General features: G+C 36.0%; 3 protein-coding genes across 5 annotated transcripts; 1 reads left to right on the forward strand and 2 right to left on the reverse strand.

Moving 5' to 3' along the window:
- Positions 1–3,349: 3,349 nt before the first annotated feature.
- On the reverse strand, positions 3,350–60,837 carry pam (peptidylglycine alpha-amidating monooxygenase). Of its 3 annotated transcripts, none has more exons than XM_051120505.1 (26): positions 60,741–60,837; positions 51,152–51,577; positions 49,014–49,134; positions 45,350–45,407; positions 43,730–43,817; positions 37,803–37,894; positions 37,536–37,619; positions 37,218–37,266; positions 34,484–34,551; positions 34,241–34,321; positions 34,034–34,110; positions 32,117–32,220; positions 29,537–29,733; positions 29,374–29,424; positions 22,189–22,491; positions 14,826–14,955; positions 14,550–14,666; positions 14,273–14,345; positions 12,012–12,222; positions 11,627–11,830; positions 11,319–11,446; positions 10,970–11,069; positions 8,692–8,745; positions 6,455–6,730; positions 6,303–6,365; positions 3,350–4,169 (listed from the first exon to the last, which is right to left on the reverse strand). In XM_051120505.1, exons 2-26 carry the CDS (start codon positions 51,241–51,243, stop codon positions 3,991–3,993), a joined length of 3,000 nt encoding a protein of 999 aa, XP_050976462.1. In that variant the 5' UTR covers positions 51,244–51,577; positions 60,741–60,837; the 3' UTR covers positions 3,350–3,990. The 3 variants fall into 3 exon arrangements, with proteins under 3 accessions (XP_050976462.1, XP_050976461.1, XP_050976464.1); XM_051120504.1 differs by lacking the exon at positions 60,741–60,837 and adding an exon at positions 55,904–56,013; XM_051120507.1 differs by lacking the exons at positions 22,189–22,491; positions 60,741–60,837 and adding an exon at positions 55,904–56,013.
- Positions 60,838–67,170: 6,333 nt separating this feature from the next.
- Positions 67,171–75,485, forward strand: st8sia4 (ST8 alpha-N-acetyl-neuraminide alpha-2,8-sialyltransferase 4). The gene is made up of 5 exons (XM_051121596.1): positions 67,171–67,371; positions 69,577–69,705; positions 69,916–70,173; positions 71,620–71,913; positions 73,137–75,485. The coding sequence occupies exons 1-5, from the start codon at positions 67,250–67,252 to the stop codon at positions 73,417–73,419; spliced, it is 1,086 nt and encodes a 361-aa protein (XP_050977553.1). The 5' UTR covers positions 67,171–67,249; the 3' UTR covers positions 73,420–75,485.
- A 1,414-nt stretch (positions 75,486–76,899) lies between these two features.
- pdzph1 (PDZ and pleckstrin homology domains 1) lies at positions 76,900–96,828 on the reverse strand. Its single transcript, XM_051120430.1, has 13 exons — positions 96,737–96,828; positions 96,015–96,107; positions 91,594–93,786; positions 89,182–89,337; positions 88,285–88,452; positions 88,097–88,198; positions 85,981–86,091; positions 85,390–85,568; positions 85,144–85,301; positions 83,798–83,840; positions 83,486–83,672; positions 82,157–82,292; positions 76,900–78,367 (listed from the first exon to the last, which is right to left on the reverse strand). Exons 2-13 carry the CDS (start codon positions 96,070–96,072, stop codon positions 78,268–78,270), a joined length of 3,591 nt encoding a protein of 1,196 aa, XP_050976387.1. The 5' UTR covers positions 96,073–96,107; positions 96,737–96,828; the 3' UTR covers positions 76,900–78,267.
- Positions 96,829–105,991: the final 9,163 nt, after the last annotated feature.

The following is a 105,991-nucleotide window of genomic DNA, read 5'->3' on the forward strand; positions in this document are numbered from 1 at the left end:
ATGCACCAAACTGTAAGCTGACTGTAAGCCCTTTCATCTCCATCGAAAGTTCTGATTGGTGTGATAAGTTTTGACTCCTAGTGTTTCCACTAGGGTAATTGTGTGTTAATTGAGCTCAAACTTTGTAGACTTGAATGAACAGTACTGAATGCTAGTGCTTTCTAAATGACCACATGGTGTAAGCACTGAGAAATGTAGGGATTTGTGTGTAGAGATTTGCAGTAACAGTTCACCAAATCTGAATCATGTGTTAAAGCAGGGGAATAGTGTTTATAGTTTAGGGAAATGGGTGTGCTTTTTGAAAAATGGCATTATGGTTTTGAAATTTTAGTTCAAAAGTCTGGTTATAGTGTTTTAGCAATCGAGAAAAACTGTAATGCATTGTGTTTCCTTCTGAAGCATCAGTGAGTGTTTGAACCTTCTGTAATAGTTGTGTTTGAGTCCCTCAATTGTTCTCAATGTGAAAAGATGGATCTCAAAATCATGCAGTCACTGCTGGAAAGGGTTGAAATATGCAAAAGATGCCGGACATTTTTTTTTTGCTCTGAAGAACAGTGCTCAGTTTAACTGTTCAGCAACAAACAAGGGACTCATAAACAACCTTCACAAAACAAAACAAAACAAAACAAACATTTGTTTTAATAATTCAAGCTATTTTTTTTTTTTTGTCTTGTGGACTATATGTAAACATCTTTTATGTAAAATATCTTACTCAGGACAGTAATAAATAAAAAATAACATGCATTTTGTATGATCTCTCTTATTTAGTTAAAATTATTCACATTTTCACAGATTCTGCAAGGGGTTCTTAAACTTTCGCATGCCATCGTATGTACATACATCAGGATGTGGTGGGTCCTTGGGAATAATTACGTTGGATCTAAAATAAACTGCCTTCAAAATATGGCTTTTTGAGCCACGGAGACTTGATAAAGAAGAAATGATTTCTCTTTAAAAGTTTTGGTTTAACATAACTTGTTGATCAAAAATTGCCTTAAACGTACACTGTTTTTTCTTCTGACTTTTAAAAGGGCGCCACTTTGATCAGAAATCTTATTTTCCTGAATCATTTTGACATTCTTCTTTGGTAGCTGATCAAGCAGACTTACTTCCTGAAACATTATATCTCTGAAGAACCCTAATGTCTTCTCAGTAAAGGGAAACTGCTGAATTTGCTGTTTCTGAGGGAGTGTACTCATGCTGTGTACGGTAAAACAAACACATAGCCATAACTAAATCCATTCTCTAGATTTGCTGCCCAAGTCTGTGTAGAAAATGCAAAAAGGCTGTACATTTAATCTGGCCCTCTTTATTACCTAAAACCATTTATAGTGTCACATTACTTTCGAGTTCATGCAGATTAGTCTTAGTAGTAGCTACTGTTAAAATGTTTGAAATAATTAAGGTTTTAGAAAATGTATTTGATCAAAAATAAATAAATAAATAAAAAAGTTTGTCAAGGCAAACTTTAATTTGACTTAAGAAAGCTGGACCAGAAAGTTTGAAAAAGTTTGAAAAGTTTGGTAGTTTTCAGTTGACAATAGCTTTAAGTTTAAAGTTGTTTTAAAAGGTTAAAGTCTGAATGTTTTGAAGGCGATACAGTCAGAGGTAGTATGTTATTAGCATGTTGCTAACATAACTAGCAAATTACTAGCATGATTCTAGCATGATTAGCATGTTACTATTATGTTGCTACCACGATTTTCATGATTAGCATGTTGTTAGCATGATTCTAACATGGTTAGCATGTTACTATCATGTTGTTAGCATGATTCTAACATGGTTAGCATGTTACTATCATGTTGTTAGCATGGTTCTAGCATGATTAGCATGTTACTAACATGTTGTTAGCATGATTCTAGCATGATTAACAAGTTGCTAACATCTTGCTACCATGATTCTAACATGATTAGCATGTTGTTAACATGTTTTGCAAGTTACTAAAACATTACTATCATGATTCTAGCATGGTTAGCATGTTACTAGAATGATTCTAACATGGTAAGCATGCTACTAGCATGTTAGCATGTTACTAGCATGATTCTAGCATGATTAACAAGTTATGCTGTTAGCTAGCATGTTGTTAGCTTGATTCTATAACAATTAACATGATTCTAGCATGATTGGCATGTTGTTAACATGTTTTGCAAGTTACTAACACTTTACTATCATGATTCTAACATGGTTAGCATGTTTCTAGCATGATTCCATCATGATTAACAAGTTACTAACATGTTGCTAGCATTATTCTAGCATGATTAACAAGTTAGCATGTTAACGTGATTCTAGCATGATTAACAAGTTACTAACATGTTTGCTAGCATGATTCTAGCATGATTAGCATGTTTTGCAAGTTACTAACACATTACTATCATGATTCTAGAATGGCTAGCATGTTACTAGCATGATTCTAACATGGTAAGCATGCTACTAGCATGTTGTTAGCATGATTTTAGCTAGATTAACATGTTAGTAACATGTTGCTAGCATGATTTTAGCATGATTAACAAGTTACATGTTGCTAGCATAATTCTAGCATGATTAGCATGTTGTTAGCATGTTTCGCAAGTTACTAACACATTACTATCATGATTCTAGCACGGTTAGCATTTTTCTAGCATGATTAGCATGTTACTAGCATGAGTCTAACAACAATAATAAGTTTAAATAGCATTTCAGTAAGTTGGCGTTCTCAAGCCAACATAAATATTTTAAACTAATAATATTTCACAAGACTGTATTTTTAAAACCAATAAACACAGCCTTGATGAGCATGTTTAATGTTTCTGAAAGAAGTCTCTTAATTATCCCAAACTTTTGACTGGTAGTGTAACTTCATGTTTTGAATGATGAATAACTTTGATAAATAACTTATCTTTTAGTAGAGGAGGATGCTGTGAGATGTTCCTACATTATCCCTTGTCCAAGATGCCACTTAATCTCATCACATTTATTTAAACGGTTGTTTTAATTTAGATTTTGTACAGGACATGAGCATTTTTTTTCTTCTGTATATTTAATGTGTTTTCAGTAGGGCATTTGTGAACACATTACTTTATAGATTTGCAGGTTAAAAACCTGAAAGGTTAGAGTTAGAAGAGTCATCACATTCATTGTTGATCTTGGTTTTAATGTGTAGTGATATAGCAGAAATTCATTATTTATCAATTAGACTAAATTTAGACATTTCACGATTTCTGAATTCACAGTGCACCATCAAGACACTGACTTTGGTTTCAAAAAATACATTTTCCAGCATCATCTCCATACCACAGTAATGTTTTCCTCTAAATATTAGCGTAGTGTATTTCTTCTCAATATTCATTGAAGATACTTCATACAACGGGTAGAAAGAGGCGATGCTTTGCAGACACTTTATTACACAAATAACATTATTACTGAAAATAGTTTTCTTGCAATAAAACCTCAGTATCACAACAAATATCAGACACATCTCACATTAGCTTTGAAAATGTAGTAAATACAGCCTTAAATCTTTTTTTTTTTTCATTTTTTATCAGATGCAAAAAAACAACTCAAATCACAGGTGACAGTAGCAGCTCTTAAATATGTGGCACATTTGTAGTAATATATAGGTGCTGCAGAAGGCGAAATACATAAAGGCACAAACATACAGAAATGTTATGACACAAAATGCCTGGATCAATTATATATTAATTGCACTGCTATCAGACAGATAAAGTATTGGAAGAGATTGACTAGCTGTTCATAATTAAAACTAAATAAATAATCTACCTTTACCCTCCAGTTAAAAATAAGAATCAAATAAGTGTCTTTATCCTCAAAACGACCAGTGCTTTCAATCTCCACGTGGTCCCTTAAAATCAGCAATTAAAGTGGCAGTCGTAGGTCTCAGGGAGAACATTTTCACACAAGATAAAATGTTTCAGCAGCCGATACGAACAAATACAGAGGTGATTAAAGTACATCCTGACAGCGCTAGCAGAAAGACCGGCGAGCGTTCGCTCTTTAGGACGAGGACATCGGGGGCGGCGGGGCGGAGTACTCTTCGTTCTCCGAGTCGGTGCCGTCCTCGTCGTCTTTCTCCAGGTCGCTTCCTTCGGTGCTGAGCCTGTCGAAGCCGTGCCGGGTGTAACCTTTGTGGGTGGCGAAGAAATTCCCCAGGTTCAAGCTTCCTGCAGCTTTGCCTGTGTGCGAAAGAGACGGAGAAAGAGACTTTAAACTCAGCTTTTAAACTCAGAGTTTTGGAATGAACTTTCAGTGGTGGAACAGAAATCTCTCAGATTTTATTAAAAATCTTCATTTGTGTTTCAAAGATGGGTTTGGAATAACTTGAGGGTGAGCAAATGATTAAAAGTTAAGTTTTTGGTTGAACTATCTCTTTAAGAGGCACTAACCCTCAAAGACAGAGCTAAAAGTAACTATTGTTCTAAAATATTTAATAACTTTTAAACTTTTAAATCCAGAAACGTTTCCGTATCACTTTTGTTTCATTTGGATATTCAGAGGCTCCGTAGTTTACATATTACGTCATCACAATTTGATCGCATTGATTCGTCAGAAGAAACCCACCTTAGTCCCACCCCCGTGCACAGATTGGTTCAAACTGTCATCTATTCAACCAACAAAAAAGGTTTTGAACCACCAATTAGCATGTTTCTTTGGAAATTTTAACAAACTCAAAGTGAAAGTAAAATGTGTCGTGCGTGCATGAAAACAAACACAAAACAACACATTTGCATGACAGGAGTCTCTGAAAAAGCGCAGAATAACACACGACAGAGCACTTTGACAAAACAAACCAAAAACAAGGATAAAACAGCGATACATTTCAGATAAAGCACTGGAATCTATGCCCTGTCCTGGTAAAACACGGAATACATTATCGAAATTAGATAGGATTTTTTAGACTTTTTTCTGTAGCACTCTGTATAGTTTTCTCTCATTTTGTGTGTAGTTTGTGAATCATTTGCACTGTTTATATATGTGTTGCACAAGACCATTTGTGCTGTTGTTTTCACTACTTGTTGCACTGTTTGCGTTTTTTCATAATCTGATTGAAGATTATATTTCTCTGAAAAAAACTCACTTTTTTTTTTTAATGTTTTTTTTATTTTTTTTTATTATGTAACACTGTTTCCATTTACTTTACTTCCTAAACATTTCTGAACATCTACATTGTCAGTAAACTAAATAAACCTGTTTTTCACTGAAAAGTGCCTATAACAATATTGTAATAAATAGCTATAACTTGCTTGGGGAATATTATATGTACACAAAATTTTATTTGGAAGTGTAAAACACCCAAATACCACTTTCTAAAGAAATAAATCCAAATTTCAGGAGTTTCTGTTTGAGTTCACAGTAAAAAACCTCCAACTGTTGCTTGCGATTTTCTTAAAATGTTGGAAATTCATTCATTCTCAAAGAAGACAAAAGGAAAATTGGGGCTTTAAATAAGCTAAATTGAAACTTCAAGTTCTCCTGTTTACAGTGATATATAGCACATGCTGACTGCTAGAATAGGTCTAAAGGGCTAAGAACAGTTCAGGCATGTCAGGTGCCCCGAAAATGTTCTAGGTCTTTAAAGGAGAAGTCCACTTCCAGAACAAAGATTCACATATAATGTACTCACCCCCTTGTCATCCAAGATGTTCATGTATTTCTTTCTTCAGTCATAAAGAAATTGTTTTTTGAGGAAAACATTTCAGGATTTTTCTCCATATAATGGACTGATATGGTGACCCGAGTTTGAACTTCCAAAATACAGTTTAAATGCAGCTTCAAACGATCACAAATGCGGTTGTAAACGATCCCAGCTGAGAAAGAAGGGTCTTATCTAGCAAAACGATTGGTTATTTTCATAAAAATAATACAATTTATATACTTTTTAATGTCAAACGCTCGTCTTGTCTTACTCTGCTTGAACTCTGTTTTTTTCCGGTTCATGACAGTTAGTGTATGTCGAAAAACTCCAATCGTATTTTCTCCCTCAACTTCGCTAGATAAGACCCTTCTTCCTCGGCCGGGATCGTTTACAACCGCATTTGGGATCGTTTGAAGCCGCATTTAAACTGAATTTTGGAAGTTCAAACTCGGGGCACCATATCAGTCCATTATATGGAGAAAAATGCTGAAATGTTGTCCTCAAAAAAACATAATTTCTTTATGACTGAATAAAGAAAGACATGAACATCTTGGATGACAAGGGGGTGAGTACATTATCTGTACATTTTTGTTCTGGAGGTAAACTTCTGCTTTAAGGATTAATGTCTCTTTTCTAAGATCTAATGAAAATAACACTGGTATCTCTCTCTTACCTCTGATTTTACCCAGGATTCCTCCTGTTGATCCTGAAGGTTCCAACTTCACCTGACAATCATCTAAAAAAAAAAAAAAGTAGAAATCGATCAAAAACAATCCCACATACAACAAGACAGCAATGGAAAAGAAAAGTCATTTCCATCATTACCACTGTACATCCTGCCTCTTTTCCAGCGGACAAAGGCACCGATGGCGATGACGACCACCAATGGGATGAGCAGCAGAGTGGTGATGATGGCGGTCGACACGCCCTGAGCGCTCTGATTGGCTGCGGTCTTGGTTGTCTCCTTCGCCTCTGGAGCTGTCAGCGGCTGCTGATGCTGTTTCTGTGATGGCTCCTGGATCTTCTGCACAGGGGCTACTGGATGCGGAGCTGAAAACTTGGGTAATGGCTTCAGATTGGCCTGCACAAACGTTTCTGTTTCTAAAATAACATCAACATGGAATTAGATAAGAAATATTAATTATCAATTTGTTGAAATGCTTAAAGGGGTAGTTCACCCCAAAATGAAAATTACCCAATGATTTACTCACCCTTAAGTCTCAAGGCATTAAATCGCTAACGATAATTATCTTGCGATATTAATTTCCTCAATAAATGATAACAAGATTTACATAAATGTTCGATATAATGTTTATGTGGCAAAGGCGGAACAAAAGAGTGCTAGTCAAAGTGCACCACTCGGGTTGTTTATCCACTCGGATCAAAGTTCAAACAGCGGCATGGCGCGAACTTACTAGAGCAGATGCATTCACTCACTGATGAGTCTCGGTTACTAAACAGTGCCAGTGTGAGGTGCTTAAATTTAGTGAAGAACACAAATGACTCGCTTTAAAGCCAGATGAAACAGCACTGACAAACAGGAGAAACAGTGTGCACAACGATACAGTCAGAAGGCTTTTTAATCTACAAATCGCCATAATTTACCATAGATTTACTGTAGTAGCACTAAGTGCACAGTGGTGTTATGTCAGAAATGTGGGTATATTTGTGTCGAATTTTATTATATTATTAATGTAGACATGTATTAAATGTATTGAAGGAGGGGAAATGTCATATAATTACAGTATTTTTTTGTGATTAAGCTATAGCATTTCTGCATTTATACTAAATGTATTTAGACTACTGTTTTTCAGACATATACCTAGGAATCATTTTACATTTTTAAAATGGTATTGAAGTGCTATATTTATGGTTATAACTGTTATATTATCTATGGATGATACTATGGCAGGGAAATAGTTCATTAAAAAAAAAAACCTCTAACAATCAGAATAATTACATTTCACCATATAAAAATGAGGTTAAAACAATGTTTACAGATATTACTGATTTTGATAATGAACATAAATCTACATCTGCAACTCAAGCTGCTATTAATTGTGCATTTCTAAGAGACAAAAACATTTTATACTATTATTATCATGATAATTTTGGCCATTATCTCCCAGCCCTCAATTAAAGTTTAAGTAAATAATTTTTATTCTGTCTCTTTCTAGCTTTATATTGGCAGTGAATGGTTGTTGAGATTTTGAAGCAAAATAAAGTACATCCATCCATCATAAAAAGTACTCCACACACTCCAGGGTGTTAATGAAGGCCTTCTGAAGCGAATATCTGTATTTAAAATGCGAAAGCACAGAGGAGAGAGCAAAACACAACACTCATCACGAATTGGAAGTATAAAACATGGATTTGTAAAGAAAAATGTCAGAGGATTTGGATATAAGCCAAGAGGAGACTGGTTTTCCTTTGCTGTAAACAAAATTTGATTCTTGAGAGACTAGGATATTCTCACCGGAGCTTATGCTACGTCCTACATCATGCGCTGGAACGCCACGCTCTTGTGAACGCACATATGACAGTTAGCGGACGCTAGAGATTACAGTTCATGAAATTTTAAATAAATGGAGAAATTATAATTATGTGGAGTACCTTTTTATAATGGATGGATGCACTTTATTGGACTTCAAAATCTCAACACCCATTCACTGCCATTATAAAGCTTGGAAGAGACAGGACATTGTTTGACTCTGAATGTATTCGTCTGAAAGAAGAAAGTCATATACACCTAGGATGGCTTAAGGATGAGTAAATCATTGGGTAATTTACATTTTTGGGTGAACTATCTCTTTAAGTATGCCAGTACTGTTTTACTAACTGAGAAACAGCTCCACGATTTGTTTGAATTAATCCATTCTGAATCACTAATTTTTTCAGGTGATTTGTTTGGCCAGTTCCAACTCAATTCAGACTGATTCATTGGCATTACTAGTTCTCATTTTGAACAGCTGGCAAAAATACTGGGACACGTGCCACTGTCAACTTGTGACCCAATGAAGCTTGCTGCGTCATGAAAAATGAAGACAATCCCAACAATTTACCTTCAATTTCTTGGACCTCAATTCCTCCTTTTTTAACAGAGCGATGTTCTGCCTCTGAAATAATACGAAAAAAATAAGACAAAAAATTCAGCTTTATTTTTTGTTTGAACAGACAAAAATCATAGGATGAAACTGCAGGCAGGCAATAACACTGATTAAGAAAGGCAGGCGCATGACAGGATAAGGGTTTTTTTTTCCTCAGATTACCAATCATTATGCAGTTTGCCTGAATAAGAACAGGAGTTTATAAACTTAAAATGTGATTTATAATGAACCCAATATTTCATTTTTCCACAATGTAACTGCTGTAATCGCTAACACTGTGAAATTAAATTTAAAAAAATTGTAAAATTGTTTATGGATTTCTTATGATTGTGAATAATGTGTAGTAAAATAAGACAAAAGTAAAAGTTTCTGTTTACATAATATATGTGTGTACTGTGTATATTTATTATGTATATATAAATACACACACATGAATGTACATGTTTAAGAAAAATATGTTGTTTATATTAAAAAAAATGTAGATATAATATCAATTAAATGAATATAAACATATACATGTAAATATTTTCAAAATGTATACTGTATGTGTGTATTTATATACAGGTGCATCTCAAAAAATTAGAATATTGTGAAAAAGTTATTTTTTTGTTTGTAACTTATTTCAATAAACCGACACATTTATATATTCTAGATCCATTACAAGTTTTTTTTGTTTTTTTGATGATTAGAGCTTACAGCTCATGAAAGTCAAAAATCCAGAATCTCAAAATATTAGAATATTTACATTAGAGTTTCATTAAATGTCCATCCCTACAGTATAAATTCCAGGTCTCTCTTGTTCTTTGAAACCACACTAATGAGGAAGACTGCTGACTTGGACACCCTCCACAAAGAGGGTAAGTCACAGAAGGTCATTACTGAAAGGGGTGGCTATTTACAGAGTGCTGTATTAAAGCATATTAAATGCAAAGTTGACTGGAAGGAAGAAATTGGGTAGGCAAAGGTGCACAAGCAACAGGGATGACCGCAAGCTTAAGAAAACTGTCAAGCAAAGCCGATTCAAACACTTGGGAGAGCTTCACAAGGAGTGGACTGAAGCTGGAGTCAGTGCATCAGGAGTCACCACTCTCAGACGTCTTCAGGAAAAGGGCTACCAAGCCACTTCTGAAACAGAAACAAAGTCAGAAGCATCTTACCTGGGCTAAGAAGAAAATGAACTGGACTGTTGCTCAGTGCTCCAAAGTCCTCTTTTCAGATAAAAGTAAGTTTTGCATTTCATGTTGAAATCATGACTCCAGAGTCTGGAGGAAGACTGGAGAGGCACAAAATCCAAGCTGCTTGAAGTCCAGTGTGAAGTTTCTGAAGTCAGTGATGATTTGGTGTGTCGTGACGTCTGCTGGTGTTGGTCTATTGTGTTTTATCAAGTGCAAAGTCAATGCAGCCGTCTACCAGGAGATTTTGGAGCATTTTATGCTTCCATCTGCTGACAAGCTTTATGGAGATGCTGATTTCCTTTTCCAGCAGGACTTTAGCACCTGCCCACAGTCCCAGAACGACTTCCAAGTGGTTTGCTGACCATGATATTACTGTGATTAATTGGCCAGCCAACATGCCTGACCTGAACCCCATAGAGAACGTATGGGACATTTTCAAGAGAAAAATGAGGAAAAATTGTCGTTCCAACAATATACAGATGATCTGAAGGTTCAATAGTGCCTCAGCAGTGCCACAGACTGATCACTTCCATGTCACACCCTACTGATGCTGTCGTGTGCTAGGAGCAAGTCCTTTGCTGTAATTTGTGCTGCCGACCAAGTATTGAGTGCATAAATGAACACACTTCAAAGAACTTGGAACTTTTCTGTTTTGCAAATCCTTTTTTTGATTGATCTTAGGAAATATTCTTATATTTTGAGATACTGGATTTTTGACTTTCATGAGCTATAAGCTCTAATCATCAAAATTAAAACTTTAGAAATGTTTTACTTTACGTGTTATGAATCTAGAATATATGAAAGTTTCAGTTTTTGAGTTCAATTTTTTACAAACAAAGAAATGAACTTTTTCGGGATATTCTAATTTTTGAAGATGCACCTGTATACATAACAAATAAACACAGTATTATGTAAACAAAAATGTTTATTTTGGATGTGATTAATCACGATTAATCGTTTGACAGCACTAGACTGCACTACAACACATTTCTCATTCACATATTATAGCATTGGTATATTTATGACTCATACATTTATTATATTTATAGTTAACTTACTTTCAGACTGAACAAATTTTATTACAGAATCTGATGCTGCGTCTCCAACAAAGACGCTCCCGTCTGCTGTGACAACAATGTCATGTGGCACTTTAAATTTCTGAAGTAGAAACAGAGGGAAAAGACAAAGGAGAATGAGTAAACATATGTTTTGGTCCAGTCTTAGGATATTTTGTGTTGCCGTAATACAGAATGATGCTAAAATGACTAAAAGCATTTACTAAATGAATAAATGCGCTCATATTCACACCAGTGGAACCCATGCAATATCACGCAACTTCTCATGCAATCAATAAAATGGAGTCTTGTATATTTTAGGTGTAATATGAGTTAAAGCTGTAATCATCACCTGTGTCTCTGGACTGAAGGAGTCCAGGATCTCCTTGGTTGAATAATTGATAACAAAGCCTTGAAGGGGCTCAACCTGCCCATCCTGCCCATCCTGACGCACTCCATTCACCGCATAAATGAGACCACCTAAAACGACAACATTAGAACTGATTTGGGTTTTGCATCAGTCAGCAAAGCATTAGTCAGTTTTTAAACATGTATTCACATTGTAAAAGTCCAATTAGACAATGTGATCACAGGTAGAGGATGATGATGATCAAATAGTTCAACACTGATTTGGTCCGAAGAGAGGTGAATCATGCATACCTTGGGCAGGCGAGTATGCGATGGCAAACACTTCTCCTCCAAACTGCTCTTTTTTGATCTCCTTCACAAACTCGCCAGTATCTGCCATGAAGCACTGAATCCGTCCGTTGTCTCGATCGGCCACACACAGCTCCCGCTTATCAGGCAGGAAGGCCAGGCTGTGCGGGATCAAGAATGAAACACGCCGTTTTCTGTCCGAGGAGCCTGTGCCATCATCAACGAATGAGTATTAATTAAGTCTGAACTTCCCAACCTTTGTGTTGAAACATCAACCAACTGGATATTCTGCCTTAGTGATTCAATTCATCATACCGAGCAGAAATATCAATGTATTTCTCATTGTGTTTTTTGAATATGAAATGATTAGGAGATTATAAGATTATACCTGCTCCCCAGTGTGAGATATATTTGCCCTCTGATGAGAATTTGAGGATCCTGGAATTGCAATAGCCGTCTGAAACATAGACATTTCCTGTAACAGGGTCCACGGCCACATCTGTAGGTTGGCAGAAATGTTTCTTGTCACTTCCTGGTTCAAAGGCTTCTCCCAAGACCAAAAGCTGCCGATCTTTACCGTCGCTGCTCAGCTTAAATACCTATATATGGAGGGGAAAAAAAAGTTATTTTTACTTGACCATTATCATGTGTTTATTTCAATTCTATTATCACAAATACATTTCGTGAGTCCTGTTATTTCATACAGTATGATCCACAACTGCAAGCTTCTCTGGTGAGATGCCAAGACGAAGAAAAGCATAAGGTCTGGACTCTTAAAATAGCCAAGGACATTCTTTTAAGAATAAAAACCTTGGCACAACATCTGCATTAAAGGGATAGTTCACCCAAAAATGGAAATTACCCCATGGTTTACTTAGGATTTACAAGCAATCCTAGGTGTATATGACTTTCTTCTTTCAGACAAATACAATCAGTTATATTACAAAATGTCCTGGCTCTTCCAAGCTTTATAATGACAGTGAATGTGTGTGCATCAATCCATCATAAAAAAATACTCCACATGGCTGTGGAGATTAATAAAGGCTTTCTGAAGTGAATCAACGTAATTGTGTAAGAATAATATCTGTATTTAAAACTTTATATATCATAATCTCTAGCTTCTGCTGACTGACATACGCGCATTTATGAGAGTGGCGTTCCAGTGGATGATGTAGGACACAGGCGTAGCGTAAGCTAAGGTGAAAGTGTGTTAGTCTCTCGAGAACCAAGTTTTGTTTACAGCAAAGGAAAACCAGTCTCCTCTTATGTCGAAATCCTCCGACATTTTTCTTTACAAACCCTTGTTTTGTACTTCTAATTCGTAACTGGTGTTTTGTTTTGCTCTCTCCTCTGTGCTTCCGTGTTCGTCACTTCTCACCGGAGCTTACGCTAAGCCTACTTAATACTAGGGGTGTAACAGTACATTATGTATTTATTTTTTAATTAAACAGTGGTTTACTGAACAAGTTGCTCACTTTTTAAATAAATTCAGCTATTTAAAAATGTTCTTAGTGATGTTCTTCCTCAGTCTAAGCTTTAAACTATAGGGAGCCCTTTTACATTACAATATAGTTACAATTAACAACACAGCCCAAACTGAAATTTAATACATAGCCTGTCTTTTTTTAAATATAAGAATCAACACTCAACTTAAAAAAATAATGCAAACATGTAAATTGCACATAATGCAGTGTTTAAATTAACTTATAAATTCAAAAATTTCTATTTGTTTTTGAAATGTATTCAATTACACAGAGGCTGTTATACATGCATGAAATAATAAAGACATCACTAACAGGTAAAGTAAAATATAGTCTCTAGTCAATGCTTATGTATACCAGCCATGTCACGACACGTTTCTGAAGGATCCCAGAAGCAGCTCTCCGAGGCGTTTATACATCTATCTGTCATGCCACATCAAAGACTGTCAAAACACCATTTACTGTTTGAATTTCCAGAAAAAAAAATGCTGTATTTGTTCAGTACACATGTGTATCGAACCGAAAGATCCGTACCAAAAATATCTGTACAAATACATGTACACCCCTACTTAACGCCACTCTCGTCCACTGGACAGCTAGCAGAAGCTAGACATTATGATTTCAAAGTGGCTATATGATTAAACATGGCTATTTTTCTTACACAAACACATCCACTCTCTTCCGAAAGGTCTTTATTAAGCCCCCTGAACTGTGTGGAGCACTGTGATATGCTCCAATGGATGATGGATGCACTTTTTTGGGCTCCAAAATCTCAATAGCCATTATAAAGAGCTTTTGTCTGAATGAAGTCATATACCCCTAGGATGGCTCGAGGGTGAGTCAATGATGGGGTTATTTTCATTTTTGGGTGAACTAACCCTTTAAGCATTGCTGAGGGTTTCTAAGCCTGCTCGCTAGGAAACAGGACCTAAATCTGGCATTCTGCGAACTCCCCAAACTCCAACACCATTGTAGACAATGCATCCTCTTTCTTGTTCCATATCCCAAAGGCCACTGATTACACAAACTGCTGAATCTGAAACCTGTGTTTTTATTCTTTTGTGGCTTTGTGTCTGCCAGACCTCTTCTTATCAGATTTTTCTCCAGATTTCAAGTATCTGGTGCATGGTGTAGGAAACTATACTCACTGAGTTCACTGTGTCTTTACCTGATGAAGTGCTACATCGGTCACCCAGTAATTATCATCCTTGTCAGTAGTTATTCCATGAGGCATATAGAACCTGTTCAAACAAATATTTCATGAATGAATCAAAGATCAGAAGTACACGAGTAACTACATCGCATGTCAAAACGCAAACTGCCTATAATCAAACTGCCTACAGTGCAAATGCGGCTTCATTGTTTAGAAATGGGAGAATTCTAGTTTGTAAATTGCACTGTGCAGCTAATATGAATTAGACATGGTGCATTTTTCAAAATCTTACATATTTCGTCCTGAAGCTTTGAGCACTTTTCCCTTGACCGGATCCACCACCACGATTGTGGACTGCTGGATGGGACCCAGATCCCTCTGCTGGTAGATGCCATTGAAATCAAAGGAGCTAGAAGGGAAAACAACTTGATTATACGTCAGCATTCACCCCTTTACAGGAATAGTTCGGCATTTGATTATCAATTCGACATCATTTCATCACATCACACTTCACACTCTAGTTGAGAAAGCTTAAATGTATGGAGTGGGTTTATATTCCACAACATACTTAAATCCCCATTTGTGATCTCCTCTGTGGAAGATGATCAGGTCACCGTTAGAGTTGAGAGCCAGACCAGACACCTGCCCCAGCTGCAGCTCTGCCTCGGACCAGTCCGACACCTCCACCAGATGAGCACCTGCACACGCACACACACACACGCACGCACACACACACACACAAATCGCAGGTTAACACACACAGCCACACACCAAATAAAGCATCATAAATCAACCTGCACTCAACTTCTGTACGTGAACACTTTATGACGCTGTTTACACCTGGTATTAAGATGCATTTGGTCGATCGGTTCACAAGTAGACGAGGGAGACACTTTTCTGTTTACACCTGGCATATTAATCTGCCTCTTCAGTTCTCTTTCGACCACTTCTGTCCTCATTTTTCTTGAGGGGAGGGTTTATGGGCCAGTGCATATGGACTTTTTGTCATCTTTCGGACTAATATAATTAAATAAGCTTCTGCAGTTTACTTATGAGCTGAAAGCTGTGAGAATTCCCCCCCCTGCTTTCTTAAAAGAGAAGTCCACTTTCAAAACAAAGGTTCACATATAATGTACTCACCCTCTTGTCATCCAAGATGTTCATGTCTTTCTTCCTTCAGTTGTAAAGAAATTATGTTTTTTGAGGGAAACATTTCAGGATTTTTCTCCATATAATGGATTGATATGGTGCCCCGAGTTTGAACTTCCGAAGTGCAGTTTAAATGCGGCTTCAAACGATCCCAAATGTGGTTGTAAACGATCCCAGTTGAGGAAAAAGGGTCTTATCTAGCGAAACAATCAGTAATTTTCATTTAAAAAATACAATTTAAATACTTTTTAATCTCAAACGCTCGCCTTGTCTTGCTCCCCCTGAACTTGTTGAAAAACTCCAATCGTATTTTCTCCCTCAACTTCAAAAATCATTTCAAGATCATGCTACATCACTGCAGAAGTACTGACCCAGTCATTGCAATGTGAACATGCAAAGAAGATCAAGCACCCTTAATGAAAAGGTAAAAAAAAAAAAAAAAAGGGAGAACATGAAATGGGAGTTTTTCGACATACCCAAACTGTCCTGAACCGGAAAAAAACAGGCAGAGCGAAACAAGACGAGCGCTTGACATTAAAAAGTATATAAATTGTATTATTGACCCTCGGCTGGGATCATTTACAACCACATTTGGGATCGTTTGAAGCCGCATATAAACTGCACTTTGGAAGTTCAAAATCGGGGCACCCTATCAATCCATTATATGGAGAAAAATGCTGAAATGTTTTCCTCAAAAAACTGACTGAAGAAAGAAAGACTGTCTTGAATGACAAGTGGGTAAGTACATTATATGTGAATCTTTGTTTTGGAAGTGGACTTGTGGTGCAGCTATAAAAATAAAACAAAACATATGTTTGTTTATTTGTGAATTATTGAGCCAAAATGTATTTTGTGTAGGCCTGTTTAACAACTAAACCACTGAGAAGAAAACATTTATTTACAATGGGTCACAAATATGTAATTTAATTTAAATCTACTTTAACATTCTAATTGTGTCGGTTAACGGACATCATAAAGTTTGAGAATTAGCTCATTTAGCGGAGAATGTGTGGTCTTTAAAAGCTTGACCAAATGAGCGTCTACACTTCGAGTGCAATTCGTTCGAATGTGTTGTTGACTACCTCTAGAAGTGGTCGAAAGCGGATGAAAACACTTTTTAATGCCAGGTGTAAACACGGCCTATGAGCTGAACTCTAGTGGGAAATGAGGAATTAATGTGGTTTGCTGAGGGTTTTTTTTTGGCAAACAATTACCAGAAGGATTTGTATAAAAAAAAAAAAAGTATTAAAAAAAAAAGTGTAACAGTGCTCCATTCTGAACACAGCCAAAGATGTTAATGACACAAGTATCTATTATATGTACAGAGGTCTCAGAAGTATTCATACACTTAAACACTTCATGGATGAACGCCTTCGCACTATGTTAAATAAATAGCAATAAAAAAGCCCAACGTCAAGTTAAAGTTTATTTGATTTCATAAAACTATAAAACAATACATCAGGTCCAAAGAGGCAAAAAATTATATGGACACTGTCTGGAGGTCAAACATGTCCAGAGTCCAATGTGAATAACTATCTGTCTCTTATACAATAACTGTGTGAACTTAAGGGTCAATGTAAACTAGTACTGTAGCACTTTTCACATTTGCACAGTTGATTTGGGGAAAATAAATCTCAGAAATTTTGAAAAAATGATTTAAACATAGTAAAAATGTGTTAATCAGAACTTACTACTATTAATAGCACAATAAAATTAGCTAAAATATTTAATACGCAAACATGTTAGTTAAAAGCAATGCATTGAGTGTGACTAACAATTATTCTAGATTTGCAAAAGCCTGTGGAATCATATTCCGTGTGGAATTTATCTATATTAGAACATACTTTAGACTTTTGTTCTGTATCTGGATAATTATAAAATCTGCCCTCCTAAAAGAGAACTTTTAGTATTTTAGAATTAAAAAAGATACTAAACCTACAGTTTTACTCACACACAAAGTTGTTCAGGTATTAGATCTGCTTTAGGGTAAGACTCAAATGACAGCACTGATGAATGACATCCTTTCATTATAATACTTTTCCCAGCATTAAGCCAAAGACACTTTTGACACGCCCCAAACTGATTCATGAAATGACTTGGTTATGAATGAGGACAAGAGCAATGACAATCTAACATCAATGCAAGATTATTAGGGCTGCCCCCTAATAGTCGACTAACCATTAGTCAATGAGAAGAGGCTTGGTCAACCAAAATTTTATTAGTCGCTTAGTCACAGAAAAAAAAAATTACACAGGAAGTCGAGAAGTCCATGACAGACAGATCAGTTGCGGTTACTTGCTCTTAAAATACTGGTCATTTTTGGTCATACACAGAGTAATACATCTTTCGAATATGTAAAAACTCTATTTTTATTTGTATGCACTCAGAGTAACAACAAAACGTTGCGCTTTTGTAAAATAATAATAAATAATTAAAGCAAACAGGATGCGCTTTCTGCACGGTCTCTGTGAAACTACAAAACTGTATACTTGCCTTACAGACATGATAAATATATCTATAGAGAGTGAAATGTCTAGTTTTAAGTGAACCAATTAAAACTGAAAACAAATATTCTCAGACAATGTAATCTGTTTGAAATGTGCACAGGCACATCACTACTGCGGAGACGACGTGTCAGTGTCATCGCCGAAAACAAAGAAAGCACTAGTTTTTCAATAAATTATTAAAACATTAATGCAGTCTCCTTGCTGTTTTTCCTCTAAACATTCATAATGATTATATCTGCCTGTGCGCTGTGGCAAGCTTAATGTGTGCGCTTGAGCGCCATGTAGGCAATTAAGGCCCCATTATTATGATTTACATGGTTTATTAATAAATGTGTGACTAATATCAACTAATGCTTAAAATGAAAGACTACTGGAAAAATCTGTAATCGAGGGCAGCCCTAAAGATTATGTATATTCATTCTGCACATTCACTAATGAACCTTTACACAGAACACATGCATAATAAATGAAACACTGTTTGCATTATGTATACTGTATTTCCACTGCTGTCTGACCCATAACAATAGAAACAGAAAATGAATAAGAAACATCACATTGACATAAGTATTCAGTCCCTTTGCCATGACACTTTAAACTTAGATAAGGTCTCATTTCTCTGGATCAGCTCTATTGATTCTTCACATTAAATGGAGTCCATCTGTGGCACATTCAACTGAATGGATATGATTTGAAAATGCACATGGTTGTCTATATAAGGTCTGAAATAGCTGAAAAGGCATCAGAGCAAAACCAAGTGCGCTTCTCAAAGCTGCAACCTTCAGTCCAATCTTTCCGAGACTAGACACATTCTCAGCATTTTATGCTAGAACGAGATGCTCCATTAAGTTCACTTCTTACTTGTAAATTTCCACTCCCACAGTGAAAAATACTGTTAAAAATATACTTTGAAAAAAAAAAAAAAAACCCCTTTCAAAATTCTATGCAATACAGTGAATGTCTCAACACAACAACAAAAAAAACCCCAATACATTCATCTCAGAAAACATTTTTCGTCTCACATCTCATCAAGAACTCGAGGGAGCTAACTCATTTTTCTTTTACGTGAACTGCAATATGTACAAAGGACTGTGGGTGTTTCAAGGACAGAAGGATTTAAAATATGCCTTTAAACTACGCCAAATGAAGAATGTGAAACGAAGGCTGCCTTCCAAGCCACTGAGATGGCCTTCGACGCACTTGTTGACGTGACTGCTGAGATATGCAGTGTTATATTACTGTGCTAGGATAAAGCCTTGAGGTCATAGGAACTGCCTGCAGACCTCAGAGACGGACTGTGTTGAGGCACAGATTTGGGGAAATCTACAAAAATTCTGCTGCTCTGACAGCACAGTGGCCTCCATAAAGCCCAAAGTATACTTCTTTTTGTATGCGTACAGTTGAATGTGTAGCCTTTCAAATTATAGTACATTTGATAGTGTGCGTGAACGCAAGTGGTTTGACACATGCGCTCCAGAAAATGTGTCCATTGTCTGCTCTATTGTTCTCCAGAAGTTACGATGATAAAAATTTCTTTGTACTCTTTTAAACTAAAGTTATCTCTCATAACTCTCTCACGCAAGTGCTTGTCAATGAGGCCGTCTGTTGCAGCTTTCACTATTTTGTTGTTGTGTTATCTCTTTATTTCATTATCTACTGTGAAACACAGCCTGTTCCAGTGCTGCCACCTTGTGGAACAACTGATTAGTGCAAAAACAAATCAATGCGTTACAAAATTGAACGGTGCGCGTACAGTACCTTCATACTATTCTGGTGGCAAAATTTGTCACGCACACCGTACGCAGACCCAAGAATACTTTGGCCTTAAGCCGCATTCCAGACAAGGTCGGGATTGGGAACATCCGAGCTGAAACGTCCCACTTGAGTTCCAGTCAATCACTCAACACGCTAATATTTAACCTCATGATGTCAATGCGACACAACGAAAGCATTTCATGTTTCTGTGCCAATTATGGCAAAAACAGAAGAAAAAACGCTGCTGTTTGTTTTGAAAACACCTGACGAAAATCAAAAATTAAGACATCATATCATTAACATAACGTGTAATGTTTTTAAGTTTTGCACAAGGTAGCTCCACACTATGCTCTGAAGTCGGGGTTGATCAATCTGCCCCGAGTACACAGGTCTGATGTCTGACTTTAAATGTTATTTCCAAGCAGGAGATTGGAAAATCAGAATTTCCAGAAAACTCGAGGGTCCGCGTACAATGTGCGTGATGTGAATTAATTAATACGCGCGGGTCGCGCATACACGTATTAGTTTTGCACTAATAAGTTGTTCCACAAGGTGGCAGCACTGGCCCGAGCTGTTGTCTCACAGAAGAAGACGAAACTAAAAAGACAACAAATAGCAGAGACTGAAACAACAACAGATGGCCACACTGATTAGAGCTTGTGAGAGAGGGTTTTGAGATAGCCCAGATTTGGTTTCAAAGAATACAAGATATTTTTATTGGTCATAACTTCTGGAGAATAAAACAGCAGACGCTGGACACAGATGAAGCTTTCTAGAGCGCATTTGTCGATCGTCTTTATTCGTGCACGCTATCAAACGGAGTATACTTTGAAAGGCATTTGTTCAACTATACAAGCACATAACATACAACAGTTTCAGTTGCATTTAGTCACATTGCACCTAAAAATTTAGAATAGATTATAATGTCCTTCTTTTTGCGTACAAAGCCCATAATGAGCAAGGACCGAAATTATATTGCCAGTTCTCTTGTTAATTAAACTCCACCAGAAAACTGGTGATGCAGCCTCTGTAAATCATGTTCCAAAACTATGGAATACACTACCTTTAGATATCAGGGAAGCTAGCACACTCAGTATTTTTAAAAGGAAGTTGAAACCTTATTGTTTTAAGTTGGTTTTCAGTTTACACTAAAAAAAAAGTTTGTTTTATTGAATGTGTTATTCAATATAACATATATATATATATATATATATATATATATAGTTTTTTTATATACATATTGTTGTAAAGCACTTTGAGTCACATTTTATATTTGAAAGGTGCTATATAAATAAATGTATTATTATTATTATTATTATTATTATTACACATTCGTTAGCGGATATGTACAAAAACTAAGTATACTTGGGGCTTTAAATGGAGTAAATTGATACAACCAAAATGGCCGCCTGACCAAAATGAGTGGTTGGTAAGAAAACTCTGTTTGAGCTCCAGATATCATGTGTGGAGATTGGAGAAACTTGCACAACGAGAGTAGCCAGATGAAAGCCTCTCCTGGAAGACACATGAAAGTCTGCTTGAAAAAGCACCTAAAAGACTCTAGAATAGATTCTCTGATCTCATCAGTTCTATCCTCAATTGGTGGAAGAAAACCAGACACCGCTTATCACTGGCTTCAATACCATCCCAGCAGTGAAATGTGGGAAGGACGAGTCAGGGTGGATGCAAGGCTGAACACAGCAAAATACAGAGATATTCTTGGTCCAGAACACTCAGAACCTCAAATTAAGCTAAAAGTTCGCTGTACAACAGGATAATGACCCTAAGCACACCACCCAGGCGATGAAAGGTTGGCTTGAAATTGAGTCCCAACCATAACCTCAGTATCCTAGCCAGAGCCAGGACGTGAACCCAATCAAAACTTGGCTGGCCACTGATGCTCGCCAAACAACCTTACAGAGTTTAAAAGGACCCAAAAAGAAAAATCGCAGCAAATCTCCAAATCAAGGTGTGAAAAGCTTACCAAAAAAGACTAGAGAACCTCAACTGGGTCAAGAGTCTGAATACCTACGTCAGTGTAGCACTTTTAGTATAGGGTTGCAACACAAAAATGTGAAAAATTAATATTTTTTAAATAAATTGTATACACTTTTATACTCCTGACAATCTTTCTCTTCAAAACAGACCAAATACTGTGTTACTGATCTGGCTCGCAGAGGTGATTTTTTTGACCAACAAGATGAAAGCTTTTAAAGCATCTTGAAATCTATTCTATAGGAAATGCTCATGATCCATATTAGAGAATTAATAAAACCACATGCTATAATATTACACCCTGAGCAAACACTCTCTGCAACCCAAAGTATAAATGACAGCAGTGAGATGAGTGGAAACAGGCTTCAAATGGAAAACAAATGGATATGTGGGAGACAAGCTCACGTCTTAGTTGACACTGTGGCCTGTGTGTTGAAAGCTCAATGTCCACACAACACTCGATAGAGATACTCGATACATTAATGCCCTTGCTCTTTGTCGGGGTAAAAGAACGAGGCCGAAACCCACCTTGTTGGTCCCTCTGAGCCGCCCCTGCGGTCGGCCGTCTGGCGGGTACCGTCTTGCTCCTTGAGGGGCTGACAGTGGACTCTAACTGGTGAAACTTGTGCACTCTGTCCCTCACCAGAATTGCATCCTCTTTTGTTTTGTAGCCTAAACGTGGCCAGCCCAGGTCTTTTTTTTGCATTATGCTATCAATCTCTGCCATCAGACGTGTCTGGGCTCGGGCCGCCTCTGCGGGGTTGTACTTATGCATGTGGACAACGTCCTCCCTCTCCCCCAGCAGTTTAGAGAGAAGGGAATAGAGGTCACCTGCACAGGAAGAAAGAGGAGGAAAAGCGGAAAGACAAAAGAGGAATGGTGGTGTGAATAGAAAAGTGAGAAAGTCATTGAAGTGGAAGAAAAGGAGGTTGTGCTGGTGGTGCTGTTGATATGTATTGGATATACTCAATGGCTGGGTATATACTGTGCCATTTTTGTCTGTCCTTTACTATTTTTGCTTAGATTGTAGGACATGCCCCGGTGAGATTTTGTGTAATCGGCAGACTGTGCGACAGCCTTTTATTTCCGACGGTAAAACATACAGTACAGTACATCTATTCTGAAAATGCTGAGTGGCTGTTTTAGTGTTCTGGCATCCTCACTGGCACAAAATAAAAAGGCTGCACATCATTCATCAAGCCTAAAGAGGTTATATCCAATTTTTCAACTTATTTCATGACCATCTACCATTTAGAACTTATTCAGAACTTCAGACTGTCTCTAGAATTATGTATAAAATTAGGTATAAAAGCATGACACTATAATATTTAAGTGTAACAGTGGACACATAATGAAGAATTATTCTATGACAATTTGTCAAGGTAAGTGTTACATGTTATGATGCCAGGTCATGATATTTTGAGGACCAGTGGCTTAAACTGGGAGAGAGGGCACATATACGGGCCATTCTACAGAACTGGTGCAAACTGCCGTCCCACAACCAAAAAACATCACTGATGTTTATTAAGATCCTTCTATTATCTATTGAAACCCACAATAATATTTATAATATTAGTAAGCTTAATATAAAATCATCATTTATTGGGTACTTTCAATTGGGTTGTGGCTGTCCCGAACCCTTTCAACATAATTTCAACTTAATTTCAACTTATGAAAATGCTATTAAAAGAATTTTCGTATTTTTCACCATTGTTTTTTTCAAAAGTATCTTTTGATTCTTTTAAAAAGTGAAGTTGAAAATTTATTTTATCTTTTCTTTGTAAATTATGAAACTTCATGTAAAAAACGTCCCACATTTTTAATGTCACTACTGAAACAGTATATATTTTAGTCTGTTAGCTGAGACTGATTTTAACTACACCCATACATTTATGATTAGAAAATATTCCTGTGTCCATCTCTCTCATAGTCATTTTGAGGTAAATGTGTTCAAAAGTCTGAAAAATCTGTGTGTAACTTTCAGAAATGTCACTACCGAACACCTATTTTCTGCAATTAGGCACACTTTCATTCCATTTTTATATGTATACCACTGTTCAGAACTGTGCTAGCTAACTGCTGATTAGCATCTTCGAGTAGCTTGAAAAGTATCTAAAACTGTCACCACCGAAACATTTGGTGGTGCTTCAGTAGTGACAACTTTTTTTGGGTGTTATCCCATAGAATTGTCACTACCGAAACAGTCACGACCAAAACATGTCATCATTGTTTCGGTAGTGCAAAAAAAAAAAACACATAATCCTCATATTTGGGGGAAATAAACCACATTTCAGTACGATCAATCAATTTTCTGTAGTGTTTTAGTATGTGAGTTAAAATTCTGTAACGTGTAATGTATATTCAAACTAATAAATCCTTAACTTTGAAATCAGTATGATCAACTTTTTGCCTTTTACAAATAAATATTGGATTCAAAATACAACAAATCTCATAAATTACACTTGAAATACTGTTAAAAATTTACCTGAATTTTCCTCTGAAAAAAAAAAGAAGTAATAAAACAAAATATAATATAATAATAAAATAAATAAATAAATATCGAGATCTTAATATGTCAAAATAACCCTTCTAATTAATTTATTATTAATGTATTTTGGTAGTGACACATTTGCGGAGAGAACAAATATTTCAAAACATTCTGAAAATACAATATGAAATTAACTGCACAATTACTAGAAATGTGTATCTTGGATATTATACAATTTGCATACATGAAGTTTTTGGATTTTTTCCAAGACCAATTTTTCTGACTTTAGACCAATTCTGTAGAACAGCCCACACATTTATACTGCGAACACAACCCTGAGACTGGATGACTATCATGTAACTATCCCTATATCAAATTATGATTAAATGGCTACAATGTTGAATGAAAGTATTAAGACTTTAACTTATGGATTAGAATAGCATTAGGTCCCCTTTGGAAATTTGCAGAGGTGGCAACTGCTTGTGGAAGATGCAATGAAATTTTGGAAGAAAAGAAAAGTTTGGAAGAAAAGTTCGAAAAACTGTTGCGTGAGCTGAACCAGTGAACACCATCTAGAGCCTCCAGTGTCTCATAAATCAGTGACATTGGATAAGTATCAATGACCGTCTTTCCCAAAGACAGGTGAAAAATTCTATCAACCACAAATGGCATTTTTCCCAGTTCCCACAGTCCTTCCTCACCACAGAACCAGCCTTTATTAGCTGCTCCACTGTGGTGATGGTAGCCCTGATAAGTCCTGCCACTTTAGAAACAATGTGGTTTAATTTCCCACAGTATATACCAAGTCTTTCATTTTAAGGTCTGGCTTTCATCACACACAAAGTGCTTTGTAATCATAAGCAAAATCCCCTCAGCATTGGCCAGATCTCTGTACCTCTGTACTTTTCTTCTGACGATCTTATGATGAACTTAAGCCAGTTCAGTGCTGAATTGTTTTTCTGCCATTTTTCTGTGAACAGGCATTGTGTGCACAGGATTATGGGTGATTAGAGGATGTGAAGGATACACCTGATGCATTCCTCAAACACCATTGTGTGGTGTTTCCCTGTAGGCTCTAAAACACTCATCCAATCTGTTCAGTCTGGGCTTTAACAACACTTTAATTGCAGAAAGCTTTTCATTGCGAGGCAATTGCATTCTGCTGCTTTATGAGATTTAGTGCAACTGTGCTCAAACGCTTCCGGCTGAAGTTGAGTTTTATCTAACGCGGTGACGTTACTGCACAATGCATTCCACTCCGTTGCTCATTTCATTCCAGCAGCTCAGAATCAACCTATTTCGGCAGTCGATTATTATTTTCATAATCAATAAACATTAACAAATGAGATTTTATACTAATGAAGAAAGCTCACTGGTCAAAAATATACATATATGTCCAGTTCCAGGGCTCTTTTTAATGGCAAGGTCCTTCTCTGACTGCCACTGTGTTGAAATGCTTGATAGATTTTCACTGGATCTTGGACACTAACACAAACAAATCCAGATAAGACAACTGCCAGACACATCCTACAGAGCAAGAAGATCCCATTACCATTGGAAAATACTTCTCGATGCTGTTTCTTATTAACTAACTGCCTTTTAACTCATCTTGACTCTCACCCAAAGGTTCAGTCCAGAGTGGCCATAAAAAACCTCATGACGCAGCAACGTATTTTACTAGCTATGCAACAGCAGTAGCTAAAACAAATATAGTCTCTACACATTTCTTTTCACAAAATGTATACAATACTAGAACAAATCCAATCCAACAAAACCAAACTTATTTGGAGTAATAGGTATTATTAATGACAGCTATTTGTAGTACAGCTATCTATACAAATGAAAGCATGCGTGACAGTCCCATCTCTTTCAATCATGTTTAAACTGCATGCATTCAAATCGATGCCAAAAGTATTGAAGAGGTGGTTTGGGAAGTGAGTAATGCCTCCACAGGGAGATGCTAATATGTAACATTCATAAATATATTCTGTAAAAAAAAAAGCATTAAAATACACAATATGGAAAATACCAAGCAGACAATAAATGCAGCCATTTCTTTGTAAATGGGATTCGTAGCCTAGACTATTAGGAAGGGATACAAGTTTGGTATGAAGCTAAATATATAGTCTTGGGATTCAATTCTGCAGAAATAATAGCACAAATGAGAAGCTAACAGATTCTGTTTTTATTCATGCAGAGATATCTCTGAGAAGCACCAGCAAACTCTCAGCAAGTAAGAGATGGTTAAATGGGTCATAACCAGTGTTGGGAAAGTTACTTTGGAAATGTAATAGTTTACAGATTACAAGTTACTCTATTTAAAATGTAATAAGTAGTGTAACTTTTCAATTACTTTATTAATGTAATTGATTTCATTTGATTACTTTTCTAAATTTCTAATATTTTCAACAGTTCATCATTTTGAAACATTTAAACCAGGCAGAGATAACCTTACAGTAGCACTCAACACTGATTACTGTCAGACTTTCAAAATCCTTTAGCACTTGAATTAAGATTATAATAAGTAAGGGATAATATACATCTTTATTTTGCGATAACAACTGGCTGGATGTACATTATCCCACTTATTGCACAGCTGCTTGCCACAAAAGTAAATAATTAGACATGAAACACTGATCTGAGCTGAAATATTTGAATGCAAATCTTCCATGAAGAAATCAGTTGGTAGCAAGTGGCAAGTTGACAGAATTAAGAAATTGTACACATAATACTGAATTGAGTTTTAATACCTTATTAGTTAACCAAACATATAGCATCCACCAAGAAAAACTATATAAAACTATAACTATACTATAACGTATAGCGCCAACTTAAGTTATGAGTCTGTGTTATTAGCTTTTACCAGTTGTTATCGGGGAATAACATACTTTGGATTGTCACGACTGACCAATCAGAATCAAGCATTCCACAGAGCTGTGTAATAATTTAATTTAAAGCACAGACACCACAAATTCAGACTTAACACCTCTTGTTCACTTTGAGATAATTCTGAGGTTAAATACAGATTTAAAATAGTAACAAGAAATAGTTTAATAGCTATGATACTGGTTTTGAAATCAAACATTTGCATAGTTATGATAGGAAACACTGCCATCTAACAATGCATTGGAAAAAACAATTAATCTTAAAGAATAAAGTATATGCACAAACTCAAATAGGAAATACAACTGTTATTGAATAAGCATGTGTCGTATTCTGTGTCCTAAACTCCTGAAACATTGGTGTCTCATTCTAGAGCAACAAATGCAATTTATGAGTCAATTAAATCTGTATGTGGGTGTGTGTGTGTGAACATTTTCAGATGTAACCCCCTTTGTAATCATTAACATTTTCAAAAGTAACTGTAATTTAATTACACATTTTTTTTTCTCAGTAATTGTAACTAATTACAATTACATTAATTTTGTAATTAAATTACGTAATTCTGTTACATGTAACTAGGTACTCCCCAATACTGGTCGTGACATATTATTTTTAATATATGACTATTTTCCCTGAAAACAATTTTCCCCAAAACAGTCATAACTTAAAAATGACCATTTTTAACCCTGTCTTTGATGATGTGAATGAAACATTTGGGTGCTTTTCTTCAACACTTATGCCCACTGCTTTGCATCAACACCTCCCACCATACTGTAAATGTTTTAACACTTAGTGGGTTGAGTTTAAAACTCCTGTATTCACGGTTTTGGTGATAATACATCTAATACCTTCAGGAACAACAATGTGTATTTATACTTTAAGTTTATTTATTGAAAGCTGACAATCGTTAACTGCTTAATCCACTGAAAACTGTTTTGTAACTGTTTCACAATTATTTATGAAATGTAGCTGAAGATGCATATCGTCAACTAACATGATCAGGCACTTGGGAAGCAGGTCTACATGTTCACAAATAGTATATTTGGTGAAAGGCATTTTTATAAGTTCAACTCTTAATGCCAAAGATGTTGATGTGATGCTGTGATGGCTGTCATGCACTGATGCATTCATAATCAGAAAGTAACTTACAAGCCAAAATATGAAAGAAAACATGATTTTCATGTTCATTTCATGACCTCTTCAAAAGAAACCATTGATAAGAAAACGTCAACACACACAGCTTATTTTCATTTGCAGCTAGATGGACTAGATCATGGTGTTTTTGTAGGTTTGGTTTCCATAACATTCCTTTTCTTTGAAATTATTCATGTCACTAATTAATCATATAATGTGTGAAGTGTGTAACATTTTATTAAGCCTTACGCCACTCAAAACCTGTGTGATTTTTTTCTTCCATGGAACACAAAAGGAAAAACTGTGCAGAATGTCATTTTCCATACAAGTAAAGAAAATGAAGATGGATGTTATTACGCTTTAAACAGTGACAGGCTCAGTGTGAGAGCTGTGTCATATGGAAATGTTATCATCAAATTATTTTTGCAGTATTATTTAGGGCTGCTAAATGATTAATCATGTTTCATCACCTCCAAAATAACAGTATGTTTACTTATTATATGTCTGTGTACTGTGTATATGTATTATGTATTTATAAATACTCACAATCATGTATAAGGAAAAAGTGCTAGTTTTTAAAGTATAAATATATATGCATATAAATATATATACATGCATGTGTGTGTATTTATATATGCATAATAAATATATACAGTGAACACACATATAGTATGTAAACATAAACTTTTATTCTGGATGTGATTAATTGCAATTAATTGTTTGACAGCCCTAGTATTATTATTTTTTAATAGTGTATTTTATTTTTCCATACTCTGTATTCACAAATAATTTTGCTATTGTAATTTTTTAAAACTGCACAGACCCAGTGAAACAACACTGATGGTGTTTTCATTATGCTTTTACCCTTTCTGGAGTTCACCATGTCCAATGTTATTCACTGTAAAAAGAGCGACAAATGTTCCTCGGAAGAAAGAAAGCCATGCATTTATTATTACTTATCTAATATTTCCATTCATTTTCTAACCTTGTTCCATTTGATGTCTCTTATCTGACTCACTCATGTCTTGAAGCCTCTATTTATAAGTTGTACAGCAGTTGTACTATTAATCCATTGTGTTTTTCACAATAAAAGAATGTCATTCAACCACTGTGTCTGTCAAATGAGACTTGTAATAGTATTCCAGCAGCGACTATGTGTTTCAGTCTTGATTATCTCTGCAATTTAAAAGTATTTTTAAACATCTTACCCTGATCCAGAACTTCCTCATCTCTCTTGGGCTCCTGCAGCTCCACAGAATCTGTGGAAATCAAGAAAGAAATTCCTTAAAATGATGCAATAATTCCATGGAATAAGACGCCTATTCATAGTGTTTCATGCAACATCTTGAACTTTCTATTTTCAAACAGTACCTTTATGAGGAGCCGACTCATGCTTCATGGACATCATGTGGTCTGGACTGACTGGGATGGGAATACTGGCCTCAGAAGGGATATTCTGGAACAGCTCACTACTGCCATCATCTCCGCAGTTCATGTAAGGCACAGCATGGCTGTTGTCCATGTAGTACATGATGTAGAAGTTACACATCTCATCATTGGAGGTGCCTCTGTGAGGATTGAAACAAAGGCACATAAACAAACAACTAGCACAAAAAGACAAATTACAGCTGCAAATACAGTCATGGCCAAAAATATCAGCACCCTTGCAATTCTGTCAGAAAATGCAACACTTCTCTCAGAAAATTGTTTCAATTGCAAATATGTTTTGGTATTCACATTCTTATTGTTTTTGTTTGCATTGCAACAACACACTAAAGCAGAGAAAAAAAGTCAAACTTGATACAATTTCACACAGAACATGTGATGCTCCTGTAATTTGTATTTAGACACACCTGTGGCAAGTAACAGGTGTGGGCAATAAAATAATTACACTTGCAACCAGTTAAAATGGAGAAAAGTTGACTGAACCTTTGTGTTTGTGTCACACTGAGAATGGAGAAAAGAAAGAAGTGGAAAGAGCTGTCTGTGGATTTGAGAGAAAAAATTGTGGAAAAACATGGACAATCTCAAGGTTTACAGCCCATGGCACTGTAGCTAACCTCCCTGGACATGGACGGAAGAGCAAAATTAATGAAAAAATTACAATGAAGGATTGTTCGAATGGTGGATGAAGAACCCTGATTAACTTCCAAACAAATTCAAGCTGATTTACAACAGTGCCAGCTCGCACTATCCATCTAAAAGGGACGCTATGGTAGGAGACCACTGCTGACACAAAGGCATAAAAAAGCAAGACTGGAGTTTGCCAAAACTTTTGTGACAAAACCACAATCCTTCTGGGAGAACGTACTGTGGACAGATGAAAAAAAAGCAGAGCTTTTGAGAGACATCATGGAACTGTTTACAGAAAAAGAAATGAGGCCTTCAAAGAAAAGAACACAGTCCCTACAGTCAAACATGGTGGAGGTTCAAAGATGTTTTGGGGTTGCTTTGCTGCTTCTGGCACTGGATGCCTTGACTGTGTGAACGGTATCATGAAATCTGATGATTACCAAAGAATTTTGGGACGCAACGTAAGTGGCCAGTGTCAGAAAGCTGCGTCTCCACCAGAGGTCATGGGTCTTCCAGCAGGACAATGACCCAAAACACACTTCAAAAAGCACTCAGAAATGATTACAGACAAAACGCTGCAGTTCTGAAATGTCCAGCAATGAGTCCAGATCTGAATCCCATAGAGCACCTGTGGAGAGATCTCAAAACAGCAGTTGGGAGATGACATCCTTCAAATCTGAATGACCTGGAGCAGTTTGCAAAGGAAGAGTGGTCCAAAATTCCAGTAGAGAATTGTAATAATTGTAATATGATAACAGAAAGCAATTGATTTCAGTTATTTTTTCCAAAGGGGGTGCTACCAAATATTAAGTTAAAGGTGCCAATAATTTTGTCCAGTGCAATTTTTGGATTCTGTGTGGAACAGTATCAGATTTGACTTTTCTGGGGTTTTTTTGTGTGTATTGCTCCAATGCAAACAAGCAAAAAACAACAAAAAACATGCGAGTACCAAAACATTTGCAACTGCAACAATTTTCTGAGAGAAGGGTTACATTTTCTGACAGAATTGCAAGGGTGCCGATATTTTTGGCCATGACTGTATATATTATGGTTTGTTCCCAGACGCACACCTAAACATCACAAAAAAAGCAAACTGTTCCTGGTTGTCTTGCATGTAGATCAGATGTCACTTTGGTCTGAAATGACACAAACAATCGCACTCCTAATTTCACTCCTCATGGGATGCACTTACGTTTTCCCAGCACTAAATATATATATACATCTGCAATGTATTCATGTGTATACTAGTGTACATATGTCTCAGGCATAAGCGAGCAGTTCTTGGTGCCAAAGACCAGACTGTACGTCAACAGTCATCTCCACATGTTTATCTTGTGGACTAGAGTTGGGTGCGTGGGCGAGGGCGCTGGGCTTCCTGGGAGATGCGTCAATGCACTATTATGTGCTCTCCCTATCACCATGGTAACAGCAATGGCAGGGCAGAGGCACACATACGTTCAAGGAGTCACGCTCAAACAGAATATGATGAAACACAGAGCCAACCTACTCAACTGTGTGTTTAATCAGTCTTTAAACAGCACACAGAAACACACACAGCCACCACCTGGCTCACAGAGTGTCACTTTATCAGATGGACATAGTAGGACAGGTGGTCAGAGACACAACACCATGCAAACACAGTGAAAGTGAGAAGCTGGAAATGTCAACTGCACGCACAACATCACCTCTCATCTAACACACTTACTGCCACAGTAACTCTACGGAATACATGAACAAAAATAAAAGGTAAACTCCCCCATAGGAAATCTGACATCCGTTATACAATTAAACAATGCTATTATGCATTACAAAACAGTACAAGTCTAATTAAAACAATAGCAGAATAAGAATTAATTACTGGCAAGAACATGGACTTACCCGATATGGGTAATGGTGGTTCTTCCTTCTCCTGTGAACACACAACGGGCTGCCAGTATGTCTCCATTTTTTACATCAATGCTGTTGGTGGCTGGATAAAAAGCCTAAACAAAAATGAACATTAAAGTTTTCTAAAGATTTCTATCCATAGAGAAAAAAAAGACATGAAACTAAAATCCCATACATAAGCATACATAAGTTTTGAAGATCTTCTGTTACATTTTTGCATCTTTATTTTTCTCAGGAAAGTGCATTGTACATTAAAGTAATAGCGTCTAAAAAAAAAAAAAATTCTCTGTGTTAATGAATGGCACAGACGTGCAGTTTTGTTTACTGCTCGTATTGAAGCGTACGAGACACTTGCGGTGACATTAGCGTCTGCCGTCTTAAATACATAAATGGACATAAATACACAACCAACAACTTCAGAACTGCTCTCTGAGAATCAGTTAATGGTCATTTTACCGTTTAATTAAAAGTAATGCTTTATGCCTTCATTTGATAACCAGAAAAATGCATAAACACAGCACAGATTTTCTGAGAAAAATAAACATTTCACAACGTTATTGTAAGAATAAATGAAACTTGTTTTTATGCATTCAAATAATTAGACATGCTAGAACACAGAATTTAGTAACAATAAAACATAAAGTGGGCAAAAATAAAACATTTCATAGGGCACTAAACATGTAGTTTTTGTTAAACTTTTAATAAACTGATGTTAAATTGTTTACATTTTCATGATTTGAATTAATTAGACATGCTTTTTAATTTTACCATTAAAAAGTAGTCCAGAAAAATTTTAATGGAAAAAAACGGAATCCAAGAAAATTAAAACGGAAAAAAGAATTTGGAAAAAAATTAAACAGAATTTTGGAAAAAATAATACTGATATCATAGGGCCCTACCAAAACCATCAGATTTTCATTCTTCTTCAAGACAAATTTTTTAATGAAACCTGAGAGATTTTGGCCTTATAATTAAACGTCTAGGTAATCTAAACTTTCAAGCTTTGAAAAGTTCATAATGACATTGTAAAAGTAATTCATACTATTCAATTCATTTTATCCAAGTCTTCTGAATAGGCACGATCGCTTTATGAACATAGCAAACAGAAAATCAAACAGGCTTGCTTGCCAAGAAATACATTCATTTGTGTTTCAAACATGAACAAAAGTCTAAAGTGTTTGCAATGAGAAGAATTTTCTTTTTTTGGTGAACGATACCTTTAACATTAACATACTTGCAGGCCATGCACATCGCCAGTCATTCGCTAAGTTCTACACAAAACTGCTTATTGCATGTTTAGGCATTACATATCTAGAATACAATTTCAATACAAAGCCCAATTATTTTGCATGGCACCAGCAATGCCAAGATCATGGGTTTGATTCCCAGGAAATGCATGAACTGTGTAAACGTAACATGTTGTCTTTATATCACACTTTATCATTCTCTCACAGAATACATGGGCCATTATACTGCTTTTATATCTTTAGGTATAAAAATGCAACAACATCGCAGAGTCCCTTTGCATCAAATGCATTAAATTACACTAGAAACCATTAGAGTTTGAGCTACACAGTAGCACTACGCTATAAACTGGCTCTCCAGAAGAAGCAGCTGAAATGCAGACTGGACTCTAGTAATGCATACTGTGTGCACTGTATATGTATCTATGTATTGGATACTGTAAATTGTGCTTACTGTAAATTGCTCTTACTGATATCTTTGTAAATACCATAGACAGAGTGGAAAAAGATCTGACAGCATGGAAAATAAAAATCACTATGACGCCGACGGGTCATTAACATGACTGGCAATTCTTATCAGAGACAAATGATGCATTAACTTCCCTCTATAGATGCCACCTATTAATCACGCTCAACCAGGCAGAGTGGACACGGCAAAACACACCTGTGGCAACAGTGGAGACTGGCGTCCAATCTGAGTCCACTGTCCATTTCGAACCCTGTAGCCACTCACAACTTTACCTGAAGAACAAAACACACAACTAGATCAAGATAATGTATGTACACCATAAAAGGAAAAAGAGAAGTTACAAAGACTAAATAAGAGATAAGCTGATGTAAATAGAGCAAATAAATGAAATAAAGCTCTCACCAAGGCTGTGTGTGTGTGTCCTGAAGGCAAATGGATACATCGGGGAAGATGTGTAAGTGCAAGCAATGTCTGCATTGGTAACTGCAACACCAAAAACATCAGACGTCATAAATGAGATGACAAGCACTGATAATCAATTACAACATTCAAGGTAAAGTGTAGAAACTTTTCACGACTCCAGATGTCTGCAAGATTATTAGTGCAAACTGGAAAATAGTTTAAACTGTCACAAAGGTGGCGTACCTTTCTTCCCAGGAGGAATGACGGTGTTCACAGACATCATCAGATACATGCCAGCAATAAAGGGCTGTCTGCATAGAGGACACAACAGTCATCACATTAAAAATGGATTACAATTAAATGTGTTAAATTAGTAAAACAGACTTTTATTGACTTTCATATTGAATTGCTTACATATTACTTTACATATGACTATGTAAGGAATAACTAACAGCATCCCATTATTAAAAAGTAATGCATATCTTAAGCAGCAATGCCTACTCTACTGAACAAAAATCTACTAAAAGGTATTTGAAATGCGGTTTTTTTTGTGTGTGCCAAGTACAGTATACTACAAATACATTCAAATATTAATAAGCTTAATAAAAATAACCTGTGATGGCACTTTTGGTATACTAAACTGGTATACTTAAAATCTACTAAATAAGAACAACTATTTTTGTGCATGATGCACTTTAACTGTGCCGAAGTAGTGCTGAGGTCCAACTCAAGGTATACGTAAGTATATCTGATTGTGCTAAAGTGGAACTATTGCAAGTATACTTCAGGTGCACTTGCATTTGTCTTGCATTTGAAGGCCTATATTTTACAGAGAACATACAGTTACAATCCTTATTAAAAGTGATATTAAAACACATTTTAGGCATGATATTAGGAAACGTGCATTGTGCAATAAAGAAATACTCCACATAAAGTTATCATTTTTTTAACCAAGTCTTAAAGGAGAAGTCCTCTTCCAAACCAGTGATTCACATATAATGTACTCACCCCCTTGTCATCCAAGATGTTCATGTCTTTCTTTCCTCAGCCGTAAAGAAATTATGTTTTTTGAGGAAAACATTTCAGCATTTTTCTCCATATAATGGACTGGCTGAGATGCAGGTTAAATGCGGCTTCAAACAATCCCAAATGCGGTTGTAAACCATCTCAGCCGAGGAAGAAGGGTCTTATCTAGTAAAAAGCTCGGTTATTTTCATAAAAAAATAATACAATTTATATACTTTTTAATGCCAAACGCTCGTCTTGTCTTACTTTGCCTGAACTGTTTTTGTTCCGGTTCATGACAGTTAGGGTATGTCGAAAAACTCCCATCTCATGTTCTCCCTCAACTTCAAAATCGTCCAAAATTTTACCTTCTTTGTTAAGGGTATTCAATCTTCTTTGTATGTTCACTTCTCATAGTCTGGGTCGGTTCTTCTGAAGCGATGTAGGATGATTTTGAAATGATTTTTGTTGAGGGAGAAAATACGATTGGAGTTTTTTGAAATACAAGAACTGTCTTGAGCCAGAATACACAGAGTTCAAGCAGAGCAAGACAAGATGAGCGTTTGAGATTAAAAAGTTCTTAAATTATATATTTTTAATGAAAATAACCAATCATTTCGCTAGATAGGACCGTTCTTCCTTGTCTGGGATCATTTACAACCGCTTTGGGATCGTCTGAAGCTGCATTTAAACTGTATTTTGGAAGTTCAAAATCGGGGCACCAAATTAGTCCATTATATGGAGAAAAATCCTGAAATGTTTTCTTCAAAAAACATAATTTGAAGAAAGAAAGACATGAACATCTTGGATGACAAGGGGGTGAGTACTTTAAGTGATATGTTAACAAATATGTTTACGATTTTAATTATACTTAGTATGAAATAAATGTATTTTAAATAAATTATGGCATTGTTTTGTTTTGTTTTGTTTTGTTTTGTTTTGTTTTGCTCAGGCAAGCATTTAGCTTTTAAATATAGCTCTACCCTGAAGGCCCTAAATAAAAGGGTTGATGTCCTAGTGGATGACTTGTTTACATAAGTACCTTTTACAAACATAACTGGTGTACATTATGCTGCTGACATTGTTAAGTTTGTATCTTGTGGTTACTCCACTCACATTAAAAACATGCTTTAGCAGATCAATGAGAACATAATGGACTTAATAGAAACAGGCACTCTGCAGTGATGCACACAGTAGCACAACTCTATTGATCAAAATCAAGGAACTGAACTAGCCATTTTATAAAATAATAAACTCATGCATTGACAATAATACTGTCATTTTTAGGTCCCATCAACACATTCATTTTTTCAAAGACATGGATGTGGCCCATTTCCCAGTTGCACCTAAAATAAGTAATTGTGCCCTTTGGCATGTGTGACATAAATTTGAATGGACATGAGCTGAACTGGAGCTGATTCAGTCACTGTTTTTACTCGTACTCAATCGACACTTTAGTTCCTTAACATTATACTAACTACAACGCGCAAGGCTTTTCTGTACTTTTGTATCTTTTCTTGGTAAAATTTAAACCAAACAGTTATCTTAAGGCTTCAACAGAAGCTTTTTTCTCAGTGTTACAAGGTTGCAGAGAATTCAACAGCTGCTCAAATATCTCACATAACAAGAACTGGAAACAAGAACTACAAGAGTTACTGAGACAGTGATTTATACTGTCAAACTCAACAATGACCATAGAATTACTTCATTTGCAATAAATCCATACATTAACTTTGTGTGGTAAACCGATCCTCATTAATGTTGTAATTCCCTATAATCTTCCCTTCTGCTACAGCTCTCAAAAATCATTTTGCAATTGTGTCCAAGTGAAAAAAAGCTCAGTCGTGTCAGGCTTGAGAAAATCATTCTTGTTTGGAACAGCACGACGAGTGAGTAAATGATGACAAAATGTAACAAATATGTCTTATGAATAAACAGACAGATATTCTTAGATCTAGTGGCAATAACTTACGGTTTGGAAGTCATTCTTAAAGTGAGTCCTGAGCAGTCTCTATGATGATCTACAATCAAGACAAGATAAACTCATTAGTCACATCTCATGTCAGCAAAATGCTGTCAGGCATTGTGCAAATACAGCTGTTTTATTCAGCACAGGCATGCACACAGAAAATTACGTCAAAATGAGAGGAGAGTGAGTAAATGATGATGAAAATGTTAATTCTGGACATTTAACTAATGTAACCATACAAAGTCCATTTCAGATCAGCAGGTCAAGTTCTCACAATACTGTTGCTGCAGCTCTGGATCTGCTATGTACATCAGTATTTACCTCTGAAATTTTTGGCATCACCATAGTGAATTTGCAGCACAAAGTAGTTAATTTTGGTGTCTCCTCCAACTTTAAAGCCAACATCTGAAAAAAAAAAGTGCAAAATAGGATGACACTTCAGTTTTGTGTTGTTTTTAGAGAACTACCATTTATTCATGGTCACTCATATGTTATATTGCAACAGCACTGGCTAAACTCAGAGTGAAATGATCTGTCTGCTTTGAGACAGAGAGGAGAGATGGAAATAATAAGGAGAAAGGAGAGCACCTTTGGGTAGTTTGGTTGGAGGAGCATTCCTGGCCCAAGCATACATGATTTTGGGCTGATCCCGACACGTCCCAGGCTCTTTCCCACAATCCCTAAACAATCCAACAAAAATGTGTCAGAAATGAATCATTATTCCTTATCACAGCACATATATTAGCAGGGGTGCACATAAGTGGTCCGCAGGTCCCCATGCGCGACCATAAGAAAATGCGCTATGTAAATAAGTTTCGAGTGTACATTTGCGTACCGACCAGAGGTCGCGTTAACCGAAAATTGTCCGTCATTGACAGATTTATTTATTTATTTTTTTTATCAGTGACGGAAAAATCTGAAGGGCCGTCTGTCACTTTGACAGATTACACTGAAGGTGATCTACTGTTAATTGTAACTGTAATTCCCAACCCTGTCCAGTTGGTGGCGACTGCGCTCCAGTCCGGCAGCAGAGCACGGGATCCAGAACAAAAACAAAACTGTCACAAATGTTTTCCTATGCATTTGATTACGCACAGGTGAGTACACAGAAGCTACAACGATCTATCACGCCACATTAAAGAGCGGCAAAACAGTATTTATTGCTTAAATTTCCTAATGAAATAGACATAATTTGAAATCTGAGACTTTGTTTCGTATCAAAAGTAACACAAAGCCTGGCTAAAAATATATAGCGTTTTTGAGAGAAAAAAAGGATAAATTGCATAGGCCTATAAGTCACATTTTATTATTACATTCAGAAATAGGCCTAATGCTGACGTAAAATGTTTATAAACACTACAGCTAGGCTATTTAGCTCACTCCACAACAAATCCTTTCAATTTAACAATATTCAGAAAAGAACAATAATGAAAATTATAGGAAGATAAACGACAAGCAAAAGCGATCCATATTCAAGTTCATATTCAAGTGTTTCCATATTCAAGATGTATTTGAATGGCAAAACACTATTTACTAAGTAAACCTGTTTTGTACTTCACTCGCATTCCAATATCCACATAAAACAAATTGTTAGGCATAATTTCACAGCAGTATGGTGATAACAACTAACCACAGTACGGCACCGATTATTTAAAATGAGCAGTGTTTTTTTTTTTTTTTCATATGTTTGGCTATCTGTATTTTATTATGATAATGGAAAGGCCGCACTGTCAAGTTAACAAGTTAACGGTGTTCACGCATGTAAAATAAAGAAAAATAGGATGCTGCTTTCAGCCGTCTTGTTTTCTTTTGCGCAGCCTAGCTTTATGATGGTTTTTCTCCACTCACAGAAGCACTGCAGGCGCGTGATATGATGTGTCCATGTGAATCCTCATGTTCTTTTGTTTTCTGCTTTTTGTGCATTAAAATTTTGGTATTTTTAATGGGTCACAGACACTTATTCTTTCTAATTTAATTAAATTCTAATTTAAAATAATCTTGACGGTTAACAGTTAATAATTGGTGAACGAGCATCAGCAGGCAGTTAGAAAAAATAACCAAAATGAACATCCCTATCCACAACATTTAATATTACCAAATCAATCATTTTAGCTGGGGAATTTTGTGAAATTTGGTTAATTTGACACCAAACAACTATAGAAGTTTTTTTTTTCTTTTTTATGTGACTGTAAAACTCAAATTTTGTAAATCTAATTGATCTGAACACCAATGCCATGGGATGAGCCTATGAGTAGAACTGGTTGGGATGCTCAGACGTGTTGGTGTGAGTATTTCAGCTGTTTTTCTCAAGTGTTTCCTGCACTTTTCTGCAAAAGGAGGTCATACACACTATATATGTGACCCTGGATCACAAAACCAGTCGTAAGGGTCATTTTTTCAAAACTGAGATTTATACATCATATGAAAGCTGAATAAATAAGCTTTCATTGATGTTGTTAGGATAGGACAATATTTGGCTGAGATACAACTATTTAAAAATCAGGAATCTGAGGGTGCAAAAAAATCAAAATATTGAGAAAACCACCTTTAAAGTTCTTCAAATAATGTTCTTAATGTATATTACTAATCAAAAATTCAGTTTTCATACATTTACAGTAGGAATTTTACAAAATATCTGAATGGAACATGATCTTTACTTAATTTTCTAATGATTTTTGCCATAAAAGAAAAATCAATCATTTTGACCCACACAATGTATTTTTGGCTATTGCTACTAATAAACCCCAGCGACTTAAGACTGGTTTTGTGGTCCAGGGTCACATATGCGTACTGTATGTGTATATCATGTTTTACATTTACAGTATTCAGTCTGTGTGCACATTTCCATGTAAACTTCTCATTCCACCTGACAGAAACATGTTTGATTCACACCGTAAATATGTCTGATTTTTCCCCCCCTTGTAAAAACCTCTATTGACTAGTTTTGAAGTAGTGTATAACAAATATACCATCATGCCACTGCAATGGGGCTGCAGAATTGAGTATTTCTGAACATTCACCGGGTTTGGTATAATTAGCCTATTTTCATGCTGATCCCCAGCACTTCTGAAGCCTCACATCTCACACTATGAAAGCGTGCAAGCCATGAGAAGCACCCTGCAGCATCTGCACGATGAATTTTTCATAATACATGAGTGACATTAAAGAGGGAAGCGATTGGAATATGGAAAACCGCACGGTGAAGACTGATAGCAGGGAAATGAAGCCACTGTGGTTAAAATGAGACAGAGACACTGTATATTTCAGATATGTTTTAGCCTTCTCAAAAACCCTGACTTTATACCATGAATATACATGCCTATTTGGTGTTGTCATGTATTGAGGTTTGTTTATCAGGTGATATGGCTGTACTCTATCTACTGCAGTGTTTTTGAGTTAATTATATCTACATCACACAGCCCATGGAAACTGAAGAAAGAATGAAAACCAAGCTTCCCCTCCCTTCAGGTCATCTCAGATGCTGTTGTCAAGGTGCAAATGGTTGCCGTAGTAACAGGCAGTTTTATTACTTTTTGTCTCTCTCTTTCTATAGGGAAGCAGCATTTGTTGCACACATTCAGTTTAATTTTGGTAATGATGCAGCCCTGGCCAGAAGAAAGCTCAGATCACATTTAATGAAACATTTGCTCAACTTGTTTGTGAAATTGTATCACTAGTAATTTGAAAGCATTCTCTGAGGATTCATATACTATATATAAACTTACACAGACAAATGTCTACGCTTTTTAATGTTTCTTGTGTCACTAGACACAAGTGTTTCCCAAGCACTTCTACTTTCCCACACCCCACACCATCTGTCATTGGTCTGACAAACAGGTATAGTAAACCCGCCTCAAACGCACACTTGAATCAGAAGCTAACATGTCAAACCGTTCAAACAAAGAGATTAATGTCTTGAAAGCGCCACAAGGACACAGTGTTTACACTCATCAGGAACTCAACCTGACTGTGGCTTATTCATAGCTGACTACACACATAAAACAGGGACAAATTTGGAGTTTTGGTTCCTTGCTGCTATCGCCTCTGGCTTGCTTGGTTGCTTAATTTCCAGCGATATCGAATACTATTTGAACTGAACTGAGCTGTGGTGTGTTTCCTAAAAGCATCGTTAGCCAACTGCGGTCGCAAGTTCCGTCGTTACTTGGAACTACAGCTCTCGACCTGTGGTTAGACACATAGTTCCTTGTTAATAAGACATAAATGATGCTCTTGGGCACAGTAAGCAAGCTAACATGCAGTGCAATCTATACCTTTCATGCTGTTTAAATGTAAATGCGTTTTAATCTATGTATTTTTGCACGTCCTCTGTAAGCGTTGTTTTTGAATAGTGCACATGTGCATACGTGCCTAAGGGAACCCCGGAGTATGACGTAAGAAGGAACCCACGAACATCAAATAGAGCGAAATTACAGGGAACAAAAAATAGTAAATTAGTCATCAAAATAGCTGCATTTTAGAGATCTATAATCAGTTAATTAGCAGAAGTTATTACTCTGTGACGTCATTAACAACGGCCATATATTGTTGAACTAATGTGGTTTAAACAACGGAGATGCAAGATGTGTTCGGGAAACAGTCATGACAAGCTAGTTTGTTTCCACAACAATGCATCGTACTATGGAGGTTAATTAGCGAGTTACGTGAAGCGTACCCCTGGATGATGACATGCCTTTAACCGAGTGTTTACTGTTGTCCTTTTGCATTATTGACACACTGTATTCTTATTTAATACAGTAAAGCTGCTTTGGCACAATCTATATTGCTAAAAGCACTATACAAATAAAGGTGACTTGACTTGACAAATTAAAGATTTTATCCCTAACAAGTATAATTACAGCTTGCTTAACTGTTGCATGTATGTACATTACCAAAAGTTAAAAGGTTTAATATTTTTGACATTAAAAATATCATATACTTGCCAAGGCTGCTTTTATTTTATCAAAAATAGATATTATAAATATCTGATAATATACCAGTGGTGGGCCGAAATGATCAGAATCACTGACTTAGTTTTAATATATTTTTCCATTAATGTGTATTAAATGATTTCCAATAGTCTATTCTCTTCATTTTGGGTGTGCTGCATCACAACCCCCATAGATGTAAGGCTACGTTTACACTGGTGCGTTTTTGTTTAAAAAATTCAAACAATCCTCATCCATACTGGAATTTCAGTCCGTACTACACGACCGAAAGTGTGCGTTACGTGATCATTCATGCACACTGTAACATGATGCTACATAAGAGAATACATAAGATTTATATTCCGCTTTTACTCAAAATTCATTTTAAACCACCAGCGAGTGTTTGTAATAACTTCCATTTGCCGTCTAATGTGTGTTTTGGCCATGTAATATTGAAATATGTTATGTCCTCTGAGTCAGAACAGCGATTGCAGAAGAGAGAAAGCATATGACGTTATACATACCGGCAGACAGCGCTGGAACGTTCTAGTGCTTGACAGTAAATTAGAGGAAAATGAATAGAAATTATGATTCTGTCTGAGGTATGTATTTTAAAACGAACATGCACTAGTGTAAATATAGCCTAAGAGAAAATTTTTGAGCTTTAGCAAAAAAAAAAAAAAATTCACTGATTTATTGTGTTGGATATATTTAGTTCCTTTGTGCAATGGCTCAGGAGTCTTTGAATCTGCATAAACGTCAATATAAATATTTTGAGATAATGTAATCTTGTTAAAATTGATTTTATAAAATTGTAATAGAAAAAAAAATATCATTCAGGAACCGGTATAAGCATCAGTATCGAAAATATTTGAACGTTACCCAACCCTAAATAGCATTCATTCTCGCTACATGAGATACCTGTTTGTAATGCAATGTACTGCTATACTGCATTTCTGTATAATATTTATGGTTTCTATAGCCATGGCTTCATTATGATGGTATTAAGAGGTAGATTAATTCATGCAAGATGCCACTGAAGGCCTAGGTGTGAAATGCACGGCCCGCCACTGTAATATACAACAGCTTTCTTCTATTTGAAAATATCTTTATATGCGATTTATTGCTATGCAGGGCAAAACTGAATTTTCAGCATTACTACTCCAGTCTTTAGTGTTATATGATTCTTCAGAAACCATTCTAATACGCTGATCAATGCTGCTTGATGTTTTTGTAGAAAAAGTTCTAAATTTTGGAATACTCTGATGGTTCAAAAGGAAAGCATTTATTAAAATGTTTTTTTTTTCTGAATCCATGGTGTCATTTTTGATTGATTTAATGCATCTTTGCTTAATAAAAGTACCTCTTTTTAAAAAAGTAAAAAAAAATCTTAAACGATAACCAACTGACCCTAACTTTCGAATGTTAGTGTATCTGTTCAGTCTTTTTGTTTGAGCATCTTAACCAGCCTGAAAATGTTTTTATAAGCTGGGACAAAGAAAAGTATGCTAACATTAAAATAAATAAATACTTTTAAGCATTAAAGATACTCCAGACACTCCAATTCTCAAGGTATCACATGTGACTCACCAGTATCCTTGGGTGGCATAAGGGGTTTTGCAGCCATATAAAATCATGTGATGGGCTGTGTCCATACTGGCATGAGGAACAAAGTCCACTGAGAATAAAAAAAAAAAAGAGTTTTAAATTCAGTACTTTTAACATGGTAAGATGGTAAGGTAAGCATCTTGAATGACAATCAACTATTTCTTGATAAATCAGTGTCAAAGCATTTATGCACACAAACAATTGGAAAGTCTTAAAGTGGTTTTATACACACAACTATTTAAAACAACTATTTGATACCTAAGCCAAACATAAGAACTCTGCACTGAAATGCATTTGTTGCATTATGTTTTCACTCAGAAACTGCTAGTAAATTTCACATATAATTACAAAGAAATAGCAAGCACATTAAATTGAACATAAAATAGTATTTTCTTGTAAAACATACATCTTTGATTCATTACCAAATTAAAAAAAAAAGAAATTTACAACGTAGGTTTGCATGAAACCTCTGCGAGGAGTTTGAAAGGATGAATGCTGTTTGTTCTGCATGAATAACCACAATGAACACCAATATGCTACACATAGAAAAAGTGATGGATATCTTGAGGAAAGGCCTCTCTCTCTATTGAAGCTATGAATAATACATGGGATGTTGATTGATGGCAGTAGCAGGACAGAGATAATGTAACTCTCAGATACATGCGCAAGTCTGGGTGGACCTGTTACTCTACAAACTACCGCCTCTATTCTCTAAAGACCACCACAATGAAACACAATACATTCATGGAAAGCTGAAGATTAAAAACAAGCCAGTTCCACACAACCAGTAAGCAATTATAACCACTGAAATCTCAGTACACAAAACAAGCTTCATTTCAGTGTAATAAGTAACTGAGATGTTGATTCAGTAACCGCCTTTGATTGTGCGGACTCCTTCAATGAATGATTTACTTTCTGAGTAATTCATCAAATACACCTGCTCAAATGAGTCATTTCCAGTGAATTGGACTACAGTGTTTGCGCTGTGTGTGTTTGTGTGTGCTTGCAGCTAGCAAAGAACAGAACGGTTTCAACTGTACATGAAGACCAAGGGTCATTAACATGCATTTATTTTATTGCAGTGAGTGTTTGAGGTTTGTTGAACTCAACAAACAGCCTGCCATTAGCCATCAGTCATGGCCGCTGCCGCTCGAGTCTCAATATTATGGTATTCACTGGCCTGGATGACTTGTGTAAAGATCTGCTTAAGCACACAGCAGGACAGAAAGGATATACTTTGATGTTCGCGAGAGCAAACACAGTCTCATCTGAAATTGAAACAGCAGAGACGGGCCTGAACGAGATTACATCTTTAAATCCTGATCAGATTAAACATTCATTTCATCAGGATCACAGTTAGCAAATAACATTCAAGCATATGAATTCAAGGTGGCAGTGCACACAGACAGAGTGGGCGCTGCTTGTCCAAACAATAGTGCAAATGCACTCAGGTTTCATTCATTGTGTGTTTAAGTCCTCATGACTTCAAGTTTTACCTGTTTGTAGGGGATTCATGTGGTGAGTATTAGTTCTTGTTCACTCATGTTTTTGGCTTAGTTTGGATGTTTACCTAATAAAGACTACATGTCTCTGTGTACTCACCTATGTAGGCCTCCCGTGATGTGGGTACAGGAACAGCCATACAGTAGTAGCTGTCAGACTGTTAAGAAACAAATACACTTATTAGGCATTTAGATACACATATTCATTAGTGATCATCAGACCATGTTTACAAAAGCAGACCAATTACTGAAGTTCTATATGCTGCATTAATTACTTACTGAAGTAAGCTGCTCAATTATCATTGGTACTCAGTTATAATTAATGGTTCTTCTTATCATTATTAATGTTAATAACAGTTTTTGCTGCTTAATATTTTGTGGAAACATTTTTTTCAGGATTCTTTGATGAACAGAAAGTTCAAAAGAAGGGCATTTATTTGAAATAGAATCTTTTGCAACATTATAAATGCCTTTACTATAGGGTTGCAAAATTTTATGCTGCAAAATTTTCAAAGTTGGAACTTTCCATGGGAATTAATGGGAATATATGGGAATTAACAGGAACATATGTAAATAAATGGGAATTTATTGGAATAAACAGAAATACATAGGAATTAAGTGGAATATATGGGAATAAATGGGAATATATAGGAATTAACAGGAACATACTGGAATTAACAGGAATATATGGGGATATATATGGGAATAAACTGAAATATATAGAAATTAAGGGGAATAAACAGGAATATATAGGAATTAAGGGGAATAAACAGGAATATATAGGAATTAAGGGGAATATATGGGAATAAACAGGAATATATGGGAATAAATGTGAATATATGGGAATAAACAGGAATATATGGGAATTAACAGGATTATATGTAAATAAATTGGAATTTACTGGAATAAACAGGAATACATATGGGAATAATTTGGAACATATAGGAATTATGGGGAATATATGGGGATTAAGGGGAACATCTGGGAATATATGGGAATAAACTGGAATATATAGAAATTAAGGGGAATATATGGGGATTAGGGGGAATAAATGGGAACATGTGGGAATAAACAGGAATATATAAGAATTAAGGGGAATATATAGGAATAAACAGGAATACGTGGAAATAAACTGAAATATATACAAATTAAGGGGAATATATGGGGATTAGGGGGAATAAATGGGAATATGTGGGAATAAACAGGAATATATGGGAATAAACTGGAACATATAGGAATTAAGGGGAATATATGGGAATTAAGAGGAAAAAATGGGAATATATAGGAATAAACAGGAATATATGGGGATTAAGGGGAATAAATGTGAATATATGGGAATAAACAGGAATATATGTAAAAAAAAAAAAAAGGGAATGTATTGGAATAAACAGAAATATATAAGAATTAAGGGGAATATATGGGAATTAAAGGCAATATATGGGAATTAACAGGAATATATGTAAATAAATGGGAATGTATTGGAATAAACAGGAATATATAGGAACTAAGAGAAATATATATGGGAATTAAAGGGAATATATGGGAACGTAAAATTGCAGGTTAGCATAACAGAGAACTTAAATGTAGTTGAAAAAACATCTTGCAGCAAAGTCTTGGTTAAAACAACCAGATTTAATACAAATTTGGTTGAATTTCTAATCTGTACATGCTCCATCACATGCACAATAATTTCTAGAATCTGCACGCTACAGCAGGACTACCATTTATAGTCACATTGCTGCATTTGAGCGGTGAAGTAAGTTGATGACATTACTATGGTAAATATATTTGATCTAAGCTATTAAAGTTTGACTAGCAAACACTAAATCAAAAAGTGTTTATATAGCAGCTGGCTAGCCGCAAATCAGACATGCTAAATGTACAGTAAGTTAGCTGTTAAGGTGCCAGCTCAACTGTGATGCCGTTTCTTCTGCTAGCCTGTTTTCTGTTATCATACAAGAATGTAGGTTATACTTTGATTTAGCATGCTGATTAAGGAGTGTTCTTCTATTCATCTATCTTATTTAGTAAAATATTTTGTAATTTTCATAATGCATTAGTTAATGCTGAAATTAACATTAACTAACATTAACAAATGTTGTAGAAGTATTGTTCATTCTTAGTTCATGTTAACTAATGTTAACTAATGAAACTTATTGTAAAGTGTTACCAATATTTTTACCATTCCAGAATATTCAACTGTTTGTAACTATTTATATATCTGTGCATGGCATTGCATTAGTATTTTTGCTCTCATTATCTTTTTTCTAAACTTTATAATTCTACAGAACGATACCATACATGTCAACTTATATTTTTAATGGGACTTTTTATCTGTATCTTTGTATATTATATTTATGTATTTATGTATGTAAATTACCCAAACATTTCCAATTAATTCTCTTAAATTCCCATAAATTCCAACTTGGAATATTTTCAAAACTCCCCAGCTTAACTTCACACATAACATTTCTAAAAAGTTTCTGGAAATTTACCAGAAATGTCCCACCCCTTTACTGTCACTGCTGCTCAATGTAATGCAAATTTGCTGAATAAAACCATTTATTTCTATTAAAACACACACACACACACCCCAAACATTTGAATGGTAGTACTAGTTAATAAGTAGCAGAACTGTATTTAACATTGATAATAATAAGAAAGGTCTCTTGAGCATATTTCCAATAAAGCCTGGAGAACTTGTACTTTTCTTGTGTTTCAATTATTCAGATTTAGGTGTGCTTTGTAACACTGTGATTCTCTCTTTCTTCACTGCCTGAGTAACATGGTTCAGTGCACTCAGCAGCATCGACTATACAGAAAATGAGCTAAAAACTGCAGTAATGACTACAGCTCTTATAATTACAAAGTGTGAGGAGATGCAGTCCAGACACTAACATAATAATATAACATAATGGATATCCTAACATAATAACAAGACATTACAAAATTAAATGCATTTATGCATCTGGAGGCCTTTGAAGATCAAATAAAAAATCTCAAATGTGGTTAAATATTTTACAATCTTTTTAACATTACTGAAATGCATTTTCTAAAATAGAAACCAATGTTAAAATGCAATAATTTTAGAGAAAACTGGTTAATTTTGGTCTTGTGGATTTAAAATCTTCATTATCCCTATAGTACATTGATGACTCATCTGTGCCTCATAATTATGCATGGGACTGCATGTAATTATCCTATAAGTAGACATTATTCTTAAATATTTATAACAGCATGTATTTATTTCCTGTGACAGATGCTTTAAACTCTGAGACTGTGTACTGTAGCTGTGAGACACATTCATGGATCGCAGTGAATGTTTGTTTATGAGTATCCAACACAAACATGATGCATCCACAGGAGCGTGCAACTGGTTTTTACAGCTCCTCGATATAGCCTTGAATAAACAGCACAAAATACAGTCTCAAAAGTTATTAAATAAGTAACAGTGTGTTCATATCTTCCACCCCGAGTACAAATGCAAACTGCTGTGCATTTATTGTCTGTATTAAATTATAGCTAATCACAGGATGTGCTTATTTAAACAGTAGTCTTACAAAAGAATGAATAATATATTTGTTCATTTTAATGCATGGAATGATGAAGTGCAGCATGCATTTATGGGAAACTTTGATGTTTTTAACTCAATGAGATTGAAATAAAACACAAGTCGTTGTTATGCTGCTGATCTCCCCTCTATCCCTTCCTCTCCAACACTTCCCACATCCACTTTCTATGCCATTTTTCAAAATAACTCTTACCTCTGTTGGGATCACCCCTGGTATGCGAATATCAAGTGAAAAGTTGTAAGGATTGGACAGGACGAATGGCTGTCTGGTCCTTGAGCAGTCATTGGGGTCTGACCAGGCATTGTCCTGAAACCTATTAGTGAAAAAAAGATTGTGCATTGCCATCTGAATTGCTCGGATGCATATTTGACAGTAAAGTACTGATAATAAAGTTGAGTTGCGTTAGGATAAATGTGCTAAAATTAACATCACAAAAATAACATCTTTTGTGTAACAACTAGATATTTCTACAGTCAAACAAAGCCAGTAAACTTAACCTCTTCTTGTCAGTGAAATGACTGAATCATAGGTGTGGGAGAAAAGAAAAACGATTCTCCGATGCATCGCGATTCTCGCTTCAATGATTCTGAACTGATTCTGAATATTTCAGAATCGATTCTGAGCTTGTTTTTTCTCCGCCATACGGCACGTGTGCGCACTAGAGAATTAGCAGGATTCACTGCACAGAATTTGTGCTGTGAGACACGCGCACATTGCTTGACAGTGTGCGCTTCCACCCGCTTTCATTAACGCAGTGCTATTAGATGCATGAAACTCGTGCACTGACAGACTTCCACGTGCGCTTGTGTTTGTTTGTCCTAAAGCTGGATTGTGGCTGTGGTTAAATGCACTTGCATTTTTGAATACTTTCATATGAAATTGATGTTCACACAGTCAGTTCTGTTTTCAGAGCAGGACAAAATATCTGATATATCGAAATAGATCTGTGCATTAGTGTTAATGCAGTCTGTTTAAGCTGCCACTGTCTATGATCTCATCAGTAATAATCAAACGCCAATAGTGCTGAGGGAAAAAGAAAAACCCATAACTATTGTCTGTAAACTTTCAGATATGCAAAAAGTAGCCTGCTTATATAATAAAAAAGTAAATTAAAAACTAAATAAATTTGATATAAAATTTATATGAAAATGTAGCCATGTGCAGTAACATTGAAAACCGGGAATGTGATGCATTGTGATATTGAGTTGATAATAAACTTTTACCTGTAACTTTTACTTGAAAATATTTTGCAATATGACTGTGTCCAAATCTTTCAGTTCTAAAATCTTTTTGATGGTACTTTTAAACCATACAACAGATTTCAGAAATTTTCAAAATAAAATGCAGATTTAATTTCAGGTTTGAGATAAAGATAAAATATTTTATAGATAGGGTAAGATTTTTATATTTGATATGGCTAGGTGCCCTTTTTTTGTTTTTTGACCTAGCTTTATTATCTATCTTGTGTAACTGGACTGATTAGAAAACAACAGAGATGTGTAAACAACCCTACATTTTGCACTGAAATTTTGGCTGAAATGGTTTTAGAGGGCTGAAATCACTGACCGGAACAGTGACGTGTAATTAGCTTTTTCTCCAGTGGACTGTTTTGACTGTGTCAGTGTCTAATTCGTGCACAAAATGTGGATAAACTACAACAGGTAAATAGGTGGCTGAGTTGATATCAGTTTCTTAAACTGAATTGATCCATTTGATTTAATTGACATGCAATATCCATAAAGTTAAGAAGAAAAAAAAATAACTAAAAAGTAATTAAATACATCATTTTGCATATATGAGCATATATGCACTGTCAATGATTTGTTATTTAATGTATGCTTGAATAAATCTGTCAAGATAAGTTTTTATTACTGCCACTGTTTAAACAACGAACAGTAGAATAGAGTAATATAAAACTGGCTTATGTGCAATTTAAATGTTTGGATTGTTAAATTTGATTAATGAATTGTTTAATAAATAAACATTTTTTTTTTTATTTTCCATTGTCAGCTAAAAGAAAACTTTGATTGAGGTTCAGTGATTCTGTAAAATATTCATTTTGGTGCATCACTAAAATAAAACTCCAAAAATGCCAGAAAACAAACAAAAAATAAATAGCATTAAACACAAAGACGACATCATGTATGGTGTTACTACATTAAGTTAAAATAAAAAAGGTAACAATTTATTTGTGTCCATGTTACATGTATTCGCTCTAGTAACTACAGTATATGAACGCTTTAATTTTTTACTCATTGCTCAGTATAATTATAACACATTCAACTGTAAATATGTGGCCAAAAAAACATTAAGGAATTGAATTGCCTCACCTCTTGAACCTGAACATGGGGTTTTGGACGCTGCGGCTATGGCACTGAAAGAAGAGCGCAAACACGAGCACGCCGCACCCCAGAATGCCCATCTTTGACCGGACGGAAGAGCGATCAACAACAGAACTGAAAGTGAGCCGATGCGTTTCAATCCTGCCCTGCCGCCATAAGCTGACTGCGGGCTGCTCCGGATCTCCTGCTCCTCCGATTCGCTCTTTCTGCTGTCCTCGCTTGTTCAATCTCTTCAAAAAAGTGCCATAAAAACAGTCCACGGCTCAGTCGCCCCCACACTTAATGAAACCAGGGCTGTCCAGGCACAGCACGACACCGCCAAGCGAGATGAAGAAGAGGAGGAGGAGAAAAGCTTCTTGCTTCTCACGCTGGGCAGCGCGTATCACGAATGCAACATCAGGCTTCTGTCACAACCTGCAAACACAGCAGCCAAAAGATGAGAACAGATGAAGAAAACGTAAATACACCTTTAAAAATATCTAAGTGGAAGAGATCAATTCTTACATCCCTACCGTCATTCATGAAATATACATGCAGTCTGTCTCTGAAGAGAGAGAGAGGGGGAATGGGAGAAGAGAGACAGAGAGAGCACACAATAATCTAATCAAAGAGGATTCCCATAACAATACTCCCGGTCTGCTCCCTAGGAGACACAGGAAGTCAAGGGGCCTCAGCAGTGCTTCGTGACGGGGGATGTCACTTCACTAGGGCGGCACCATACTGAATATCTCTGCGAGTTTTCAGATTGAATGAGTAGCACTTAGAGGGACTCTCTGCCAGACGTCAGTGAGCTGATTTGAATGTTGAGTTAATGAGCAGGGCTGAGCCACAGGGAATTATGGGAGGTATCAATATGCCGTGTGTTTATCCTGAGAGCATCATCACAATACATCCACATTCAGTGCCAGCGGCAAGACATTTGAATATCGTCAATGGGATGCAAAAACTGCCAAGCTAATCGTGACTGATATCATTTCTGTAAAGGCAGATGTCTCATGACGAAGAACAGAGGCCTATCCAAAGAAAGACAAATAAACGGCAGGAAAAACAAGCAGACGGGGAGGAACTGAGGGCTTACGCTCTTTCAGCGTAAGCTGAATTAATCGCTGAAATAATCCTCTTGACACTGTTAGAAATTAACATATTGCCAAGGAGCTGCTTAGTCTTTCTGAGCCATATGATATAAAAAACACACGCAGCATAATAGACTGTGTATATTTATTATGTTTATAGAAAGACACACACATACAGTATATACTTTGAAAATAGTTACAAGTATTTACATGCATATATTTATATTCATATCATTTAAATTATATATAAATATTTACACACACACACACACACACACATATATATATATATTTATATATAGGGTACACTTATTTACTATTAACTATGACTTTTCCCTCAATAAATAATTTTCTGCTTATTAATAGTTAGTAAGGTAAATGTTAAGTTTAGATATTAGGTAGGATTAGGGATGTAGAATAAAGTCATGTAGAATGAGGCATTAATATGTGCTTAATTGGTTCTAATAAATGGCTAATATTCTTGTAATATGCATGCTAATAAGCAACTAGTTAAGAGACCGTGTTACCATATTATAATAATACACAATATACCCAGTACACACATATATATTATGTAAACAAAAACTTTTATTTTGGAAGCAATTAATCGCATTTAATCGTTTGACAGGACTTACTTACAGTAAGTATTAAATTAAATAACACTAGTTCTGGCTGTCTTACTCCAAAAATCTAATGTTATCTTTTTAAGTTAAGGGGGCCTTTACACAACATAATTTTCATTGAAAAATGTATTCATTATGCATTTGGCCAGTTATTTACATGACAACAACATTTGGAAAGCTGTAAATCAGGTTTCAAATTGCATGGGGTTTTTTTTTTAAGTCAGGACTGTATGAATGAGTAACCAATGTCAATCCACTTTCTTATTTTCTGTAACACCCTAACTTTAAAAAGTCTGTTTGATATGTTGCCAATAAAAGTAGGCAGCTGTTTTATAAGAAGATATCTTCAAAACACTGAACTTCCAAGTATGAAATGCATTCTCTAAATCAAAGAAAACAGCATTTGCATGTTCCCAAGCATAATTTATGTAACTTTCAAGGATGATGGCATGATCTATAGCAGTGGTTTTCAAACCCGAGGGTTGTGAGACTTAAAAAACAGGTCTGATTTAAAGAAATTGTATTTTTGTACGTAACAAAGTTCGGTAAAACATTAGAATAGGGAACACATATTAACTAATAATTTAAAGTTTTCCATCAATAAACTCCTAATTTGCTGCTTATTAATAGTTAGTAAGGTAGTTGTTAAGTTTAAGTATGGGGTGGGATTAAGGGATCTAAAATATGGTCATATCCACCTTATTTTTCAGTAAGAGTTGGTGCAGCCATTTGTAATTTTTTTTTTGTCTGGCTTCTGGTCTCATCCACTTCCAGCTATTTTTAGCTGCACAAAAAGCTCAGTTTGCTGCTTCATTTTGCAAACTGGTGTGTCTTACCATATTATTTTAATGTATTATCTTAATTACAAACACACTTTTATAGATAACACTTTATAAATTATAAAAAATTATAAAAATTAATAAATTATAAAAAAACACTTTTATATGTTTTAACTAATTAATCATAAACATCAAAACGAAAGTAAGCAACAGCCGCCTCACAGCAGAATCCAATGTGTACTTTTGTTTGCGCTTTGTTTTTGCAGAGTTAAACATTGTAGCGAATCACAGACATATCTGTTGATTTCTGGAACGCAATGGCCAATCAGAAGCGTTTCAGTTAGTCAGAATCCACTCACTGCTCAAAACGCCTGTCAAAAGTCCTGAGTTCTGAAAGCTCGCAAATCCTCGTTATAACAAAGTGTAGATGCAATGTAAATAAGATTAATTGCACCATGTAGAGAGATCATTGATTATGGCAGAATTTTCTGAGATTGCGATAAAACTGAAATGAGTGACAGATTTTTAGTGATTAACAGAGCACTCTTTGCATGTTTTCTTGTTTATAGTCCATTCAGAATTTAAATAAAGGTTTCATTTTTGATTCTGCTAAGAAGACCAATGTGGCGTACATGCTGCAAAGTTTTAGGAGTGACATCTGCATATAAATGGGGGATTCTTTCTGACTGACATCTCTATATGGGTCAGGTCAATTAAAAAAAAATAGGGTTGCTATTAAAAAAAAAGTTTGAAAACCACTGATCTATAAAGCTACTTCCTTTTCTAAAATACAGTGAGCATCACTTATAAGACTCTATTATCCATACAAGTCATTCATTAACCATTTTCGCCATGATTTTAGATAAACATCTCATCAAGGCTATGGGACAGTAACTGGAAGGTTCATTGTGATCCTTCCACGCTTCTGAAATGAACTTCGTTTCAAAAATGTTTAAAAGCAAGTACAAATATGAAGTACATTCTTTAAAATCTGACTGTGGACGTTGTTTGGACCAACCTCATCGTCATGTGATCTGTTTATGGCTGCCGTAGTTCATCCGTGATGAAAGGTTGGTTATATGAAATTGTCAGAGACAAAAATAATGTCATCTAATTTTCTTCTGCAGCCTGAATTGCTTGAAAAGCTGCTTTTTCCCCAAAATGTTTCTGCAAGTAAATAGCCATTTCTTTTGTGGTTGATATTTCATATATAACCACATCATAACACAAATCAGATTTCTTCTTCATTAAACCTTCTTCAACGCTCAATACAAATCGACTCCAACTTTTAGCCTCATTAATTTCTCTCTGTGCTTGTGTTATGCATATTTTGATTTAATGAGGTTCTCGGTTGTTCCAAAGGACCGATTTTCTCTTCATTCTGGGTGTTTTTTGCAGTTGTCTTTGAACTATGCGAGACGTTTGTGTTTTATATTTGCTGATGCTTTTGAAAAAGCATCATTTGATATCTACAGAAAAAGCATTAAATCTCATACAGAGCCTGAAAAAGGTTCAAGATTGCTTTTTAAAAATGCCATCTATGCACAATAGGCCTCTCTCTTTTATTAGAATAAGTGGAAAATATTCATGTAAATTAAGATATAATACATTATTTAAGCCTATCTGTTAGGCTATTAATAAAAAATCTTCAATTTGAGAAAAAAAATACATTAGTACATTTACATTTCAGTCATCACAAACTGACCCAGTCTTGCTTTTTATAAAATCAAAACAGAAACTGTAAACCAGTAAGTTGCATCACTAGGTGAGCATATCATTAACAGCATGAATCATCTCACACGCGCAAGTCTGCACGTCACCCATACCTGTTATGAAATATAAACTGCAGCCTATAATAATCTCAAATAAGTGAAAAGAACACCACTGTAATCCAGAGAAACATCTCACTTTTTAGCAGCCAGTGATGCTTCATACTTTTAGAGAAATTCATCCCAAACAGCCATTATTTGTTATGTGGATGGATCATGGATGGACAGAGACAAAGAGCAGAAACAAACAGCCGTATTGAATGATCCGCTTCACTTTCTCATACATACACCATTGATCACCCCGCAAATATCAATCAGAGTCTCTCAGAAGTCGCAATAAATAATCACTGACGCAATTAATTCACTCAAATGCTCACACTATATAAAGCAGCTTTTCTCACAAAGCATTTACTCAGCTAACACTAATAAATCCACAGAGAGCACAACGGAGTCCACGAGAAGAAGGAAAGACAAAAAATCATAACAGGCTGCCTACCTCACTCGCTCGCCACGTAAAGATCTGAAGCACAGCAGAAAATGAGAGATGAACTGCTGCTGCTTCAGTGCAGCCTGACTCATTGAAACAGAGAGAGAGAGAGAGAGAGAGAGAGAGAGAGAGAGACAGCCCAGCATGCTGGTTGACATCATCATCACACCCAAGACCTGAAGAGAAGGTAACTATGGCAACCGCTGCACACCCACAGGCATTCACCGTCAGTTACCATAGTTACGTTCCCCATGAGTCTCTCTCTCCTCATTGATCCATCAGTGTTTAAGCAGCAGCCGGTAGCTCTCATTCACGGCTACACGCCGTCAAAACATAGCAGCTACGCCCACGCAGCCAGAGTCTGAGACTAACAATTGTGAAAAAAACACAATACAACCAATAAACTAGTAATTTATATTTTAATAAAAGGAGAAAAGCATTTTAAGTTTACTGGTTAATATTTAACATGTACAAAACGTAAGCAGTCAATGTAGGGAGGATGACTCTGATGACATCACTGACAATGCTATACAGAAGTGGGCGGCTGCCGAGCTCTTTTGACGCAATATGCGTTTCCATGGTAACAGCAGCCTCTTTGATGGAGCTCTTTTCATTACTCATGGGTAATGTAGTTCTTCAGTGGGAATTAGGTTATTGCTCTTGTTTTATTAAGTTAAAATCTTGAGGTTTCGGCAGAAGCATATATTTCAGAGCTCTAGGTCTGTGTTGAAAACTATACATCTTCAATTTGCAAGCACTTTATTAAGCAATACAGAACTACAGGCTTTTATTATAGTATTTGTTATATTTGTATTTGAAACTGTTTCTCTTAAAATTCCAGATACAGGCCTAGGTTTAATACTTACAGTTACATATATGTGACCCTGGACCACAAAACCAGTCATAAATGTCCATTTCTGAAATTGAGATTTCTATATAACCTGAAAGATAATGTATAAATAATCTTTCTATTGGTGTATTTGGCCGAGATACAACTATTTGAAAATCTGGAATCTGAGGGTGCAAAAAAAAAATTAAATATTGAGAAAACAAATGAAGTTCTTAGCAATGCATATTACTAATCAAAAATTAAGTTTAGATATATTTACAGTAGGAAATTTACTAAATATCTTCATGCAACATGATCTTTCCTTAATATCCTGGTTATTTTTGGCATAAAAGAAAATTTGATCATTTTGACCGACACAATGGCTATAGCTACAAATATATCTGTGCTACTTATGACTGGTTTTGTGGTCAGGGTCACATATTTTGTGCTGCTAAGTTAGCAGTGGTAAACGCAGTATACACACCCATTACTGAATTTGATGCAAATGTATTTTTTGCTTGTTCTGTTCAAACCAAAGATATAATATTTAAACAAATTGTTTCCATTTACCATTTTATCATTACTGTCTTCTGTCTACACATCATCTAATAAGGGTAAAAAAAAAACCCTTAAAACATGTATGAAATATTTGAAATGTACAAAATGTTGATATTTTGAAGCATTTCATTTAATGGGAAAACACTAAACTAGATTCTAACAGTAACATATATGTTAATTTAAATTTGTTAATTTAAAATTTATGTTAAAGGTAAGATTTAGGTTAATTTAGGGTATTTTTTGTGGTATTTTCATCTTCCGAGGTAAAAATCGACATTGTGTCAACAGGATGTGACGCTTTCCTGTGGCAGACACCAAACTGTGAGATATTACAGCACAGTTAAGAGATGTGAGTTTTAGGCTTTCTCCACAGTCAATGCAATCCACCTATACTCTGAACAAACAGCTTATATTTGTGAAACACAAATATTAATAGAGAGACAGAAATGCAATGGTAAACTAAAGTGTGACAATTGTGGGAACTTGATGTTTTTACCTCCAAAAAAAAAAAACTGATTGGAACTGAGGTGGGCGCTACTCTCCCCCTTTAATCTCCAGTATACTATGCCATTTTTTTGCTCACAGTAATAGATCACCCAAAAATAAAAATGTTCTCACACTCAGGGCATTGACTTAATTGATGGACTGGTGTGGTGTGGATTACTTGTGGATTATTGCAATGTTTTTATCAGCTGTTTTGACTCTCATTCTGATGGCACCCATTCACTGCAGAGGATCCATTGGTGAGCAAGTGATGTAGTGCTACATTTCTCCAAATCTGATGAAGAAACAAATTCATCTACATCTTGGATGGCCTGAGGGTTTAGTTCAGGTGTGCCCAAACTCGGTCCTGGTGTGCCAGTGTCCTGCAGAGTTTAGCTCCAACCCCAATTAGACACACCTGAACCAGCTAGTCAAGCACTTACTAGGCACACTAGAAACTTCCTGGCAGGCATGTTGAGGCAAGTTGGAGCTTAACTCTCCAGGTTCGAGTTTGCACACCCCTGTTTTAGTTCTTCAATCCTGCTCCTGGGGACCCACTAACTGGGCTTCCATCCAAAGTTGCGAATTTAACTTATGTGCAAAAATTAAAATGTCGCATAAAACATTTGGGAATAAGCACCGTTTCCATCCAACAAATCAAAGAGAACAAAATCGTCACTTCCTGATAAACTGACACTATATATTACTAAGAAAAGTAGGAGAAACAACTGAATATAGTAATTTTCATATATAATAAATTACAATACTTTTTTGATGCGTATAGAGGAATTTATTCAGCAAATGTGTTTCCATCTCCCATTATACGCACAAGTCAAAAACCACCTCAAGCAAGTGTAAAAACTTTTTTTGCGAATAAAGGGATTTTTAATCAAAATGTGGTGTTTCCATCACTTGTTTCTGACACGTTACTAAAAAATGTGCAAAAAAACAGGGTGATGGAAACATGCTTCAGCACACCTGGCCTGTAATTAGTCATGTGATGCTGATGACCTTGATTAGCTGGTTTAGGTATTCAAATCTCTACATGGTTTAGCCCCATCTTATATTGCTGATCTAATCCAGGAACAAAAGTCAACGAGATCATTATGATCTCAATCACAGTTGTTCCTCGGTCTAAGATGAGGTCTAGAGGGGATCGCGCTTTTGCGGTCGCCGCCCCCTAATTTATGGAACAGTTTGCCTTTATATATTAGGGACCTTCCTACGCTCGGCCATTTAAAAGCCATTTGAAAACATACTTTTTTATGATAGCGTTTGATTAAAGATAAGTGTGAAGGGTGCTAGTGTCATTTATTTCTTTTTTAAATTCTATTTTTATTTTTGTTATTTTTATTGATTTTTTTATTTAGATATTTGGGTATACATTGTTTTTTATTTGTCTTTTTCTGCTCATTGTGTTACTGCTTGTACAGCACTACGGTCAACATTGTTGTTTTATTCAGTGCTTTAAAAATAAATTTGAACTCTGAACTCTTTAGGTGTGTTTTATTAGGACTGTACCAAAACTCTGCAGGACAGTGAGTCTTAAGGAGCAGTGTTAAGACCTAGGCCTGAAGGTGAGTAAATCTTGGGTGAAACTGAAATTAGCAAGCATCTCACACAATTTTATTCTTTTGCACAAGGTCCACAATCATAATGCAAACATTTATAAAACTACATACAGTTGTATTTTAAAGGAGTAATGCCAATAATAAAGTCTGATTTATTATGGAAATAAAGGTGATTTATATGGAAAACTACAGAATTCTTAAAACCTAATGAAAAATGACATGTTACTTTTAACAGCACACAAGTTAACAAGAGTTAAAGATATAAAGTGAATAGATTTGCTTCGGGAATAATAACAGCTACAAGCAGTGGCATGTCTATGTGTAAAGCGTTTCAATCAGTTATATGCCTGCTCCCCTTCCCAACCCTGATCCTGGAGGCAAACCAACACCTACACATTTCTGAAATCTTTCTAATAAAATACACCCAATTCAACTCATTAGCTCATTAGTACAGACTACAATATCCGAAAAAGATGTGTCAGATAAGGGAGACTGAAAAATTGTCCTGGTTTTTGTTTTGTTTTGTTTTGTGTGTTAATGCATATTCAATGCTTTTGTTTGTCACAATAATGTAATATTTTTCAAACAACTTTTTTGAGGAACTACACAGCATAAACGAACAATGTGATTTAAAAACACCCAATCAAATGACAACTTGTGTTGATAATAAATAAAATTAAAACAGTTAACTGTATCGATGTGATGCTTAAAAATAAATACAGCAAAAAGCAATCCAAAGCATGAAAAATACACTATTACACACCATCAACGATAAAAAAAAAGCCAAAAAAAGGTGTGGGGAAAAAAGTGCACTTCCACAATGTACTTGTGGTTGAATGTACACTTAGTACACTTAGACGATCTTATGTTTATCTTAAGAAGTACTAAAGAATAATGTTTAGTATATTAAGTACTAAATTAGCGCGTGAAAATAGAGCACTTTAAGTAGCCTACTTTATAAAAGTGAACTTTTTTCCAACTGGAGAATAATGTCAGCGTTTTAAACAATTAAAAACAATATTTTTACTTTAATGGCTATTATTAAAATATTTTTTAAAACCTTAATAAACATTTATAGTTTTATTTTAATAAGAACAGCTGTCTTTTTAGCTACATCTATAGCTTTTTAAGCCATCCGTTTGAAAATAAAACGTCAGATTTGCCATTAAATACAATTTCGTAATAGCTAGTTGTAACAAACAGGCTTTTCGATGCGTATTTAGTACAAGTTGAAAGTGAACGGCTAGTTGCTTTGCTAACCAATGACGTCGTGTGAAGTTCAGGGAACTTCAATGACATGGATTAAAAACTGAGAAAACACTGACTAAACGACTGGCTTATGTGAGACAAACAAAGGAACATAAAATGATAATATACTCTACTCAGAGAAACGACAATTATTTACCTTCATTTTCGGTGCTTGTTTTGTTCATGTTCAGTGTCAGTCAGACCAGTGTAATCGATACGTGAGCTTCTGAACGAGCGAGACTATCACGTGATCGTGTGTGGATGAAAGAATACGGTATCCGTTTAATAATTCAAAATAATAATAATAATAATAATAATGAAATAACGTTTTGACTTAACAAATATACATATTTAAAACAGTTTGTGTAGTTTATGCTTTAAAATAATAAGTAGTTAAATAAAAAAAGAACACGGTAAAATAATTAATGGAAACATAAAATGACATATATTTAAAAAGTCAGGTTAAGAAGTCAGGAAAATGATTAGTAGGCTACAGGTCTGTAGGCACGTAGATTTTATTAAAGTGTAAAGCTTGTTGCGTTTTGATACAAACGAGTGCAGTGACTCAGCCATAACACATAAATGAGTCACTCACAGATCATAACACGTTCTTTTGTCGCTACCTTCTGGCGTGAAAATGAAAGATCGCCGAACAACACATTAATGAACAAATCTTTTTTTGTGAAAAAATTCAAAAGACTCGATTCACTGAGATGAATCAAACGACTCCTCGTCAGAGAAATAGTATAAAATACATGCAGTCAGGGCGGACACAAACGAGACCAAGGGCGGAAATCGCATGCAAGTGTTACAAAAAAAAGGGGATTTTTTTTTTTTTTTTTTTTTTTTTTGCTTTATATGCAAATAAAAATGAAGAACAAGATAGTACATCCTATTTAATTCCCCACCTATCACACTGCTCTAGTAGGTAAATCTGTTAAGTAAGTCCAATTTCATAATTCAGTAGCTCAAGCTAAAAGTATTCCTGGATGACCTACTTCCACTGAGATTCTGAACACTTTACTGTCCCATGAGACCACAGGAAAGGATTTGTGAATAGCAGTGAAGCAACGTAACTGCCAGTGTACTTCAATTAATGGTGACAACATTGTGTATGTACTGTAGTACGTGTGGGATTCATTCGTACTGCACAGATTTATATACAAAATACTTTTTTTAATGGTCATAAAAATAATAAAATAGTTATAATACCTAGGGGAGAGTGGGGTAAGATGAGCCTTTTTTTTTTTTTTTTTACTTATGTGGTGTTCAAGATAAGGAAACATAAGGCAGAGGTACAATGAAAGCATCTAAAGTAATTTAAGGATGTTTTAAATTATACAAATGTATAAACAATTCTAAAAATATGGCTTCTTATAAAAAAGTGTTTCTGTGGCTCAGTTTGCTCCAGGTTAGGGGTAAGTTGACCCGAGTCAGTGGGTAAGATGAGCCATCTGGCTGTAAATGAACCATCTGATTCAAATCCATGTGAATTTTTTAAAGATAATTTACTTATAAAATTAATTTAATAATCAGATTTCCTTTATACTTCTTTTAAAGCTAACTTAACCTAAAACCAGCCGAATGAAGTTTAAATTTCAGTCTTTAATTGTTTGCATTTATGAAACAATACAGTATGTTGAACAACAATTGTAACCTTCTCAAACACAGACTAAACAGAGAGTTTGTGGCATCAAAACTGTATTAGAATGAAGGAATAAATGTCACTGAAACTAATAAACATTTTAGTCAAAAGATTCTTGGCATGGCAGCTTTTCTGCAATGTCGAACAGGCCATTAGGGACTATGGGGGAAAGATATATTTGATTATATTGTGATGAAAACATCTCCAGGTTCTCAGAGTGAGAGTGCACCTGTCCCTATCAAATAAACTACAAATAATATGTATAAATGTGATCGACTAAACCAGTTGCATAATATCACATTAAAATACCAGTTTATGCTTTAGAGATTTAACTTAACTTCACTTTCTTATGGTGGGGTAAGTGAAAATGCTGGCTTAATTTACCCACAGCATTATGCTCATTTTGCCCCATAGCTGGCATTTTGCCATTAATTATAATAATCCAGTGAGATTTTTGTGTGGAGCACAGGCTGTTGTCAGACTCCTTGTGCAAACAGAGATGTGATCTCTCCATCATTCAGTCCAGTCTGTCTTAAGAAACAGAAAAAACGGAGACAGACTAAATCCAGAAGAACTGTGGCAACATCTCCAAGATCCTTTAAGAGACCTACACCTACAAAGCTACAGTACAGGCACATAAAATGATGATGCTGTCAAAAACAGTGTCATAAACAGATTTTCTTTATCAATGAACTTTTATTTATTTATTTATTAACTAAAATAAATCAGCATTTGATGTGACCATCCTTTGCGTTTAAAGCAGCTTTTCCCCTATGTGCACTTGTGCAGAGTTTTTCAGGTAGCTTTGCAGGTAGGTTACTTGAAACATCTTGGAGATGTTGAAACAGTTCTTCTAGATTTAGTCTGTGTCAGTTTTTGTTTCTTCATGTCATTCCAGAGACAGACTGGATGTTGGTGAGATCAGATCTCTGTGTGGAGCACTGGCTGTTGTCAGACTCCTTGTGCAAACAAAAATCTCACTAGATTATTACAATTAATGGCAAACAGAATGTTTGGAAATGTTAACCTACAGCAAAAGATAGAAATAACTTACTTTAAACCATTTTTTAGCTGGTGAAAATACTAGTGGCCTAAAACTTTTGCACAGTACTGTAGCTTACCAATTCAGGTTAATATTTAGCTACATGATTTGCATGGTTTTATATGTAGCTACATCACCTATATGCTTCATAAATATTTTAGACCTGGATAAATTTGCTTTGATGCAACATCTGTTATGCTAACATTTTAAGCCAGAAACAGTTTAGCAAATGGGTGTCTTCCACTCCTCCCAAGTGTCTCTCCTTTTCGCAGTCTGGCAGAAATGATGGGTGCTTCCAAAATACATGGTCACATGACAGTAAAAGTGTACAGTTGGCAAGATACAGAGGGTGCGTCAACTTACCCACTGGCTCAACTTACCCCACTTCTCCCCTACTTAGTTGTGATTATGGAATGAGATTATGGAAACACATTTCTAACTGGCTTACTTCTAGTGGTGATCTTGCTCATCTCAAATGATCCTATCCAGTCCAGTCACAACACTCCTTCAGATCCCAAAAGCAGAGAGTGATGCAGAGATGACGTATTTTCATAGGCCAAAACTGTAAAAAAGTTAGCATTTTAGCAGTTTCAGTTCCATCGTTCTAAATCAGTGGGTTTTTGGTTAAATAAGGTCACAAGCTCAAGCACTTTTCACAGCCTCATTGTGTTTGTAATCACACTCTTTGCGAGCTATTCCAATGAAACTCAAACTTTCAGGGAAATGTTTTTACAAGTAAAGACTAAAAAAGTTCTTTGAAGCTTAGTGGTGGTGACGTTTAAAGGAGAAGTCCACTTCCAAAACAAAGATTCACATATAACATAAAACACATAAAACATAATTTCTTTACGACTGAAGAAAGAAAGACATGAACATCTTGGATGTACAGTATATGTGAATCTTTGTTTTGGAGTGGACTTCTCTTTTAAGTCATATGATTGTGGTGTATTCATTCACAGCGTACTATACATTTATCTTTTTACTTCTGCCTAAACTTTTGTTTATCATAGAGTTTTTATTTATTTATTATTATATATTTTTTTATTTATTTATTTATTTTTAATTTTTGCAGTAATCCAAAAGCCAATGGAAAAATCCTGTTGGGTTTTTGTCAAGGAAATCATTCAGGAGTGATTCGAACTTGCACATGGCCTAAAGTAATACGCCATCACTGCCATTTGAGAACCCCTGTTTACAGACAAATGGTTATACTAAATATTTTTTGTTAGTAATTTTAGTTTATAAATAAAATACATTTATGTATTGTTATTAATTATTTATTCTAATAAACTAATATATAATTTTAAAAGTAGTATATTAATTAATTATATTATATTATTATATTAATTATATTTATAAACTATTAATATCCTCACTTTACAGCATTTTTTTTCATTTGGAGGCATGGCCACTTCATTTAGTCTGTCTGTGTGTTTTCTGTCTCTTCATACACTGAAAAAAAAGGTACAAAAGCTGTCACTGGTGCGGTGCCTTTTCAAAAGGTACACGTTTGTTCCTAAAGTGTCCATTTTAGTACCTTAATTTTTACCTAAAATGTAAATATTAGTACCTAAATAGTACAAAAGTGTACCTTTTAAAAAGGTATGGCCCCTGTGACAGCTTTTGTACCTTTTTTTTTTCTGGGAATGTGTACATTTACATTTAGTCACTTAGCAGGTGCTTTTATTCAAAGCGACTTACAAATGAGGACAATGGAAGCAATCAAAATTATCTCTCAGTTAGCCTAACTCAGTGCATGTAGCAAGGGTGTTTTTTAACCCTTGTGCAACCTTTTGGACATTTTTGTCCTTTTCAGTTTTGTTTTTTTGATCATTTTGCCTGGGATATTGCCAGCTGCATAAATTTGGGCACAGGTGTGTATTTTTATTGGAATTTTACTATTTCACCCCAATTTCCTTTAATAAATCTATTTGGCGCTAGGTACACAAAAATAGTTCCTCTCAAGACCTTAAGGACAAAAATGTCTGTAAAATATGCTTTCATTCTGTTGGCAAGGCTTCAAAATCACATTTTTACAGTTTTTTTTTTTACCAGATGGTGGCGTTTTTTCCAGATTTGGCCTATAAAGCAAATACTCACTTTATTCCTGTTTTCTGCTTCTGCATATTATAGAGCCAATTGGATAAATAATGCAGCTATAATTGTGTAGGTGTGTTGGTATGAATGTCAGAGTGTGGTTTGTATGTGTGTCATAAAAAAAATTGTGTGTGTGTTTGTAATAGTTGAGAGTGAAAAACTCTAGTGCAAATCACAAATTCCTTTCCTGAAAGCTCATTTTTTGAGATATCAACCTCAAATTTGGAATACAACTTGTTTAGATTTATGGCTTTGATTTTCTAGCAGGTTTAGAGTTCAACATATTTCATAAAATATACATTTTATATAAAATATTGCTCATAAAGCACTTTCATAAACTTAAACCTCTATAACTTTTTTGTTTCACTTTGTAAACTTTTTCTACTTCAACAATAATCTGCCATGGGTCTTCTTTAAAATGAGACCAAACCTAACAAACTTAAACTTAAAGTGTTTTGACATGGACATTTTTGTCCACTAAGGACCTATGTGTAACTTTTTTTTTATTGACACACAAGGGTTAATTATATAATGAATAATAAAAAAGATAGAATAGAAAAAGGATAGCGCAAGCTAGTATTAAAGGCCTTTTTATTTATTTATTTTTTGTTAATTATATAATAAATAAAAAGAAAACAAATAGATTGATGACAAAAATAATACAAAAGCTAGTGTTAGCTTTTTTTATTTTTATTTTATTATTATTATTATTTTTTTTTTACAGTTTTTCACATTTGCTAAAACACCAAACCCCATTCTCTAAACCAAATTCTCAATAGTCTAAATGACTTTGTCAATATAAATCACTCTTTCTGCAAAACCTTAAACAAGTTTAGGCAGTTAAGACACTGTTTGCAGATGTCATGCAGCCTTTTTGCAAACCTCTAAACACATTCTCACTCACTAAGACACAGTTTGCTTTGTGATGAACTTGTGATGCAAAACCCTAAACACAAGAAAGTGGAAGTTAAGCACAACTGCAACACGGCTGTCATCGTTTACACACAATAATTCAAAATTCTTCACACTTGTTTCTAAATATTTCAATATACAAAATATAAGCCAGTATATACATGTGTGTGTGTATTTTCCTTTTTATTTTTTTGGTATATTCATCAAACTTAGATGTGATTTCTTTTGAGTGTGTGTATGTTTTTTGTATCTTTTTGTATAATGCAAAACAATTACAGTATATAGTAAACATTCTGTTTTTGTAACTACATGCACTGGACACTGTGCTCTCCATTTTTTGATGTAGTGTCCAATGAATGATCTGTATTGACTAATGTGTGTGTGATTTGAAAGCTTGTTTGATTTTGAGTACAGGTGAAATGGTTTTGAAGCGACTGTTCGATTTTGCCGAAGAGTCAGGGGTTCAGTGAATTTAGTTTGAACATTTGGATTTGTGTTTAAGGTTTTGAAAAAATGAGTGATGGTTTCAAAAAATGTGTTTTAGCATTTCAGAAAAACTAAGAAAACAAGCGGTTAGAATGAATAGAGTGCAAATCTTAAAGGGTCAAGCTTTTTTAAGAATAGAATTAGAACAGAGAGTGCTAGAGTTAGAGTCACATAAACTAAAAACAAAAGTGTAGGCTATTACTATGTAATGATGTTTGCTTCTCCTGCTTCATCGCGACTGATTAGATTTGAAAGATTATTAGCATGTATATTGGATTACTGGTTCCTGTATGTGTTACTCACAGTGAGCATGTGCGTATGTGTGCGTAAGTGCGTGTGTGTGTGTGTGTGTGTGTGTGTGAAAGAGAGAGAGAGAGAGAGAGAGAGAGAGAGGGCGTGCAGCGCTGTTGTTGTGTTGAGATGGGTGATGTGCGCTACAGGAGAGCACGCTTTCTTTTGATCTCCACACAGCTTCGCAAGATTCATGTGTGAAATGCGGATTACACGGAAACGGTGGACTATCTGCACCATAGGCATCCTGCTGATATTCTACAAGACGACAGATATAGGCAAAAATGAAGTGCATCAGAAAACTGGATTGACAGGGTAAGGGCTCTTCTGCTGTTAAGAGTGAATTCGCGCTCCGCGTCTAATGAGCATCGAAGTCTGATTAAGGTGTCGCTTATAGATTTATCCTATTAAACAAGGCATTCATTTATGTTCACATATTTATCGGTTTTTATCATAAACCTCCTACTGGAAACTATAGTTCGCGTGCCCAGCTGTAGGTCCATCTTGATTAAATTAAGATCGACCCACACTGTCCTTTGTTTGTCGAAATGGCCATTTTATACTTACACCCCTTGTGAAAAAGAAGTGCAATTAATTGAATGTGCACTTGTAGTGCACTTAAAATTTTAGATACTTGTAAGTATATTTTATGCACTTTAATATATTAATAAAATGCATTTGCAGCTAATATTAAAGAACTTATGAGAGCACACTTTCTTGACTATGCTTCTTAATACTCAGATTTAGTTTTTAAATCATTACGTTGTAATAACATAACAAATAGTAACATGACAACAGCTTTCAGTAGAAATAACATAATTTAGTTACCATAAATGCTTGCCAGAACATTAAACAGTAGGTTATGAAATTCTAAAATTACATTACATACAAAGTAAAGTCCTACTTAAGTGGATCAAAAATGTTCTAATAATTTCTAACTAATTGCAATAACATGCAATTAAGTGTCAGAAAACATTACATTCAATTATTTTCATTTAAAATGTATTATTTTTTAAATCAGTACTGTTTTTAAATGTATGCTAACATGTATATAAGGCCAACCTACATCCAGTTTCTTTACTTCTATGATGTTGACATGTCAAATCTTTGCGTCAGTGTGTTTCGAAAGCAGTTGCAACTTTCCAGGGGTTTTAAAATGGAGTTCTGTGCTAATTTTACGAATGTTTTATGTTTGAAATGCAGGGTAAATTTAGATTATTCACTAACGTTCTTGCACTTGTGTTTTTCCAGGAACTGAAAAAAAAATGTGGTCAAGTTCGTACTTGCTCATAATTTGCTTGCTTTAGAATTCACAAACATAGCATTGGGCAATTGTAGTTTTTCATCACGGATGAAATGATGGATTTTATTTTGGTGCCAAAAGAACTTGTGATACGACATGCACATTTCAGTATAGAGGTGACATTGTGATTTCCTTCTGACGTGCGTGTGTGCGTAAGTGTGTGCTGTCGGGTAAGCGAGAGGACAGCAGACAGCTTCTGCTCATCAGATGTGGTTTCCTGGTCTCTTGCACTCGCACATGAAATGAAAACAGAAGTGGAAAACAACTTGCTGTAAATGTCAACTGCTTCTGAAATTGAGTCTTCTCTAAGTTTCAATTTGATTTCATGTGCTATAAATCTTTTGATGCCTTGCAGAAACAGTTTGCTCATTTCCAACCTGCAGAACTTGTCCCATATAGAAAAAAAGAAGTTTGTAACCATGTACTATGTCACACTACTGCCACACAACTGTGTTCAAACACCTTTTAAAAGTGATTTTTGCATTGTAGGGACATTTTGCTTTAAAAGGGACATTGGATGCAAAATTCACTTTGCATATTAAAGTGTCTTGGGCAGTGTGTGGACAGAACCGTCCTACAATGATAAAAAAATTTAATCGTTTTTTTTAAAAACCCCTCCCCCCCAAAGTTCCTGCACACAACCGCTGACGGACTGTCCCGTATTGCCATATTTCCACACTCAATCAGTTGTATGCTGTCCAACATTTTCTCCTCGCTTGAGCAGCTATAGTGACAACAACATCTAGTAAGCAAGTAGTTGTAAACGTAAATATAAGATTCTTCATTGATGACGGAGCTTTAGTTTAGTTTTGTTAAGTTTTTGATGGTAACGCGCCACTGAACACGCAAAACGGAAGAGGGGGTGAGGTAGCAGCAGCAGTAGCACATTCATTTAACACAGTCATTTAGAGAGACGCACCGAAACCCGAAAGGTAAAAAGGGTATTGTTTTACACAACCATTGAGGAATTTTAACCAAAGTATGTGGCACACATTTCATGAAGACCGTAAAGAACCATACCAACTTGTGGAACATGGACTTACGATGTCCCGTTTAAACTGGTTGTACAGGGATTTTTAATTTATTTTTATACTCACTGATATCGTGATGGAAACCAGTGCACTGCATGATTTTTGAATTTGTCTATATGAACACAATATTAAACCCAATACAAGTATGGTGCATCTAGTTACTATGTCACATTTCCATTTGAACAGGAAGTCTGAGCTGAGTTCTACTAGACTGACGGTCAACGGCTCTGAGAAGCTTTTCGGCTTTAGTTTAAGTGATCTGAGTGACATGGGAGTGGGATGGAAGGTTAATACCACCCTTGTGAACATCATAAGGTGAGTAATTTGTACTGTATATTTATGTGGTAACGTGTACAAGCATAGATTTGAGAGGGTATGAGTGTTATGGCTATTGCTTAATAGTCTGAGTCCTATGACTCAGAGCATGAAATCATAGGGTCATTTTTTAGAGCATGTTTTTCAGACTGGTACAGTCATGAACTCATGAGTAATCTATTCTCTTTATTTACTTCAACACGTGGAAAGGAAGGACATACTTCGCTTCTTGGATGCGGAGAGAGACGTGTCTGTTATCAAGAGCAGTTTCAAACCGGGCGATACCGTCCACTACGTTCTGGACCGACGCAGGACATTCAGTGTTTCTCAAAATCTACACAGGTTACTTCCCGAAGTCTCTCCACTAAAGAACAAGACATTCAAGACGTGTGCAGTGGTGGGAAACTCAGGCATTCTCCAAAAGAGCGGATGTGGGAAGGAGATAGACAGCCATAGTTTTGTTATACGGTAATGTATTTACTTCTTTGCGGTGATCTAATCATTACCGCCTTATGGCAAGGCATAAGGACTAACAAGGTCTAAATGCTCATTTTCTCTGCTGTATCAGTGTTTTCTCATCGGTACCTTGGCTTGAATACTATCTGATCCCATTTTTGGAAACCTGATCCAGGAACAAAAGCTCAAAGTAATTTAGTAGCTTCATATGCCTTGTACATTCTCTAGTACTGCAATATTTTCACTGTTTTCACCCCAAAATGAAAGTCATCACTCATCATGTCTTTCCAAACCAGTTTTTTTTTTTTTTTGGTTTAATTGATAACATTTATAATAGTTTTTATTTTTTTTTAAATGAGATTTTATTTCAATATTGTCTGTTTTCAAAGCTTTAGTAAGTTTTTGTCTTTTTTTTTTAGCATTTATTTATTTTAGTACTAGAAAATGAGTTGCCTAGCTAACATAAAATGACATAAAAAGTTAAAATGTATTTTTGATATTTACTTTCATTTCAGTAACTGTTTCATGCTAAGTAATGACACTTTTTTCCTTATGGTTTTAGTTAGCAATAATAATTCATATTCCAGACATATTCATGAAATAAACATGAAGGTATATTTGTGACCCTGAACCACACAACCAGTCATGAGGGTCAAGGATCAGCGTTGAAAGTGAGATTTCTACATCATCTGAAAGCTGAATATATAAGCTTTCCATTGATGTATGGTTAGGATATGACAGTATTTGGCCGAGATACAACTATTTAAAAATCTGGAATCTGAGGGTGCCAAAAAAGCTAAATATTTAGAAAATTTTGAAAATTGCCTTTAAAGTTGTCTAAATGAAGTTCTTTGCAATGCATATTACTAATCAAAAATTAAGTTTTAAAATATTTAGGGTAGGCGATTTACAAAACATATATCCATGGAATATGATCTTTACTTAATATCTTGATGATTTTTGGCATAAAAGAAAAACCAATAATTTTGACCTATACAATGTATTTTTGGCTATTGTTACAAATATACCCCAGCGATTTAAGACTGGTTTTGTGGTCCAGGGTCACATTTAATGTCGAGGCTGATTTCATAATGGTGACTGAGGATGTTGAATGCTAATAGTGAAAAAAAGCCTTTTGTGGCCATAACTATATCTTTATTATGTGGAATTTATTTAAGAAATTATTCACTTATTATTTTACTTTGAATCTCATCTGCACTCGCATTACATTCAGATATGCCATATTAATACTCTGGATTGTGTTTCACATGGTTGAATGGGATTTGTATGGTGGTTCTGTGGTGCTCAGTAGCCATCTCAAAACATCTGTGTTTCGAAAAAAGCTTCAGTAGTTTTATTTTTAGTTTGTTCCTTAAACTGTAATTTATTTATCTTATTTTTCCACGTTTTTGAAGACCCGTGACTCTGACATTTACCTGTTCTTTCATTCTGGAGCAGATGTAACCTCGCTCCTCTGGAGGATTTTGCAGATGATGTGGGTTTGAGGTCAGACTTCACCACTATGAACCCCTCTGTGATCCCGCGGATGTATGGGGGTCTGCGGGATGAAAGACAGCGGGAGAGTTTCATCCGGCGTTTACAGCAGCTAAACAACAGCGTGCTCTGGATCCCTGCCTTCATGGTGAAGGGTGGAGAGAGGCATGTGGAGATCGTGAATGAGCTCATTCTTAAACACAATCTCAAAGTGCGCACGGCATATCCTTCACTCCGCCTGATCCACGCTGTACGAGGGTGAGTTGTAACATTTCAAATTCCAGAATTCAGTTTAAACTGAGTAACAAAAAAAAGAGTGTAGAACTGTAATTCAAATTTAAATGTATCGAAGTAAAATTTAAAATGAATTGAAATTCCAAAAGTGATGTCACTGTAAAAAGGCAGAGTGTTAAAAGTTGTCTTGACAAACAAACAAAACATTTTAAAACATTTTAAAAACTTTAAGTTGGAAGATTTTAAATCTTTAAATGTAGTGATTTTATATTTCATCTGGTAATCGTACACTGTTAAAATTTTCTCCAGTTTCAACTTAAAAACTTAAGCTCAGCAGCTGCCTTAAAATTTTAAGTTAAATCAACTCAAAAGTACAAGTCATTTCAACTCACTACAGTAAAATACGTTTAAATGACTTGTACTTTTAAGTTAATTTAACTTAAAATTTCAAGGCAGCTACTAAACTTAAGTATTTAAGTTGAAACTGATAAAAAAAACTTTTTACAGTGTAGTTATCAGCAGTGTTGGGGGTAACGCATTACAAGTAACGCGAGTTACGCAATCAGATTACTTTTTTCAAGTAACTAGTAAAGTAACACATTACTTTTAAATTTACAAGGAAATATCTGAATTACTCTTTTAAATAAGTAACGGCAGTTACTCCCCCCATTTATTGATTAAAATCTCTCCTGTCCCCATGTTGAGAGAAATCGGAAGTAAGATGTTACTTTAGTTCTAGAATAAACGTGAATATGAATTAATTCATCTTACTCACAAAAACAGATTCCTCAAAATGAATAAAAACAGTGAAATGCATCATATGACGCAAACCTTCGATAATTAAGTTAAATAATACAAATATCCTTTATGTATTTAATCACATTTTATTAACCAGTGTCTTTACTGCTGAACTTCGATGATATAACCATAATAATAAGCAAAAATTACTTAAGATAAATTTAATTCAGCCTAGGGTTTTGACATTTGCCAAAACCAGAACTTTTTATATTAAAAACAAACAAGCAAGGCCTGCCCAGATTTAAAAAGTAACGCAAAGTAACATAATGCATTACTTTCCATAAAAAGTAACGTAATTAGTTACTTTTTTAGGGAGTAACGCAATATTGTAATGCATTACTTTTAAAAGTAACTTTCCCCAAAACTGGTTATCAGTACTATAATGCTTATAGTACACTTATAGTAACTGATAAATCAATAACTACTAGCAATGTCTGTTTATTTCTTAGGTACTGGCTTACAAATAAGATAAATATCAAACGACCCTCTACTGGACTATTGATGTACACAATGGCTACACGCTTCTGTGACGAAATCTACCTGTATGGATTCTGGCCTTTCCCCAAGGACGGCAATGGAAATCCTGTTAAATATCATTACTATGATGGACTGAAATATCGCTATTTTTCCAATGCGGGTCCTCATCGCATGCCACTAGAGTTCAAAACATTGAAAAGACTGCACAGCAAGGGTGCACTCAAACTGACGACGTCTAAATGCACATATCCTTGACATGCAGCTCGCGGACTAAAGTGAAGACTGAGAAATCAAATTAAAATGTGTTTTGAGCATTGGAGAATGAGTGTGCCTTCAACTGGAAACTGTGATCTGTTCATCCTGTGACACTTCTGATTCGTTTACTGTAGAGAAAGTGCAATGTTTTACGTACTGAACATTCGACTGTTGTTTCCAAATGACAAATGAAACCAGTCCTGCTTAGTGCTTTGATATTACAATCTTGGTAGGTGATGTGGTATGAAAATGTTTTATACAATGCCAAAGATACTGTTCCATCCTTGTTCTTTTCAGTTCCAATTTAAAGGGGTCATCGGATGCTAAGTTCACTTTTACATGTTGTTTGAACATTAATGTGTGTTGTGTATGTACAAATCTACCCTATAATGATAAAAATCCATGCAGTGGTTTTTAATTAATCTGTAAAAATAATATCCCCTTTTTCAAATCGAGCAATTCTCAGATACACCGACAGAGGCCGCTCCCACGATAGTTGATTGACATGAGCGTCTTACCTCAGATCAGCTGTTACAGTCCGACCTCCATTGTTTCGATGGCGGAGTAGGGATGTAAGTTAGACAAGAATATCTCAGACTGAGCTATTTAGGTGTTGTGTTGCTGGATGTAATAATGAACATAGTGGTCGTCATTTACTCCCGACATCTGAGCCGCTGAAGATGCAGTGGATTACATTTGTTTGTGAAGGAAATGCACCTCCTGATCTACATAAATGTGTCTATGTTCGCGCGAATCACTCGTGATCCAGCTTCACCTACAGCAGTGAGTATAAGGTTTTTTTTTATGAATCTCTGCGATCGCCTTTCCTAATAACGTGCTAGTTAGCAAGTTTAACGGCTAAATGCGGCTAAAGTAAACAGGCTCGTCACTCCACAGAGAGTGGAGAGGGGCGGGGCGAGCAGAGCTCATTAACATTTAAAGGAATAATCCGTCAGATTGGGATGATTTTTGCAGAGCTCATTTTGACAAGGTAAAAAGGGTGTTGTTTTACAAAACCATTGAGAATTTTTAACCAAACTATATTATAGACTTTTCATTAAAACCCTAAAGAATCATATCAACTTGTGGAAAATGGGCATCCTATGACCCCTTTAAGGGAAAAAACAAAAACAAAATGATGTGTTCATAATATGTTTTATGTCATAGCATATGAGTAACTTGGTGAGTCTGTTTGCACCCATAGTATTAATTTTTTTAATTGACAGGTACAGGAACTATGATTTTCTGTTAATGAAAATTAAAAGAATACATGTCTGGTTTGTTGACAGTGAACCTTATGGTTACACCTAAAAAAAGGCAAACACTGGTATACATAAATCTCAGATTCCTTATGTATTACATGTTGTCAAAGTCATTCAAACCAGTCTTAGTCATTTAGACTAATATTTCCTAATCAAATGCACTGCTGTGTGTCAGAATGTAATGGCATGCCTAAAACAGATGACTTGAATATAATAATGCCTCACATTATTTATGTGACATTACACTGTGTGTGTGTTAAAGTGGCTGAAGTATGGGTAACTAGTAAAGAGAATTGTTTGATGAGATGAGCAAAAACTGCATGTGTAATGTATGTACTCTAAATGAAGTCAGGCAGTGCCTTAGAGCATTCATTTATACCTCTACTTCAGTGTTTTATTCTTTTATTTATATTGTAATGTGTTTTGTATTTTAAACAGATGTTAAATATGTTTTTTTAAGCATTTTTGTTGATATATATATATGTATATATATATATATATATATATATATATTATATATATATATATGTATTTTATATGTATATGTATTTTTTTTATTTTATTTTTATTTTATTTTTTTTTATTTTTATTTGCTTTGTTGATTTGACAAAAGCAAATATCAACTTCATCTTCTGAGTTTGTGATTATGTTGTCACTTCTGGTTTCTTGATTAAAAGACCACTGTAAAACGACATGAAATGACATAGGCCTACTTATTTTTGAATTATACAAAATATTACAAAATAATTTCATTTATAGAAGCCTGTTTCCACAACAATTCAACAAAATGTATGACTCTGTAAGTCATAAACAAAAGCAAAGTTGTAAAGCAAAACTTTACAACTGAATAAAAAAATACAAAATCTATCTATCTATCTATCTATCTATCTATCTATCTATCTATCTATCTATCTATCTATCCATCCATCTATCCATCTGAAAGCTGAATAAATAAGCTTTCCATTGATGTATGAGTTGTTAGGAGAGGGCAATATTTGCCTGAGATACAACTATTGCAATAACCATGAAAATCTGGAATCTGAGAGTGAGAGAAAATCACTTTTAAATTACTCCAAACGAAGTTCTTAGCAATGCATATTACTAATCAAAAATTACATTTTGATATAATTACGGAAGGAAGCTTAGAAGATATCTTCATGGAACATGATCCTAATGATTTTTGGCATAAAAGAAAAATCTGTCATTTTGACCCATACAATGTATTGTTGGCTATTGCTACAAATATACCCGAACTACTTAAAGGAGAAGTCCGCTTCCAGAACAACAGTTTACAAATAATTTACTCACCCTCTTGTCATCCAAGATGTTCATGTCTTTCTGTCTTCAGTCGTAAAGAAATTATGGTTTTTGAGGAAAACATTTCAGGATTTTTCTGCATATAATGGACTTCATTGGTGCCCCGATTTTGAACTTCTAAAATGTAGTTTAGATGCAGCTTCAAAGGCTCTAAACGATCCCAGTCGAGGAAGAAGGGTCTTATCTAGCGAAACGATCAGTCATTTTTTTTGAAAAATAAAAATTTGTGTACTTTTTAAGCACAAAAGCTTGTGTAGCACAGGCTCTGGGATGCGCGTCCACGACACTATGAATCACGTCTAAGTTTATCGTCTGTGTACTCCGGCTCAAAAAAGTAGAGTATTTTCTCCTACAACTTCAGAATCGTCCGACATTGTTGTACCTTTTTGTTTGTAAACAGCACCTTTGAAGCCCTTTGAAGCTGCATTTAAACTACATTTTGGAAGTTCAAAATCAGGGCACCAATGAAGTCCATTATATGGAGAAAAATCCTGAAATGTTTTCCTCAAAAAACATAATTTCTTCACGACTGAAGACAGAAAGACATGAACATCTTGCATGACAAGGGGGTGAGTACATTATTTGTAAATTGTTGTTCTGGAAGTGAACTTCTCCTTTAAAACTGGTTTTGTGGTCTAAGGTCACATATGCACTCATTTGTGTCTATTCACTGTCCAATGGAGAGACAAATGACTCAAAATTATATCTGTGTACATTGATAGAAAATATTTTAGCACCCCGTGACACCAGTGACCAGTCAGACCGTTTCAGAAAACTGTGTAATCATTAAACTCAAAGTTCAAGCTTCTGTGAGGTAGAACATAATGCAAGTCTGTATTTTGGCAAGCGAAATTAGTTGCATAGGCTGATTACATGCAATACAAGCACTTCAATGAACAGACTACATCAAATTCTAAGAAAATCATCAGAGGATATTTACATTTGGCCACTATATGTGTTTTACTGTGCAAATAGCTTTACAGTCATTAGGTGAATGCAATCTGGGATGCATTTCAGTCAAGTGTAATGAATTTGGTTGTTTAGGCCACATACGTGAGTGTTGTTAAATAAGTGACCAAGTGTAAATACTCCCTTAGTTTGTAAAAAAAAAATCTTATCAAACTCTGAACTGGAAGATCACTCAATACTAATGCAAATATTAATACAAAAAACAATAAATGTATCATTAGTTATACAAAGAATAGGAAAAATCATAATATTTTTGTTGATATATAAACTCAACTGTATAAATGAGCTAAAACAACAAGTACAATATTTCATTGCATGCTGTATAAAGAGGACTAAAGGTTTTTAAAAACAGGCCTTGACAGCAAAAACATAAAGAAAACGTGTCTTATATACAATAACAGTGGCAGTGTGTTTATATAATTGCAAAAGCTGAAAATGGAAAACAGATATAAGAATTCAAATTGTGACACACAGGTTTACAGAGAAATGAATACCATCGTTCTTTCCTCTCTCATCTGAATGCAAAGAAACATGCAACATCTTAATAGTTAAGTGGACCTAAAACAAGATGATATTTAAAGTTAGAGACTGAAAGAATTAGAGAAAACAGCTTGATGTAACTCTGAGGTCTAAGGGTTTCGACTTATATTTCTATGCTTCTAGCTCCTGTCACAGCACAGCATGCAGTGTATCCGGTTGCTATGACAACTTCATGCACTCGCTGCTGCTGTGTTGTCAAAAAAAGTACTTGAATGTTATATATGGAGCTATTTTAGGTTTCATCACTTTAGTTTCAATGTGTTATTTTTTTATATTTATTTTTCATACCATTCAATTTGTCATTCAGTTTTGGTAAATAAGCAAATGCAGGTTTTTAAAATGAATCTCCAGGTCAATCCATCATAGATGTTTAAGAAAACAGTAAAGATCCAACTACATTTTTTAGCACTGTACAGCTGATTTTTCTGATATTGTATCTCAATGCTAATTTGGCGTCATGTGTCTGTAAGGCTGTGCATTTAAGCCATAAAACCTAGGACCTTTACTGTCATCGACACCATCACTTTTGAGTACACAAACCATGTAGTCCACCAAGACCCACCCTACTAACCTGTCATGAATAAACTAAAAGAAATCTAAGTTACAGGGGCATGTTATTGTGCACAATGTCTTAATGTCTGGATATTCACAGATCTAATTTTGAGAGAATATTAGGACATTATTATGTTATAGTATGAACATGGATGTGTCTGAATTAAACCTGCTGAGAAATGCCAGACTGTCTTGTAATCAGTCTTGTTCACATTCTTGTTTCTTCAGGTGGGCGACTCATGTAGTCTTGAATTGCCTGATGCAGTGGCAGCCATTTTTTTGTTGATGATTTTATTGCACTAATCCATCTAGGAAAACAGAAGAGAAAATGTTTTTAGTTCACCCATGAGCAAAAGCCAGAAATTAGATTTGCATACAAAATGCATAGTTCCCCTTCGGGAAGTCGAGCTACGTCAAAACGCTTTGGGGCATGCCATCAGCGAACCACACTCTGAAAACAGGTGTGTAATCAGTCCAAATGAACAATGAGCCATCACGGGCGGGGCGACGGGAAGACCAGGAGCATAAAAGCATGTGCGGTTAGAAAGCTGGCAAGTTCTGTCATTTCAGCAAGCGCTGAAATGTGTGTGTCGCACTCTGTTTTTGTGCTAGTTTGCACAGCTTTTATTTGAAAGTGTCACTATGTCCACAAGCATTCAAAAAGAAAATATGAATGTAAGCAGCGGCATTTAGTCTATTTGTTGTCTGTTTGGGGGCAAAGCATGGGAGTCATTTCTCAAGAGAGCTGACTGCCCGCATTGGCCTTCTCCGCGGCTTAGCTCCCGCTTCTTCCGAGACAGGGCAGCGGCTGTGGTTGTGGGGATTGCACATAGATCTGTGGATGCAGTAGAGATGGGCTTGCCTTTTCTCTGCCGTTCTCTCTAGATCTAATGCTCTCTCTCGGGGTCAGAAGCCTGCGCTGTGGTTCTTCCCCCTTTGAGTAAGATCTCCCGGCAAAACGGGCTGTGTCAGCCCTCGAGGGAGCTGACTGCCCGCACTCTCACCACGCAGAGGGAGCCCTCACGATTCCCGTGGCTCAGGTCCCGCTTTGCCGGGGCAGAGCGGTGGCTGAGGTCATGGAGATCGCATATAGATCTACAGACGCGTAGAGACGGGGTCTCCTTTTTTCTGCCATTCTCCTTAGACCTAGTGCTCTCTCTCGGGGTCAGAAGCCATCTCGCTGTGGTTTCTTCCCCCTTTGAGTGAGAGCTCGCAGCGAGGCGGGCTGCGTCAGCTCTCGAGGAGGTTGATGTGTGGGCACACTGACATAGGCTGCTGGGTGGGTGGGCATTTACTGCACTCTCACCCCATTCTTTCACTAAGTGTGTGGATGCTGCTCTGGCTCATCTGTGACTCCAGGGCATCTACATACTAAACTATATTGACTTTTTGTCGATATTAGCTAATTTTGAGCGGCTGAAAAAACCGGGATTGCGACTAAACGCCGGGGAAAGTGTGCTTTCTCCATTACAGAGAACCACTTATCTGGGCGTGGTGTGGGATTCAACCACGATGCAGGCACGTCTCTCTCCTGCTCGGCTCGAGTTGATCCTTACTGCAGTCAAGAGAGTGAGAGTAGGCCAGTCACTCACTGTCAAACAGTTTCAAAAACTGTTGGATCTGATGGCAGCTGTGTCTAACAGAATACCTTTTGGCCTGCTGTACATGAGCCCCCTGCAGCGGTGGCTCAGGACCAAGGGGTTCTTCCCCAAGGGGAAACCCGCTTCGCATGATCAAGGTTGCACGGCAATTGCTTTCGTACCTTAGACATGTGGAGGAAACCTTGGTTCCTGAATCAGGGCCTGACGCTGGGAGCTCCTTGTCGCCGGTAATGCTAACGACGGACACGTCTCTCACCGGTTGGGGAGCGGTCATGAGTGGCCACCCAGCCCGCGGTCTGTCGAGTGGCCGCCATCCCACTTGACACATAAATCGCCTGGAAATGCTGCCCATGTTTTAAGCCCTGAAACACTGAGAGATCGGCATGTGTTGGTGTGCACTGACAACACATCGGTGGTCTCTTACATGAACCACCAGGAAGGTCTGCGTTCGCACCCCTTGTACAAGCTGGCACACCAGATCCTGGTGTGGTCCCAAGGGAAACTCCTCTCGCTGAGAGCAGTGTACATCCCAGGACATCTCTTGCAGGGAGCAGATGTCCTGCCAAGACAGGGGCCAAAGCCTGGGGAATGGAGACTCCACCCCGAGGTGGTGGAGATCATTTGGAGAGTGTTGGCCAGCTTCAGGTGGACCGCTTTGCGACTCGCAATGTCCCCTCTGGTTCTCTCTGAGTCATCCAGCTCCCCTGGGGCTGGATGCCATGGTTCAGACGTGGCTAAGGCTGCGTCTGTATGCCTCTTCCCCATCACTCTGCTCCCGGGAGTTCTGGAGAGAGTGCGCCAGGACGGCATCTCGCTACTGCTGGTAGCCCCGTTCTGGCCGGGCTGAGTATGGTTCTCTGACCTGATTTCCCTCTTCGACAGCTCTCTGTGGAGATCCCAGCAGGAGGGATCTCCTCTCACGATTCTGCACGATTCTCCACGATTCCGGAGTTGTGGAAGCTGTGGGTATGCCCTGAGGGGGTGAATCTCTTAGCCTCTGATCTCTCAACCGAGGTTTTTGAGACCATCCTCCAATCCAGAGCTCCCTCAATGAGGAAACTGTACACCTGGAAGTGAACGCCCTTTAATTCCTGATGTGGCGATCGCCAGCTCGACCCAGTCCACTGCTGGAGTTCCTGCAGGCCCGGTTTGCCGCAGGGTTGAGCCACTCCACCTTGAAGGTGTACGTGGCGGCCATAGCTGCCTTCCACTCCCCTCTTGGTGGTCAATCAGTGGAAAAACACCCCCTGGTTACACGTTTCCTCCGCGGTGCGCTGAGGCTGAGGCCTCTGCCCAGGTGTAGCTTTGCGATGTGGTAATTGGGTTGCTATTCCATAACCTTGAGTCCTCTGATTCCCCCCTCTCTTTGGGGGTCAAGGCTCACTCCTCTCGAAGTATGGCGACCTCCAAGGCCTTCTCGTCAGGAGCACCCCTCTCTGACATTTGCAATGCTGCAGGTTGGTCCACGCCACTCACTTTCGTGAGGTTCTACGGCCTCATATTCACTCTTGGCTCCTCTGTTCTCTCGTCCTAGCTGTGCTCAGTGATACACACTACTGTAGGCAGGGATTTGAAAGTCTGGCGGCGTGGGCATCTCATTCCCCAAAGCGTTTCGACGCAGTTTGAGTTCCAGAAGGGGAACGTCCCAGGTTATGCATGTAACCATGGTTCCCTGAGGGAACGAGATGCTGCGTCTCATTGCCATACTTCCCGCATCCCTCCCGCGCTTGCTTCTGTAACACAGAAGCTGCCGGCTTTCTCACCGCACGTGTTTTTATGCTCCTGGTCTCCCCATCGCCCCACCTGTGATGCCTCGTTGCTCATTTGGACTGATTACACACCTGTTTTCAGAGTGTGGTTCGCTGATGGCGTCCCCCAAAGCTTTTTGACGCAGCGTCTCGTTCCCTCAGGGAACCATGGTTACATACGTAACCTGGGACGTTTTGGCATATCATGGACAACAATTTTTTTTCAAAGAAAAAAGATCTAAATGATCTTTTTCAACATATCTATGAGCATATTAACATAGCACCATCTGTAATGACATTTCAACACCTGTGTAGTATTTTGCAATTTCACCCACACTGATAAACGATTTTTACATATATAAAAAAAAAGTCTACAAAAAACGCCTGATACTTGGCCTGTCAAATTATCAAAACTTAAAATTAATTGAATTTAAGATAAAAATGCATGTGAAAATTTAGCACCTATTAGAAACAACATGTTGTTATCTTTAGATTTTTTTTTAATTGTATGCACTTTGCACTTCGGTTTAAAAGAAATGCACTTTGTCAACAACTAGGTTTGTTCTTTGCTATACAGAATAAAACACAGTACTGTTTGGGTTTTTTTTTTGTGTTCGGAAAGTTAAAATCTTTAAAATCCTTACTCTTTTATTGTGTAAGACAGCTTTACTAACATTACGAAGTAGACTTAATGGACTTATGATTTTAAAATGCATTATTGAATATGATTCAAAATCAAGTTAATTACCGTTTGTTCTCGTTTGCATTCTCTGCACAGAGGTAGAAGACTTTAAACTCTTCAGATGGAGGTCTGAGCTCAATAGCACATCTTCTGGATCCCACTGGCTGATCCCTCACTGTATAACCATGCAAGTAGATTCCTCCTGTAATTAAACAAATGAGAGCTACTATAAAAGCTATAGAGATACTCAGAGGCTGTGTTTTAAACCACATCCTACACCTTCATTCACTATTCCCTATATGAGTTTACTAATATAGTCCACCTGACAGACAGAATAAAAACAAATAAGTGAATTCAGACACTGATGAACTGATGAGTCGAGATGAGCAGAAACACAAGAACTGACTTCAGCCACAGCCTTAGAGCAAATCAACTGAAATAAAAGAAGACATTAAATCTCTCAAGATCTCAGCAGAGGATGATTAAACAACTCCTCAAACAGTTTTACCAGTTTAACTTTTTGACTATACAGATTGACTTTATCGCATAAGTTCTTATTGAGAATTAACAGAGATTTGGAGTGAGTTACCTTACATGCTATTACAACAATAACATAATGTAAAAAAGGAGGGCTGTAAATTAACAGTACACTACTTGTAACCACAGCTGCCAGTATTTTACTGTTATTTGTGACCCTGGATCACAAAACCAGTCATAATGGTCATTTTTTTGAAACTGAGATTTATATGTCATATGAATGGTGAATACATAAGCTTTCCATTGATGTATGGTTTGTTAGGACAATATCTGGCTGAGATACAACTATTTAAAATTCTGGACTCTGAGGGTGCAAAACAAAATCAAAATATTGAGTTGTCCAAATGAAGTGCTTAGCAATGCACATTACTAATTAAAAATTAAGTTTTAAAATATTTAGGGTAGGCGATTTAAAAAATATATCCATGGAACATGATCTTTACTTAATATCCTAATGATTTTTTGCATGAAAGAAAAATCGATAATTTTGACCCATACAATGTATTTTTGGCTATAGCTACAAATATACCTGTGCTACTTAAGACTGGTTTTGTGGTCCAAGGTCACATTTTACAGCACAATGCAAAAGTTGCAGCTGTTCCTAAATGCTTCCACTTTCCAATAACACCACTTACATTTGACTGTGGAATATATAAAAATGAACTAACTGATTGATTGCAACCCATTTTTAGCCCAAATGTTTGTAAATGCAGACTGTATGGCTAGGTGCTTTATTATATACACCTTTGTCAATGCCTCTGATTGAACTGAATCATGTATAGCTATTGGGAGTTTAATTTCAGGATCCAGTCATTTTGTTTTATCTGAGTCTTGAGATAATTTGCAGTTAAGACGTACCTATTGCGCAGGTTGACCGAATGCTCGTGTAGAAATAGAGGCATCCGTCTTTCAGCACACAGTAGTGCTGCACCCATGAGTCCTTGTTCCTGTCCAGCTGGTGCAGTAACCCAAGGCATTCTGGGTTCTTGACTGCCAGAGGGGGCAGATTTGAGTTGTGTCGAGTCACATCCACCCACACGTGATTCTGTTTCAACAATCACCATCATGAGCATTATGAGCATTACAAGAACAATGTCAGTCTCTTTTAGCCAATGGGATTCAATTTAGAAAAACACTGATTTATGAATTGATCCTGTTTATTATTCTTACCTGAGTAATAGGATGAACCGCTCGACCCATAGCCTCCAGCCACCTGAGAAACAAACAATTATAAACTTCTCAAGTTAATTGTAATTTATCAGATGTCTTTTGGTTTGCATGTTATTAATCGCCTTGCAGTGTTGGCAGTTACTCTGAAACAAGAAGTAGTGTCACACAGTGTGACAGCCCTTACTAAAAATAAGTTTATTCAAGTGTGCTATTAGTATGCTTCTTTTAAACTAAAAATAGGAAAGCATACTTTCAGTTTACTTTTCATGCACTTCTCAGAAATGTGCTTTATTTACTTCTCAGTAAAATGACATTTAAGTATACTTGACCTATACTTAGAAAAATATGTTTAAGCTATACTTGTGCTCCAAGGATCCATGTTTTCGTTGTGACAGTAGGGGGCGCTATTACACATCGTCTGTACAGAATTTCCAAAACGCAAGCTAAGAAGAAACCGAAACAACAGATGCTTCCACATGTGATCTAACAATCATTCGACATAAAACAGCATCAAAACTGTGTAACGTTGTGGAATAAAATGTCGACCCATGAAAAGGCAATAATGACTGTCAAGCTTTGGGGTGTTGATCGACTCCTTCTACGTTTTATAATTCTGAATCCAATGCATAGTCTTTTTTCAGCTTTTTATTAAAAAATATTTCTTTTTTTTTACCCACATTACCCACATTTACCCACATATACCCACAACTTACCCACATTCAAGTGTTTATAGAAAAAAAATGCGTAAAGCTAGAATAAAATGTTTTTGTTTACAAGCATATACATTCATTCTTTCATTGTTTTGTATGTTCAGATATTCATATAACAAAACATATACATATTAATACCTAAATAGGGACATAGTAGTATACTTACGTATGATGTAAAGTTCACTTAAACTTACGAGTATACTTGCAGTATAAAACTACTAAACTAGTATACTGGGACTATATTTCGAAGTGTACTAAAAATGTTACAACTATTTAATTAGTAAACTATCAGTATATCTATAAGTTTACTTTTAGTATAGTTGCAGTACAAACTAAAACATAGACTAGTTGTGTACTCAAAGTTTACTACTGTTATACTTAAAGTATACTTAAAAGTTTATTTTTTCTATACTAGAAAGTGGGCCAATTTAGTTCCAAGGAGTATTGAAATAGTACACTTATAAGTATATTACTAGTATACTGATACTGTTTGTACACTTAGTACATAAAGTATACTAAAAATATACTTGAACTTTACTTAAGTATACTTAATGAAATAAACTAAGTATTCTTCTTTTTGGTAAGGGTACTTTTAATTTGTATCTCCCCATTCATAAAAGTACTGTATTTTCTCACCTTTTCATCTCTTGGTTTGATGTCGCACACAGGTAGTAAACTCGGCTCCCAGACACAGGGCAGCATCTGAACACAAACGGCTTTCCTAAACTGGTGTCGGCCTCCACCACCGCCCCTTCCAGACTCATTACAGACAGAGCTTGGCTCTTCCCTTCATCCTGTCAGCGAGAAACAAAGTTTGTATGTTATTGCATGTTTAGATTTTACAGATTCGACTATTCGAATGAAACAGAAAACTGCACTTACACGCTTGTTTCTGTAGTAATAGAGGCAGCAGTCGTGTCTGAGCACAAACCACCTCTTTCTCCAGCCCTTCAGAAAACTGGATTGAGTTCGCTTATGCAAGTAACCCCTGCACGTCGGTCGAGGAGTGTTCGGCATTCGACCGATATCCGAGCCAATGGTCAGAGTCAAAATGTCTGGGCCTTTATTGTTCAAACCAGAAATCACATAAAACAATTAGACACAAAACTGTGCTGGTAAGGCTTTATTTTGAAAGTCCACTTTGCAACTATATGTCAACTACCAGTAAATGTAAATTATTACATAGAAAAATTGGGCATTAAACCAAAAAACTTAAATTGAAATCTAAAATCATCTAAAATTATTAAATTGATATCCACCACCTGGAAAGGTGGTCTGAGGCTAAAAAAAATTGTAGTTCATTTCCATCATGCTCTACACAATTTTATGTGAAATGTTTCAACTCTGACTGCCCAAAATTTGCAGCCTTGATTCTTCCAAACTGCAAAAGTGAACATGTGTGCCTCCAGGTGTACCACTAGGGTTTTATCCATGAGAAATGATGTAATAATATTGTCTGAGTGTTCACCCTACCTTGTCGTGCGAGGTCAGCTGCTTCTGAGTGTGGTACACTAGTGACATCAGTGCCGTTTACTGCCAGCACATAGTCTCCAACCTGCAGCCCTGCCTCCTCCGCTGCTCCATCTGAAACACAGCACACCAACACCTTTATCTGACTCCATCTGAGATCTCAACATTTGTGGCACATGATGTCAATAGAAATGATCAGCACTGAAGGCAACACAACACACTATCATCTTAAGAACAATAAGTTAGCATTTGAAGAACTGTAAAATAAATTTGTTGTCTGTTCTTGCATTGTCCATTTGTTCGAGGTTGATAAAGGTTTGAGAAATTAATCTACAAAATATGTAATTTAACAGGATAGTAGTAGAACCATTTTAACCCAGTCTCAAGAGAAAATGTAACTATTACACAAACTGGTGCTTTGGTATGCATTTTGTGTGATTCATAGAAATTTGTGTATAAAACTTGTGTATAAAAATGCAAAAATGAAATCTAGTCCTTAGTGAAGAAGGAGCATCATACAAAATACACAAATGAGACTGTACATATTCATATGAATTTACTGACAGTTTGTAATGTAAGTGTTACTAAATGTACTGTTAGTACAGTATGTTGACCGTTTAGTCATGAATTTCTGGCTAATTTGCCATGGTTTTAGTACTTCAACCAGCAAAGTAATTAGTAAAGTAACTTAGCAAAGTAATTACATTTTCTTTTAGGCTTTTGTCTGACACTGTAATCCACAGTGACTTAAAGTTCTTCAAGAATGATAATTTATAATTTAACTAAAATGCATATTCAGTATTTCACAGTAGTGCCATTTTTTGATGTAGCCAGAGAGAGAAAAACCTGGCTACTTGTGAATACATTTTAACATTTGGAACTCTTTTTTTTGTTTTTATGGTGTTAGTTTGCTGTATTTTCTTTATTTTATTTTATTTTATTTTTTGGTTATTTTTACCTAATCAAAATAACCCAAATGCAGTTTGTTTGAGATTAACTGGAATGCACAATTAAAAAACATGATTAAAAACAAAGTTATCTGTTTTTGCAAATAAACTCTTCATTTACAGACATAGACATCAAGTTAAACTGCTAACTATTAAATAACCAGTAATACAGCCAAACCAAAAATTATTTAGACACTTTATATAATTTTTTATATTTTTTGCTAGTGGGTGCAGGACACTATAGTTCATTTATGACTACCAGTAAAACCTGACCATGTTTTGTTATATACCTTTCTAACAAAGTTATCTGACATATATATATATATATATTACCATTTTCTAAACTATGGGGAATAAACTGTGATAATGTGAGAAATGTGAAGGTGTTTGAACAAATTTTGGTTTGACTGCATGCTCTGTCAAAGTTTGAAAAAATGTCATGTAGATTCATCACATAACATTTTTAAAATCATTATTGAGTTATAATGTGTAGTTCATTGCACACAGGCATGTTTAGACTTTAATGATGCACTGGAAATCTACTAGATCACATGTGTGTTAAAACATCTATGTTTATCTGATCTAATACAGCATCGCAGTGAGGACAGGCTCTTTAAAAGCTTGAACGCTTTAAAGCAGGATGGATTCTGATTGGCTCCAAATGTTGTTATTGTTAATCAGGTGGAAAACAAATTCCGAAAGTGATTCCAACAACATTGTTCCTTTCTGTTGTTATTGTTATAGTTGTGGTGTGGCATGGGCTTACCTATTCTTCCCTTTCTCTATTTGGTCTGAACAGGCCTTATACCAGAGTTCCTCAAATCTGGTTCTGGAGGGCCGTTGCCCTGCAGAGTTTAGCTCAAACCCTGATCATGCTCACCTACCTGTGATATCCAAGTGATTCTGAAAAACTTGATGAGCTTGCTCAGGTGTGTTTGATCAGGTTTGGAGCTAAACTCTGCAGGGCATTGGCCCTCCAGGGCAAGATTTGAGAAACTCTGGCTTGCTTGAGTGTTTACTGTTGTCCTTTGGCATTATTGACACACTATTTTTTCTATTTAATACTGTGAAGCTGCTTTGACACAATCTACTGTATATTGTTAAAAGCGCTATATAAATAAAGGTGACTTGACGTGACATGCACCAGATATGTATTCTTGATAATAACTTACTTGTGTCCACCTCAGTAACCACGATGGGTTTGGAGAACTGAATTCTGAAGCCCCAGGGATACTCGCCCATGCCTTTGCTGATTTTCACTGTCCGCTCACGAACTGAAATATATAAAGCATCTTTAAGCACTGTAAATTGTAAACAGCCAGTTCTAGCCTATGTTCATCTTAGAAGGTTATGAACTCACTTTCTGCTGGTCGAGTACAGCTGCTGAGACAGTGCGCATCATTCTGGCTAACTTCATCTCCATGGTATATCCATGATACTGAGTGAAAGGTTTCTGTGTAAAATCCTCTGTCCTCAATATCCCGCATTGACATGTCCACTGAACGAGTGTCCTCAGAGTTCATTGTGTCTTCATGATGAAAAAACAAAAGACAACGTTTAAAATAAAATACATTCTACATTCTGTAGCCTACATTTTGATACTCAATCGTAATTTTCACAATAACTTTCTTAAGCCAAATATATGCTAGAAATTAGGGGTAGCAAACACATTATTTGTGACCCTGGACCACAAAACCAGTCTTAGGTAGCACAGGTATATTTGTAGCAATTGCATTGCATGAGTCAAAATTATCGATTTTTCTTTTATGCTAAAAATCTTGAGGATATTAAGTAAAGAACATGTTACATGAAGATATTTTGTAATTTCCTATCATAAAAATATCAAAACTCAATTTTTGATTAGTAATATGCATTGCTAAGAACTTCATTTGGACAACTTTAAAGGTGATTTTCTCAGTATTTAGATTTTTTTGCACCCTCAACAAAACCATATATCAGTGAAAGGCTTATTTATTCAGCTTTCAGGTTATGAAATCTCTTATGACTGACATTTGGGAGGAGCTGAATGCAGTCCGACTTGCTTTAAAAAATAAAAGAATCGACCCACAAAAGATGATGATAATATCAATACTGCTTGTGACCTAAAATGAGTTTGACACCCCTGTCATAAATAGGTTAAAATGCATTTTACAGTATTTAATTCAATTTCTTACAGAGTTTGTACAGAAACTTCCTTTGAAACCAATTGGACAGTTCACACATGGCAAAAGTGCTGAATGTATATGTAAGGCATTACCTGATTCCTCTGTGATATTGCTAGTTATAGAGCTTCCTCCTGCAGAACTGCGCTGTTTGCTCTCCTTGAAGAGCTTCCGTCTCTTTGCCCAGTGATCTTCTGAATCTTTATGAATGGAGTCTGTTGGAGGCCTGAGTCCTTTGACCTCTAATGAATCTATGAATGATAAAATACACATAAATCAGCCTGATTACAGCAACATTGTAAAGCCAAAGCCAACAAAACACTGTTTTAGTCGTTTTCAGCTTCAGGGCACAGATTTTACATTGGACAAGTGGTGACCCAACACAGATCCAAATTTGATGATCATACAAAATAACTTAACAAAAATGTCCTGAAATCTGCATAGGTCAAACAATCTGCAAAATTATTAATACGACAGGCTGAATGGGAAAAATTACCATTTTAGTTTCTAAATGACTCTCAACTTTGTTTGATTTAAATGTATGATTTAAATGTATTTTTCCCCTTTCATGTAAAAATTCTTAAATTTACTATTTTTAACATGAACGTAAACTTTAAACCACCAGTAAGTGAAGGCAAGTCGTAATTAGTGAGTCTTTGAATGATTCAAATAACTGATTCATTCAAAGCAATTGACCGGCTGTATCCAAAATTGCCCCATACCCTCATTCACTATTCCCGACATTAGGCCACTAATACAGTCCACTTGAAGGAGTGAATAAAAATAAGTGAGTAAATTCGGACACTGAGTGCCGCTTTTGCATAGTTTGTGCTTGCTGTTTAATTATCACTTGAAATTGGCAAACTGAAAGCTCCAGTAGTAAGATTAAAGGATTTATATTAAACTCTATTATGGAAATTATGAAAAAACTGTAGTTAAACAATTTAATAATCAATTTATAATGAATTTAAACCTGAGTTGTGTTACGTTGTATTACGCCATGGATGAGCGCTTGAGAAATGAAATAAATCGATGGATGATTCAGCTGCAGGCACCATCTTCTAGCCAGACACAGGAATTCATTTGCCGCACAACTATCACAGTGCATTATGGGTATTCTCTAGCCGTTCAGCGTGCATTGGTTGTACACTCGTTTTTGCAGTGCATTGTGGGATTGAATGAGTGCACTCGAGAATGTCCACTACGGTTTCGCACACCACTAAAAATGTCTGAGCCCTCAAATAATGCCCTATTTGAGGGTTTGATGTTGATTTCGGATACAGCCTCTGTTTTTATAAATGGGTCTTTGAATCACTGACTCAATTCATGCAAAAATTAAATGAAGCAATAAAATGACTGGACACGCAACTATGACATTTTCGTTTGCGGAATAGAGCATAAACTGTTGATATCAACAATATAGTGTCTAAAATGTATGTCACAAGTATGAACTTAAACATAGACTATTTGTACTTATTTAAAGGAGAAGTCCACTTCCAGAAATGTACAGATAATGTACTCACCCCCTTGTCATCCAAGATGTTCATGCCTTTCTTTTTTCAGTCGTAAGGAAATTATGTTTTTTGAGGAAAACATTTCAGGATTTTTCTCCATATAATGGACTGATATGGCGCCCCGAGTTTGAACTTCCAAAATGCAGTTTAAATGCAGCTTCAAACGATCACAAATGCGGTTGTAAACAAACCCAGCCGAGAAAGAAGGGTCTTATCTAGTGAAACTATTGGTTATTTTCATTAAAAAATTACAATTTAAATACTTTTCAATCTCAAATGCTCGTCTTGTCTTGCTCTCCCTGATCTCTGTGTATTCTGATTCAAGACAGTTAGGGTATGTCGAAAAACTCCAATCGTATTTTATTCTTCAACTTCAAAAATCATTTCAATTATTCAAAACAAAGTACCGACCCAGTCTTTGCAAAGTGAACATGCAAAGAAGATGAAACACCCTTAATGAAAAAGGTAAAACAGTGATATAAGACAATTTTGAAGTTGAGGGAGAACATGAGATGGGAGTTTTTTGACATACCAGTCCAGGCAGAGTAAGACAAGACGAGCGTTTGACATTAAAAAGTATTTAAATTGTATTAGTTTTATGAATCATTTCACTAGATAAGACCCTTCTTCCTCGACTGGGATCATTTACAACTGCATTTGGGATCATTTGAAGCCACATTTAAACTGCATTTTGGAAGTTCAAACTCAGGGCACCATATCAGTCCATTATATGGAGAAAAATGCTTAAATATTTTCCTCAAAAACTGAAGAAAGAACATCTTGGATGACAAGGGGGTGAGTACATTATCTGTAAATTTTTGTTCTGGAAATGGACTTCTTCTTTAAGCTGTAATCAAAAAACACAATATCATAATTGAAACATGACTTAACTGTGCGAGAGAGAGTGAAACTGTCCATTAGAGAGTGAATATGTTCAGTTTCAGTTTCTCTAGTAACCACTTGTAAGAAAGCAGAAAATATTTCAATGCTCACTTTTTGAGGCACTTTGCCGTTCATTGGTATAAACTTTGGGTGTCCTATAGACATCCAGGGATTCATTTGGTTGCACATCTCCAGGCCGTTGAGAGGACGCAGATGTTGTGATTTCTTGTCCTTGGAAGGAATCCTGGAGATCTTCCACAGCTTCTCTGATGCTGGCAAGGTCCTCTACTGGAGACACAGTAGGAGACTCACTCACAGGGCTCAAAACATCTGTCTGAGATTCCTGTGAAACGTCCTCATCAAATGAGAAGACATGGTTGCCTTGTAGAAATCTCTGCTCACGGTCCCCAGTGATTATTGTCAATACCGAACTTCTTCGTTTCTTTGGCACGTCGGCTTCATCTCCATCACATGTGCTATACTTGACACCGTTAGGTAATCCTTCATTGATTTTTTCCTCAGAGTTGCACAATGAAGGTGGGATGACATGAATAAGAAGCTCCCTTTGATGTCTCTCAATGGTGTCACCTGGAGAAATGGACTCATCAAACTCCACCATCTCCTCATCAAAGCCACTTTCATTGACTTCATTCAGCTCAGGTTGTCCCGCTGAGATGCTGTCTTGATCTGCGGCATCAAGGATCATCGTACCAGCAGCGGCATCTGAACTCGGTTGCTCCATCTCGTCTAATTCTGCATGCTGATATTCGCTTCTAAAGAAGACTTCTTCTGGACTCTCATCAGACCTGGACGGATAGAATGGGTTTTTTGTTGAGCTGTAAGCCTTAATTTTGGGAATACAAGAGTCGGGACCATTTGTAGAGCTTGAGCTTGGTCTATAGCTGCTGCTACTAGAAGATTTGCGGCTCCCGAGTGGACGAAGTCTTTCCTCCTCTACATAAAATCTGCCCATCCTCTCTGTTTGAGAGGGAAGTGACTGCATAAAAAACGAAGACAGTGTGCCAGAGGAAAACGACTCTCTGTATGAGGGAATACTGTCTCTGGCTTGACTCATACGACATGTCACTCCCGGGTACGTCTTTCGTCTTTTGGGTGGTATGTCCATGTAGCCTTCGGGATGAGTTGTGCTTTCTAGGATGCCGATGCTGTTGTTGCGCAAGCGCGTCTTCCTTTCGTGAGTGTCGATGAAGCTTTTAGTGAACGAAGATCTGTTTATTGAAGCTCTGGGATTCATGAATAAATATTCCCGAGGACTCAAGGACTCGTTTTGTCTTGTCCTGTTGTCCCTGTCCAGTGTATTCTGGCGCGTGAACTCTTTGCACAAGGTAACTTCAGATGCTGTCTGTGTGCAATTAGACTCTGGACTGATCTGACACGATGCAACATTTTCTGCTAGGAAATCCACCTTCTCATCAGCAAATTCAACAGGGGGAGGGATATCCCATAATGCCTCATTACTGAGACTGCTGGGCAGTGACCGATGTTTCTGATGTTGCCAGAAATCAGAGGGTGACGAACAACAGGAGGATCCATCAACCAGTGTGAAATCTGTGTCCGTCTGTCCACCTGTGTTTCCCCAACGGAAGTTACTTTTACAACAGCTTTTACGGCAAGCCATTTCGTCGGGATCGTCCCATGAGCTCTGACTCTTGGGAGCATGTGATGTCTCTGAATTTAGCTCTGCGATGCTAATCTTGTAGCTAATATTCTCACTGATGTTTTTGTAGTCTGCTCTATGTTGGTTCCATGAGTAGACACGTGTGTTTTTTGCAGTTTGATGTGTCTCAGATTGGCTTGTAAAACAAGTCTCTTCTCTTTTGTCTCTGCAGTTTTGGAGTATAAACGTGGTCTTGATATTTGAATCATCTGATGTCACGACTTGATTGATCTCAAGCTTCATATTTGGGATCATGCACTTGACCTCAGTGGTTGTGACTGCAATCACATTGCTAACTGCTGCTTCATGGCATCGTTCGAACACAACTCTGGGTGTGGACAGTCCAAAGTTATCAACGGTCACAGAATGTGTTATTTTTAACCCTGGACCTCTGTTTACTGGTTCTGACAAAAGTTCCTTTTGTTTGTCTTTTGTCTTTTTGTCCTGGAAGAAATCTTCACAACTCCGCGGTCTGTTTTCTTTCTCCGTGGTTGGAGTTTCAGTCTCTTTCTCATCTTCAGACACTGACAGATGCTCTTTACAGAAAGAGTCAGTTTCTCCCTTTTCTGCAGTTTCCACAGAGTCCACCATAGTGTGCCTTTGAAAATTATATGGAGAGATGCATTCTGTAGAAAAAAAGAAAAAGCGGTTTAGATGCATTGCATTGCACAACCTTTCCTCATATTACTCTTCAGTCTTATTTGTAACAGAATCCTTATGTTTGAAGGAAAGAGTCAAAAAAGCTTTATTTTTGCAATCAAAATGTTGCTTAGCTTATCATGGAAATACTTTATAGGCAAATCCACCTTATTTTCAATGTAAGAGCAGTGCAGCTATTTGTGACTTGAATGTGTGAGGCTTCCAATCTCCAGCTGGCTGTACAACAACACTCCGTTATGCTGCCTGCAGTGCTGGGTAGTAATTGATCACATGTAATCTGGATTATGTAAACAAGATTACAAAAAAAAATAAGTACTTGAAGCTAGATTATATTACATTTTTTAATTATTCATAATTAGACTACAGCTACTTTTTATTGATTACATGATTACTCACACAATAGCAATAAAGTCATCATAACTGATTGATTTTTCATCTTTTAAATGTTCCTTTCTAAATAGCCTACCGGTTATATCCATATACAGTCTTCCGGTTTTGTAAAAAATTCACACAAAGATCAGTCACTAGTCAGGTGGCTATAATTGCACAGAATATTTAAATGTTAAAGGGATAGTTCACCCCAAAATGAAAATTTTGTCATTAATTACTCAACCTCATGTCATTCCTGTAAGTAAGTCCTACATTCATCCTCAGAACACAAATTAAGATATTTCCAAAGATGAACAAAAGGTTGAGTAATTAATGGCAGAATTTTCATTTTTGGGTGAACTATCCCTTTAAGAAGTGTTTTCTCAGCATTCCAAATTAACAAGTATCACGTTTGTATATTCATGATTCTCTGTCTTAATGGTCACTTGACATGCAGGTAAACAATAAAATATTTCATCCTTTTTAGTAAGTGTTTTATTTTGACAGTTGTTTGACTTTTATTAAACCTCTCTGTAGTTCCTTCACAAGCCCCAGTTTGGGAAACCTTAACCTAATATAATGTTTAATGCTTTTCATGCTGTAAATAACAAGGAATCAGATGTAATTCTTTTAGGGCTGGCAAACGATTAATTGCGATTAAGCGCATACAAAATAAAAGTTTGAATTTGCCTAATATATGTGTGCATACTGTGTGTAATTATTATACATATATAAATACAAGCACACTCATGTATATATTAAAGAAATATTTACAAGTATATGTACTTTATTATAATTTTACAGAATTTGTATTATATATAAATAAAAATATTTTGTACATAAATAACATATTTCTCTTAAATATATACATCAATTTGTGTGTATTTATATATACATAATAATTACACACATATATTAGGCAAACTCAAACATTTATTTTGTATGCGATTAATCGCGATTAATCATTTGACAGCTCTAATTTTTTTTATGTATTTTTATAGTAATACAAGATTATTCTATTTAAATTAATGTGATAAACGAGTTAGATCAAAAGTAACCCAAAAGCAATCAGAAAGTATTACCTAAAACATATTACTAACTACAAATTTTGTCACATAATTTTTCATCAGTAATAGATTGCAGTTTATTTCTACCCATGCAGCACTGGCTGTTTGAAATTGCAAACTGGTGTTTTTTATCACATTATTCATAATCATGAACACACTGGTTTATATTAGAAATAGTTTTACCTGCATTTTGTTATTCTTCTATTTATTTGCCTATCCACTTCCGTTATTCTTTTTGTTATTTCCCTATGGCGGCTAATGAAGCGGAAGTCTTGCCCATAAGCTTACTTCCACATTGAAGAAGGTGGATAGCGGCCAACAAATCATAGTCACACACCTTTAAAGATAATAGCTTACTTCCGTGTTGCTAAACAAGGTGAATACAGTGGCCTCTGATAGTATTTGGACACTTAAGCCACATGTCTCGATGTCTAAATGTCATTGTGAAGAGCTCTAGTATCATTTATTTGCAAATGCCTCTAGGTTTGATATTTTGTTACCTAATACTGTACCTGTATACTGTACCTAATACACTGTTACATTTTACATTCTGTATCTTGAACACTTTTTGTACAAATATAATGTGGCATTTTCAAAGCAGACTGTCATGTGATGGCGAGTGCTATGAAAACAGGCGTCTCCAACCGGTCACCTGTGTCTGGGCTGTGATGCAGGCGTGGGCTAAGCGTGACTCAGACAGTGTTTAGAGGATTACGGTCCACACATGGCCCACGAGCCACATATAGATCAACACTCACGTTTACTGCTGCTGGAGCTCTGCCTCCTGCGACTGCTTCTCCTCTTCCTCCTACTCATTCTGCTGTACGACGTGACATCTACAGTCCTGTACACTAAAACAGATAAACATGGTGCAATTTCATCAACTATGTTGTTGTTCGTTTATAAATAATTATGGTTTATTGTGAAATCTTGTTCATTCATAAACTAATGAATTAATGAATCAATCCAAACTAATGGTCATTTATACAAGCTGAAATGTTCAAATTAAAAGGTATTATTATGAATTATTTCATGTAGAAATTAACATGAATCAAAATAAATAAATGCATTGTTCACTGTTATTTCAAATTACCTTATACATAACGCATAATTTTAAACAATTCCTTTACAAATTAAATTTTCATTATAGTCAGTATCTTAATATAGAATGTGTGCTTAAAATATGTTTGCAAATCAGTCAACAGAAAAAAAAAAACAATAAATAGAACATTAGTTCAAAATGTATCTGAATGTTGACTAAATGTTCTAAAAATTTATTTTAGAACTAATTAGAACTAATTTAGAACTAATTTATTGTTATTTAGAAGACAGTGCATACTATAACAAGTGTATGTGTCTGCCTCACTAAATATTTCAAGAGTCAGCAAAGTCCTAACCTTGCCACGACAATCACTAACTACAACAAGACACATTCATACTATATGGAACTGTATCGATCCAGACAAATGCATATTCTTACCTTCAGGCTGTCAGTGCACGTTTCCACTGTGGTGTCTTTAGGGATGTACTGATGAAAAGGCGTATTTGCATAAACAGCAGCTGATATCAGGGCACTGCTCCACTTCTTATTGTTCTATTCTTGACATAAAGCCCAGAAGGAGCTTAAACGAACTAATCCTCCTCAGACCCAGCCCTGTGTCACTGCATGAAACACCCTTTTGAAAGGTAGCCAATAGCATTTCTTCTTCAGTTTTTGTGAGGAAATGAATGAATTTATTTATTTATTTATTTATTTATTTATTTATTTATTTATTTATTTATTTATTTATTTATTTATTTATTTATTTATTTATTTATTGTCAAGAAATACATGCAACTTTAAATTGTAAAGAGAGAATAAATTATTAACTTAAATTATTGAAGTAAAAATATTTAATATATATATATATGTGACCCTGGACCACAAAACCAGTCTTAAGTAGCACAGGTATATTTGTAGCAATAGCCAAAAATACATTGTATGGGTCAAATTTCCTACCATAAATATATCAAAACTTAATTTTTGGTTAGTAATATGCATTGCTAAGAACTTCATTTGGAGAAATTTAAAGGCGATTTTCTCAATATTTTGATTTTTTTGCACCCTCAGATTCCAGATTTTCAAATAGTTGCATCTCTGACAAATATTGTCTTTTCCTAACAAATCATACATCAATGGAAAGGTTTTGATGTAAAAAAAAGTGTTATTATGGCCCTTGGCCTTTTTATTAATTATATTTATGTAATTTATATTTGTTATACAACATTTTAAATATGGGATAATTAAACACTTCTGAATAACATTTTTAAACGGCATCAATATCCCTCCGTGACACAATGGGCCCTAAAGGTTTTCAGTTTTTTTAATAAATTATAACTAATCTTCTTAAACTTAAATCTCCCTCCCTCATATCCCCCAAACACCTTCAGTATACATAGAACAAGATACTACTACTACTACTAATAATAATAAATAACAAATCAATAAAATAAAATGCAAATTAATTCTATAGTCAAAATACTGAACATCATTAAACTATACATTCACTCTCGATTGACTTTAAAGTATCAGGGCAATTGTTGTTAATCAATTATTATTATTATTATTATTTAAATAAATACTGATTAAATAGTGACTGAATTTAGATTTTTTGGGGTGAACTGTCCCTTTAAGGATCAGAGTCAGAGGTGTCTGAGATAAGTGATGAGCTGCGTCATGATACCAGCAAAGGCTGATTGAATTGGTTCTGTCAGCACAAAACCATAACAGAAATAGAAATGAACAGACCTAGTGCCGTAAACGCTATCTGCTGTTAAATTTTCTGACTTCAAACATTTTGTTCTATTGTGAACTCCAAATATAGCTCACTCCAGACTAACTATTTAATGGCAAACACACTGGAGATTAGCAGACAGGCTGTCAATTCATTAGGGGATAAGCTGTTTACAAGCTGTTAACTGAAGCCGCTCTTCCATTGACATCTATTCCATTGAAAACACCTGAACCCTTCATTGAACTGCTATGTAATCTTATAATTATCTTTCCATTTAAGGGTTATCAGAATTGATTCTGGTCATGACACAGTTTAATGGTCATGTCGGTCAGGACTTCATTGGGTTCGTTGACATTTTCCTTGTCCAAGACATCTGCATTCATCAGGCATGGTTGAAAGAGCAATGTGGTAAAGCAAACTGGCAAAACTCAGAATGACAGGGCTAACATTTGTTCTGTGTGTCATAAGAGTTTATCAGCCAATAAAACTGGATTAATGTCAGTCATTATCAGAGATCTTGCTGAAGCAGATGTGAATTCAATGACAGATGTTCTTCTGATGCGTTTCTAGGCTCAAAATGTGTGGATGTGTGGCTCTTGCTGTGTTGTCTTTACAAGTGTGTTAGACATAAAGGATCCATATCAAGGGTTTTAAAGTCCTTTGGGAGGGAACATCTTCAGTTCTAATGGCTTCTCTGCACTTGTCTTGTTCACACTTTAGTCTCACACACACTTTCACACACTGCTTGGCTCAGTTTGTCTGTGAGAGGCTGTTTTCGGACTTTGACTGACAGGTTGAGAGCCACAGGAGTGAAACTGGCTGTTATGATAGGGCCTACATTTCCTGTCTGGGGAGCTTTCAGTTTCAGATATGAGTCACATTAACAACAGTTTGAAGAGAATATTTAAAGCTGCCTGCCAAAGTGTATAGTAAAATAATATGCTTTAGCATTTTATATAATGTTAAACTAAAACTATTATAAAAATAAAACAGTTGTAAAACTGTTAAACCACTAAAACAAGTACAGAAAAAAAGGGGGAAACTAGATGTCCAAAATTAACAAGCAGTCAAAAATAAATTCTAAATAATTTAATATAAATATAAATTATAAATATTTTAACACAGTTATTAACGCACGGCCTCACCCCAGACCTTGATGCAGGGCATCCATAAATGCAGTTATGCCGTAAAATTCAAGATATTGGTGCACAAAAAATGCCACTGTATGAGTTTTGTCTCATATTTATATATATCAGGTATCACATGACATCACATGGGCAGCGAGAGCAATATGACACCAGTGCTGATTTTGTCCCGATCTATCTTAAATGTGATTTTATACAACATTTCAGTAAATAAGAAGTTGATATTGTGTTATATTTTAAACATTATATTATGTGTTTGTGCTCAATTTTACATATTACCTTTGAAGCCATAGCAGAATTGCTGCACGTCTCCGACAAACACAGCGGTGTTTAGTTTCTGAATGAATTTGTGTTTCGAACGAATCGTGTGAATCAATGATTCAAAGGCCCATTTATAAACAGAGCCATTTACTTAATTCCTGAATGAATCAGCTGTTTGAACGAATCGAATCAAATGAGTGAATGACTCATAAAGACATTTAGTTTCTTATTTAGAGTTTTTTTTTAAAATATATATTATTATATATATTATATATAATAATAATAATAAAAACATTATATATATATATATATATATATATATTCTTATTATTATTCTTTCACTTATTATTATTATTTATTCTTTTTTTTTTTGTTTGTTTGTTTTCCCCTTTCACACAAATGGGTAGATTATTGGTTAATATAGACTTTTTTAGACAGGTGGCGCAGAGTGTTCATACTGAAAAGCTCCAAAGCAGAGTATTTTAGCATGATGAAGTCTGGGTGATTAAAATACATCTTGGCATAAGCTCCATTAAACTCCAGAATAACCAGAATTAAAACAAGTAAAATAGACAAATAGGTTAAAATCCAGACGATCAAGATGCAACAAGTCACCAATGTAGTAAAATCAGAACTGAAAAAACATTAAAACAAACAAACAATTTAATGCACTGATGGAGAGGCCGCAGCCTCAGGCTTTGAGAAAAGTGAATTCACATCTGTACAGTAGACCACAGAAGAAAAAATATCAACTCTTCAGCAATATAAAAAAAAGAAAAAACAAATGTTAGATTATCTTGAGTAATTTTTGCTTACTAGTATGGTTAAATTGAATCATTGAAGGTCAGCAGCAAAGACATTGGTAATAAAATAGAATTAAATGCATAAAGGATATTTGTATTTTTTAACATATTTAATTATTTCAGGTTTGCGTCATATTCTGAGTTGAATTTCACTGTTTTTATTCATTTTGAGGAATACTGAATCTGTTTTTTGTGAGTGAGATGAATTAATGCATGTTCACATTTATTCTAGAACATCTTACTCCCGATTTCTCTCAACATGGGGACAGGAGAGCTTTTAATCAATAAATGGGGGGAAAAGTAACTGCCGTTACTTATTTGAAGAAAGTAACTTGTCAACTTTTTCTTGTCAATTAAAAAGTAATGTGTTACTTTACTAGTTGGAAAAAGTAATAATATTACGTAACTTGCGTTACTTGTAATGCGTTACCCCCAACACTGGTGCCAGCGTCCTCTCACACTGGAAGTCTGGGTCCTCAAAACACTTTCATCATAAAGTGTAATTTGTAATTCATAATGCATACGATAAAAAGTAATGCATTTTGATGTTTTAATCACATAACCAGCCCCATATGCATGGCTTTTCTGATGTAGTAAACTTGCTCGTAAGCGCACCCAGTACAGTACTGCATCTGCATCTGCACTCATTGAATATTTCACTTTGAAAATGCCGTTAAAAAATTTAAGAAGCAACAGGTATGCATTTTTAATGAGCCTGACGTACGCTGCCCAGGTTGGAGTAGTTATAGTCCAGGAGAGGATTGGACCTGGTGACTCATTTATGTTGCCTTGCACTGGTACGTGTGGTCACCTCATGAAGGCAGTAGGTTCATTGGTGAACAGATGTAATGGAGGATTTATGGCGCCAATGATGAGGTGCAGTTAAACATCAGTTGTGCGTCATCACATTTTCAGTAGTGTTGTTTACACAGTGAACCTACAGGCGCACCGCCTCCTGCAGCCAAAGCCCTCGTCTCATGGGTCCACTTCTATCAGGATACTATCAGCTTCAGTTTAATGGGCATGAAGTCAATGGAGAGCAGAGACTTTTTTAACTCCCCAACCTTCCTCTCCACTTTTCCATGACACAAGTGTAAGGAAAGACAGATTTTCTTACCTTATTTGTAGGTTAATACTTCAAGGAGCCATTACTAGCTTGTAAATAAGTGAGTCCAAGTTGCCAGATAAATGGCAGTTAGGAATGGCAGTGGGGAGGAATATGTTTTCTGTGGATTGTCACCAACATTTCTTTGGATTTCCTAAATCTTTTTACAATATTGTGTGTGGTAGTTCATAAAAAAAAGACCTAAATTCCTTATGATTTTCTATTAAGAAATGCGATTTTTTTTTTTTTTTAACACTTTTGTCATGAAATTTGGCACAAAGTGATGAGACATTTCACAAAATGTCCCAACTTTTCTGGAATTGGGGTTGTAGGTTAATGCCATTTTTGACCATTCCAGACGTGTTCAAATGTCCGCCATTGGAAGGGTCTATGTGTTATCATTTACAGTTAAAATCAATGAGTTTTCAGAACACTGCACAGCATCCCGTTGTAAAATCTGCCGAATTTTAAATTCACAGAAAAATAGGACAGACTTAATGGGTAAGACTGTGTTGGTTTGTGTTTTTTAAGAATTATTACAGGTCATCTGCTCAAATCATCTGCTCAAGACTAATGCAGATATAGATATTCATACATGCATATAACTACAACTGCAATTCAGATGCACAGTCACCTTGTTCTTGAGTGTTCATGGACCAGCTTTGACTGTTCCAAGATGATGGATAGATTACATACAGTCATGTGAAAAAGTTAGGACACCCTGTTGAATTTCATGGTTTTCTGTATCAGGACATAATAAAAAATTATCTGGTCCTTGGCAGGTCTTAAAATTTGAAAAATAAATCCTCAGATCAACATCATCACATGGCATATCACACAGTGTCATTATTTATTTAACGAAAATACAGCCAAGAGGAAAAGGCCATGTGTGACAAAGTTAGGACACACTATGAGTCAATTGCCTGCAGATCCACTTTTAGTAGCAATAACTTGAAGCATTCATTTTCTGTGTGTGACTTTATCAGTCTCTCACATCGTTCTGGAGGAATTTGGACCACTCTTCTTTTCAACGTTGCTCCAGTTTATTGAGGTTGGTGGGCATTTGCTTATGCACAGCTCTCACCACAGCATTTGAGTCAGAATGAGCTCTGGACGTGGACTGGGCTGTTGCTACACCTTGATTCTTTTCTTTTCAGCCATTCTGTTGTAGATTTGCTGGTGTGCTTGGGATCATTGTCCTGTTGCATGACCCAATTTTGGCCCAACTTTAGATGTCGGACAGACGCCCTCGCATTTGAGTTCATGGCCAACTCAATGACTGTGAGGTGCCCAGGTCCTGTGGCTACAAAACAAGCCCAAAATGACCAGTCCTCCTCCAGCATGCTTGTCTTTTTTGTATGAGGTGTTTGTGCTGATATGCTCTTTAGGTTTTCACCAAACTTAGCGCTGTGCATTATGGCCAAAGATCTCTACATCGGTCTCGTCTGTTCAAAGGAAATTATCCTAGAAGACTTGTGTTTTGTTCAGATGCAACTTTGCAGACCTAAACTGTGCAGCAATGTTTTTTTTTAGATAGAAGAGGTTTTCTTCTGCCAAGCCTTCCAAACATGCCATTTTGTCCCATATTTTTCTAATGGTATTGTCATGAACTTTATCATTTAACATGTGAACTGAGGCCTGTAGAGTCTGAGGTGTAGTTCTTGGGTTGCCTGCCATTTTCTCTGAGCTTTACACGGTCTGATCTTGGGGTGAATTTTCTGGGACATCCACTCCTGGAAGGAGAGGTGTCTGTTTTAAATGTCTTCCACTTGTGAATAAACTTCAAATAGTTTGGAAATGGCCGTATTACTCTTCTCAGATTGATGGCAGCAACAATTGCTTCTCTAAGATGACTGCTGATGTCTTACCTCCTTGGCATTGTGTTAACACACACCTGAAGGCTCCAGACCAGCAAACTGCCAAAGCTTATGCTTTTATAGAGGCGCTCAGACTTGCTGATGATCAGTTAATCAAAGGTGTTTGATTAGCAGTGCTTGACTGTTATTTACCCTCTTAATTCCAATGTTAACAGTAAGGGCGGCCTAACTTTGTCACACATGGCTTTTCCATTTTGGCTTTATTTTGGTTCAGTAAAAAATGACAGGGTGTAATTTGTCATGTGCTGTTGTTCATCTGAGGTTTTATTTTCAAAATTTTAAGACCAGCCAAGGACCAGTTTTTTTTAATGATGTCCTGATACGTAAAACCATGGAATTCAATAGGGTGTCCTGACTTTTTCGCATGACTGTATAGTGACTCATACAAACAGCCACTAATAAGGCATCTATGTATACATCTATGCAGACTGCTGTAATGACTAGCATTTTTTATTCATTTTTTACCACAGCTACATTGCCTTTTCCATTGTCTTGTCATTATAAAATCCTCAGTGCACCTCAGTGCGAATATAGAGTTCGAAGGACACAGCCTCTGAATTCTAATATCTTTTGAACAGTTAGTCAGAAAATCATGGTGTCTATGGATTCCTTGGGTCGTGCTGAATCTGGGGATGTCAACTTTGCCAGGACTGGATGTACCGCCTGTCCACCCTTTTGAAAGATGTCATAAATTGCAATAACTTTTGAACCATTTGATATACTGGCACAAAAATTGGTAGGGATTATCGATCGCATGTCCTGGAGGTACCTGAGAAATTTGAATACAGTGCCACCTAGTGTTACAGAGTTAAAGGATTTGTTATTTTTTTTTACAAAAACACTTTTAAAAGTATGGTCCAAATTTTGTTTGTGTGTCAATAGATTCCTAGACTTGCTGATGCTGATTCTGATGATGTCTAATTTTTTGTTCTCTTCATTTAGTTTGTCCACCATTTTGAAATAATGAAAAACAGTCTTTTGCTACTTCTCCTACAAATTTTGTCCAATTTTGTCCAAAATTAGATCAGATGATCTTTGGACCAAGCTACACAGAAATGACTGCACAAATTTTTAATATTTGCTACTGTTCCCAAGAAATAGCTCTCCAAAGTTGACCATGCCATTGTTTGTTGACTAATGCTAGTTAGTTTAACATGCTAATTGGTTAATGTGGCTCTTCAGCTATCGGCTCTTAAGCATAATATTCATTTAGCTTAACACACTAATCTGGTCAACATCGTAAGCAATACTTTTGTGTGTTCATTCTCACAGTAAAAGCTCTCCTTAGCAGCCCGATGAAAGTGTGCTGATGCACTCTGCTAAGCCACAAGCCCTGAACTTTTCAGGTCGTGGGTCTGAATCCAGTGTGGCACATAAAGTAGTTAGTCAGAATATCATGGTGTCTATGGATTTTTGAAAAACGTCAAATTGCTATTTTGAAACTATTTATAAAACATTTTGAAAATCTGGAAGCTGAGGATACTAAAAATCTAAATATTGAGAAAATCACAAATTCCAAATGAAGCACTTAGCAATGCATGTTACTAATAAAAAGGTAAGCTTTGATATATTTATGGCAGGAAATGTACAAAATATATTTATGGAACATGATTTTTACTTAATATCCTAATGATTTTTGGCATAAAAGAAAAATTGATAATTTTGACCTATACAATGTATTTTTGACTATTGCTGTAAATAAAGCAATGCTACTTAAAGGGGTCGTTGGATGCTAAGTTCAGTTTTACATGTTGTTTGAACATTAATGTGTGTTGGCAGTGTATGTACAAATCTACCCTATAATGATAAAAATCCATGCAGTGGTTTTAATTAATCTGTAAAAATTCCCTTTTTCAAATCGAGCAATTTTTAGATGCCTGTCGTTGTTGCATCACACCCACAGAGGCCGCTCCCACGATAGTTGATTGACATGAGCATCTTACCTCAGATCAGCTGTAACAGTCCGCCCTCTTTGTTTCGATGCCGGTGCAGGGATGTAAGTTAGACAAGAATATCTCAGATTGAGCGATTGAGGTGTTGTGTTGCTGGATGTAATAATGAACATAGTGGTCGTCATTTACTCCCGACATCTGAGCTGCTGAAGATGCAGTGGATTATGTTTGTTTGTGAAGGGAATGCGCCTCCCGATCTACATATATCCGTCTATGTTTGCGTGAATCATTCATGATCCAGAGTATAAGGGTTTTTTTATGAATCTTTGCAATCGCCTTTCCTAATAATGTGCTAGTTAGCAATTTTAGCAGCTAAACACAGCTAAAGTAAACAGGCTTGTCACTCCACAGAGAGAAGAGAGGGGCGGGGCGAGCAGAGCTCATTTGCATTTAAAGCAGCCTCGACCAGAATGGGATGATTTTTGCAGAGCTGATTTTGGCAAGGTAAAAAGGGTGTTGTTTTACACAACCATTGAGAATCTTTAACCAAAGTATATTATAGACTTTTCATTAAGACCCTAAAGAATCATATCAACTTGTGGAAAATGGGCATCCGATGACCCCTTTAAAAATGGTTTTGTGGTCCAGGGTCACATACTGGCACAAAAATTGCTAGGGTTTATCGATGGCATGTCCTGGAGGTACCTGAGAAATTTGAATACAGCGTCACCTAGTGTTACAGAAATATAAGGAAATAAATTTAGTTTTCTCTGTGTCAGTAGATTCCTTGACTTATGCCGATTCTGATGATGTCTCATTTTTCATTTTCCTTCATTTTATTTGTCCTCCAATTTTAAGTAAATAAAAAACTACTTTTT

The sequence above is a fragment of the Labeo rohita genome, chromosome 10, assembly GCF_022985175.1.
Source record: "Labeo rohita strain BAU-BD-2019 chromosome 10, IGBB_LRoh.1.0, whole genome shotgun sequence".
Taxonomy (NCBI): domain Eukaryota; kingdom Metazoa; phylum Chordata; class Actinopteri; order Cypriniformes; family Cyprinidae; genus Labeo; species Labeo rohita.

Excerpts from the sequence above, each read along its gene's own strand:
- st8sia4 (XM_051121596.1), top strand. The coding sequence starts at position 67,250 with ATGTGTGAAATGCGGATTACACGGAAACGGTGGACTATCTGCACCATA. Across the intron at positions 69,706-69,915 it reads ACCCTTGTGAACATCATAAG|GAAGGACATACTTCGCTTCT; the intron begins GTGAGTAATTTG and ends ACACGTGGAAAG. Across the intron at positions 71,914-73,136 it reads CTGATCCACGCTGTACGAGG|GTACTGGCTTACAAATAAGA; the intron begins GTGAGTTGTAAC and ends TTTATTTCTTAG.
- pam (XM_051120505.1), bottom strand. The coding sequence starts at position 51,243 with ATGGGCATTCTGGGGTGCGGCGTGCTCGTGTTTGCGCTCTTCTTTCAG. Across the intron at positions 34,552-37,217 it reads TTAAGAATGACTTCCAAACC|ACAGCCCTTTATTGCTGGCA; the intron begins GTAAGTTATTGC and ends TCCTCTATGCAG. Across the intron at positions 14,956-22,188 it reads GGCTCAGAGGGACCAACAAG|GTGCTCATCTGGTGGAGGTG; the intron begins GTGGGTTTCGGC and ends GTGCGTGTGCAG.
- pdzph1 (XM_051120430.1), bottom strand. The coding sequence starts at position 96,072 with ATGAGTAGGAGGAAGAGGAGAAGCAGTCGCAGGAGGCAGAGCTCCAGC. Across the intron at positions 93,787-96,014 it reads GAGCTCCAGCAGCAGTAAAC|AATGCATCTCTCCATATAAT; the intron begins GTGAGTGTTGAT and ends TTTTTTCTACAG. Across the intron at positions 86,092-88,096 it reads GGTTACTGAGGTGGACACAA|ATGGAGCAGCGGAGGAGGCA; the intron begins GTAAGTTATTAT and ends GCTGTGTTTCAG.